Genomic DNA, 112,043 nt, shown 5'->3' on the forward strand with positions numbered 1-112,043 from the left:
CCTTTAAGCATCATTTAGAGTCAGTCAGTGAAAAAGCCGTAAGAATAAATAACGCGTTGACTAGACTAATGCGTAATATTGGCAGTCCACGCGCAAGATACGGAGTTGGGTTTAGTTGGGTTAAAGTCCCACACCACGGCCTCGGCCAAAGGCTTCCCCTCCTCCACAAAAAAAAACAAAAAAAGAGTTTAACCTGCTATAATATCCAGAACGTGATTGTGCCAGAGTAATGGGGGCAACTGATACTACTCTCGACGCAAATAAAACCACTTGCCTGCACTGATTTATGATTGGACTCTGATGACGGCGTTCAGAGGCGAAGATTTGTAAAGGTGATAAAGGCTCTCCTTAAATATCATATGAGGCCTTTCGTTATTCTATTGGGTATAGTGACTGTTTCATTTACCTCCATTCAGTTCACGACATTGAAGTATATTTTATTTGAAAGACAATAATTCCAAGATATTTACAAATACTAAGTTTAACAGGACATTGAAAATTGCAGGTAACCATAAGCCAATTCCCAAACTTTTGCTATGTTTCCAGGCCAGTCATTGCCGAGGTTGTCACTTATTGCAACTTCCTCAATTTCGTGACAATATTTTTTTTTGTTCACCGAATGCTATCACTCAGTAAATAAATCTTTGGCGTGTAGGTACTTAATACAGAACGCATTTAATGCTAGGAATTCCACGCCATTCACTTTCCAAACGTGTAACTGTGTTTACCGGTTATTGGATGATCGGCACTCACGCAGAAAAACTAGGTTTACCATTTAATCCCCATTTCAGAAATGTGGGTAACTTTCAGAGAAGGAGACTGTTGAGAACTTTCTCTGTAAATGTCCTAGTTTGGCACCTAGACGACTAACGTCACTGGGTGCTCCTTTCTTCGAAAGACTATGCACTATTGAGCACTTTCTCTGCAAATGTCAGCCAGACTATTAAGATCCCTCGGTACTCCAGTCGGTGCTTCGACAATTGAGGACAGTGCTCCAACCTAAATCTCATCAACCTTCTCCACTACATCAACAACTCTGGTTGGCTGTGGATATCTGCCCGTTGGAGGTTCGAAAATCAAAAGAGTATCAAAAGGAAACTTTAGTGCTACTTGGCGAGTGCCAGTCTAGTACTTCAACCATTTCACCTACCTACCATGCTTAGGTGCTCAATAAGCGCTTCTTGAATCTGCTAAGTTTGTCTCTAAAGTAATCTCATTTCCAGTGAAGATTACCTCAATTGCGTCCTCACCAATGGCATGATCGTAGTAGGCTACGATCCATACTTCAATCGCCCTAAATCACAAACAATGAAAACTTTTAAATCAGTCAACTCAAGAACATAAATTAAGCAACTTGACAGCCTAGGCACAGGGATTCACTTGATTTCTAAAAACTTTAAGCTTGTTTTTTCAAAGGCATGGTCACACTAATCACAGAGTGGAGTAAAAAAGAGGAAAAAAAACGAAGATAACCGGTAGACTTTGAAAGCGGATAAATTTACAAAAAAACCAACAATGACAACTAGATGTCGTCTGCCCTACAGAGAGTGTCAAGTGGCTGATGCAGTAAAAAGAGCACAAAAACAAGTGACTGAGCAAATTCATAGCAGAAGAGCGGAAGCAGGCGAAGAGGCATGTGATTTAACATTTGGGAATTGTAAAATCTTAGTAAGGACGCGAACCAGCAATGACACTTAGTACGCGTACAAAGTTGAACACGTGCACTAAGGTATGAAAGTGAGAGAAACAGAGAGGAAGCGGGAAGTGTGAGAGAGTGAAAGAGTGAAAGAAAAGGGAAGCGAGAAGTGGGAAGTGAGAAGAGTGGCAGTGCTAGTTAGTAGCGGCAGTTCAGTAAATTAGAGGCAAAGTTAAGTAAACTTTTGCAAACGTGTTTTGACTCAAATGTTTGTTTGTTTGCATCGAGACGACTATGGATTGGTTAAACTGGTGGGAATTTCGGTTTGAAAGGTGCAATAGATGTGAGGTGAATACAAGTAGTTGAGCATATTTTTTTGTTTATTTTTGTACTTTGAGCTCGGAATGAAGTGGTTGGTGCAGTCGATGTAAAGCGGGCAGACGGCTTTGGCCTTCGTTAGTTTATGTGTGGCACATGTGTAATTTAAACTTCAGGTAACAAAGTGGCACTCATGTGGCACAGAACTAGGAGAAAAAATCGAAAAGATATAAAAAGAAAAAAAGAAACAAAAGAGACAGAAACTCGACAGAGTTCCGAGCAAAAAAAAAAATAACGCCAAAATAACTAAAAATTCAACAAAAAACTGACACTCTTACAAAAAAAAACAAAGCCACATGGCGCGGCGTTGTGGCAAGAAATTAGAGATTTGCAACACGCACGAAAAACGAATTTTCGTTGGCCTTTCGTTGGCTTAGCAAAGTAGAATTCTTTCATTGTTGTTAGACAATCCACAGTTGCCCGAATGATTGCGAGTGTTGGCAACTTACACTTGTGGCACGTACATGCCAGTATATTTGAGAACAATGTATTTACGCTGCACGGATGTGTGCGTGCAAGCAAGTGCCTTTGTTGCAACTCACTTGTCAGCAGCAAATTATTAAATATTTCTCTATAATTTTTTATTTATTTTTTGTACTTTCAGTTTAGAAAACTTCATAAGTAAAAGCTGGCTGTGGTGTAGTTGAAAGTTGCACTAACTGAATTTTCTTTCAAATCTGCATGTATGTCTGTGTGTGGGCCACTGTAAGCCGCCAAAAACTATTTGCTGTTTATACAATAATTTTGCTTCCGACTTTTAAATTTTTTACTCACTTTTCATCATTTTATGCCGCGCACGTTTTTGAAAATTGCAAATGTATTTAGAGGAAATGTCAACTCTTGTTGAGGAAATTAAGTTCGTTGAGCACACAAACAACTTTGACGCGAAATTCAAAGGAAAAGCGCTAAAAGCGATTGAGATCTCTATCAGCTTATTTTCTGGGCTTTCGAGGTCCTCGAAGGGGTGATCACCAAAAACTCAAAAGAGCCTTCACGCAGTGAGGGCGATTCTCAGCAAGATCGTTAAATCAACTCTGCAGCTTCCTATTTTCTACGATTCCTATGGAAATATGGAAAAATTTATTAGAGCTGGCGTTCATATGGCAAACGATGTACGTATTGGGTTGTGGAAGAAGTTCGTAGCGTTTTTATATTTTCTTTTTTTTTACAACGATTTGTTTGCTGCTTGGCACAGGGAAAGTATGCATTCGATAGAATTCTTTCTGCTCTACAAAACTATGTTAATTGTATTTTTGAGTTATTTAATTTTTTATTAGTTTTAAGGCCTAGAAATGGAATACCCAGGAGGCAAAAATCCCCTCTTCTTTGCTTTTCATCGGGAAAAGCTGCCGAAGCAGCCCTAGGCATTTGCGACGTGTATGCAGAAGGTGTCATAGGCGAGTCTACAGCATGAAAATGGTTTGCAAAGTTCAAAAATGGCGATATTGACATCGATGGCACGTCCCGCAGCGGCAGGCCTTCTGAATTCGATGAAGAACGTCTCAAATCCCAACGAGAAAAATAAAAAATGTCGCCTTCAAATTGCTTCTCAGCTCTCAATCGCCATCAAGCAACACGCGGTCGTAAAGACAGCGTACCGAATCATCATGGGAGATGAGAAATGGTACCTTCACATCAATATGAAGCAAAGAAAGGAGTGGGTGTCTCCAGGAGATACGCCAACCCGAGCGTCAAGCCGGATTTTCATCCAAAGAAGATCATGATATATGTTTGGTGGGACTGGGAGGCCATAACGCACTGAGAAATGTCTGAAACGAATGCCACGGTCAACAAAGAACTCTGCATTGCTCAACTACACTACGTTAATGAGGCTATTCGACTGTAAAGACCTGATCGACATGGTGAAAGCATACTCCTTCACGACAACGCCAGGCCCCATGTTGCCCAAGTCATTGAAGCCGCACCCCAAGAGCTCGAATGAAAGGTCCTCCACCATCTTCGGTATTTTCCGGACCTTGCAACGACCGATTACCATCTTTTCCACTCCCTGTCAAACCATATAAAGGGCGCAACCTTCTATAACAAAAAGGTCCTTAAAAACTGGCTCAGCAACTTATTTGACACCAGACCAGGCGATTTTTGGCGGAACGACATCAACGAATTGGTCGAGATTGTTGTTCTTTGTTTAAATAAGGGTTTCAATAAAACCGTAACGAACTTATTCCTCAACCTAATCAATTTAGAGGCTTTAGGTAAACAAAACTTCTTACTTTCGAAAGAATGACGAAAATAGCGCCCCTTAAAATTACTTAAACAAGAAGGTGATGAGCTGGCAAATGTTGGATTATCCGCTATTCCACTTCTAACCAAAAGCTATTATCGTCTAGGAGATTAAGTGCAAGGATGCGGATATACCCAACACACACGAGACAAGTGCTAGGTTGCATTGCGGAATTTCAGCCAATCAAAACTTCTTGGCTACTCCTTTAATGGCAATCTCGAAAACCGGTTGGCTAGTAATACCGATTCATACTCACTGGTTACCTCACCGGCCATAACCGATTTTACGACTCGACTGAGTTCGCAACTGCTGCTGTTGAGTCTGCCTACTGAGATAGAATGAAGACTAAGCACATGTCGTGACTAGATTTAAAATTTATTTTATTAAGATTTTTTTTATTTTTTTTATTTAAAAATTGGAAAAGTAATGAATTACAATCACGATGATTTTAAAGCATTAGCGACTAGGCCATCAGCTTAAGGATTTTAAAGAAAATTATAGCTGAACCTTTGGGCTATTAGTGCACCTCTTAGCCTTTATAAGGAAGGCTGAAGGTGATGTAACTATTAAGGATTATATATAGATACGATCCTTTAACCCCTTTTCGCTATCGAACACGGTTTTGTGCAAGGTCCATTCTAAGTCTTATTCAAAATCCTCATTTCCGCTACCTCATTTCTGTCTATATTTTGTCCTGGGCTTAGGGATTGGGGAGATTAAATAATTACAAAAGATCTTCTAGAATCTAGATTACAGCGTAACCCTGTTCCTATAACACCTGGGGATCAACTGGGACTATTCGGAATATACTTGAACTTTTGACCGATATATAGAATTCACCTTTTTTAATTTGATCAGGACTGATATTTCGAGCAAATACGGCAGAAATAGCACTTCTTGACGATGGAAGATTTTTTTTCCTTGTTCACTCCTCTCCGAGCATAGGGCCTCGACAAGACTTATCCTGCGTTGTTTTCGTTAATCTATTTGATTTCTAACAGGGTAGGGGTTTAGCCTGCCGCCACCAGTCTTAAGTGGTGGAAACGCCAACCTGTCGTTGCTTCTTTACTGCATGGAGCGTCATCTGTGTTTCACAGTTTTCTGCAGAAGGATCGCAGAGATGGTTGAGGACTTCGCTAAATTTAGTGTATCTGCGCTATTTACCACGATTGCCCGCTTCCTCTTGCTGCCGCCAGTGATGCAATGTGTAACTGTTTGTTTTAGCAGCCACAATGCAAATAGTGCGCTGACTATTGTGCGGGAGTAAGGATGGAATGGATAAGGTTTTTGGGTTTAAGGAATGAGATTCTTTTGTTTTTTTTATGTTTTAGAAACAGGAAAAGTAGGTAAATTTTACAAATGCGAGAACTGTGCTTTACGTGGAATTCGAACCCACAACCTCTGGGCTGGCAGGCTAGTGCACTTACGTTAGACTACCGAGACCGATGGAAGATTAGAAGGAGGATAATAGAGGTTAAAGCAGGGTAAATCATTGAAAAACTTATTTAAAGTCACACAATTTATTTTTTATTGCTGCGAACCTCAAAAACAATAAAAAGAATGGGTGCTTTAGTCGGCTGAGCTCAAGCCATGGTAGGTTTATTTTTTCTCTCGAACGAGTGGTTCGGCATTTCATGGCTGACGGATGTCACTTTCTTTCACCGGTTCAGGACCCTTGTGGGCTCTGTCTGAGATGGTTTCAAAGGGAAATTGAGACTCGTGCTTGGGGCAACTTTCAGTGCCTTCTCAACCAAATATTTGTTTTTCTTTGTTCAGTCCACTTGACAAGACTCAATCTTGCGTTGGTTTCGTTAATCTAAAGGGTGGCTAAGTTTCAAGGGCCGGTGTTGATTTTGAATGAAATACATTTTTTTTTTAATTATTAGAATTTCTCTTTATTATGATAATATTGGTATGGCTCAATTACGTGTGCAAAAAAATATCGGCCAAATGGCCGCCACGGCCTCGCCGACACACCTCCAAAGACCACCAAATGCAAATAGTTCCTTATCTAAAAGGTGGTTAAGTTTCAAGGGCCGGTATTGATTTTGAATAAAATACAATTTTTTTAGGAAATTATTGTCATCTCTCTTTATTATGATAATACTGGTGTGGTTCAATTACGTGTGGAACAAAATATCGGCAAAATAGCCGTCACGGCCTCGGCAGCACACCTCCATCCGATGGCCCAAATTTCCGATGACGCTGAGGCATAATTGAGGTTCTATGCCGTTAATGTGCCGAATTATCTCATCCTTTATTTCTTGAATTGTTGCTGGCTTATCGACGTACACCTTTGCTTTCAAATAACCTCAAAGAAAGAAGTCCAACGGTGTCGTTGACGTTTAGGTGTGGTTCACATTCAACATCGACCTTTGAAATTTAACCACCCTTTATTTTACTTTCTGGCAGGGTAGGTAATTATTCTGCCGCTTATCACCCAAATATATTTGCTTAATTTATCTTATGACAAAAATGGAAATAAATTGTACCGATTTAGATATTGAATTTTTGGAAAATATTCTAATTTATTTATATTCTCACCAATATATTGCCATTAAAACCTGCACCACTCGCATCATGTTTTACCGACCCTTTTCTCCGCTCTTTGTCATCATTTGAACTCATCTCATACAGCTCCTTGTTCTTTCGATTCGTGTAATGCATTTCAATTTCCACAAATAATCAAATTTTTTACACAGCTGCACTCATAACACCATATTCGCTCACACACTAACGGTACTAATATAGAAAATATGAATATCCAATAGTAATTGAAATTCTATGCTTATGCGCATCAACTTTATTGGCCTTCAAAGTGAGGGAGCGTGCAATTGAGAGTTAGAAATTTGCACATTGACAATAAACTGACAGGCATGCACCAACACCTGTCAACACGTAGAGCAAACATGCAGCAGCGGTGCACAGCAAATGCGACACTGAGCTTCAACGCTGCAACGCTGCTTGTGCTGGGCTTGGGAAGGAATGGAAAAAAGAGAAAGAGGGGAAGAGAGTGGCAGAAGTGGAGTGCAGAAGGACACATTGTCAATTTGCCACACCAATTTGCATGAATATGAAATTTTTTCCAATTGAAATTGTAAAATTCTACAAGAATTCATACCCACTGCTGGTTAAACGTACCCCAAGCGGTGAGCGCTGCTGGGATGTGGGTGGAAAAACCACTGAGGGTGCACGAAAAAAAAAAACACAAACGCAGCCAAAGCAAGTATGTGCAACATTTCAGAAATGTCATATCAACATACCCCCACACACTCGCTTACACCCGTACAAGCAGTTATGTAAATGTTTTTGCATATACATTTTTTTGCACTTAAATACGTAGAAATGCAACCCTGTCGAAACATTTGCGGCGCGTTTGGCACTTTGAGAGCCCGACTTGGGTGCCAGCTACAACAATTGCAATTACTGTCATTTAGCGTTGCTTGGCATTAAATTATGGCAAATTGTGGTTGAAAGGCAGTGCGCATTTTGCACCACCACCACCACCACTGCCGTCCCAAAGAAATTGTTGCGAAATCTGCCTGTACGCCAACATTATTGCGGTTACAAAGTGTCTATGAGCGCTTGGGTGCCCCGGCTAGCTGCATAGATTTCCGTTTTTCCCCCATTTTTTTGGTAACTCCCACACAACTATAGCGCTCAGATGCGTGCACCCATACAGCAAAGGTGTGTGTGCGCGCGGTAGACACTTTGAAGCTGTCAGATTTTATTGCCGAAACGTGTGTGCGCACATGCTGCTGCTACAATTTCCTCCGCACCCGCACTCTCGTACACTTTAGAAGCCTCTGCGGCGCTCTCGCCCGCCGCCCGCCCAGCACTAGCGAAAGTGCCGCTATGCGTGTAATTTTATAGTTTCCTTATTTTATTTACTCTTTTTTTTGTTTGTTGTGTTGCTGTGCACACTTTTTGGCTTTTCCAACTCCATGCGCCTCTTTAAGCGTCCCTCCGCCCTCTGGCTTTTTCTTGAATTGGCTGGCACTCCTTTGTAGCGCTTCCTTCCGTCCAGCAATCGACGCCGCCAGACGTGCTCCTCTCCTCGCTATTTAAGTGCGTTCGCGCATTAAGCGTAAATCTTCCGAGTTGTTACTCGTTCTGTCATTCTTACCAATTTTTGCTTGCTCTCATTCTTGGTCATTCTCCTACTCCAGCAACTGGTTGCATAGCTGAGTGATGTTGGCCTGCACACAAATGACTTTTTGCAGCAGCAACTTTAAGTGACTTTTGTGTCGCGTGCCCCCCTAAATACTTTCAACTCACACTAAAATACAATAACTTCACTGGCATTTTTTTCTTTTTATTTCTTGTTACTTCTGCAGCTTTTGCATTACTTTTTATCCACATTAATTTTTCATTTTTATTTCTTTTCTTTTCCTATTTTATTTATTTTTATTTCATTCTGCTTGGTTTCGTGCAAACTCCACCGCGCTCACTGCAGTATTGCATTCTCGCCGCGTTGCCAACTAATGCTTGATGTGCATCAACGCAGTTTTACTGTCGAAAATTGCTCGTCACAGTAATTCTATTTTGTTGGTAATTGGTCCGTAGTTTCTCTCTTTTGTTGGCTTGTCATGAACTTTAAAATATACAAATACAATGAAAAATTCGGGCAAAATACGTGTTGGCACAACTTTTTATTACACTTCTTCCCGACAGCTAAGCTTAATGGGAGAGAGTGCGTGTACTTTTGAAAAAAAAAAGTTTGTATTATAAGATAATTTTAAAGAAAAATATTGAAGGAGTTTAATAGGTAGGTAGAATAATGGATGGCGGTAAATGAAAAATTACAAAAAACCTTACTGTTCCGAGCTTGAGCCTACCTATAGAGCCCGAGATCCTACAGTACACCCAGCTCGCCAAAAATAATCAATTCAACTTTTTAAATCAAATAGGTATTGGAAGAAAGCGAGTTCTCGCTAAGACAATCCGCCGCCCCAGAACCCTTTACGAGAACTCCGAACTGGCAGTGCTTCACAACAGCAACGTCAACGACCCATTCACCACCAACGCAGGCGTAAGGCAAGGTTGTCCTCTGTCGCTTCTTCTCTTTGCCATCGTCCTAGACGACGTTATGAGCCAATTGACCCTGCACAAAAGAGGCATCGTTGGAGTTTCACCAGACATTTTAAGGACATGGACTTCACCGATGACATCTGCCTCCTCGCCCATAAACTCACTGGAATGTAAACGAAGGCGGACAGACTAGTCTCGCTAGCTCGCACTGTCGGACTGTAGGTCAACATCGACAAACCAAATGATATGGGAGCTAACCACAATAAAGCAAGGCATATAATGGCTGACGGATGCCCGGTGAAATTTGTCGAAGACGGCGGAGCAGATGATGATGTCAACTGCAGGTTAAACAAAGCAAAGGCGGTGTCCGGGCGAATGCTTACAGAATAGGCGAGTTCAAGTAAAATTGTAAAAAACTTTTATTCTAATAATTTATTCTCAGTGTTTCCTCGCATCCGGGTTTGGCAGCTAGACGACTAAGGTCACTGGGTGCTCCTTTCTTGGATAGCCTGGGAGAGTGCGCCATCCTGAATCCCATCAATATTCTTCATTATATCAACAGTTCTGGTTAGCTGTAGATATCTGCTTGTTGGAGGTCTCATAATGGTATCAAAACGACGCTTCAGTGCTACTTGAGGAGTGCCGGACTGGCACTTCAACCATTTCACCTACCTACCTACCTTCCTCGCATTTTTATATTTCTTTCCACAGAGACAAATTAAATTGTATATTTTATAAACGGCTCCCGTAGCCGAATGGGTTGGTAGGTGAGTACCATTCGGAATTCGTTCCCTCTGAATACGTTCAAATCTCAGTGAAACACCAAAATGAAGAAAAAGTTTTTTCTAATAGCGGTCGCCCCTTGACAGGCAATGGCAAACCTCCGAGTGATAGACCACCAGGTTTGGCCAATCTTCTATGGTGAAAAACAAAATTGGGCAAGCAACTTCGGTTACCTCGTCACCGACTGACACGTATTCAAACACTCGTCCAATCAGTCGTTGTCCAGACGGCAATCACCCACATGGGGGCGGGTTGCGTTGATATTTTTACTATAACACCAACACAATTTCAGTTTTTCCGTAAACAAAACGCTGTTATGACCCCGGTGACGTCAGCCAATCAGCTGATTCTTTCCAATCCGCTGAGAGCGGGCTAACGGTCTGGTCTTGGCCACACCTTCTGAATTCCTTCTGCTTTAAAGTGGATACTAAAATGCTCTTCTATTGCAAAAAATTAGTATAATAAAAGTTGTTCTGGCTGCAGACCGATATGTGTCTTAAGTTGAACTAGAATTTGCATCCGAACTTTGTGTAAATAAAAATAACTTATGGCGCCTCCTTTTGCAAAAATTTTGAAGTTCAAGGCTATTATACAGAAAAAAATGTTAGAACAAAAAAATCGTATCTGTATCAAATAAGGTGTGAGTGACTGTACGTGGTATATGTTTTAAGTGCGCATAGCGAGATTTGAATACCGTGAAATATTTGACAAAGAGGTGAGATCGTTAAAGGAAACGCCCTTCTAGATTATACACATCCCTATAAGATATCGACTACGGTCATAAAATAAGCCTTAACAACATGGAATAAAATACTCTCTTACTTTCAAAGTATATATCTTCCCAAATCAGTGAATATTCTCATAGTAGCTTAGATACAATTTTCATATTAATCGAGCTCATTAGATGCAGCCCTTCAGAGAGATAGAGTGTTAACGGTAGACCACGTAATCGGTTGGTTACTCCCAAGGGACCCTCCACAAATGGAGGGACCTACAGTTTCAAGCCGACTCCGAACGGCAGATATTTTTATGAGGAGCTTTTTCATGGCAGAAATACACTCGGAGGCTTGCCATTGCCTGCCGATTGGCGACCGCTATTAGAAAAATGTTTTTCTTAATTTTGGTGTTTCACCGAGATTCGAACCTAGGTTCTCTCTGTGCATTCCGAATGGTAGTCACGCACCAACCCATTCGGCTACGACGGCCTAGTATAGAGTTTCATTTTTTTAATTTAAAATTATATAATTGGGGGCAGCTAATGAATTTGAGCACCTCTTCAGATTTTTTTCCTTATCACCAAAAGATTTTGTCTCATCACCTAGATAAGTGAGTATTTGTCTTACGCAAGCTGCACATTCGCAGATGAAATATTCTGCTGTTCTCTTGCTCCATCGCAATTCAGGTTTAGGAGCCTACTTTAAGCTCGTCTAGAAGTAAGGATAAACTGCTTAGCCTGCCTCTGTTCCTGATTTTCCATCCAGTGTCGCATTCCGTGTATTCACAGACTTTGATAACCTCCTTTATATGGTCCATGGCAATTCCGTAAAAGAGTTCTGGAGCAAGGAAATTAAATTTAAAAGCGTATAACTTCGATAGGCAGCCTGCCCGTTCATTTCCAACATGACATCCGCCCATTGGCATCGATCTTTTAGAGTTCGACGCTGAATGCTATCTTAAATTAAACTGTTTCTAGTTTATACGGTTTCTAGTATGACGAACGGAACGAGATGGCCTACTCTGAGATCGACTTCAGATTTAAAACATCAAGAGTCCGCGAAAAATTTTACTCTAGTTATTGGTTCTGAAAATCAATCGAATTCCGCCTGTGTAATCAGTCACTTCTGCATTCTGTCTTAACCGGAATATCGGAGGTACGACTTCCTTCCCTTGAAGATCATCTTACAGTTAGCAGCCGATTGTTTATAGGCTATTGAACACTGTCTGACTAAATTTCTCTCTCCCTTTCTGGAGTACTCTACTTATAGAACTAGTGAGCGACCGATCGATTTTTAAGGCCGAACCGAACCGAACGTTTTGCTAGTAGCACCATGCTGACATCCTAACTTGCAGTAGATTAGATTAGATTTGTGGGGGGTTGGACAAGTCCAAGCACTCAGTCAGTTGACCATTGCACTACACCCGGAAAGATTTCAGTAGAAAGAATAGAGATTGGAAAGATAAAAAGTGGATGGTAAGACGGAGAAATTAGTTTGAGGTCACTCTTCCACAAATCTTTTGGATTCATTGATGAATTTTAAGAGATTCGGAAGAGGAAGAGTATGAACTTTATCCATACTCAGTTTATCGCAACCCAATATCCTAAGTCTGATTCTGGAAAATGCGGGACAGCTACAGAGAAAATACTCTACAGTGTCGTCATTCTCAAGACAGGATAGGCATATCGGGCTGTCTATGCCCCCATGGTAGCCATATGCTGACCACAGACGTTGTGCCCTGTGATTACACCCACCAGTACCCTCAGGTCCTTTCTGCTGAGTTTTAGGAGAAATGTCACTATTTTGCTATTTGGTTCTTTCACAAAGCACTTAGCTACTCTGCGCGAATTCAACTCAGACTAACGTCCTCTATGGGTAGACCTCATGAAGTCGTCAATCCATAGTCGAATCGATGCGGAATTGACACCTAGAAAGGGTTCACGGCCTAGTGGCATACTTGTAGAACCTTCATTTGCCAATTTATCAGCTAACTCGTGCCCTGTAATACCATAATGTCCAGGCGCCCAAATAATACTAACTTTGTTGTGTTTTGCAACAATGTTCAGTTTTGTCTTACATTCACCGACTAACTTCGAAGAGCAGCGTGGGTTAGCAAGGGCTTTCAGTGCAGCTTGACTGTCACTACAAATTCCAATACTGTTGCGCCGCCACTTTTTCTCAATTCGCCAGTACGCCACATTCAAGATGGCATAGACTTTCGTAAGGAATACGGTGGTCATCTGTCCTGTAGCATAGGAGTACTTAATGTCTTCGTCTAAGTACCATTTAGATCCGCTTCCATCACTGGTTTTGGATCCGTCGGTGAAGAAAGTGTGCTGATATTCCGTTAATAGGTTCTCTGGACTTAACCATTGATCTCTATTTGGGATCAAAACATTATACTTCCTACCGAAGCTAACGACAGGCACCCGATTGTCCACTGGCATCGATAAGAGTGCGCACCGCTCCGACAACTGGTGGTATATCTAACAGTGGCCAGTGCTTACTTCATTTCCCCAGACTCCGTTTAACTTGAGCCTGTACGCCGCCTTCATTGCTTCCTTGAGAATTTGAAGATCTAGAGGTTGCAAGTTCCGAATGGCATTAAGAGTATCCATCACCAGATGTCGTACTTATGGCACCTGTGATACCCAAGCACACACTTCTTTATAGCCTGTTTAGGAGTTTTGCTCTGGAATTAACCTTTGTAGCCTTCTACCATACTACTACCCATGTAATAATGGGTCTAATCAGGGTGCTCTACAACCAGTGTACTATCGCCGGTCTTAGATCCCTTGTCTTGCCAAAGGTTCTCGTACACTACCAGAAGATTTTTAGTGTTCGAGAGACCTTCTACTCGACGTGCTTCTTCCAGGTAAGCTTACTATGTAGGATTACTCCTAAGATAGATATTTGTTGATGGAATTTTTTTCAACCCAAAATATGAATTTTGACACCAACATTCAAAAAATCTTGCAAGATCTAAAAGTTTACACAGATTTGGAGCAAAAAATATTTAAGGAAATATTCAGTCAAAGTTCGATCTTTTTTTAGCAAAGATGAACCGAAAAGCGGGCTGAACTTTTTGTTGCCGAACCCGAAGCTGAAATTCTGTCGTTCTCTACACGTACCTACGCAGGCTACCTGTTCACGTCTATCATAAAATATTGACTACTAAAAATACTGAAAAAATTTAATACCGAAAGCAAATAGCACCTGAAATCTACAATTTTTTTGCGAATTTTTATGTTTGAATTATCACATCACAGAAATTGGTGATACATAAAAAAGACACAAACGATAATTAATATAATCAACAATTTTCCACTTTAAACGAAATTACAAAGTTATTTTAAATTTTGCGCACATAATTCTGACACTTCAAACTTTTTCGTGACACTTCTGGCATTTCATTAAAAATCTCTTCTCTACCACACTTTTGATGGAGACAGCAGTTATCGTTAGTTAAGCAGCTAAAGCTGAAGGTAGCAAAGGACTCTCAACACTTCACAACAGGCAACAGTGGCTGGCTGGTGTGATTTTAAGTTTTGGCACCTTTTAATTGAGCCAGAGCAATTAAAACTGCAGCCAGAGCTGAGCTGGAGAGCTTTTATTGCTGTGGGAAGCTTGCTGTTGTTGTTGTTGTTGCCATACTAATTGTTGTTTTCACTTGCCGCATATTGCCGAGTTTGTCGTCGACTTCGCCTTTGCCTTTGCCGGCAAACAAGCAGCTAAACAACAAAAACAATAACAAGAACAACAACAAACGCCTGTTAAACACAACGACGAGCTACAGGAAAACAACTCAGCTGTATTCAGTCAAAGGATGAGCGCTAATGCCGAAAAATGGAAACAATAACTGCCAACAACAAATAACAAGGCAACGTAGTTGGAGAAGCAACAGCCATAAATAGTGAATTGTTGCAGAGCTGATTGTAGTAAGCGCGCGAGAGTGGTGCTTAAGTGAAATTTTTCTGCTGTGCTGCAGCTCAAGTGGCGCCAGCCTGTCGAAGGAGGTAGCACTCAAGTGCAAACGAGGCGAAGCGTGCGTGCAGAGAAAGGGTAAGATAAAGGGTAGGAGGATGAAATAAAAAAAAGTTCCTACCTCGGCTGTTGTGCTGTGCTCAGCACAAATTGCAACAATTATTACACAACTTTCAAGTGCGGCAAAGGCTAAAACGCAAAGGCACTCACAAACACGACGTTGAGGCCTAAAAAGGTTTGCCACTTACACTCGTCGTACCTGCCCCAAAAAGTAATCGACGGCAAAACATATACCACTTGCACATTTAAGTGTTCAAAGGCGTGGCAATTGAGTCGAAATTCGCACATAGGTGTACACTTTTGCTCACGACTGTTGGTTGCCTTCTCTACCTGCTACGCCGCAATCTACGAGTACTTCTCAGCAGCCATTTGTAGTGGCACCACTTGAACGTGTGTGCGCGTGTCCTTTCGTCCACCCTCTGACGCTATTTAATGAGATTTCTGTTTTAATTGAGGCACTGCAAAGTCAAAGCAAAATTCTGCATCTTTTTCGGAGCGCGTGGAAAATAATTAAGTGGAATTTTCATATGAATTTCTGAATTGAATTTTGAAATTGTAATGAGCAACCGGAAAGTTTTTGGAAAGTGAACTAATGAGCAATGAAAGTGTTTTGTTTTTTGTTTAATATGCTTCTGAAGCGATGAGTGGTACTTGAGTGGAATTCCAGGGTGATTGAGTTAATGAGCAGCTTAGCGTTGAGTGGGCGTTAATTGTTAAGCTATGAATGCCGGGAAGAACCTATTGAATGAGATTGAATAGGGCTTGGTGATTAGTTCAAGTTTTTTTCGGTTTTTCGAGGCAGTTTTTAAGTAAAATAAGCGAATATGAAGAATTGCGGGGCAGTGGGAATGGAAAAAATTTAACTGAATGTAGGGAAGCGGCGGATTTTGCAGCTGGAAATACTTCGCGTGAGCTAAAGAAACATTAAAGAGGCAGTGGTAAATGATTTAAGTGAAATAATTGAAAAAACAAAAAAATTAATGGAAATGCACTACCAAAAGGTGAATAAAATGGAATAAATCAGAATAGATGGAATACTCTTTAAAGAGCTGACTCGAAAGCCACAGAATCTCATTTTGATTCTCCGCTTCACATTACTTAAAGATGGAAATACTAAGTTAGGATAAGATAGAAGGGCTGCTATGTGCAGGGATCACAAAAAAACCATAGTCCCATCGCGATTCCCGGTCTCCTAAGGGTACGACCTAAGCTAGGGTAAGATAGAAGGACTGCCCTGTACAGATACCACTCAAAAGTCCCAAATCCCTTGTTGTATTGTATTGTATAATTGGCGCGTACACCCTTTTTGGGTGTTTGACCGAGCGAGCTTTTCCTATTTGTGGCGTGCGTCTTGATGTTGTTCCACACATGGAGGGGCCTACAATTTCAAGCCGACTCGGAACGGAAAATATTTTTTATGAGGAGCTCTTTTATGGCAGAAATATACTTGGAAGTTTGCCTTAGCCTGCCGAGGGGTGACCGCTATTGGAAAAATCGTTATCTTTATTTTGGTCTTTCACCAAGATTCGAACCTACGATCTCTCTGAATTCCGAATGGTAGTCACACACCAACCCACTCGGCTACGGCGGCCACCGTTACTTGTTACTTGTCTCTAAACTACACCATTGCTCAGCTCAACCTTTCCAAGAAGGCGGCAGTTAGACTTTCCATGTTACAGCACAAGAGGTCATCGATACTCTTTTTCTGCTCGAAATTTGAAAAAGTCGAGCCAAGAAGCATCGAGAAATTTGGTACACTTTAAACACTCAGGTCCAAAAAGCCCCATATATTTAAAGCTCTTGAAAGTGAAAGGGTAGATAGTCAAGGAGAAAGTGAGAAAAGAAACAGAAAGAAAGAGATAGGATAGAATAGAGACATAAAGGTAACTAGAGTTGTGAAAATTTTCAAGCTTCATTTGCAAATCTGTAAATAATATACTCCAGTTTGAGAGAACGAATTGGAACCCAAAATTCACAGCCTTGCTCTAGCAAATAGAAGCCACTCACAGAGAAAATGCTCAGTGCTATCCATCTCCTCCAAGTAAGATAGGCAAATCGGGTCCTCAATGATTCCAATGCTGGTCATATTCTGACTCCATGGATTGTGTCCTGTATTAATACCGACGACCAACCGAACGCCTTTTCTTCCATGTTTTTGACAGTTTTCTGTTCGGGCTTGTCACAAAACGCTTTGTAGTTCTGCAAGGTTTTAGACCGGGCCATCGCTCTCTAAGTAAATTGCATACATAACCTCTGATCATCCGCTGGTGATTCCTGCAGAACTGATTACGATTATTAGCGGTAACCGCTTTTCGCAATTCCATTGCCTTGAACACCGCAATATCCTGGAACCCATATAATTACAAGCTTTTTCTGTCTTGCAACTGTTCTTCATACATTCTTCAACCATCATGAAGGTGGATTTTTAGGTAGATTGATCTTTAATGAGACCACTGGAAATCCAAAAAGGCTCACTATGATTCCCAAGAGAGAACAAAAACTGTTTAAAATTTTCAATCGTGCCCCTATTACTTCCAAAAAAAATTAGAAAATACCGAGCTAGGCTAAGATGGAATGGCCGTTCATTCGAGAGATAACTCGAAAACCGCAGAGCTCCTGCACCGACTTACCTCTAAACTTACCTCATTTTTCAGTAGGTGATGTCTTTAGACTTTTAGACGATAATATCTTAAGTTTAATTAGGCGAGCTACCTTCTAAAGAAATCTCTAAAAAGCCGAAAAAAAATCCAGCTGAAGAATTTCGTCGGCATTGAGTGCCGACTGGTATCCAACTAACACTTTTAAGAGGCGACGGTTGGTGAAGGTGGTGATAGTAACTCGATGAATGCCGTAGAAGGTCTGCCTATGTGTTTGAATTGATTACTTTTGGCATGCGTGTGAAGTGACTCGGCTTTCAGCAGATATCTGCGCGGGTGGACCCTGCGATGTTATCACAGAAACTGCTCTCAAAAGAGAGTAGATATCCGTTGATGTGTAAAGTATAGTAAAAAACAACAGTAAGCACCGCGTTTTAGGCCTAATCGCGCTCTACTCGCAGAACTGCAGCTTCATTCGATCATTCGATAGTCCCCAGCGATCAGATAAGTCAGTAGCAAAGTCTTCACGTCTTTGCCCAAACATTGCCGGGTATCAATTTAAAGATTTCGATGGGGGTTTGTACTCTGGTCTTGGATGATTTGTGTGGGCAGAGGAGGAAAGCAAGCTATCGAAAGTTCATTCCGGTAGCATGGCATTGCTTTCAGTTGGAATTGATATACCATTTGCTTGAGTGATAAACTCAAATTTGATCTTATTCTATCCTGTGGTGATAAGGGTTTGCTTGTATTAGTTGTTGAGATTGTAAGGATCTTTGAAGAGTACAAGCGAGAAAGGTTGGACATTTATTTTTGAACACAAGTTATCAATAACATTTTCACTCACCAATATCGAACGATCTTCAGACTATGAGCTCAATGAAACTCCCTCTGTTGGCTGCAGAAGCTTCGAGACATGAAAGTTAAACAGTAGAGGGAATGTAGAGCACTCTGTGCGGGCGCTGATTTGACCGTATTTGCTTAGTTGTTTTACCTAAAGAAAAATAGGGATGACATCTGATTGCAGAGATTAATCACCGATCACAGTTTTAGCCCCGGTAGGACACTTTCTCTGGCATTCGGATCTGTGTGACATAGTAAATATAGGGTAGTCGAAAAAGTCTTTTCGTATTTCTAATCAAACTTCAACTCATTTTTTTTTTTATATTTATAATGAACTTTATTAAACCAAATATGTACCATTTCGGTCGACCACCTTTTGCCATTTTTCTTCTAGAAACATTATTCCATCAGTTTAAAACTTTTGTGGTTTCTCGGCGAAAAACTGCGACAAGTAATTTTCACAGGCTTCTCTTGAAGCCAACTTTACTCCATTAAGGGAGTTCTGCATTGACCGAAACAAATGGTAGTCCGATGGTGCAATGTTAGGGCTATATGGTGGAAGCATCAAAACTTCCCAGCCAAGCTCTCCCAGTTTTTGCCGAGTCATCAAAGATGTGTGTGGCCTAGCGTTGTCCTGATGGAAGACGACGCCCTTTCTGCTGATCATTTCTGGCCGTTTTTTTCGATTGCTTGCTTCAATCCCATCAGTTGTTGACAGTAAAGTGTAGAATCAATCGTTCGAGCAGGCTGGAGCAGCTCATAGTGGATGATTCCTTTCCAATCCCACCAAACACACAGCATAACCTTTCGAGGCGTCAATCCTGGTGTTACGACCGTTTGTTGAGCTTCACCACCCTTGCACCACGATCTTTTTGGCACATTATTGTCGTATTTGATCCACTTTTCGTCTCCTGCTACCATTCGTTTCAGCAAAGAATCGCAGATGTTAATTCGGTCCATTAAATTTATCACAGACAATTCATGTGGTACCCAAACATCGAGCCTCTTTTTGTAACCAGCCTTTTTTAAATGGTTCAAAACCGTTTGATGATGAATGTTTAGTGTCTTGGCAATGTCATGGCAGCTTATGTGATGGTCCTGGTCAATCTTTTCCATAATTTCATCGACTTTTTCAACGATAGGTCGACCGGAGCGAGGTGCATCTTTCACATCGAAATTTCCAGAACAGAAGCGAGCGAACCATTGTTGTGCTACACGAACTGATACAGCTTCGTCTCCGTAAACTTCACAAATTTCATTGGAGGCCCTTTTTTATACAAAAATTTCAAAATATAGCGAATTTTTTGATTATTTTCACTCATTTTTGAACAGCTATAACTTTTTTTCAACTTCTGCGAATTTAATTTTTTTTTTTTGGTTAAATGAAGCTTAAACTGTCACCTTTCTAACACCATATGATAGGACACAATGTGATTGATGGCACTGGAGATAGATGACTCCAACGACATCTATTGAAAAAATACGAAAATACTTTTTCGACAACCCTATAGTCAGCTATGCTTAGTCAATCGCCATTACGTCATCCGGAAGATGGACTGCACCTCAGTCATACCCTTGACCCGATATAAGATAGAGTTCTCCTAAGGTTGAGCAGGAGCAGTCGACCCATTATTTTTGTCCCTGCAGATAGGTAGAAAGTTCTTAGTCATACGAGTTTTGTCGTTAACTCTCATATTGTGTAATCCTTCTATCGGCTTTCGCACTTTACTTGGCGTATGGTGGTGGAGGTGTTGTCTGGGTGTTACAACCAAGACCCCAATTAGCACAAAAGATGCCATTTTGATAGTAAGCAGTTGAAAGTAGCACTTAGACACTTAACTTCTAGGGATTCTAACATTTATTGCCTCCGCTTATTTCTACTGTTGACAGCTGTTTCCATTCCTTCTCCTCTTAGCGGGACTACAGGGTCCGGCACTCGACGTGTAACCAATTAAAAAGGCCATACATTTAGTTTGGAAAATTACTTTTATTCAATACCAAGTAAAAAATGTGTGAAAATAATACAAAATTAAGAATCAATTTACTTTTGCTCGATATGACCACATTTTGCCTTGACTATGCCCTTGAAATGGTCTAGAAACGAATCGCAAGCTGCTCGAATGTGACTTGAGGGTATTTTGGCTCACTCGCGGACAATGGCTTTTTTCAGCGCTTCGAGACTGGTGAAGCTTTTAGTTCGGACTTTGCTCTCCAAAGTGGCGCAAAGAGCATAATCCGTGGGATTAGCGTCTGCTGAATTCGAGAACTATTGTGTGGATGTTATGGAGTTCGGTACATTGTTTTTTAGCCATTCTTGGTTCACTAGAGCTTTGTGAGATGGTGCTGAGTACTGCTGAAACGTCCATCTGCCATTGACTTCATTTGTCATTTGTCTGCCTACGGCTTTAAGGCAACCTCCAGAGTACTTTCCCACTAATATTTCGCGTTTCCCTTGACTCCAGGCTCGATTAAAACGATTGGAGAGCGGCCATGTGTGGTTACAGCGGCCCAACCCATTACCTGTTCTACCGGCGGGTGCCAGTCGATGACTCAAATTCTTGTATAAACGGTAGGTCAAATAAACCCTATCGTTTTCGGAGTTGGCGAATTGCTCAATTTGAAATTTTTTCTCGTCAGAAACCACAAAGTTCGGAAATTGGCCGGTTTCGGCCAAGCGAAGCAACTCCTTCGCTCTCTCAAGTCTGACTTGTTGCTGCTTTGGTGTGAGATCATGCGCCTTTTGGGTCTTGTAAGGCTTGACTTGGAGATCAGTTTTCTGTATGCGGCGCATGCTGCGTTTCAGTTTTTTCAGTTCTTTCGCCATTTGATTGACACTTCGTCGGGGATTTCACTCAAGTCGCTTCTTTACTTTTTGAACCATTTCACGTGACGTTGCAGTGTTTTGATGACCACCTGCATGACCACATCCATTGTAACGAGTAATGGTGCGGTAAACAACAAAAACTTTATTTCCTTTAAGGTGCTCGCGTTTACGAACAATCGCTGGTTATGATTTTACAGCCAAATATAGTGCAGTCCCACTACTACGTTTGAAATCCATTACGGATTTTCTTTTTCCTCGTTTACTCTCGGCAAAATGCTTCCGCGCGCTTGGAAACAATACTCTCGACTGTCATTTAGCCAACTAACAGACTGCTGATGACCGTGCATCAAGTGCGCGAGCGGTCTGAAGTTGGTTACACTTCGAGTGCCGGACCCTGTAGATGGTCCATCTATGTAGTTGAAGGAGCAGCGGCAATATTTCCCTTACAGGTGCCGAGAAGAGCGCTATCTTCAAGTCGTGCGGCAAGCAATCATGAAAGCACGTAGCCTCTTTTCTTATTCCCATAGCCACATTTATGTTTATTTTCTATCCTAAGAGCCTTCACTGCGACACTTTCTAAGAAACTGGCAAGTTTCGCCTGTACTCTTTTCTACATATTCATCACTACTTCCATTCACAGCAGTAAAATTTGCCAAATTTTTCACGCCAATATAAGAGTAAAGGCTGTAGTGCTATCAAATGCCTCCCGAAAATTATGCACTTATACATTCCACATGTGCCTTCAAAGTAAGCAAGCGCATGTGTGTGTGTGTGTGTTTGGGCATGTGCGCTAGAATTTTTAAATTTATTGATATCATTTGTGTCGCGACGCAAAGCAAACACAAATTCATGCAGAAGACGCTGGAAGAAGAATTTCTGCTGCCTAACCTGCTAACGCCACCTGTGCATGCTTATAAGCACATAAGTTCATATGCAGCATTTTTACCGCAACGAAGGGAAGACGCATTGGACGCCAACACACTAATTTTATTTTATAGGTACTCGTACATTTATAGCAGGCGGAGTACTCCTTCAGTTGTCCCCCCATCACACGCAAATACGAATACGAATGCGAGTACGAATATATAACTCAAACACTTTGTATGCGTAAGTTGCTCGTCTATTGCCAGCAATGGCAGCTGTTGCACACACGTCACGTGTTGTACGTACCCGTTCGCCTTTCACGGCATTTCGTGTTGCAGCAAAGGTATGAATTATGAATGAAATCGCCATGCCAAGGGAAATGCTAGTCTTGCAATACAAGTACATTTGCTCTCGACTGTTTGCAAGTGTGTGCAGGTGTATGTGTGTGTGCATGCATTTGGAGAACTCCAAAGTGCTGCTCATCGTCTTATTCATGACAGTCATTCCGTTATGGTCGCTACTCTTGATATTTGTGTGCAAGTCATTTCTCTGCCATTGCTATCGCCTTCACCTTTTGCCTGTAGAATAGTTGCTGGGGCAAATGGCGGTGCATTGGCGAGCATCCTGCTACATATGTGTATGTGTACTTGTGTATCCTTGCTGCCACACACACGCACACACTGCCTTAATATTATATCAACGATCAACGTTCGTTTCATGTTCTTTTCTATTCGGTTCATTATGGCATCAATGCGCAAAGGCTTTTATTGTTGTACGTACTTTTGTAGCGCAATTTGGCCTGATGTGCTTGGCAATGCAACGAAATGGTCGTAAGACAAACAGCGCTACGTGAAATAAATAGTTGTTGGTTCGGTACTTAAGAATTGCTCAATGATGTTGTATTCATAGTCGGTGTGACATGTGCAGAGCAGTTAAAGCAGTTGTAGTGGGGCACAGGAAAGAATTTCGAGAACTTCAAATGGCAACCAGCTAAAATTTGTTAAGGAAAAAAGCGTTGATTTGTTATGCATGACTAGTTTAACAATGCTAAAATTGCTGTTCTGTAGAGTAAAATATTCCGAAAAATACCTTTTGTGAAGCTTCTATTTTCATATTAAAGACTACTGGGAATATTTACTTCCCGGTGCCGCCAAAGCAAAGTTATTTCATCACAAGTACCTCGGTGGTTCCTGTCCTGCAAGAAATCTACTTGGCGTGCATCGCTCTTAATCACGTTCGCGCCAACTGGAAGAAAACGAGGGTGGTTTTCATATCCAAGGCAGAGAGGAGGGGTCACGACTCGACCAAGGACTTTAGGCCTATAAATCTTACCTCATTTATCCTAAAAGTGTTTGAAGGATTGATTGATTATCATATCCGAGAGCACATCGAATCCAAATTATCTCCAGCGCAACACGCTTACCTGAAAAGGAAATCCACGGAATCAGCCTTACTCGATGCCGTAGGGACTGTGGAAAAATCTTTGAAAGGCAAACAATTCACTTTGGCGGCTTTCATAGAAGGTGATTTTAATAACATCAGGGCGGAGTCAATTATCACTGTGTTAGATAGACTAGAGGTGGAAAGACCTATCTGTCTCTGAAGCTCGTCCCTGTTTAGCTGTAGGGAAGTTAATGCGATCGCAAGAGGAGCTAAAGTCACTAGATAAGTTCACAGGGGGACGTCGTAGGGTGGTGTACTTTCGCCCCTACTTTGGCTAGTTGCGAAGTTCTGATAAGGCTAAATAAGGGTGGGTAGTATAGGTAGTAGCATACGCCGATGACTTGGTGCTAATGGTATCGGGACCGTTTCCCTCAGTCATGGCTGAGATTTTGAAAAGGTCACTCAGTCGCTGGGCTGCCACTTGCGGCCTGCGAGTCAACTCTGACAAAACGGAGCTGGTGCTATTTACCTCCATCCTTTCTACTTCCTAAATTAAGCAACCACGTTCCCCCGCTCTCATCGAAAGTTAGGTATCTTGGAACATTGAAATTCGGGTAAAGAAGGCCAGTATAGCCTTTTAGTCCTGCAAATCTATGTTCGGTAAAAAATGGGGACTCATGCCACAGGTCATGCTGTGGATGTACAACGCAGTGGTTTTGCCAATTTTAACATATGGTTTGGAGGGAAGCTCTTCGGAAGGGTTATAATATCACCAAACTGGAGAGGGAGCATGTAAAACTTGAACCAGTCCTGCCCTGAATGTCCTTTTGCACTTACTTCCCATCGACTTTTCTGTCATTTCCATCGCAGCTAAAAGTGCAATCAGGTTAAAGGAGATTGGCCTCTAGAGACAATCTCTCAAGGGACATGGTAGCATTTGCGGGCAGTTAACACCGTATTTCTCTGAACTTTGAACAGATCTCTCTAACCGCAAACTAGAGTTTAAGAGTCGTACTAGGGCAATCTTTCCAAATAGGCAGGATTGGATCGAGGGGAAAATCTGCACCGAAGCTTGCATCTCTGTCTTCCCTGACGGATCCAAGATGGAATCGGGAGTCGGAGCGGAGGTTTTCTCTAAATCAGCCAATTTATCTATCTCCTTTAAACTGCCGAACACTTCTAGTATTTTTCAAGCAGAAGTCTTTGCGATCTTGCAGGCATGCAAAATGCTTAAGGAACGCGGGAGCGAAGGAGATATGGTGCAGAGCGAAATTAGTAAACTCCTGTAAAGAGGAGATCAAATCTGTTGGGTGTGCAGGTAACATTTCTCAAATCTGGGTTCCAGAACATAGGAACATATAGGGAAATTAATTTGCTGATGAGCTTGCCAGAAAGGGGACTGAATTGGCCTCAGAGAGCTCCTACCCGGTCATCAGCATCCCCCTGACAGTTGTTAAACGAAACTGCACAAATTATTTCTCAGGAAAGCGCAAAGAAAATGTAGCTTCGTGTTATAAGGATGGTTATTGGTTTCATGCTCAACTACGCCCCATACGTAGTAATCCAGAGGATTAAGATCTCGGGAATTAATTTTGCGTAGAAGTAGATTTCATTGGATAGCGCGCTGTTCTCGGGTTTGCTCCGATATAAACTAACTTCTGCTCATAACATAGGATTCATACCGGTGTTCTTCGTGGATAACTCGATAGAAAAGACCCTCAAAAACATTAAACTCTCTCCCAAAAGCCATCATTTTGAAGGATCTTCGAAAATAATAAATGTTCAATAAATTCTACATATCGGACAGTGACAGAACGTTCATCGTGTTTGTTGCGTGTTGCAAAGGATTCTGCATATACCTCAAGGCAAACGTGACCGAAATGTCACAGAAAATGAAAACGAGATGCGTACCCACGACAGTTATTTCTCCATTGCCGAAGTTACTTGCATTTATATTCGGCCAAGGACTGCGCTTTAAAAAAAATATTTTACGCTGTTACAACAACAACAAAAACCCGAGATGAGACTTACCTTTAAAGTTTAGTTTAGATATATGGATATCTTTACGGCCATCAAAATTCCTTCGCGTTACTGCGAATTAGTGAAACACGAAGAAAGGTTGGGTGTTTGTTTATGAAGATGCTGAAGAAACCTTGTAACTTTTTCCAATCTCTGCTTATTTATGAGTTGATTTATGTCCGTATATGCTTTCTGCTGAAAACTTTGCATGCTGATAACTTCGAAATCAGCGTTTTGCCAGCAGTCTTAAGTGGTGAGCATCCTTTCTGAACTACTTCTACATTTTAATGTAAAGGGTGGTTAAATTTTAAGAGCCGATGTTGAATGTGAACCACACCTAAACGTCAAGTTTTTTTATGCATTTCATTTGATATTTCTCAATTTCAGACTAACTCAATTTAAACCATTGAAAGATACATAATCGAGCAATGCGTTAAAGTTATTCAGGCGTATTATGAAAACGGGCGTTCAAATCAAAATGCATTTTGCTCACTTCGTGATTTTTTCGGTCAATTTAATCGTCCAAATGTGCATACAATCGGAAAAATTGTGCAAAAGTTTGAGCAAACCGAGTCTGTAGGAGATGTGAAAATACCAGTGCATGCTCGTACAGCTCGTACTGCAAAAAATATTGCTGCTGTTCGCGATACTGTAGTTGAAGAGCCGTCCACCTCAACTCGTCGTCGTGCCCAACAATTGCACCACTCACGCTCGTCGTTGATGAACATTGTTCATAAAGACTTGCATTTACACGCTTACAAGGTGCAATTGACTCAAGAACTAAAGCCTCTTGACCATTTCAAGCGTCGTTAATGGTGACAGGAAATGGCGACAGACATTTTTCGAAGAAAATCATCTTCAGTGATGAGGCACATTTTCACCTCAGTGGCTTCGTCAATAAGCAGAATTGCCGCGTTTGGGCGAATGATAATCCAAGAGTGATTGCCGAAAAACCAATGCACCCACCCACAAAGAGTGACTGTTTGGTGCGGTTTATGGGCCGGTGGCATCATTGGGCCGTTTTTTTCCAAAATGAGGCCGGTCAGGCAGTTACTGTGAATAGTGTTCGCTATCGTGAGGTAATGACGAACTTTTTATGGCCCGAATTGGAAGATATGGATGTAAACGATATGTGGTTTCAACAGGACGGTGCCACTTGACACACAGCTAACGAAACAATGGCTCTTTTGCGCGAAAAATTTGATGACCGAATAATCTCACGTCGCGGCGATGTCAATTGGCCGCCAAGATCATGTGATTTGAGACCGTTGGACTTCGTTCTTTGGGGTTATTTGAAAGAAAAGGTATACATCGATAAGCCAGCAACAATTCAAGAGCTAAGGGTTGAGATAATTCGGCACATTAACGGCATAGAACCTCAATTATGCCTCAGCGACATCGAAAATTTGGACCATCGAATGGAGGTGTGCCGCCGAGGCCGCGGCGGCCATTTGGCCGATATTTTATTCTATGCATAATTGAGCCATACTAATATTATCATAATAAGGAGAAATGACAATAATTTCTTAGAAGAATTGTATTTTATTCAAAATCAACACCGGCCCTTAAAACTTAACCACCCTTTATTTCTCAAATTTTCAGAGAAAAGTAATTTGCTCAAATTTGGTTGCCAAAGCGGTAAGCTTTGCTTAGAGGAGACTTCAGCGCAAATATTCCAAAAATTGTAGAAATTAGGGCATGATTTGCCAAAGCAGCGCCTTGAGGTAGACTACTAGTTTTCTTTTTTTTTTTATTTTTTGTTTTTGAAGACTATAAGATAGCACATTTCCAGTGGTAAAATTATTTTATTATATTTGTAAGCACATTTATTGCATTTTAATTACTTTTTGATATATTTGGATACTCGACAGTAAATCTTCACCTTATGGGCTTACGGCGGTGGAACCAACGGAGAAGGCAAGTAAAAAATAAATTAGGTACTGAAATTTAGTCAAAAAACAAAAACACTTTACATTTGATTTAGATATGCCTTTATCAACCGTTGCCTAGAGCTTATGGTCTATTTCGTCAAAATAACCACGGCTGTTGAACGAAGTGCGGAGAATGGGAAAGTAAATTTTGCATTGGACACATAAAATTGAGCTGTTTATGGTTAATAAAACACACCTACTACCACATCTGCATGCAAGTAAATTTGTGTGCGGTTGTAAAAAAAGGATTAAGTCATACTTGACTCGGGTGGAAAATCATAAAATTGAAAATTCCAAAACAAGCAACAACAAGAGAGTGCAAGCAAAATTCAAAGCCACAACGGGAGGCCGGCAAACATGACCAGGAAACACATGTTTATGGCCACAAATGAACGAAATAGCCAGCCACGGCATACAGAGAACAGATGTTAAAACAATCGCTGGAACAATGGTAGCAATAAACCAAAACAACAGCAACAACAACAATGGAAGTGAAAAATAAAAGTTTATAAAAAATAATCAGGAAAGTGTTGGCGCAAGAGGATAGCAAAGCAATGAAAGGATTGCGGAAACAGACGGCTGGTCGTGGAGGTGTGAGTGAGCAAAAGCCCAATGCGCACCGCACAAATATCCTAACGGTAAAAACATGAAAGCTATTAAAATTTTATTAGCCTACTCCAGTCCAAGGTTTGCATTTAAATGCTGCCAGCAGTTGAGTTTAAGGAGTGTTAGCATACATTCAGGCGTGCTGGCGTTAGACTTTTTAATGTAAGTAAATTATGAAGATTAGAAACAGCACATTCGGCACTTTTCCTTATGAGCTATTGCACGCTGCATTTAAATTTATTAAAATCTTTATATTTTCCATTTGGTGCAGGTAAAAAAAGGTTTTTTGGTGTTTTGGTTTTTTTGTTGTACGAAGAAGATGGTGGAGGTGGGATGCTGCTTCATGGACATGAATTGCGCACGTGAGCTGCGAACAATTTTCATTTTAGCAGCGTAAAAATTTGCATTTATCACACATTTTCCCACATTCTCTCGCCGCGGCCCCCCACTCCCACTCGCGCTTAGATGTGGTCATAATAAATTCAAGGATCACATAAATCTCAGCTGAGTATCCGCTGAAATGCAATAAAATTGCGCAGAAAATATGCTTACAATTACGTTTACTTACCAGCATTGGAAGTAGCGCAGACTTACGTGCTTAAGCAAATGTGGTTGAAGTGGCAAGAAAATGCAGCTGCGCCGCTGCGATGGGTAGTTAGTCAATGCAAACAGGGAGTGGCTAAATGAGAGTGGGCGGCCACTTAAAGAAGAAAAATGTGTTTTGAAAATAATTTTTATGAATTCTTCAAAGATCAAACTCGAGAAAGTGCAAGAGCCTCCGTACTTCCTTCTACTTCCACAAGCGGTCGTGAGATTCGACTTAACATACTTGCCATGCAACCAGATTGAAAGTCACTCTGCCTTGGAAGTAAATATTTTAGATTCACTGTAGCGAATGTGTTTAGGCGTGGCTACCTTTCACATTACAGCCGATTACCAGAAGGATATTTGTGAAGAATTTTTCTTTTTTTAAACAAAGCCATAGACGTCGGGCTCCCACATGAGCTGATCATCCATGCGATCAAAGGAAGAGTATGCGTGATGCAGTATTTGGAGAAAGATGGCTCGAAGTTGAAGGTGAGGGTGGAGGAATATTTTGCGAGCAGCTCCGCATCAAACTCAAAGGGCCCCATGAGGAGCTGCCTGATCTCCCATCGGCCGCCTCCCAGATGGTTGATAGTGAAGCCCTGGAATCAAACGGGTAGCCTTCCCAGATGGATGAGGTTCCAACACTCGTGTGATGACTCAAGATTGGCATAAAATCAGTGTGCCATCCGCGAACCAAACTGGCTGGGAGGAGACAACAAAAGGATGATTACTCCAGGGGGAACTCGCACAAGTGGCAATCCACTCGCTTCGGCGGCAGGAGCATGGAGTCTGGAGGCCCCAACTACCTTGGGTACTTGGCACCACAAGATCTACTCAGATTTCTTCGCAGGTCGAATAGATTTAGAGAAAATTAACAAAGGAACCCATTAGTCTGTGAATGCCTAACTTCTCCATCGATCGCATCCGATATTCAACTTATTAGGGTTCCTAGATACAGTAACTTTGCGGAAAACTACTGGATGGATGAGTTAGCCCGGTCCCCTGCCGAGGGTGCTTTGCCCACGAAATGGAAAGAATGAGATTCGCTTGAAAATCTCTGGTCTGCTTCTGAAAAGAAGAGCTTTCCGTCAACTCAGTAAGCGCTGAGTTAGTACCCAAATGGGAAATGTAGATCGAAGGCGCTCGAGGGAACTTTTAAAGCTAACAAAGCCATAACTCTCGTGTTTTGTGGATGTATTTTTCGGACATTGTTCGTTAGGTATATACGCGGTGAGACTTGGTATTACTTAGAGTACTTACTGCATCAGCTGTGTGCACGAAGATGTGGAATCATCGCTGCAACTTTTCCTCCTGTCTACTTGGGCTGAGATTCACACATCTTGGCTCTCGTTAGGCTGAGATTCAGACATCTCTGCTCTCTCTTCTTTGCTACACTTGCGGATGTAGCTGTCTTAGTTATCAGTCACAACCGTAAGTAGTCATTATTGAATCTTCTCCATAACCCTCAAAAAACGCTTCGAGCTCGCAAAAGTCCTCGGCGTCGTCCCCACAACAGATAACCTTGTAACGCAAATGCTGATGAAAAGAGAAATGGGAAGCAGTAAAACAGCATGCAGCAAGGATATTAATAAAACTCAGAAACTTAGAATGAGAGCGCAAAGCGGAAGCAAAGCGAATGCAGCCGATATATCATAGACTACCCAACAGATACCCAGATTCGTCGCCCAAAGAAGAATTATAATTCTTGGCCACTTATTGCAATCCGTTCATAATCTGCTTACAAACTCTGAAATGAGAAGTTCTTCTAAATCCTCTTCGCTGGAATCCTAATTATTGCAACGGATTACCCATTGTCTGAGGTAATGGCCCTTCAGTGCTTTTGAGCAGGCATCAAAAAGTGCTTCAATCCCTGGATGCCCTCTAGATTTTCACGATATTCAAACATTTTGAGGAAAATTCATTGCAAGCTCTAGCTTTAACAGATTTGTATAAAACCTTCCACCACACACTTTCATTGCAGTTGAATAAAAATCGGCAAAAAACTTTCCTGGCAGCGGTGGGATTCGAACCCACGCCTCCGAGGAGACTGGTGCCTTAAACCAGCGCCTTAGACCGCTCGGCCACGCTACCCTTATAGCGATCGTTCGAATGGGAAGCCGTATGCCACTAACATCTGACGGATTCCTAACTATTTCGAAGGCTGATTCTTGGTCTGACTGAACAGCGAATGGAATATTTTTTTAGATTTAGATGTGGAAAGTTAGCCAATTGATAGACAGCTTCAAGTGAATCAAACTCGGGACGAACATTTTAAAAGAATTATTACAATAACATTCATAAAAATTAAAATATTGTTTGAAACTCCATTCGATTAAAGATTCTCGTATTAAGAATTTAGTAAATCAAACAAAAGGAAAATTCGAAAAATGTGATTGGACGCACTTCGGACGTAAAGAATTCACATAATTTTACTTACCAGAATAAATTGGTTAGAAAAGTCAAAAAAATGGACTTTGAGGAGAACGAGACTAGTACGAAGTACACCTTTTGCCATCAACGAACGCCTCTGCATCCACGCTGCTGTAGGTAGTTAGAGTTTCAAAATAGTAAAGAATTATTTTGGCTTGAAAATTGACAGCCTCGAAATCCAACTTAGAATTTTTCTTAGCAAGTTTTGGGTTAAGGCGACAACTGAGAAGCCTGATCCTCTGGCGCCAAGCAAAAACCAACCTTTATAAGTATTTCATCATACCCTCCCTATTAATATACATGGCGCTGGAACTTGGATGATGGCAATATCCATTGAAAAGATCCTCCAAGTGTTTGAGAGACTTAATAAATTTCACTGGAGCGGTTTTCGCAGACGACAAGGAAATCAGCTTTATGAAACCTTTGAAATATTTGAGCTGCTTAAGATCCAACCACGCCTAAGTAACGTCGAGCGAATGAATAAAAATGAATTGTAAAAGTCTCCGATATCTACTGATAGTGGTGGAGGAAAGAGGTAGGGAAAAAGTTTAGGCCTCTTTAATGGGTCTAATTGACCTCAACTAGCATTATAAAGAAAAGAAAAAATAGAAAGGCTAGTATGGTAAGATTCTTTCCCTGTTATCCACAATCATTAAACAGTAGGCCGGGTCGATTTGTGGGGAGGCAAAAAAATCGCCCATTGCTCTGTGAAAATCATATTCTAGGGTTCAAAATAAGAAACTTTGCCGAAGGAACCATACCTCTAAAACGAATTCTGATGTCCCCCAATTTGGGTCGAACTTTTTAGTTTCTTTTCTCATGTAAAGGCCAAAATGGTGATATTTTGAAATGATTATATGGGGAATCCCCAGGGGAGTTCCAGGATGTGTGCCACTGGCATGGGTGAATCGGCCGTCCAAAGTTAGTGGGGGTCGGTCATACATTTGGACTCGATTGGAGCACTCTAAATAGGTCAGAGTGGGATTTGTCGTTCGACACAAATTGGAGGACATCAGAATTCGTTTTAGAGGTATGGTTCCTTCGGCAAAGTTTCTTATTTTGATTTCTAGAATACGATTTTCACAGAGCAATGAGCGATTTTTAAATCGACCCGCCCTATTAAACAGAGAACTAATTGTATACGGTCCAAATTATAATACCACAGATGTTTTAAGGCTCGCCGTCCTTAGAGAACTGACTGTGAATTGAATATGTCTGTCTGGATACGTCTGCCACTTATACATTGACGGCCGTACGATGGATCGTGAGGTTCATAGAAGTAAGGATACCCCTTCCTCTATCCAATTCTGCAGATGCCTTCTAGACAGAAGTCTTTGCTAGCCACCAACGCTCGGTGGCTTTGAAGCGCAGTAGTAGAAACGTTCAAAACGAGCCCGTAGTTACTTTTATCTTTAATCCTAACAGTTCAGAACTATTTTGAGTAGCATCTGTAACCAACTCCCAGTAAACTTAATTTCTTGGTCATTGAAATCTCTCCATTAACGAGATCCCTGATAAATCAACAACAAAAGCCGTTAATCAGTGATATGAACTATTCAGAAAAGATTGTGAGTCCATCCAGGATATGCTCGATCATAGTGAGAGGCCGTCGACATCGAAAGCTGACGAAAACATCAAAGAAGTGAAAAAAAAGTTGAATAATAATCGCAAATTAACCACCAAAAAACTGGCAGAGGACTTGAACATTGCTTGCGGATCCATTCAGGACACTGTAGTTAATGATTTGGGTTAGTGCCGTTTTGCTGTAAAGTTGATCATTGGTCCCATGGCAGCTGAATTTCATGCAAAAAAGGAACCGCGTTGATGTCTCCAAAGACGTGTTTTCCAAGGCGAAGTCCCAACATTCATCAAACGCATCATTACTGGAGACGAGACGTAGGTTTAGGAGTACGACACGCCAGCCAGATATCAGGCGAGTGAGTGGAGAGCTCCGAGTCGAAAAAAACTACGTCGATTTCAGTCAAAAAAAAGTGATGCTCACGATTTTTATGGATTACAACGGAATTGTACACCACGAATTTCCGCGAGAAGGTCCGACAGTTAAAAAGGACTATTATTTAGGCGTCATGAGACGTTCACGTGAAGCGATTCGCCAAAAAAGAAGGGATTTGTGGGAAATTCACTCGTGGACTTTGTACCAAGACAACACACCGTCGTGTAGTGCCATCATTATACCTGAATGTTTGACCAAGAGCGAAACGAATACCAACCAACAGCCATCGAATTCATCTGATATGGCTCTCTGTGATTTCTTGCTGTTTGATTGAGTCAAAAAGGCACTACAGGGAACAGGGATCGCGTTTTAACAGTCGAGAGGAAGTAATGGGAAAATCGAAGACGGCTCCGATGGCTATACCGAAAATAGAGTTCCAGAAATGTTTCGAGAGCTGCATGAAACGCTGGCATGAGTGCGTTGCAGTTGTTGGGGAGTACTTTGAAGGCGATAATATCACTTTTGAGGAACAAAATTTTTATTTTGAATTTTCTGAATATATTCCGGAAACTTTTTGATCAAAGTGGTATTGGTACTCTGCAATATCACAGAGAGGAATATAAGTACCTATATGCAGAATGAGGCATGCGAAACACCTTATATGGTGCACCCATGAACTCGTTTCGATACTTGGCAGCACTGCCAATCACTGAGCAGATAAACAGCTGATAGGCAAAATGGCAAGCTGCCAGAAATAAGGCGCCAAAAATAAATGATGACGACTGTTCGTGTTTACGTTAATGTTATGACATACATATTTTGCAGGAATTTATATTCAAATAAGAGGGAAAAATAAAAAAATATTAATACCTGAGATAATTTCGAATTAAATTCATTAATCCCGATTAACGCCACCTTATGTCTAGGCTATAATGCTCGCCACTAACGCAAGAGAAAAGCATAAAAAATTCACACAGCTTCAAAATTTCGTTCAACAATCTCAAAACCTCGGAAACCTTTGCAAAGTGTACTGGAAAGAAGTAAACAAGTCAACCCAATTTTTTTATTTTTTTTTCTTCATCCTCAAATCACACAACTTTTTACAAAAAATCTTCTTGGCAGCGGTGGGATTCGAACCCACGCCTCCGAGGAGACTGGTGCCTTAAACCAGCGCCTTAGACCGCTCGGCCACGCTACCATATTATCGTACAGTTGGCGAGTGTGCAAGCGCCCAGGCAGGAAAACCAGCAATTGTGGCGGCGCCAAGTGACAATGAACACACAAAAACACAGATTTATATATGCAGGTATATATATAAGTTATGTGTGTATATGTATATATGTATGGCCAGCTCAAGCATTTATATGCTGATAAGCGTGCGGTCGTCAAACGCTAAGTGAACGCCTGGTCAATTACTTGTCGCTGTGCTGTCGATAGATTTACACGAATGTGTGGCTGCTTTCAGTTCGCTTGACTTTTACGTCATTTTTTAGTCGCTGGGTATTTGCTTTCGTAATTATTTTTAGGAATTTCATTTTTCAATTTATTTGCTTAAGTGCCCATAGATACATGTGAGGCAATCGTACTCGCCCATTTGTTCATGTGTACATTCACACGCAGGTACTAATTAATGACGTCATATCAATTAACTATCCATTTGATAGATAACCAATCAGCTGTGGGCAGGAAAGATATAGAATTTTAAAAATATAATTTTTAATTTTATTCAGTTCTTGTTACTACCTACATGTACATGAATGTATTACTTATTCTTATACATACATACATACTATACATACCGCCTTGATCAAAAAGTTCCCGGTGTACATTCAGAAAGTTCAAAATAAAAAGTTTGTTCCGCAAAAATCAAATTATCGCCTTTAAAGTACTCCCCAACAACTGCAACACACTTATGCCAGCGTGTGATCCAGCGCTCAAAACATTTCTGGAAGTCTATTTTCGGTATAGCCATCAGAGCAGTCTTCGATTTTTCCATTACTTCCTTTCGGCTGTTTTTTTTTTAAGGAGGTTAAAATCAAAATATCAGAAACATCATCAAAGGTGCCGTCGCACCAGTGGTATGTGGGTCATGCTCCCACTAACACTACAACAACCCTCCTTATCGGCTTAGTTCCACCCTGGGACCGTGGGAACATTTCGTCAAGGTAAAGCCGCGTTTATGTCTATTTACACAACAGGTACCTGCATCCAGGATCCTCTTACATGGGCGTATGGAGGATATACGCCATCGATAGTATCCATTGCTTTCACTTCATAAGTGGTTCTGCAGCAAATGAAACATCGAAAAAGGTGTCGTAGGTATTACCGACACGTCGTAGTTTGATACCGCCTTGAGCACTAAGGTCAGGCGTCTGTGATTTGTCGTCAGTTCGTAGGCAGTCTACCTCCAGTCAAAAGCTGCTGCTGAATTCTTCGCTGCGTGTTGCGTTGACACTCTGCGCGTTGGAGATATAGCCCTATCATTGTTGCAAAATTTGTTGCCGCATTCCAGCAAGTATTGGATGCGATCATCTTAGTGATTAGATTTTCCGGACTCAGCTGACCACCTAGAAGTGCTTCAAGCGTTAGGCGCTCCTCTCTGAAACGATCGCAGTAGAAGAATACGTGTTCCGCACTTTCTATTGCGTTGTTGCAGTTTGGGTAGAACTGGGTGTCCTCCAGATTAAATCGATGGTACTCCAAAGAACAACCGTGGCCACTCAGTATTTGAGTGAGATAGTAGTCAACGTCTCCGTGTTTCCTGGTCACCCATTGGCTAATATTTGAAATAAGCCTATGAGTTCAACGTCCATTAGTTGACGAGTCCCATCTGCTTTGCCATTCTTCTATCGAATCCAGTCTCTCTTCAGCTTTTTCTTCTAATGACGGCTTAGCCCGTCACCTGCCAATGCCTTTGCCTGACTGTCAGCTGGTAGTTTACCCGCAATAACGCCTATTGCGTCTCTCGAGACCGCTCTGTAGCCACAAGCCACCCTTATTGCACTTCGGCGAAGTACCTGTGCTGCATATTGTATGCTGGACGTTTTAGCTCCGGCCCATATCGGGGCAGCGTAAAAAGCTACGGAGTCTACAACCGTCGATAAGACAAAAGGCTGCCTTGTGGGCCGCCAATATTAGGCAACATTCGCTCAATTAATAGCATCAGCTTTTGCGCTTACTGCAGATAGTTGCTGCTTGTAGCTAAGTCGCCAGTCTATTATCAAACCAAGATACTTAATCGACTCCTTAGAGAGTAGTTTTATTTCCTCCTTTTTTCTCCGCCCACTGAAGAATACCGCCTCGGTTTTTTGGGCTGCCAATTCCAATCAGGATTTTGCCAACCATAGCCTCACCTTTGCTGCTGCGTCATTGCTTTTTGCTTCCAGCTGGTCTATGTATCTGTGCAAGCGCAATATCATCTGCATAGCCTCCAATAGTAGCATAGTCTGGTAGTTTTAGTTTGAGGACCCCGTCGTACATGACATTCCAAAGTATTGGACCAAGGACAGATCCTTGGGGAGCCCTGTCAGTAGTTTGGTATGTTTTTTGGCCACAGTCTGTATCGTATGGCAGAATTCTGTTGGTGAAGTAAATACGAATTATGCACAGTAGATAACCCGGTACACTTAGTTCTTTGAGAGACATTAAAATGTTGCCCCACTTTGCAGGGTTGAATGCATTTTTGATGTCCGGTGTAATGATAGCGCAGTACTTCATATGCGTACTGATTGCTTCGTGCGCAACGTCTGTCACAGTCCTGATTGCATCTACCGTTGGTCTCGCCTTTCGAAAACCATATTGATTGTCCGATAGACCAGATGGGAATTCGAGATAGACTTGTACTCGGTCGCATATGATACGTTCGAATACCTTTCCCACCGTATCGAGCATACAAAGCGATCTGTATGCTGATGGTTCATTAGGTTGCTTTCCTGGTTTGAGGAGCAGCACAAGTCGTTGAATCTTCCATCTATTTGGGAAAGTTCCCTCTCTAAGACCAGTTTCGTACAAATTCGCAAAAAGGTGTGGTTTCGTATGTACAGTTGTCTTAAAGGCAGCGTTAGGTATACCATCTGGACCTGGGCCTTTCTGTCTTTAATACGGTTCAGTGTACCTAACACTTCATCTGTTGTTACCGAAGGTATACTCGGCTCTAAATCGTATTTGTCCGCTGAGTTATCACTGCCTTTCTGAGGCGGGAAGAGCGTTCTTTCGGCTGTTTAAACGCCGAAGTAGTGGTTTTTTGACTCGATCAAATAGAAAAAAATCACAGGAAGCCACATGAAATGAATTCGATGGCTGTTGGATGGTATTCGTTTCGTACTTGGTCAAAAATTCAGGAATAATGATGTTACTGTGCGACGGTGCATTGTCTTGGTACAAAATCCATGAGTCGCTTTCCCACAAATCCTAGTGCCCAAATAATTGTCCTTTTTAACTGTCGGACCTTCTCTCGTTCGTGGTGTACAATTCCGTTGTAATCCATAAAAACTGTGAGCATCATTTTCTTTTTTGACTGCAATCGACGTAGTTTTTTCGACTCAAAGCTCTCCACTCACCCGCCTGATATCTGGCTGGTGTGTCCTACTCCTAAACTCACGTCTGGTCTCCAGTAATGATGCGTTTCATAAATGTTGGGTTGGACTCAGCCTTGGAAAATATGTCTTTGGAGACATCGACGCAGTTCCTTTTCTTTCGAATCAACGACCAGCTTTACAACAATGCGGCGCAAACCGAAATAATTAACTAAGTGTCCTGAACGGATCCGTAAGCAATGTTCAAGTCCTCTGTCAGCGCTTTGATGGTTAATTTGTGCTTATTGATCCACTTTTCTTTCACTTTATTGACGTTTTCATCAGTTTTCGATGGTGACGGCCTGTCACAACGTTCGATATCCTCGATGGACTCGCAAGCTCTTCAAATCATTTAACGTAGAGCGTCCCCTGGTGGTTCTTCCAGGAACTTTTTGATCAAGGCGTTATATAATTTTAACTACATACAGGGTAGTCCATCTTCTTCTTCTTGTTTACCGCCATAACCGCTTAAGCAATTTGGCCGAGTTTAACAAAACGCGCAAGTCATTTCTTTCTCATGCTAACAGGCGCCAGTTGGACACACAAAGGCACATGAAGTCAAGTTCTTCTCCACCTGATCTTGCCAACGCAGAGGTGGCATTTTTCCTCCTATGTTACCATTAGCTGGTTCCGCATGGAATACTTTCAGCGCCGGAGCGTTTATATCCATTTGGACGGCATGTCCCAGCCAACGTAGCCGCTGCATCTTAATTCTATGTCGTCATTAAGCTCATACAGCTCATTAAGCTCATACAGCCATGGCCGATGGTACTCGCCATCACCAACTTGCAAAGGTCCAAAAATCTTTCGCTAGATCCTTCTCCCAAACACTCCAAGGGACGCCTCATCGGATGTTGTCATCGTCCAAGCTGCTGCGGCATACGATAGTGCGGGGATGACGAGAGCCCTATAAAGTGTTAAGGGTTAAGTTGCTTGGGAAAATTTAACTACTGTCTAGACTGTCAACAAATCTCTTCCTATACATATTTCCGTGTCAAGGCACGACTCATTTGCCGCCACGACGCGGTATTTAAATTATCTACTTAAAACTTGTTGATCAAGCAGAAATGAATTTGTGCATAAAAAACAAGAAAATGAACGTCAAATTATGCAATGCCGTAAGACATAAAAAAGGGGTAGACAATTTTTAATAATTTTTTTTTTTTTCGTAAGAATTTTCTCAAAAAACTTGTTTTTCCAACGCGAGCCCCTTTGTTGGCGTACATATTTTCAATAAAAATAATGCACAATAAAAATCTACATAAATACATAAACTCAAAATGCTACAGCGACAAATGCAAAGTAAGATCGAAATTTGCATTTTTATTGTTGCAACATTCGCACAATTCGATAAAAAAAAAGGAAAATTGTTAAACAGCACTGTTATTGTTTTTGTTGTCGTTGTTGTTGACTTGGTGTCAGGCAATTTTATCAATCACACAACAATGATGCCGCCACTAAATAAGTGAAAGAAGCAAAATAATAACAAAGGGTGGCATATGAGGAAAATGCGTTTAAAATTCAAATTCAAATGCGCCACTTCTACAAAAAAAACAAAAACAACAAAAGCATCAATTGCTATTGTGCCAACAAAAACATTTGCGAATTTATGCGCGGCCAGGCCGGGTGTATAAATTTTCTAGTCGCACAACCTTCGAAACGATGCACTCCAAGCTGGCGACTACGCTTTTTGGTCTCCCTGCCCGTTTGGGTGGCTGATGTGAAACGATTGCCGTGCCGCATAAATGTGCCACATACGAATACATGCACATACTTGGATATGCCACACATGCATGCAACCAATGGAAATACATCCATGTGTGTGTGTGTGTGTATACTAGTAGCTCTAGTGTTTGTTTTTGCTTTTTTATAGACAAGTGTTTGCGTATTTCAGCCATGGCAGCCGGGTAACGCTTGTGGCAAATTGCAATATTAGTAAAATTCCTGCAAAGTAAACAAATTTCTAATGCGGTTGCACGGTGGGGAGTAAATGGAGAAATCGTGGTTTTACTTTTTTTTATTCTATTCCGATTCATTTTACATGTATTTCATTTAATTTTCTTTAATTGGCTTTTATTTTTATTTTGGTTTTACTTGTTTTTTTTTTAGTTTTAATATTTCACATTTTGATTTCAAATATATTTTGAATTTTTGTTTTAATAAACTATAATTAAACTTGAAATATTTTAAAATAAAAAATTGAGTTTAAAAGAACATTTTTAAATTTTTATTTAATTTTCTAAAATTAACTTGAAATATTTTTTTTTATTTGTGTTAAAAAAATGTATGTATTTGGAATGTGCTTTGAATTTTTTGAAACTCACTTGAAATATTTTTTTAAATTTGTGTTAATCAAAAATGTACTTAATTTTTGTTAATAAAAAATTTTATTTGAAACATTTAAAAATCAGTGTATATAAAAAATTTTGGTTTAAAATAATTTCTTAAAACCCTCAAACAAAAACAATAATTTAAAATTTTATTAATAGAAAAAAATAAAGATAAATATACATATATCGTTAAATTTTGGTTTATAAAATTAATTGAAATTTTGTTTCAAATTTGCATTAATTAAAAAAATTATTTTCAAACATATTTTTAAATTTATTATTAAAAACCAATTTTCGCTTAAATGTTTCTTAGTAAATATTATTTTAAAATATTTACAAAAAATATTTTTTTATTTATAAAATTTGCATTAATTAAAGAAATTATTTTGAAACAAAGTTTTAAATTTTTTATTAGGAACCAATTTTGGTTTAAATGTTTCTTAGTAAATATTATTTAAAATATTTATAAAAAAATGTAAAATATTTATAAAATATTAAAAAACTTATTTTGAAACATATTTTTAAATTTTTTATTAAGAACCAGTTTGGTTTAAATGGTTTTTAGCAAATATTATTTCAAAATATTTATAAAAAATATTTTTATTTTAAAATAGTTATAAAATATTTACAAAAAATATTTTTTTATTTATAAAATTTGCATTAATTAAAAAAAATTATTTTCAAACATGTTTTTAAATTTTTTATTAAAAACCAATTGTGGCTTAAATGGTTCTTAGTAAATATTATTTTAAAATATAAATTAAAATTATTTTTTGTTATAAAATATTTATCAAATATTTATAAAAAATATTTACAAAAAAATATTTATAAAAAATATTTTCTTATTTGTAAAATTTGTATGAGTTAAAAAACTTATTTTGAAATATATTTTTAAATTTTTTATTAAAAACCAGTTTGGTTTAAATGTTTCTTAGTAAATAATATTCCAAAATATTTATAAAAAATATTTTTATTGTAAAATAGTTATAAAATATTTACAAAAAATATTTTTTTATTTATAAAATTTGCATTAATTAAAAAAAAATTATTGTCAAACAAATTTTTAAAAATTTTTATGAAGAAACAATTTCGGTTTAAATGTTTCTTAGTAAATAATATTCCAAAATATTTATAAAAAATATTTTTATTGTAAAATAAACAATTGTAAAATATTTATAAAAAATATTTTCTTATTTATAAAATTTTGAATTAATTAAAAAGATTATTTTGAAAAATATTTTTAAATTTCCTATTAAAAACTAGTTTTGGTATAAATGTGTTTTAGTAAATATTATTTTTAAATATTTATAAAATTTTTTTTTATTTAAAAAATTTCTTATTAGTAAAAAAATAATTTGAAATAGTTTTGTAAGCTCTTTTGATAAAAATTGTTGTGAACTTTTTTTTAATTTTATTACAAAACATAAGTTTAACATATTTTTTTAATTTTCATTCATAAAACAACTCTATTCTATTCTACTTAATAAACTCTTATCTTATCTTATCTAACTCTATTGCTGCTTAAATTTTTAATTAATGAATAATCTGATATTTTTGTTTTTAATTTAATTGTTTTAATTTAAATTAATTTTTTTTATTAATAAAATATTTTTTCTTTATTTAAAATTTTCTTTGGTTTTTTTATTTTCATTCCATTTAAAATAATTTCAATTGGTTTCATTTTTATATACATATATACCTATCTTTTATTACTTTTTATAGCTTTATTATTATTTTTTATTTTTTAATTTTTTTTATTCATTTTATATTCTTTACCTTTTTACTTTCTTAATTTTTATACATATTTTTTTTTTAATTTTGTTTTTATTTTTAATTATTTAATTGAATTTGTTTTTTTTACTTTTTTTTCTAATTTTGTTTTTTCTTTTCTGTTTTCATTTATTATTTTTAGTATTTTTTATTCTTCTACCTTATTTTTTTTTTTTATGGGTTTTATTGCGTTTTATTTAAATTTATATAATTTGATTTATTTCTATTTTTACTTTTTATCTCTTTCTACTGTTTTACATTTTATTTTATTTTTTTAACTTACTTGGTTTTCGCTTTTTATTTTTTTATGGGTTTATTATTTTCATTTTTATTTATTTTCATTTATTTTCTTTAATATAATAAAATTTCATTATTTTAATTTTATTTCATTAATTTTTTTCTTTTTCCTGTTTTTCTTTTATTTTATTTTTTTATTTAAATAAACTGTATTTTATATTTGTTGAAATGGATAATATATCACAAATCTGGCATCACCTATATTATACAGACTAAATGTCAATTATGTCAGATCATTGAATCAGACATTTTTTCACTTCTTGTTTGATCGAATAAACGAGAAGACGTTCCAACAAGACTCTGCGCTTCAATGCATATTTTAATAATATTTAACTTTTAATATTTTTTACCCTATTTTTTTTGAATTTTTTTTTTTTGTTTTTAGAATTTTTTAATTAATTTATTTATTTTTTTTAATTTATTTCTATTTTTACTTTTTTCTTTTTGTTCTGTTTTATATTTTATTTAATTTTTTTATTGTATAATAATTGTTTTTCTCTTTTTATTTTTTTTACGGATCTATTAGTTTCATTTTATTTTTTTTAATAAAATATAATATAGTTTCATTACATTTTATTAATATTTATAGTTTTATTTTATTAATTTTTTATTTAAATTAATTTTATTATAATTTTTAATATTTTTTAAAGAAAAGAAATATATTTTAAAGAAGAGCAAAAGAGGAATAACAAACTCTAGAATTCTCGACTCCACTTCTACTCTGAGGAAAAACTTCGCCTTAACACAACAGCGAAGAAAAATCCTGAAACACATTTGAATTCCCCCACTCAGATCTCACTACAATTAATTCATCGTCCCACTGTTCCTGCAAACATCCGCTTGCTAGGAGGAAGTCACATTTAACAGCAACAACACGCACACACATCACAACAAAAATACTAACATATAAAATTCCACCGCAATAAAATTAGAAATTGTAATAAAAACCCAAACAGAAACCGCCGGTGTGCCGTCGTCATTTATACGAACGTCAGGTCTGCACGTCTAACAAAAACAGCAGCAACAAGAAAAACAAAAAAGTATTGCCTGCAGTAATCACCAAATAGCAACAATGATGGCTGGTAGGTAGGCAATGGAAAAAAAGTTCCAACAAGAATTACACTGTTTTGCGGTTTCATTAAAATACCAAGAAACTACAACGCTTCGCTACTGCCAAGCCAACTGCAGCTGAGAAACGGCAAAGTGAGTAGGTGCGAGATGGCGTTGCCACAGCGAGGAATAGTTACAATAGTAAGTTGCAGCTGAAGGTTCAATTACTGCTAATATTACGTTTCCACCAAAAGCAAACACCGTGTTTGCAGGAGTTGTGTTTGGGAGAACTGTCAACTGTTTCCACCGAAATGTGTTTGCAAAGTGTATGGTCTTTGGTATGGTAAGCAGATTTATGATACATTATTTTGCGGTGACAGCACAACGCGATAGCCCAGCGGCTAGCAATGTGGGCTTCCGATCCGAAATCCTTGGTTCGAATCACAAAAAAATTTTTTTTTTTTTATACATTTATTTCATTTTGTTTTATGATATGTTTATGAGCAGATTTTTTTCATGGCAGAAATACACTCGGAGGTTTGCCATTGCCTGCTGATGGGCGACCGCTATTAAAAAATGTTTTTATTAATTTTGCTTTCACCGAGATTCGAACCAACGACCTCTCTGTGAATTCCGAATGGTGATCTAGCACCAACCCACTCGGCTACGGCGGCCGTCAATCAAAGACAAATTGCAATCATTGTTGCCATATTTCGATAAGAATGCAATAATAAATGAGGAAAATGAGCAACATTGCCACCACTTAATAATTAAATTAGACGCAAACCCAACAAAACACGCTTTAAATTAGACGCAAACCCACAAAACACGCTTTGAAAGTGAGTTTAGGTATGGAGTTGTGTTTTAATTTTGTATGGGATTTGACAGGAGTTTTGTTTCGTGTTTGCGCTAAGAACACGATAGCGGCAGAGAACACGATAGCGGCTGCGGTGGAAACTTAGCATAAAATTCCGTTTACGATGCGCGCGCATTTTGCGGATACGATGAAAAAATAAAAACTAATTACGGTTTTAGGTCTGAGAAAGTTAAACTTAAATTTTGAAAAGTGAAACTTTTAGTTTAAATTTTATTCTTTTTGGCAATAGCAAATTCGTGAATTATTTCGTAAGATTTGAATAAATAATAAAATTTGAAATAATTTTCAAAATTTTTGTTAATAAAAAAATTTATTTGAAATATTAAAAAAAAAGCATTTAATAAGAAAATTTATTTGAAAAAAACTTCTTTTATTTATTATTATTTTTTAATTCATTAAGAAACTATAATTTTAAACAAACATTTTTATTTGTACTATTAGAAACTGGGTCTAGAATACTTAAAAAAAATTATTTCAAATATTTTTGGCTTAATTTTCAATAACACAAAAGGTAATTTGAAAATTTTTTCGAAACTTTTGTTAATACGAAATTTTTTTAAATTATTATTTTTTGAATTTTTATTTAGAAAAAATGCATTTGAAATATTTTTTGAAATTCCTATTAACGAAATATTTCAAACATTTTTGTTTAATTTTCACTAATAAACCATGTAATTTGAAAATTAAAAAAAAAACTGTTAATACAATACAAAATTTTTTTAGGCATTTTTTTAAATTTTATTTATAAAAAATATATTTGAAATATTTGAATTTTTTGTAATTTTCAGTAATAAAGAAATTAATTTAAAATTTTGTTTTTTAATTTTTGTTAATACCAAATTTTTTTTAGTTTTTGTTAATACCAAATTTTTTTTTAAATTTTTGTTAATACAATTTTTTTTTTAATTTTCACTAATAAAATAAATTTTAAAAATAAATAAATTAAAAAAAAATTTTTTTAATACATACAATACAAAATTTGTTTCGGCATTTTTTTAATTTTTATTTATAAAATAATATGTATAAAAAGCTTTTTAAGATTCCTTTTAATGAAATATTTGAATTTTTTTTTACTTTTCAATAATAAAAAACGTAATTTGAAATTTTTGTTTTGCATTTTTGTTAATACAAAATTTTCTTTAATTTTTTTATTTTATTTTTTTATTTTTATTTATGCAAATTTAATGGAAATATTTTTTAGAATTCCTATTAATAAAATGCTATTTGGGAAACTTTTTTTAAATTTTGTTAATAAAAAAAAATTAATTTATTTTATTTTTATTTTCGAATATTTGAAAAGTTATTGCATATTTTGAAGTTTTTGTTAATAAAGCAGTGATTTTGAAGTATTTAAGAAAGAGTGTAAATAACAATTTTAGTTCAAAATAATTTTTTAAAATCCTTAAAAATAAAATTTTAAATTTTATACAATATATAAAACAAAATCGGAAGAAAGAAAATAAAAAAAAATTTGAAATATTATAAATAGAACAAAATTGGAGGAAATTTTTTTTATTTTCATTTAAATTTGTTTTATTAAATTGCAATACCAAAATTTCTATTTATAAAGAATCTCATTTAAAGTATTTGAAAAACTGTGTATAATACAAATTTTAGTTTAAAATATTTTCTGAAAATCCTTAAACAAAAGCACTAATTTGAAATTTTATTAATAGGAAAAAGAAATATCTCTTTAAATTTAGTTTCCATTTTTTACTTAAAAAAACGTAGTTCAAATATTTTTTTATATTTATAAAATTTTATAATTTATATTTATTTTAATTTATAAAATTAAAATTTTAAAAAGTATTTTGAAATTATTTATTAAAAAAAAATTTTAGTGTAAATATTTTTTAGTATACTTATAAAGGGGGGTTAAATTTTAAGGGCCGATGTTGATTGTAAACCACACCTAAACGTCAAGTTTTCTCTGCATTTCCTTTGACATTTTTTAATTCCAGACTAACTCCATTTGAACTATGGAAAGATACATAATCGAGCAACGCGTTAAAGTTATTCAGGCGTATTATGAAAACGGGCGTTCAAATCAAAATGCATTTCGCTCACTTCGTGATTTTTTCGGTCAATTTAATCGTCCAAATGTGCGTACAATCGGAAAAATTGTGCAAAAGTTTGAGCAAACCGGGTCTGTAGGAGATGTGAAAACACCAGTGAATGCTCGTACAGCTCGTACTGCAGAAAATATTGCTGCTATTCGCGATAGTGTGGTTGAAGAGCCGTCCACATCAACTCGTCGTCGTGCCCAACAATTGCACCTCTCACGCTCGTCGTTGATGAACTTTATGCATAAATACTTGCATTTACACGCCTACAAGGAACAATTGTTCTTGAGTCCTAAGGCCTCTTGACCATTTCAAGCGTCGTCAATTGTCAGAATGGTGGCAGGAAATGGCAACAGTGAATGACCAATTTTCGAAGAAAATCATTTTCAGTGGTGAGGCACATTTTCACCTCAGTGGATTCGTCAATAAGCAGAATTGCCGCATTTGGTCGAATGATAATCCAAGAGTGATTGCCGAAAAACCAATGCACCCACAAAGAGTGACTGTTTGGTGCGGTTTATGGGCCGGCGGCATCATTGGGCCATATTTGAGGCCGGTCAGGCAGTTACTGTGAATAGTGTTCGCTATCGTGAGATGATAACGAACTTTTTATGGCCCGAATCGGAAGATATGGATGTGGACGATATGTGGTTTGAACAGGACGGTGCCACTTGTCACACAGCTAACGAAACAATGGCTCTTTTGCGCGAAAAATTTGATGGCCGAATAATCTCACATCGCGGCGATGTCAATTGGCCGCAAAGATTAGGTGATTTGACGCTGTTGGACTTCTTTCTTTGGGGTTGTTTGAAAGAAAACGTGTACGTCGATAAGCCAGCAACAATTCAAGAGCTAAAGGATAAGATAATTCGGCACATTTACGGCATAGAACCTCAATTATGCCTCAACGTCATCGAAAATTTGGACCATCGGATGGAGGTGTGCCGCCGAGACCGCGGCCCCTATTTGGCCGATATTTTATTCCACGCGTAATTGAGCCATATCAATATTATCATAATAAAGAGAAATGACAATAATTTCCTAAAAAAATTGTATTTTATTCAAAATCAACACCGGCCCTTGAAACTTAACCTTTAACCTTTATAAGAAAAGTTTTTCTTTTAATATTTGTTTTTTCAGTTTGTAATAAAAAATTTCCTTTTTTATTCAAAACAATTCTTATTAATAAAAAAAATAATTTGTAAAAGTTTTGCAAACTCTTTCGATAACAAATGGATTCGAGTTTTTATTAATTTTATTAAAAAAACATAAATTTAAAACTTTATTTTTTTTATTTTTAAAACTTTTATTAACAAATAATCTTATATTTTTGTTTATATTTTATTAATAAAAAATTGTTTTGAAATATTTTTCGAGTTTTCGATCAATAGAATATTTAATTGGAATAATAAAATTATATTAGTCTGTTTTACAAAAATTTAAAAGCAAATATTTTTAAAAAGTTTCATTTCGTTTTTTTATTATAAGTAAAGTTGAAGTAGAGAATATTTTTAAAGATGAAATATTTTTTAAACTCAAATTGAACCATTTTTTAAAATTTTGTTAATAAAAAAATTTACTTCAGATATTTTCTAAAATTCTTAATAGTGAAAAAAATCACTCAAAATATATTTTGAAATTCCTATTAATAAAAAAATAAGAAGAAACATCTTTTAGCACTTTTATTAACAAACAAAGACATTCTTGTGCAAGAAACTTTTAAACTTGAATGAATAAAAAAATAAAATTCAGGCATTTAAAAAACATTTATTAAAGTTTATTTAATTTTTGCAGAGCAATGACAAAAATATTTTTAATAAACTCAATTTGTTTATTTTGCATTTCGCTTCCCGTACTCTTTAATCGAATCCGCAGTTTATGCATAATAAACTCAATTACATTATAATTTTTATTCATAAAAAAAACAGAGGCACGATATTTTATTATTGTCACGCAACATATGTTTGTATGTATCTACCTGCTGAAAAAAAATAAAAAAAAGCCTACCAAAAAACTTAAAATAAAACTGCGTTGATTGGGCTGCGCTATTCATTTCGGTCGGTCATCTCACTGACAATTTGCGGTCGATACGCCGATAATCACGTTCGTGATGCAATGCGATTGGCCGGCTGTGATACTCGTAAAAGCACTTTGAGTCTATTGACACTTAATGAAGTGGAAAGTGTCAGAGCAGACAGGGTGCACTTGGAAAATGTTCCATGAAATTCAAGCAAAATATAAAAATAATAAAAATATCAAATATTGAAGACCTAAAATTGTCTAAAATATGGTGAGCAGATATTGATGGAGGATCGGAAATTGTGAAAGGTCCCTAAGGGAAAGCTGCTTAGATAATAATGCACATTTTTTGAGGAGTCTATCAAGAACTTCTTCCTTCACCTCTTCGTTCATTCAAAGTTAGTGGAAGCTTAAGCTAGATTTTATTTAAATACCCAACTTTTGGAACATCTACGAAGCCATTGAGTACGTTGAAGAGCTTATTTTTTAACCCTTCTTCTTATTTATTAGTCCCCCTAGGTCTTCATACAATATCATCTTCAGTGTGACTCGAGGTATCAAGTCAAAGATAATAAAAAAATGGTACGAAAAAAGTTCATTCAGAAAATTGAGCTTTTCGTCTGCTTCAAATAAGGCTTACAACCCTGTATTTGGTTTTATAGTATAATAAATAGATAACTCTTACCAGGCTTACCTATGTAAGTAATTTTAAATATCTGAGCTATGAAAAAATTATTCGCAAAGCCAACCCAGAAAGCAATAAACTGACACACAAAAAATGTTTGTCTCGAATTAGTTAATTTATGAGATTTAGATATAAACTTTCTCATTCAAGGCTCTTAACTCTTACCAGGCTTACCTATGTAAGTAATTTTAAATATCTGAGCTATGAAAAAATTATTCGCAAAGCCAACCCAGAAAGCAATAAACTGACACACAAAAAATGTTTGTCTCGAATTAGTTAATTTATGAGATTTAGATATAAACTTTCTCATCCAAGGCTTTTTTAATCTTTTCATTGGGGGGATTTTTAAGTGGCGGGTCCCAAACCCAGCGCACAACCAGGTATCCTGGAATGCTTCGCCTTCTCACGTTAGCTCACTCCCGGAACGGGTGTTCGGAAGCTACCCAGAGGATACGTGGGCTAATCCCGGACGTTGTGAACTGCTTGAACCATATGCAGAAGAATCTTCCTGGCCACTCCCAAGTGAATGGCGATCAGTAACTTTCCCCACATGCGTGGACTTCTACATATGGAACCATCCTCCTTGAAAACCAACGCAGAATCTCTCTTGCCAACAAGTGCTACTCTAGACTGAATAGGCAACTGAGCAGTCAAGTCCTCTCGCGACGAACAAAACTAACACTCTACAAGGCTCTCATCACGCCCGTCCTAACGTATGGCGCAGAAGCTTGGACGATGACAACATCCGATGAAGCGACGCTTGGAGTGTTAGAGAAAGATTCTGCGTAAGATTTTTGCACCTTCGCACATTGGCAGCGGCGAATATCGCAGGCGATGGAACGATGAATTGTATGAGCTTTACGACATAGCGCAGCGAATAAAGATCCAGCGGCTACGTTGGCTGGGTCATGACGTCCGAATGGACACAAACGCTCCGCCTCTGAGAGTATTCGATGCGGTACCAGCTGGTGGTAACAGAGGAAGAGGAAGGCCTCCACTGCGTTAGAAAGATCAGGTGGAGAAGGGCTTGGCTTCACTTGGTTTGTCCAACTGGCGTCGGTTAGCACGAGAAAGAAACGAGTGGCGCCGAGTTTAACGGCCAAAATCGCGTAAGCGGTTATAGCGCCAATTAAGAAGAAGAAGATATAAACTTTGGTTGTTCTACCCAGAAATGCGGTATTTGTCCAATGGCTTCGTATTTAATTCTGGTATCTCGATGTCTCGGTTTAGTTTAAGTAACGTCCCGGGACGAGTTGATATGGGACTTCATCTGACCACTGATAAAAAAGTTTGAACGAAAGAAGGAATGCCAGCAAATTTTAAGAACATAAATACCCAGTATTGCGAGGTGGCAGCTGTTGGTCAACATTCCCAAGCGAAACTGCACATCAGAGTGAATGATCGCCTAACGACAACTCCTCACGGTGCCTAGATCCGGTTTGAGATTCGATTAAGCCCCTGTACCGCGTCAAGGTGCCTGCACTCGCAGGAGTAGGCGGAAGAGTTGATATTAACTTAGTTACCTAAGCCATCACTTTCACACCTAAGTACTTTCATATTCGTTAGTTACGTCGATCTAACGACACAAATGGCCAACTGTTTTGAGAAAAAGCATATTTTGACCATATTTACGATCTTGACCACACAACCATTGCCTGAATTCTAGAAAATTACATCCTGGTTGAGACTAGGAGGGGATCGGATCTGAAGTTAGTATACTCTGCTCAATATGTGGCCTCTGGATCAGATAGCGCTAGCCAACAATAGATGGACCTCGATAGAGATAACTAAATAAGTCTGGCTTAGAAGGGATGAGAGCAGGGCTATATCTCTCATCATCTAGACCGGCCTTCCATTAGTGCAGCAGCTGATGACACTAACGAGCAGGTTCCAATGGAAATTCATGGGAATTGTATGCGTCTTTTTTTGCACAAACGAGAAGAAGGCAGCTCCCCGCTTGCCAGAACGCGACATTGCTGTCTAAGCTGCTGTTTTCTTTGGATGTCTAGCAGACTTGGAATCGGCAGCCATCTACAGTATTTTATTGCTTATCCGAAGTAATTTTATCACATTGTGAGTTAAAGGGGAGCTCGAATCCTAACTAGTGGTATCACAATGGGCCTTCACGCCTTAGTAGGCCCTCTCTTTAGCCTTATGCAGAGAGACGACCATCGTAACTTAACCCGACGGCCTTGGCCAAACAGAAATTAAAGCATTTCAACACTGATACGAGTATAGTGGAATCTCCAAAGGTTTCAGGTGTAGCCACGATTATAAACGTATTAATGGGATATAAATATTTTGCGTTGCAGTGCTGCCTCAGAGAATAACTTTTACCAACAGGTGCTACTTTGGGCTCAGTAGGCAATTGAGAATTAGAGCTCTCCCTCGAAAGACCAAACTGACACTCTACAAAACGCTCATCATCCCCGTCCTGCTTTATGGCGTAGAAGCATGGACGATATCAACAGCAGATGAGAAAGTTTTGGGAGCCTTCGAAAGAAAAATTCTACGTTAGATCTTTAGCCCATTCTGCGTTAGTGACGAGTACCGCGTACGGCGGAACAGCGAGCTGTATGAGCTATGTTATATAGGAACATGTTAAGTGTGTAATAATGCAGCGGCTATACTGGCTTGGCCATGTCGCCCGTATGAACGAAGACGCAGGCGAATCTACGATATGGTGACCCAAAGAGGAAGACGAGGAAGACCACATCTCCTTTGGAAGGACTAAGTGCTGCAGTACCTTTCAGCACTCAAGATATCCAACTGGCACCAGCGAGCGCCCTCGTTATCCATCTTCTAAGAAAAACATCTTTGCTACACTTTTATCCTTTTACCATCAACAGAGACAAATGTGTTTTAATCATCTCCTGACTTTCAGATAAACTTCAGGCCCTCCCAAGCTTACCCTACTTGTACAAAAAGTGTCTCACATTGGACCGTAATTCGTCTAATAACTCCCAAATTATTCATATGGCACTTCCATGCCATTTCACCATTCCAAATTTGCTATGCTGACGCTCCATGCGATGTGAACTCTTTAATACCTTGATGGCTCTTTTGAATAGCTTTTTGGGATCGCATAGGACCAAAATTTAGCAAATAATTGTTTTTAAGTATTGTCAAAAATTGTATTATTTTAGAGCCTAAGTTTGTGTAAATACCACAGCATAGATAGAAAACGCCAGACCGGGAAATGAATACCGGTTTTCAGACTAATAAAAATAAAGTAGAAACCAAGAAGCAATGAACAGGTGGAGGGGCAAATCTGCATGTGTCTGCAGCGACAGCAAAGCTTATGGCTATAGACAGCCCTCCAACTACTTCAAAAGTAGTTGAGTCTTGTAAACCCAGGCTAAACTATATCGGTAGACATAACTTCCTGTTGCTAACATGGGTGGCGGGGCACGTGGGTATGGCGGCTAACAGGATTACTGACTCTTTTGCTAGTTTGGGCTCTGAGGCCAACTTCTTTGGCCCGGATCCCGTTCTATCACTACCTTCTGCAGCCATCAAATTCACGGTAAGTAAACAGGGTAAACCCACAAGCGAGCTTGGCAGGCTGAGAGAGGCTGCAGATGGAGAAAACTGATGTTACCTGTCACGTCCGACCTACTGTTGGAGATTCTCCTGCCATAAAGCAGCGGGTTGGACTGATGATGGGTCACTTTCTATGGGCGAAGCACATGGAAAAGGTGGGCATCTGCAGTGCACACCGCCCAGCATGTGGAGAGGAGGATGAGACGGCGGGCGTCTGTCTGAGCTTCGCTTGAATCAGGTTTGACACCACAAGATCTGCTCAGATTACTTCGGAGGTCGGGTAGATTTAAAGAAAATTAAAAAGGGAACACGAATGCACTACAATGGACTTAAGTTGTCTGAGTAATGATGCCCACTCGAAGAAATTGGGTCTACGACGCTAGACTAGCACTTCAACAGCACTCTCAAAAATACTATGAATCCGAATTTTATGTTGTTAAGAACAAAAATCAAGTCGAAAGTAATCTGCTAACTGGGCTGGTCGTAAATATTTTTCAATATTCATATATACTTATGCTCGAAAAACACATACATATACACCCAGTACATATAAATACATACAAATGACCATAAAAAACATATCGCATTACACCTGTGAATTCACTGAAGCATCACAGCGTCAGACATGAACACCAGCGAGCTGCCAATAGAGGACACCAGCAGACGCAATCAGGCCAACTAGAGTGGTGGAGCACCGTGCGGGATGTGGCGTGTGGAATGTGGAATGCGGAAAATTGCTTAAAATCAGTGTTGGCTGTCAGCAAAGCAAAAAAACAAAAACGAAAAATCACAGACGCAATGCTGGAATGCGTTTTGGAAAAAAAAATTTAGCGTTAAACAGCAAAAATGCACAATAAGGGCAATTAATGTTGCGTGAGAATGGCCAAAAGCCAGAAGTGCCAAAGGCAGCAGGGCAGCAAGATAGACAGTTAAAGAGAAAGCCTGACTATCAGCTGGAAAACAGGAAATAAACGTTAAGTAGATGAGAATGGCATGGGCAGGGCGCCCACTTGGTGACCAAACACATGGCTTGGCAGTCAGGCAGGTGAGCCCAGTAGACCAGCTGTTTGATGGTCAGCCAGTTGGAAAACCAGCGAGCTTAGTGGTCTCCTCCACACAAGGACAGGCATTTAAATCGTCTGTGAACAAGTAAAAGTGCGCCCGGTTGTTGGCGAATTTCTGCAAAGTCCCACCAATTATGGCTATTTGGAAGTGAAATGTTCTAAATTTAATTAAATTTAAACAAAAGAATTGCAGAAATATTTTGCAGTCATACATACAATTATCTGACTGCAATAGGGTCATTTATGTCAGTTCAGAGTTGGCTGGTGGGTATGGAACTTTCGGTGTGCAGGCAGCGGCTACGTTCAGCCAACTCGAATTGTCTGAGGAAAATGCACACTAAATTGTCGTGTGTCGATATGTCCAGTAAAGGGGATAGTAAAAAAAAAGAATTGGAAAGTAAGTAAGTGGAGCGCAATGTCATTTACAGTGGGCTGTTTGAGGATATTAAAATGAAAACAGAACCATTTAAGCCCCCGTAGGACACCTTTTTTTAAAATTTCGTTTGGGCACCCGGGTCCGGTATTTTTTCATGCTGTTCGGGGATCCATTTTAAAGGTTATATCCATAAATCGATAGACAATTAAATCTTTGGAAACTACCTGGAAGCTCAAGTTGTTAGCTATAATAGAAATATGTTAAATTCACATCCACAGTTGCCCTGCCAGACTCGGGTGCCTAACGGAGAGCTAAAGATATCTTACCAGAGTAAGTAGCCTCCCCCCTTGGCGTTATGTTGTCGCTAAGAACATGACTGGTTTCTGATATTGTAGCGTAAAGTTTTCTGCATTGCGATGCTCTTTTTTTGTAAAATTTTCAGCACTCCCGGTAAAGACCATCCTTCAACTCGTCTCATCCTCCAACACATCTTGCATAATGGCCTGCGATCGCCTTTGTGTCCGCAAGAGAATCTTCGAGTACATTTTCCCCTAACCTTTTTTCCGTCGATATTTCCATCAATCAGAGAGATGTTTGAACGACCGAAACGCGGCAACTCATCAACCATAGACTGCGAACTGCTTCAAACTCTTAGTTGCACTCGAGTGCTCGTAAAATACTTCTTATCACCTCAAGGGAGCCATGAACAAAGTGCAGAATATGGAAACAAAGCCCAGTGACCCGCTTCGGAAATGGCTTCAGAGAAACTCCACATTAAACATAAGCTGAATTCTCTAAGAGAATGTAGCTTTTTTTCAGAAGAGTCGATCGGCTGCTCACTAGTGTAATATTTTTTAAAGAGATAAACATTTATTCTGATACCCAAGCGGAAATTTCAGTATTTCTGAGCGCACTTCAGAGCTGAATTACACTAGAAGCTTGCTTTTGGTCTCATCTGAATACTTTGCTACCAAGTTTTGCAGGTACCAAGTCATAAAGACTTTGCTGGGAGCTGCACTGCTCCTAGAGTTTAAATCACATCAGAAACTATTTATCATTATTTTGGGCTCTCAATTTTTAAACTGTTACTGAGGCGTCCAGACTTCGGAAGCCTTTTTCAAAATCTCCGACAATCAGCTTGTCAGTAACCAAAGGGATTAAGGAAATGCTCAACACACCAAAGGAGCAAGATTGAATCGAGCTTTGACATCGCTCGACGCGTTGATCCCTGGCACTGTGAAAATTAAGTACTATTATTGGACCAAGATTTATGGGTATCTTCAAAAAGTAACTGGGATATAATCCAATATCCTAAATGCTTGAAGAGTGGCAAGAGGAATTGGATTTATAGCCAAACCAGGTTAGTTGCATCGCAAAAACTGCGGACCCATAAGACTCACCTCGAAAGGCTACCAGATTCGAATAGTAATGCACGGGCGACATCCAGCCCAATATCAAGTAATCAGCAGCTATACGAAGGAAATATCCACAGAGGTGGATATGAATTGTGCCATACTACAGATAGAAAAAGTTCTGGAAGAGGTAATATACCATCGGTGCCTTCCTTGGTATGTAAGAAATTTTTAACAATACTTCTACGGATGTCCTATAGAAGAGACTTACTGCAATCAGCTTAGGTCCTGCCATACGTATTGTCCGATCCTGAAGAAAGGCAAATAGGATTAGGTTAGGCCCCTTGCGAGTGGCCCAATAGACAAAATTTAAAATTTGTCCTTTGTGCTACCATACAAGGGAAAAGGGAGCGGAAAAGGAGAAGGGAAGAAACCAAACAGGTGGAAGAAAAGGAAGAAGGAGCTTGGGAGTAAAGGATGACGACCAACAGTGGCGATTTATGTTTGTAGTAATAGCTCCATTGATGAATTTCACCAGATGTGTGGCATTTAAACCCGTAATATCCGCAAGTGTAACGAAAAAGTGTGATCCCAGATGTCTAAACTCTTGCCCGAGAAGAGCAGAGCAGCTAAGAAGAAGGTGCTGAGACGATTTGACCTCATCCTCGAGACAGCTTCTGCAGAAAGGACTTCAAGCTATCCCATGCCTCACCGCATGGATACCTAACGGACAATGTCCAGTAAGGATACCTAACAAATTCGAGAGTTGCGGTTTTATTAGCCTTAGAAGCTCCCTCGAGCACCCTCAATATCCGTGGCCAAAAGGATCACGCGACTTTGCATGTTTGCGTACTAGCCCAGTGCTCGCTGAGTTGACGCAAATAGGGTATACCCTATGAAGATATTCTTCTTCTGTGTATGGCTAATACATTTTTTCAAGAAATGAGAGATTTAAGAACTTATAAGAGTTTAAGCACGCAGAGGGTAAGCCGCGACCCTCGGGTCACTGTAATAGGCAAAGGTTTTGTGTGCAATTGATGACTTTCCATGACCACAATTGGAGCAGTCCAAACAACTAAAAACAAAATAATTATACGTACATCTCCACATCACCAAAAACAATAAAAACAACAACAACAAAACTTTTATGTGGACGGAATGAACTAACCAACCGAATACTTTACCAACAAAAAAACCCAAGAAATGCATTTTCATTTGCAGAAGTCACCGCCACCATCACAGCTTAACGGAGCAGACAATGAGGCAACGCTACGACAATCAACCTGCCTTCCATTTCATCAATTGAAATGCAATGCAACTTCGACCGAAGGGACGGCTTGGTATCGCATAAAATGTCATAGTCGTTGGACAGTTTTGCTTTTGCTCTCATCCCACTTCTCGTTCTTGGTGGTGCGAGATCTGAGCTTGTCAGCCCTAACATTTCATACCTACAAAGGCAGAGCTCCCCCCCCCTATCACCTATCGCACCATCCAGCCATGCACCAACTACACAACTATTCGTCTCTTTGTCATCAAGGCTCGCTGGTCCATTGAATTGTTTTCTACGTACAAATGACGGCTGAATGAATGATTGAATAGCAGCATAACTGTGCGAAATTGATGGAGTTTGCAAAATAGTTTTGTTGTCATTCCGCGTGGTTTTACTGTTCACTTGCAGTTGAATAGCTATTTCGTGCCTGCTTTGGTTGTTTTGCCTCTACGACTCTATTTTTTTGCCTTATTTCTGTTGTTGTTGTTGTTGTTGCTTTAAACTCATTCGTTCACTCAAGCATTCATTCATTCATCTATTTGGCTCAGCAACTTTCAATTATTGTTTGCTCGAAAATTTGCAAATTCCATTCGTTGAACAACGCGGCAATGTTGTCGCATTCGGAAATTGCCTAAGCCTAAAATCAGAAAACAATTTACCTGCATATTTTGAAGTATGGCTCATTGGGGGACTCTCGGAGGTTTAAAGGCATCCACTTTGTGTTCTGCATTTAATCGAATTAGTTGGTTAACTGTTCCCTGCCGTTTTTGTTGATTAAAAGCAAATAACAAAGAAAGCTACAGTACCTCAATTCAAGGACAGATGAGCAGAAGTAATAGAGGAAAGATGGCAATTTGAATGAGGAAGTATGTATTTGGAATTTCTTGGAAATGATTTTTCGGAAAAAAGAAGCCAAACAAAAGTTGTGTATGAGCCAAGCAAATGGACCTTAATTGTCAGAACTCTAAAAGACAACGGCCAAGATAAAAAATAGAGGCGCTCAGCACCAAAATATGTCACAGGATCCTTAAAGCGGTCGCATGACCGATATTCCAGGCAAAAGTCGTCGCATGGTGCAAGTCAGTGCAGGAAAATCACAAATGGCATCCAAGTTATTCAGCTCAGATCAAATATACGATCTTTCTTGTAATCGATCGCAGCTAAAACTTGAATGCTTACGAGTTACCGCGAGTGAGACAGTTGAGCAGCAAATAAAAAGCATTTATGATCTATCTCGCTCGAAAGGATTACGCGCGAGCACACATTGGCTCCCGCGTCGCGAATTCATCAATCTTACGCAATCGTTTGTTTGTAGTAACTGAATTATGTGATCGATTGCTGAAAGAGATGGATCTTGAATCTTTGGGCGAAAGTATTTCTGAGCGATCGCCATCGTTCATGATCGATTTTCCGCACAGGGCTTGAAATATCCAAAGCATTTCCAACAGTAGGTAGATTACTTACATTTTTCAAAAAACAAAATTTATCGAAAAGAAATTTGTTTTCGAAAAAAATTCGAAAATGCTTTTTTGATATCGTTTTCGTGTAAAAATATACATCGATTTCGAAAAAAATTCGAAAATGCTTCTTTGAACATACGAATATCGTTTTCGTGTTGCACATTCCGAAATTAGTGTTATACACATTTTGAAGAGATTGGGTTTTTGGTAAAACTTGATTTTCGAAAAAAAAATCAATTTCGAAAAAAATTGGAAAATGCTTTTTGGAACAAGAATATCGTGTTCATGTAAAAATATACAAAGAACAAGTTTTTCGAAAATACACGTTTTTGGCAAAACTTGATTTTCGAAAAAAAATCGATTTCGAAAAATATGCGAAAATGCTTCTTTGAACATAAGAATATCGTTTTCGTGTTGCACAATCCGAAATTAGTGTTATACACATTTTGAAGAGATTGGGTTTTTGGTAAAACTTGATTTTCGAAAAAAAATCGATGTCAAAAAAATTGGCAAATGCTTTTTTGAACATAAGAATATCGTTTTCGTGTAAAAATGTAAAAAAACATGTTTTTGGAAAAAACACATTTTTCAAAATAAAATTCTCGAAAAAACACGTTTTCGGAAAAAAAATTAATTTTCCAAAAAATTCGATTTCGAAAAAAATTCGAAAATGTTCTTTTGAAAATAAGAATATCGTTTTCGTGTAAAAATATACAAAGAACAAGTTTGTCGAAAAAACACTTTTGGTACAACTTGATTTTCGAAAAAAATCGATTTCGAAAAAAATTCGAAAATGCTTCTTTGAACATACGAATATCATTTTCGTGTTGCACATTCCGAAATTAGTGTTATACACATTTTGAAGAGATTGGGTTTTTGGTAAAACTTGATTTTCGAAAAAAAAAATCAATTTCGAAAAAAATTGGCAAATGCTTTTTTGAGCATAAGAATATCGCTTTCGTGTAAAAATGTAAAAAGGCATGCTTTTAGAAAAAACACATTTTTCCAAAAAAAAAAAATTCTCGAAAAAACACGTTTTTGGAAAAAAAATCGATTTCGAAAAAATTCGAAAATCCTTCTTTGAACATAAGAATATCGTTTTCGTGTTGCGCAATCCGAAATTAGTATTATACACATTTTGAAGAGATTGGGTAGTCCACAATTAATTTTTGGAAAAGGTTTTTGTAGAACAAATTTTAAATGTATTTTCTAAACTAGTTTATAAATATTAAATGGTTAGTATTGGCAGTGATAATTCGGCGCTTTTTAATATATATTAACCCTTAATTGATGACGTGGGGTCAAGTAGACCCTGCCGATCACGTTTATTGCGCTAATATTTTACTCTACATATGAAGCAAGTCACTCATACCTTATTACGATTGGTGCTCGAGTTTGTGCTTTTATGTAGAAAAAATATAAAAAAAATTAATTTATGTAGAGAAAAATATAAAAATTTGTGCATGTGCCGTCAAAGTACTTTCTTCAAATCACGTGGTGCTTTGTAGTTAATTTTTAAATAAAATTGCTTACCGCTCTCTCTTCCGATCATATGCGTATGTATGGGTAGTAGATGTTACACCACACCCGAAATGATCACTTCGGTCATTCAGATTTATGTGGTTCCATAGTGTAGCGGTTATCACGTCTGCTTTACACGCAGAAGGTCTCCAGTTCGATCCTGGATGGAACCAGTTGGTTAATACTTTTTATTGAGGAAAATACTATTTTTTCAACACATACAAGGTGGCGCGAAATTAATCAAGATTTCCATCACTCGAAATCATTGCTTTTTATTCAGTAAAAAGTTATTTAAACCAAATTTGTGTAATTAATTTTATGCCACCTATGTATTACTTAAAAACTTTGAAAACCTATAAATGTAATTGAGAGTATCAAAACTGCTAGTGTCGATGGAAAATTTGCGATCGGTATTTTTATTGACCCTCTGATCATACCATTTCGACTCAATTATAGTGCGGAGTACCTAACGAGTACTAAGAGCAAAGTAAGCATTTCTTTCATTCTGAAACCGGACAAAATTGCTTTTGACTTACCTAAATCGTACGGACTTAAGAATTTAACATCCTATTCAGAAAACAATCAAATGTATATTCTCCTCTCCATACCTCTTAGATGCAAACTCCATTCGCTTGAACCCTTCACGATTGGTCTACATTAAATAAAAATGGAATCGAAATCGACCTTGCAGTAACTAAATAGTTCTCGTAGGTAAAATACTCAGCGGATTGATGAAAAGTGCGCTATGAGAACACTTGGACTTCGAGAAAACTTTCCTCGCTATCGTTACTATCTACGGATCTACCGCAAGAGTTTTGAGTGGGCGACAAGGTGGGCTCATAGGCGGAAAGCGCAGGTAGCATACGAGTAGGTTAGGTTAGGTTAACCAGGTTGCTTGTCTAAGACAAGACACTCGGTGACCATAAGGCCCATTGTGATACCTGTATTCGATTTACACCCGCTAACTAAGTTGTTTAAACCGCTTAGATCTTTTTAAGAAGGTAATTGGGCCCTCCAGTGAGACATTTTACAAATTTTCCAAGTCTGCGAAGAAATAATCGTCAAGATATTTGGTTCGATTTTTTTGAAGTCTAGGAGGAGGTTTTGTACCGACTCAATTTCTTCTTCATCTTCACAACTCCTGCAGAGCTCATGGTGAGGTATACGCATTCTATTCGCTAAGGTGCCAATAGTGCAGTGACCCTGGTAGTAGTAGTTCTGGTAGTTGATTTGTTGAATCCAAACAGAAATTTTGTCCTTTTAAGATTCAGTTTTGGCCAGAGCGCTTTGCAGACTATGCAGTTAGTAGTCAGAGACCACCTTCTATTGGTTTCCTCGATTACGCTCAAGTCAATCGCAGTATACAGTTCGTTTAGAGGAATGCTTATGTCTCCAACCCCTCGCTGTCAAGTTCGGAGTCTTTACTTGCATACTCCTCCGCTCTTTCATTTCCCTCCACTCATCTTGAGTTGATGCGCGCTGCTTGACTATCAACAAAAATGGTGAGGTTTACTGGATGTAAGTCCATTAGTCTTAGCGTAGAGCTCAGCTAGGAAGACGCTTCACCGGTTTAGGGGTCTAAAGAAGCGAGTACACTCCCCATCCAGTGCCATTGTCTATCTTTGAGCTGCCAGTATAAATATGGTGACCACTGACTCAACTGATTTGAGTCTGGTCTGCCAATCCTTTCTGTCGGGTATTCGTATTTTATAGTATTTGTTCAGATCTATCTTGGGAACCAGGGTGGAACATGTAAGATCGCTTCCCACGCCACCTCAGGCGTCGATCGGAGCGCACCTGTTATTCCTGCACAAGCTAATCGTTGCACTTTTAAGAGATCCTTTAGCAGAATTGTGTGCACCGCCTCCCAACACACGAAAGCTCCATAAGTCAAAATGGGTCTAGTGATCTTATTGCACGACCAGTGGCTCATATATGGTTTCAGATAAAGAGGGAATTACAAGCGCCGATTGCTATAAATATTTTTTTTTGTTTTTGTTTTTTTGGCGCCCTAATTAAGTTTCCATATCTGGGCCTAAGTTGTTTTCAAAACATCGCAAAATATTGTTTAAATATATTTCTTAGCGAAACGCTAGGGTTAAGACATGCGTCAAATTCCATGGGAAATATTTTCGTAGAATATTTGAATCCATCAGCTCTCACCTAAAGGCGCCGTTTTCACGGTTACTTCAAAGAACCACTCAAAAAACAAGTTCGGAAAGTCGTTAGTGGATTAAAATGAAAACAGTTTTGTTCCAAAAAATTGTACTAGGAGACTTCCAGGCGAAACTTTCATGGCATGAACGTAAAAGTCTCTAAAAATTTACTACTACTTTAGTGGGCCTTACAAAACCAAATTCGGGTTAACTTTTGCTAACCCAGCGGCGAGTGTTTTATCCTTGAGAAAATATTAACAAAGTTTGGACAGGTTTTGCGCCCAATATAAAATTTTCAACTTCGCAAAAATATATAATAGTTAAGTCTTTTCCAATTTATTGCTATTTTTTTGTAATTTCAAATTTTTACATAATTTATGAAAAATTCAATTCTTTAATACTCTTCTACTTCTTTGCGTGTTGCATATATTTTTTTTCTAATATCAACTTTTTACATAATTTATGGAAAATTTAAAATTTCGAAAGTTAGGTCAATATAGTGGCACCAATATGTGGTTCCATAGTGTAGCGGTTATCACGTCTGCTTTACACGCAGAAGGTCTCCAGTTCGATCCTGGATGGAACCAGTGGGCAAATATTTTGTGTGTGTAATATTTATACATTATTATTATTATTTTTTATAGGCGATAGATACAATATAACCTTAACTTATGTACTTGGCACACAACTTACTTACTTATTTTATTCTTTATTTGTCAAAGCAAAAAAGTAAGATAAAGGCTTGAGTTAAGAATTTTTGCCAGCTTAAGGAATTAATACAGATTAAAAAAAGCAAAAAATAATTAAAAAAAAAAACTTTATTGTTTAAACTACCAAAAAATTAAATCAGCTGGTTCCATCCAGGGTCGAACTGGAGACCTTCTGCGTGTAAAGCAGACGTGATAACCGCTACACTATGGAACCACATAATAGACTATCGGCATGAAACACAATACAACGCAGCGATAGCAAGGAATAAAATCTGCTTTCTAACATAATTCAGATTTATGTAAATATTAACCAACGAATTGTTAATTAAATATTATTTGTTTATATTATAATTAAGGAGGCGAAAAAAATTAAGTAGTCTTAAACTTTTTATTAATAAAATTTTAAAATTTATAGTACTGAAATACTATTGAAGTGCTTTTGAGTGACAACTGACCTACAGCCAGACATCGGCAGCGTGGCCGAGCGGTCTAAGGCGCTGGTTTTAGGCACCAGTCCGAAAGGGCGTGGGTTCGAATCCCACCGCTGTCAATATGAATTTTTTAATTCAATTCAAAGAAGTTTTTAGTTTTAAAAATAATTAAATATCATTAATTGTAAAACTAAGTGAATGAAATATACATACATAATATGAAGAAACCGAAGCGTTGGAAGTGATTTTGTATGAAGGTAAGGGTAGTAACACTAACACATTCAATCCTTGTGGAAAATTGGCTTGGCTCACTGGTGCTTGAAACTTAATAAATAAATATAACAAGTGAAAAATGTATAAGCAGCAGTAATAAGAAATTTTATTAAAAACATTTATTTCCATTACCAATTACAAGTTTTGTAGTTGCATAAAGAGCAGAATAAAAACATTTTTTCGAAATTACAAAATGCTTCTTTTTTTTACTTTCTCTCCCTATGCATGCCAAATATTACTATCAACTACTACCGAAGGCCATAGTGTGGACAATGTGCTAATTAAATTAGGGTTGTATTGAACATTTCCTATAAATAAAAATATTGTTATCAATCTGTAGTCAAAGTTTAACCGAGATATTTTTTTCAATCAATTTCAATTGATAATTCCTTTACTTTCAAAAATCTTCTGTTGCTATGTACATATGTATGTATGTATGTTCACTTTAGCTGCTTCTCGCAACCACGTGCTGTGTTATTCAATGCATGACGTATGAATCACTCTCGAATATGTACTTTTCATACTACAGAGCAAAACTAAATACTCTGCACTCACTACGTCTGCATATACACACACACAAACTGCTTGTATACTCGCGCAGGCATTCGTACCTACCCAAGTATTTAGTCAGTCAGCAACGCGATAACATGACTCAATCGTACATTTGTTTATATTATTTTGTTTAAACAATAATCTTTTTCTTTGCCTTCTTCGCCTGGCATTTTCCGTCGTTGACTTCTCATCCACTTTATGTGGCTTTAAGTTGAAATGTTGGTTTGTTGGTTGTGTTAAGTTAAGACTATACTTCACAGGATCATTTCTGTAGTCAGTCTTCATTTACTTTCAATGCAAAGTGAAAAATTTCTCACCCGCGATGAGGAGATATATCGTTTTATCTGGCAGCGTGAGGTTTATGAACATAATTTCTAATTTTGTCCTATGGCATATTTGAGATTTTGTTTCTTCGATGATCGCTCGGTTCAAACGGATAAAACGACTTCTGAGTGGTGACCAAAATTAAAAACTTTTTAATTAAATAAATTCCAAGGTATAAACGGAAAATTCTGTGAGAGAGTTTTGCTGGGGCTTCAAGGGACAATGAAAAAGCACTGTCCCAACTAAAGAGTTACATTTTTAGTTGTCTCCAAGTGTTTGAACAAATTTGTGTCACATAAAGTGTAACATTTTGAATTGTGCCTGTTTAAACCAAACGGTTTGTTTAAAATATACCAAAGTGTATAAAAAAATTTCAGGAAAAGTAACAACTCAAAAATTTATTATTTTAGCGCAATTACTAAAAAAATAAGAGTGAAACAACGATATATTGATTTTAATGATATTTTCATGCAGATACATTTTTTTTTTTCTTGTAATATATTATTAATATTTACGGAAACAGTTTTTCGTCTCTACTGAAAATGTTCAAATTTTGAGTTGTTACGCCTTAAGGGGTTACGCCACTCTAGCTACTGTAAAAAAAGCAGTTTTTTAAGGATTTTTTTTACATTGAAAGAAAGGTGCTAGGAAAAAACTTTTAAGTATATTATTAAGCATGTATTTAAGTGTAATTACAAATATTTTTATTGAAAAATATTACAAAATGGCGCCTTTGGAGTGAATCTCTGAACGCGCCCTGCGAAAAAGGCACTTCACGGCACGCAGTACAACTGACGTAAATGTCCACCTAAACCAAATTAAAAAAATTCTTCTCAATCGACGTGAGTATAGCTGTAGAAATACGTACGGGATTTTAGAAATATTGAAATTTGTGTATTTTGCAGATGTTTGAAGTCAAAAGTAGAATTTTTCATCTAAAATGGAACCGTTAATTGTTTATAAAATTTTTTCTAATTAATTAATAAAAAAAAACGTATTTCAGTGCGGAATAATGTTCTAAAGATCCTTGTACAATTACAAGTGAAAATATTAAAAATTGTTTGTGTTATGCTGCGTGCAGTTTTGAAAAATCACGTTTTGAGATAAACACGGTTTAAATTTGAAAACGAGTTTTACATATGAAAAAGTGACAAATTCAACTGTATAAAATTTTTTACCTTTAATCTGCTATCCCAGGTCCATAAAGTTGCCCTTCTGAATCCAAATTTTGCTCTTCTTTTTTTTCTTGTTGATTTAACGGCCAAGCGCGCCGCTTTTGCTGCTCCCGTCAATGAGCGTTCTGCGAGTTTGATGCGATTAGCATCGGTTTCAACGCAAAAATTGTATGCTTCGGCACCAATATCAATCTCCAAGACCTTCATAATTTGCAGAATACTTTTAATACCATCATTAAAGTTGCAAGTGGCAATGCTTACTGCAATATCTAAGACTTTTTTTCCACTTGAATAGGATTTTGGAGCGTAGTTCCATTTTACCACTTGAGCCTTCATGGTTACATTGGCACTCTTCTTGGTGGCTAAAGTACCATTGCTCATACTCAGTCGTATTTTTTTTAACTTCCCAGTACTCACAAGCTTTACAGTACTTACACTTGACAGATACATCGATAATTTTACCCGTGTGCCATCCAATCAAAGAAGATACGCCATAAAGAGACGAGAATCCCCTTTTTCGCCAAGAGCCATCACCAGAAACTGTAATTCCTCCTTCTTCACCTTTTTCACGGCTTTCATTTATCTCTTCTTCTGCTGCTTTCTTCATGGAAATATCTCTAACAGCACTGCTTGCGACGTGTAACAAGTTAACTATTTTATCATAGAAAGAATGAAAAATAGGTCGCGGTAACTCCATAAAAGCACAGAATTTTTTTATGCCATTGAGCCCTATACCAAGTATTCTCATAGCTAAAACAATTCGTCGATTAATTTCGTAGGCTTTATTAATAAACTTACAACTTGGAACCTCAACATAATTGCAATTCGGGCATACGATAACTATCTTAAAACCAAGCCCACGTGGACTTTTTTGCTCAAAAGTTACATCTGCATCACACGTTTTACACTTTATGTATTGAGCTATTGTTGAAAATACCATTATAAAATTCAAAATGCAATAACCAGCAGCATAGTCAATATTAAATTCATCATCAGATTGCTTTAATTTTTTAGCAGATGCACTCACACCTGGCACATCACTTTCAGCTTCAAATCGATTCAGTGGTCTTCGCTTTTTCACGTTGCTCCGACGCCTTGTAACAAACGATCCTTTTGTACCTTTATGACCTGTATACACTTTTTTATCGCTCATGTTCAGAATTTCACTATTATTATGCAAAAATCAAAAAAAATTATAAATGAAAAAAATCACACGAATATTTCAAAAAATTATTGTAATATTTTTGACAATGTTCAACAAAAAGAGAGATATTTCCTCATGCTCCAACGACTAACAATTCGTAACTAATAGTCGTGTCAGAGACGTCAGAGGCGCTCGCGCAAAAGTGCGAAATATTAGAGATAAACATTTTTTTCACGCATAGGACTTTTTGTTTTATATTCTAAAGAGTTTAAAGCATCTTTTAAGCAAAAAAAAAAAATTTCGATATTTTGAAAATCCTAGAGTGGCCTAACCCCTTAACGTAACAAGTGCGATTTCTTGGTCATTTCCAAGGCGAATTGATTTAATAAGTCCCAAGATGAAGAAACGTAAACGAAGTCTTTGCGGGATAAACAAGGAGGGGAAAGGTAAAGGTTTGGAGCTTGTGTAATTCACAATAATAAAAGGTATGGAACAGCGTCCAGGCAACAAATCCTTAAGTTGCTTACAATCAGCAACATATCGTAGTCCCTTTCCGCAGCCCCCGTCGAATACACAAAATTGAGCAAAACTTCTCCCTTACTTCCCCCCACTGTTTATAGTATCCTGAAGGTCTGAATTAATCCGCACACAACATCTCTTTTTTTTCTTTAAATTCCATACAACAAGCTCTGCCTCCACACCACCAGGCGTATAGTTACAAATTTCGGAATTTTGAAAAAGTACCCATCTGCCTTTCCATTCAGGTGATTGTGATGCACGATGGTGAGAATAATGAGATCGTACCATCGTGGTCCCGTAACTTTACTCTCAGCTCATTTTCGTTACGCCACACTAGCCAAATTTGTGATCAGATTACCATTATGTACAGTGGCTCACAGCTTATTTCATGCAGTTTAAGTTTATGAATTTAAATTATTGCAGCAAATGATTTGCTAACATAATGAGTAGAGCAGAATTCGTGGAAATATAGTCCCACCCACACACACTACGGGATGAAATGCAACCACAACGCGGTATCTTTGCTCACAGTTTATTTCATGCAAGCACTTGTTTATGTTGTGGCGGCGGCTAGTCGCTTGGTTAACGGTATTTTGAATTTCTGGTTTATGTAACTAGCGCACAGTTATTGCTCAATGCAATTTTTAGTATGTTTGTGATCGCCAAGTGGACAATATAAAAAATAGGCCGACGCACTACGATTGAACAGCGAGAACTGGTCATCAAGCATTTTCAAAGCGGAAAGTCGCGGCGAAAAATTGCGGAAATAGTTTGTTGGAGTAGTGCTACAGTACAAAGTATCATTGAACGCTTCGTTAATGAAAATCGGGTGCAAAATAAAGGCTGATGTGCCCCAAATAAAATTTTTGACGAACGTGATGAGCATTTAATTGTTCGAAAAATAACAGAGAACTGCTAATCGAAATTCAGGAGGAAGTGGGCAAATCACGTTGCGTCGAAACAGTGCGACGGGTAACACGTGAAAAGGACTTTAATGGTCGAGTACCATAAAAAAAAATCAATTGCGCCGAGTTGCCTTCGCCAGAGAGCTTGAAATTAAAGATTTTGATTTCTGGAAAACGGTAATATTATCTGACGAGTCCAAATTCAACCTATTTGCCTCAGATGGAATGTCTTACGTCTGGCGGGAACCTAACAGAACTCCACAAAAGCAACATAAAACCGACTTTGAAACATGATGGTGGCAGTGTAATGGTATGGGTATGTATGTCAGCAGCCAGAGTAGGAAATTTAGTGTTTGTCGAGGGTATTATGGACAAAACAATGTACTCAATATTCTAAAAGATAATCTACTCCAAAGTACTGCCAAACTTAGAATACCTCAAGTCTACTAGGACCATGACCCTAAATGTAAGGCGACAATCGTGCAGACAAGGCTCATATGGGGGAACTGTCCACATTTAATGCAACCACCGGCTCAATCACCTGACATGAACGTCATCGAGAATTTATGGTCATTACTGGAAACAAAAATACGCACACATCTCATAAGCAATAGAGATCAGATAAAAACCGTAATTTCGAGGTGTGAAACAAAATCGGACCGGAAGTAAGGAAGTAACGAAAAAGCTGGTGGAGTTAACGCTAGAAAGGTTAAAAAAAGCGTTAGTAAACACAAAGGATACCACACAAAGTACTGAAACATTTTTAAATAAGTAGTTCAACTTAAATTTAAGAAAAAATTAATTCTGCGAAATAAGCTGTGACATAAAATTTTGAACTGTTTTGTGCTTTGTTTTTTTTTTAATTTATATTTAAAGTAATTTTCCTTAATAAAATAAAACACATACCAAGAACTTTTGAACAGTTGGAATTACCAAATAGTTATTAAGTCAATTTAGCAAATTTTACTACTTTGTTTATATATTAGTTATAACCTTGGAATTTATTTAATCAAAAAGCTTTTATTTTGGTCACCACTCAGAAGTCGTTTTATCCGTTTGAACCGAGCGATCATCGAAGAAACAAAATCTCAAATATGCCATAGGACAAAATTAGAAATTATGTTCATAAACCTCACGCTGCCAGATAAAACGATATATCTCCTCATCGCGGGTGAGAAATTTCTCACTTTGCATTGAAAGTAAATGAAGACTGACTACAGAAATGATCCTGTGAAGTATAGTCTTAACTTAACACAACCAACAAACCAACATTTCAACTTAAAGCCACATAAAGTGGATGAGAAGTCAACGACTGAAAATGCCAGGCGAAGAAGGCAAAGAAAAAGATTATTGTTTAAACAAAAGAATATAAACAAATGTACGATTGAGCCATATTATCGCATTGCTGACTAAATGCCTGAGTAGGTATAAGTATGCACATTAAGGTGGGGCGATAGTATATCGCACTTGTTACGTTAAAGCGTAACAACTCAAATTTTCCAAATTTTAGTTTTTTGCAAGAAAACAATGTACAGTGGTCATCTCTACCTACTGTAAAAATCGTTCAGTCGTTTGTCTAGTCTTTCGTTAAAAAAACCGTTATGACTCTCTCTTTGTTTTCAGAATGACTTCTTTTGTCTCAACTAAAGAGTTACATTTTTAGTTGTCTCCAAGTGTTTGAACAAATTTGTGTCACATAAAGTGCAACATTTTGAATTGTGCCTGTTTACAACCAAACGGTTTGTTTAAGTTACGTGTTATTTCGGTTTATCACTCTTTAGTGTCATTAGGTAAGTTTATTCTACTGTGTTATATCGTATTGTTTCCATTATGATGGTAAATTCGTTACTGTGGTCATTTTGATAAAAAAAAATAAAGTTTTCTTAGTGTGTGCATGAGTTAGCAAACAAACATGATTGTTTGTTTGATTCATTGCACAAAATTACTATCATGAAATTAAAACTATATAAATATTACCCTCGCAGGTTATTTTATAAAATACCTAATTTTTGTTGTTGTTGTTTCAATGACATGACGTGCCCAAACATAGAACACTATGCCACTACAAAGGCTTTAATGGAAACAACCAATATAAGCGATGATAGTACTTTAGATCCATTTAGCGGCAGTTCAGAGGACGATTTTTATCCGTCTGAAGTTACTGCGAGTAGTTCTTCTGAAATTTAGTCACAGGAAACAGTTGCTAAAAAAGATGTTCCAGATACAAATCCCAAAACAAAAAACTGTCAAAAACTTTTAAAAAACTCTGTATTCTCGTACACATCACAATCTTCTTCCAAAAAAATAATAAAAAAAAATTACAACCGCCGTGTAAAGAAAAGCGTCGTTTCCATTGCAGGGAAAAAATATCAGAATCCTCACGCACTGAAATCTTCAATAAATTTTGGTCCGCTGGTGACTTACAGAGGCAAAGGGAGTTTATAGCTAGACACAACACCATTTAAACCCAAGTACAGGTACTCCTGCACTGAAAGTCTTCGCAAATTAAATGACGCCTTTTTCTTGGAAATAGACTCAACGCAAATTAGAGTATGCAAGACCTTTTTCAAAGCAACTCTTGATATTAATAACAGAGTTATAGATACAGTCATAAAAAAAGAGGCGAACAAGGATTTGTAGAGATTGACCTTCGTGGGAAGCATAAGAACCATCCGACTATAGGCACTGAAATTAAGAACAGTATAAGGTAATTTATAAAAAATATATATTACCAAAAGTCGAATCCCATTACTTACGCGCTCAAACAACACGCCAGTTCATAGAAATCGGCAAAAGTATTGGAGATCTATACATGGACTATAAAAAATTGCGAGAATCTGATAATTTAACTCCTGGAAGTAGAACTATGTTCTACAGGATATTCAAAGAAGATTTTAATATTTCATTTTTTAGGCCAAAAAATATCAATGTGATCTCTGTCAATCGTTTTTAAATTCAGATGAAAATGAAAGAAATGATCTGAACGAAATTTACACTTTACATCAAGAAGAAAAGGAATTATGCAGAAAAGAAAAAGATCTGGACAAACAAAAATGCAATGTAGCTGTATACAATCTACAGGCAGTTCTTTCATTGCCAAAAGGATTTTCCTCAAGCTTCTATTATAAAAGTAAAATAAATTGTTATAATTTTACAATCAGAAGGTGGTAGATTGCTTTTTTTGAACCGAAACCGAAGGAAAGCGTGGTTCAAATGAAATAGGAACATGCGTACTTTTATATATTGAAAATCTTATACAAAAGTCAGTTAATGCTCAAGATTTAGACTTAACATTCTATTCCGACAACTGCTGTGGACAGCAAAAAAATAAATATATACTATCAATTCAGAAATACAATTTACGAAGTATTACACATCACATAAATATTTAATTCAAGGCCACTTTCAAAATGAAGGAGATAACGTACATAGTGTAAAAGAAAGACAAATAAAAAGACATTTAGGTAGCAAACCGATATATATACCAGATCAATATATCACGTTAATAGCAACCGCCAAAAAGACTGGTCCACCATACACAGTTCACGAATTATCGCATAATGAATTTTACGACCTGAAGTTACTACAAGAAGAATGGGGTAAAAATTTTTTTCTAAATGAGGCCAACCACAAAGTTAATTGGCGTAGCATTAAAGTTCTACGCGTGGATAAGGACAACATTGACTCTTTTATTTTATAAAACGTCGTATAATGACACAGAGTTTATAAAAGTCAATGTATAAAAAAACAACTTAAAGTCTACTGAATATTTGAGTAGCTACAAATAACTTGTTTTTATATTACAAATAATAGAAAAATATTATTGTTTAGCTTTATGAATGTCATTTCTTTTATACCCTGGTAATTGTTATAATTTTTCAGAATCAATTTTTGTATGTGTATATTTATACTATTGATGATTAACCCTTTTTCGTTCTGAAAACATAACTGATTTTTTGTAAATTTTTAATTATTTCAGCCTACGCCCTCTTTATTTGGAAAATTTGCCTTTATCAGAAGTTAAAAAACGAGATATAGGATACCTGGTCAAAAAGAACATTATTCCAAATAGTTTTTATGAGACATACTATAAAAACTTAATAGACACTTAATTTAGGTTTAATTCATTGATAATTTTTTTTAATAAGCAATAACTTTTTTTCGAATTACTGGAAATGAATAAATGTTAATAATTTTTATTAAACATTAATAAATTGGCATTCCTGTATTTTATAAATAATATTTATCAATTCTAGTGACAATTTTCAGTTAAACAGAGACAACTCAAAATAACACCACTAAGTGTATACAAAAATTTCAGGAAAAGAGTAACAACTCAAAATTTGTTAATTTAGCGCAACTACTAAACAAATAAGAATGAAACAACCGTTATATTGTTTTTAATGATATTTTCGTGCAATTACATTTTTTCCTTGTAATATATTATTAATATTTACGGAAATAGTTTTTCGTCTCTACTGAAAATGTTCAGATTTTGAGTTGTTACGCTTTAACGTAACAAGTGCGATATGAGCCTATATTTTTTGTTTTGTGGTATTGGCTTAGCAAAGAGTAGAGGCAGTGTAATATAAAAATTAATAAAAATCATAAAATATTACCTTTTAGAATAACCACCTGAATAAAACATATAATAAAGGGAAATTTAACACAGCTATGAAAAAATTTCATATATCGGAGATTTTAAGTTTCATGTCTGTAACTTATTTTTAACTACAGTACTTAAGTAAAATGATAAAAATTTGAATGATAAAGAATAAAAACCAGCACAACTTACCACCCACATTGCAAGATCGTTGCTGAAAGTCATTTAGTGCCACCAAATATTGTACATCACTAAAACTAAGTAGTTACCTTAGTTGCCCAAATGCTACTAGTTACATAAAATTACATAAGATACCTTAGAAGGCTATGAAAACGCTTTGAAATGAGTCAAAGCACTAACAACAGCCAAACGTGAAATTAGGTATTGTATAAATGAATGTATCTGCCAACAATTCAAGAAAAATTACAAAAAAAATTAACTCCCCCCTAATGCATTTCTATATATACACGACTTTGGTAAGTAATGACGCAGGGCGTAACTAATAACCAAGGCACATTGAAGGAATAGTAGCAGTAGAGCAACAACAACATGAGCAATGTATTTTGTTTTTGTTTTTAATCTGCCAAAATCACGAACAAAGATTGCCAATTTAGTGAGCAACGGAATAGAAAAAGATTAAATCAGCTGCTGTACGGATATTACCTGTTGAATGTGTTTGGTAGCAGCTGCGACAGAATAAGTTCGTTCGACTGACAATTCGTGCAAAACGCATAGGTATGAAAAAATTAAGGTACGAGTACTGCAGCATACAAACGAATCACCTGTTTTGCACTGTACGAAAGAGTGGAGAGTTGTCTGACTTTTGTCTGTTGCGACAAGTCGGTAGAAACTAATAAAAAACGATCAGAAGTAAATTACTTGAAATTTGGGCAGTGCAACGTTGTTGTTGTACAGCATAAATAATCCCTCTACGATTACGGGAAATGCTGCTGGAGTGACATTCCTTGCCCGGTTATAAATCCGGTTCGTTCCGGCAACGTGGAAACGACTGCTCTGGGAATGTGGCTGGGCAACGTCTACTTATGTAGTTCGACTAGTTAATTGTGGAATTCATTTTTTTCAAAAGCATACAAATGAATAAAATATATTTTATTGGGAGTTAAAATGATAAAAAAAAATTAAAACACATTTGTTAAATGAAAAAAAAAAACTTCCTGGCAGCGGTGGGATTCGAACCCACGCCTCCGAGGAGACTGGTGCCTTAAACCAGCGCCTTAGACCGCTCGGCCACGCTACCTATGCTATAATCACTGACAAATGTGCTAATTCACTACAAAGCCGTTGTTGCTTGGCATTGTTTATGAACAAAGAGCATTTGTAAATAGCAAAGAATCCGTAATTAATTGTTCGAGACAGCAAATATTTGTATATACATATATGTATGTACGTGCGTTAGTTAGCAGGTCGATATGCGATAATTGAGCGTTAACAAATATGATACGTAAATTTGTTAATGAAAGAGAAATTCACATTTTATTTTTAAATTTTGGTTTTTTTTAGAGATATAAAACTTTTTTGTTCTTTGAAATAAAATTCAAATTATTCAATGAAATTCCCAATAATCCGGCTAGTCGATTAAATATTATATTTAAAGTTAAATTTAAAAATTTATTAATTTGAATATTTTAAGGGATAAGCTTTAAAATAAAATATTAAAAATTATTGAATAATTGGTTTAAAATGTATGCATAGAATTAGCAATCATTTGTAAGTTGGTTATAATTTGTGTATCACCTTTTCCAGCACAGCCGGCATTTTTATACTAACAACGCGCCGCCACATGTTGACTTCCGATGGTTGTGAAGGTGATTAATCATTGCTGGCCTCTCATATATATATACATACATATATACATACATCAGAGCTGGCAAATTATAATATTATTTTCCACCCTCGTTGGGATTAATTTTTATTAGAGCCGCCGCACACTGGGGATTTAGTGGAAAAAAGTCAAATTTGCAACATACCACCTACGCAATGTTTAATGGTATTTCTAAATTCCAGAATAGAACCAACAATAAAATCAAAAGGAATTACTAAACTCCGACTTACAGTTTTTTTTTATAGATATGTCAAAAGTATAATTTTTTTATAGTATTGAACTGACTAAGAAACAACTTCAAAGCCCAAGGTGGTTTTTTTTCCTTTTGCTTGAGCCGACTTCCAATTTTTTATTTTTCACTTAGGGTACGATATTTTTATATATTTTAGCCGGAAGAACAAAGGCTGTGAAGCATTTGATTATCTATATTATTTATAATTAATTTTACGAAAAAAAAAAATCATATTACTTCATATTCTTGGATCTGCAAGTTGAGCTACATTTACCTACGGTTAGAAACTAGTATCAACGTGTTGCTTAATAGCGTCTCTTTCAGTTTTAATCAATTGCAGGTGCCACCAGGTGCCACCATGCGCCACTGATTATTTTTTGGCAATGATAATAACTAAACGCTTTCTAGTGTGTGCATAATGATAACGAAACACTTTTAATTTTGTTTTGACATTTTGAGGGTAATTCAGAATTATGAACTTACATGTATCCTGTGCGTAAATATTTGCTGGCTTATATTAATAAAAAAAAAAAAGAAAATTTTATGAATTTTAAAAAACAATTTTTTTTTTAATTTTTTTAAAAAATAGTTTTTAAACATGTTCTTTTCATACACAAATATATACAACTTCGTTAGTAGTAAAAATGTAAATATTTTTTGGGATGTATACTTTTTTCCGCATCTCTGTACAAAAATCCCCAGTGTGCGCCGTCACTAATGAAAGTAGAACTAAAAGGATTTGTGCTTTGAAATTTTATGGCCTTTGAATTTTACTTTCTGATTCCAAGCCAAATGCTTTGCGTGAGTGCAAAATAAGCTCTCTACTATAAATTAAAAAAACCAAAGTAATGCAAAGAAGTTGAAAAATCTATACATCGATAGTTTGCCAGCTATAATATACATATGTACATAAAGGGTCATAAATTTAGGGGTATCGGATTTTAAATAAAATATAACAATAAATATAATAAAATAAAGCAAAGAAAGTTCAAACTGATGTAGTATTAAATATTTATAATAAATAATAGAGTACAAAAAATGTGGTATATGAAAATTAGTACTTAGTACTTGAGTTTAGTACAAACATTTTAGTACTAAAATTTAGTACACAAAAATTTGGTATCCAAAACATAGTACTTTAATTTAGCACAAATATTTTAGTACTAAAAATTTAGTTTGATGAGTAAATTCTTAGTATTAAACATTTAGTACTTTAGTTAAGCACAAACGTTTAAGTACTAAAAATTTAGTACACAAAAATTTGGTATCCGAAACATAGTACTTTAATTTAGCACAAACATTTTAGTACTAAAAATTTAGTTTCATGTGTAAATTCTTATTACTAAACATTTAGTACTTTAGTTAAGCACAAACATTTTAGTAGTAAAAATTTAGTACACTAAAATTTGGTATCCGAAACATAGTACTTTAATTTAGCACAAACATTTTAGTACTAAAAATTTAGTTTGATGAGTTTCGTACTAATGTTATTAAAAACTTTATACCATAAATTTGATACTAAACTTAAGCAGAGGAGACAAAATTTATTACTAAGTTTTTAGTACTAAATATTTAGTACTTTAGTTTAACTCACACATTTTAGTGCTAAAAATTTAGTATCAAAAACTTAATACTTTCATTTAGCACAAATATTTTAGTACTAAAAATTTAGTTTTATAAGATTGGTACCATTGTTATTAAAAAATTTGTACCATAAACTTGATACTAAACTTAAACAGAGGAGACAAAATTGAGAACTAAATACATACGAGTAAAAAATTAGTACTAAATACATAGGATTAAAAATTGAGTACTATATACTTAGGAATAATAATTTAGTACTAAATACTTAGGAATAATAATTTAATACTAAATACTTAGGAATAAAAATTTAGTACTAAATACGTAGGAATAAAAATTTAGTACTAAATACGTAGGAATAAAAATTTAGTACTAAATACTTAGGAATAAAAATTTAGTAGTAAATACTTAGGAATAAAAATTAAGTAGTAAATACTTGGGAATAAAAATTAAGTACTAAATACATAGGAATAAAAATTTAGTACTAAATACTTAGGAATAAAAATTTAGTACTAAGTACTTAGTAATAAAATTTAGTACTAAATACTTAGGAATAAAAATTTAGTACTAAATAAATAGGAATAAAAATTTAGTATAAAATACGTAGGAATAAAAATTTAGTACTACATACTTAGGAATACAAATTTAGTACAAAAAATCTTATGAGTTTCGTACCATTGTTATTAAAAATGTTGTACCATTGATACTGAGCTTAAACAGAGGAGAGAAAATCTAGTTCTAAAAATTTACTACTTAAAATTGAATACAAAAAATTTAGTACAAAAAATTTGGTATCCGAAACTTAGTACATAGTACTAAAACTAAAATTTAGTTTCATGAATTTAATTTAAAAATTTTGATAAAGGGTGATCAATTTAGAGGAATCGGATTTTAAATTGACACAAAACAACGAAAACTCAAATTGATTTGACAATTTTTACTATTTTCGTGTAGAACGATTCTTGACATTTTTTTTAAAGCCAATCCCTTTCAAATGCTGGCCGCAATTGCGTCGCACCGTAATTCCCGCTTCCGTAAACACTAATTTAGAATGACTCGCTGGAGTCATTCGCTCAGTCGGTATCGCGTGAATAACTTTAGTAATGTTGGCTTCCAATGCCTCAATCGAAGCTGGTTTATCCACAAAGTATTTAGACTTTGCATACCCCCGCAAATAATAGTCCCAAGGTGTAATATCACACGATCTTGGGGGCTAATCCACTGGTCCGTGACGAGAGAAAAATTGCATTTTTTTTGGAGAAACTATGGCTCAGTAAATGCATTGTTTCACAGGCTGTATGGCAAGTAACGCAGCCTTGTTGGAACCAAATGTTGTGGAGATTACGGCCTTTAATTTCCGGCATCAAAAAGTCGTTTATCGTGGTGCGATAGCGTTCTCGATTCATTGTTACATCGGCGCCAGCCTCGTTTTTCAAGAAATATGAGCTGATGATTCCTCCAGCCCATAGGTCGCACCAAACTTGTTTTCAATGGCTGTAATGGCCGTTCTTGAATGGCTTCGAGTTGCTCTTCAGACAAATACGGCCATTTTGCTAATTGCTCTTCGGCGAGTTTTTCAAGAGCCCAACGACTGAAATTTTATACGCTTTCACGCTGTATAAAATTAAAAAAAAAAATTCTCATCAAAATTTCCTGTTTTTTAATCAAAATTTTCCGGAAAATTCTGGATACGCAGCTTTGTAGGATTTTCAGTTTTGGTATAATACTGTTTTAGTTTAAAGTACCTCAAAATTTGTGTTGATATCTGATTTGTTGGCGCTGTAATGCATCGAGAAAATGCGCTTCACCTGCAAGAAAAAAAATCGTAAGAAATTAAAGGAATTTGTAAGCAGCTTCGAACGCACAATGTGGGAGGGGCTATAAAACTGCTTACTTGAAATTTTAAAGTCTCCAACTAAACAAAATTGAAAATAAAATGAAATACAAAATTTCATAAATTTCAATTTTTTTCCGAATCTTAAGAAAAAAAATGCTTAATAACTTCAACTTTTTTTATCGGAGTCTTTAGAAAAATTTCGATATTTCGTAAAAAATCAATTTTTTTCGTAAAAATATAAATTTTTTTCTTAAAAATATCAATTTTTTTCTAAAGATTCTGATAAAAAAAATGGAAATTTCCAAGAATTTTTCTACAAATATTCCGTTAAAAAAATTGAAATTTTTAAGAATCTATTTCTGAAGATTCCGTTAAAAAAAATTAAAATTTTTGATATTTTTTTTTTTTATTTTTTCGTCAGTTTTTCTTAAGATTCCGATAAAAAAGTTGGAAATTTTGAAGAATTTTTTTATATTTTTTTGGAAATTTTATACTAATTTTGAAATTTTGAGTTATATGATTTTTGTTGTAGTATAATTTTGCAATTTGTTGCGCTGCTGTTATTGTGAACACCTGTGTATACATATTATAAAATATTTTATTTCGAAGGGCTATAAAACTGCTTACTCGAAATTTTAAGGTCACCAACTAAAAAAAATTGACAAGAAAATAAAAGAAATTCTTAAAAATTAAAATTTTTTTTATCGAAATTTTTCTAAAGATTCCCATTAAAAAATTAAAATTTTTAAGAATTTTTTTTAAATGTTTGTAAATTTTTCTATATTTTTTTATATTTTTTTTGGAAATTTTGTACTAATTTTGAACCTTTGAGTGATATGATTTTGATTGTAGTATGAACTATAATTTTATAAAAAAAGAAATTTTTTTTAATATATCGTCCCCTTAGTATTAAAATAGCCTATAAATTTTTTGATGTTTTGAGAAAATGAATTTCAAACTTTTTGTCAAAAGTAGCTCTCACTCAAATCTCGTTATGTCTGTAAATATTTGAAATTATATTTCCCACTTTGTGGAACTAGAATTTGACAAAATTTTGACCACATATAAAATCGACGATGGAGAATCCAAAAATTCAATAAAAAAATAATAGCCTATGAGCACATAGCCTATTGTTATACTAAGGGGACGATATATGAAAAATAATCAAATACTGAAAACTTTGCAATTTGTTGCGCTGCTATTATTGAGAACACCTGTGTACATAATAAAATATTTTACTTGAAATTAGGAAATAACTTAGCTTTAAAAACTCTCTAAAACAAGAACCTTCTCAAGTTGTTCCTAAAACGAGCAACAAATCAGAGGAAAACTTAAAAATCTTTTATTTAGTTGTCTTTTTGCGTTTTAGTAAAATATAACCTTTTCGTGAGCGCTCCTTAACACGTTGAGCGCCGTCATCTAAACGTGATGTTTATTTCTAAATTTAAACAAAAAATCATATTGACAGCGGTGGGATTCGAACCCACGCCCTTTCGGACTGGTGCCTAAAACCAGCGCCTTAGACCGCTCGGCCACGCTGCCTGTGACTAGGTACACGCATGAAATAAAAAATTGAATAAGTAATTGAGAATGCCTGAGCTTAGAATACGGTAATTAGTCAGAGCTAGAAGAAAGCTTTTGGTTCCAGATAGAGTTGGGCAAACATATTTTCATTCTATTGCTTATTTATTTATTTGGAATTTTGTAGGCTGCGTGCATTGCCTGTGTTTTAATAACTTGTAGCGTCAGTAAGACAAATAAAAGTAAGTAATATTCAGCAAGAAGAACTCTACTTATACATTCATACATTCATACGTATGGTTATATACAGCGTGTAATCTCTCCTAACGGGCATCTCTATTAGAGGGGCACTTCCTTTTGGCGGAGATTTTTCCCCATATTCAGGCTTAGCTACCGAAATAAATTACGCTCTCTTGAGCGGGAAAAAGTTAGCTGAAGGTGGGTGTTCGCCCAAGGGAGGTTTTATTGCTTAATATACCTATACCCATACATACATATAAATATATTTTATAATTTTTTATAATAAGTCAAAATACACTGTCTTCCCGATCTAATGAATGTACGTTCGATTCAACAAATGTCCGAAATTTTTTTTTCATGGGCGATGTGATAAAAAATTAACCAGATTTTTAGCAGATTCAGACTCGCACTTTCTTATACTAAAACTTAAGAAGCTATAAAACTGCATAGCAAAACTGTTTCTAGAAATTCGCATTAAAAACCATGGGGTTGAGTTAAAGAGTTGGTGGATTTTTTCTAATTTTTTTCTAAAGCCTTAAACTTGGATTTATATAATTTTTGTTAGCCAGTGCTGTTGATGTAGTGGGCGAGAGAAAAGGGATAAAGGCTAGAGAGTTTCTTCAAGTCATCCCCAAAGGGCATGCTAAGGAATCTCAAGCGCCTAGCCGGAGCCGGACATTAGCAGAGAAAGTGTTCAACATTCTCTTTCTCTGCAGGATCCCCACAGCTTCTGCAATAGGGGTTGTACGGAATTCCAAGGTTCTCCGCATGAGCACCGATCATCCAATACCGCAATGAGTTTGGAAATTGAATGGCGGGGGATTCCCATCACCTTAAGCGTTCTGTTTCTGTCGTATTGAGGCCATAGTGTTTTCGAAATAGCCCACGATGAGACAGACCTCCATCTGTCTTGCCCTTTTTTTAGAAAGAAATTGTGTAGTTTCCCTTTAACGGGGGCCCAGGGGACAGCTGAAACCAGTTCTGCCGACCCGTTCCTGGCAAGCTCATCGGCAATTTCGTTTCCCTCTATATTCCTGTGCCCAGGAACCCAGACAAGGGAAATGTTTCCTGCACGGTCGAGACGTTTTAGATACTCCTTACAGGAGTTCATCAGAAGAGAGTTGCAATACGGCGACGACAGGGCCTTGATCGCAACTTGACTATCGGAAAAAAGAAATTATTAATGTCTCCCTCCCAACAGCGGTAACGAAGCATTTTGCATGCTTGGAGGATCACGAAGACCTCTGCTTGAAAAACGTTGCTCGTTTCCGACAGGCAAAAGGAGACCGAAATGCTGGCTGATTTAGAGAAAACCCCGGCTCGAACTCCAGATTCCATTTTGGATCCGTCAGTGAAGACGGAGGTACCTATATCCGTGGCAGCTCTCCCGCTCTTTCCAATCTTGCCTGCCTCTTTCCAAGATAGCCCTAGTACAACCCTCAAAACCCAGTTTGCGGATGGAGAGATCAGTGCGAAGAACAGAGAAGGAAGGGGAGATCTGCTTCAAGATGCTACTATGTCCTACAGGAAGTTGTCTCCAAAGGCCAATCTCCTTCAACCTAATAACGCTCTGAGCAGCAATGGATTTAACTTGCAGATCCACAGGAAGTAAGCGCAGAGTAACGTGTTCTACAAGCACCAGCTATACTTTTATAAAAAATTATGCAGATTTAAAATTAAAAAATGAAAAATATGGAAAAGTGGTAAAAATATTTATGAATTATTGTTTTTTCTTGAGCTGTGCTTGGACATACATACATACATACATACATACATACATACATATAGGGAAACGGTTAAAGTACTACAGCAAAACAAAAAACATAAATTTGTTGTATTCAAGAATTATTATTTGTATGTATTATGTATTTGTTGTACACTAGAATTCAAAAAAGTTGATTACCTTTTATTAGAAGTTAACACAAAGTTTAAGTTTGAGTTGGACACCTTTTTTAAAACCATCGGTTGGGCACTAGAGTCAGACCTTTTTTCGCCCTTTTCGAGGATCCTTTTTTAAAAGGTTACATCCATAAATCGATAGAAAATTAAATTTTCCGAAGTTACCTGGAAGCGCAAGTCGTTAGCTATAATAGAAATATGTTAAATTCACATCCAAACCCGAACAAGTCTGGCCAGATCCGGGTGCCCAACGGAGGGTTAAACCTTCAAACTTTGATTTTTAAGACTAATTTTGAGCCCATAAACCGCACCAAACAGTCACTCTTTGTGGGTGCATTGGTTTTTCGGCAATCACTCTTGGATTATCATTCACTGTTGCCATTTCCTGCCCCCATTCTGACTATTGACGATGCTTGAAATGCTCAAGAGGCTTTAGTTCTTGAGTCAATTGCACCTTGTAAGCGTGTAAAAGCAAGTCTTTGTGCATAATGTTCATCAACGACGAGCGTGAGAGGTGCAATTGTTGGGCACGACGACGAGTTGAGGTGGACCGCTCTTCAACCACACTATCGCGCACAGCAGCAATATTTTCTGCAGTACGAGCTGTACGAGCATGCACTGGTGTTTTCGCATCTCCTACAGACCCGGTTTGCTCAAACTTTTGCACAATTTTTCCGATTGTACGCACATTTGGACGATTAAATTGACCGAAAAATTCACGAAGTGTGTAAACCGTTTTCATAATAAGCCTAAATAACTTTAACGCGTTGCTCGATTATATATCTTTCGATGGTTCAAATTGAGTTAGTCTGAAATTTAAAAATGTCAAATGAAATGCAGAATAAAACTTGACGTTTAGGTCAAGTTCACATTCAGCATCGGCCCTTAAAATTTAACCACCCTTTATTTCAAGGGACGCCTCATCGGATATTGTCATCGTTTGAGATCTCGGAAGCAAATATTTTGCTACCAAGAAACGTGTGTGTATCTTGGCTGCAAACGGGCAGTGATCTGATTCGATGTTAGGTCCTCGGATCCTAAATATCTTTAAAAAGCTGGATAAAAGCCTTCCATCAAGCGTAGTATGGAATCGTGATGCAGATGACAGGGTTCAAATGCACGCTTGAAATGCAGAGTTCAACATAATGAAAGTCTATCGTCCACCTTTGACCCTATGTATATCTGGTGTTTGGCAAGGTTGCCTGATTTCTCCTAAGCTGTTCCGAATCACGCTCGATGACGTGCTTTTAAGATCTGAGACGGATGCCGCAGAGGCATACAATGGCACTTCAGCGAACATCTTGAAGACCTACATATATTATGCCGATGATCTGAAGAAGTTCGACGTTTTGGTGGAAGAATCAAACAAGTCGGGCTGAAGTTTAACAGGGGAAAAACGAAATCGCTTAAACTAAATTTCGCGGATCCAAGCTATAGCTTTAGCGTTATGAATTCCAGCATTCAAAATGTCAACAACTTCACCTACCGGGTGGTGTAATTTCTACAGACGGAGACGCGGCAGGCGACATACAAAGCTGAATCGCAAGATATGGAAAATCGGTCCTTTAGTATGGCTGTGAGACCTGGCTCATGACAGACTTGCTCGCAAATAAGCTGGAAATTTTTGTCGACAAATGTTTATGTCGCCGTTTATTGCGGATTTGGTGGCCCAGAACAATCAACAACAGAGAGCTTTGGGCGAATTGTAAGCAGTTAAGCATCCAGACTGAAATAAAGCAGAGTAAGTGGAGGTGGATTGGCCATAGACTTCGAAAGGATCCCATAGAAATATGCAGAGGAGCACTCGATTGGAATCTGCTAGAAAGTAAAAAAAAAGCACTTGGAAGAGAACTCTCGAAAAGGAATTTCAGACTGTAGGGAAGTCAACGTCATCACTTTCGGCTATTAGCTTTCTGTGTATTTAGTGTGAGTTAATTTTTTATAAATGTTCAACTCATACATATACAACAAAAGTGTCTTTTACATTTTTTAAAAAATTATGAAAATTCTGTAAAAATTGTGTAAGAATTTCAAACTTTTTAAACAGAATTTTCTTCTATAAATTTTGGGTATGCAGTTTTATAGCATATTAAAATCTATTACAATAAAGTGCAACTTGCAAGTGGCTACAAAATACCGATGATTTAAAAAAATTTTTTTTCACTGCCATATAAAAAATGTTCGATCGTATTTACTTGGAACGAACACTGACAGCAACAAAAAAGAAAAAGTGTCAAAAATCAACGGTGTTTTATAATCACTTGCAACTTACACTTTATTGCACTGCAATTGAATGAGCTATGAAACTGCATACAAAAAAAATTTCTACAAATTCTGATTAAATATTTGGAAATTTTGGTGAAAATTTGCCGGATTTTCATAATTTTTTGTACAAAGTTTGGAAAAACGATTTATATCGTTTTTTTTTTATACAATAAGTTGCACTTTTATACAAAATGAATAGACACTCAATGAACAAAGGGAATATAGCCAAAACCAGTCAAAAGGCCGCACACCTATTTTATTGTCCTCAAGTGTACGGAACTCGGAGAAATTTATGTATTTCATTTTTACTACCTTAACTGCATTTCCTCACAGCTCAGGAATACTAACAAGGAAAATAACAAAATTAAGCGATGCAAACTGCGATTACGCTGCTGCATTTCATCAGCCTCAAAAATGCATACGAAACACATTAAAAACTTTTCAGTTCAAGCGATGCTGGCAAAAAACTTTTATTGAATGCGTTGAGGCGAGTTTTCTTTTGAAAGTTGGCATTAGCTGGAAGAAAAACAAATAAAAAAATGGCCGTAATTTTGTTGAAGGAAATTTTATATATTTTTTCACACACATACACATCTACTTGTGTTTATTTATATTCACATGTAAGCATACGAATGCAATGCAATGTATTTCCGTGCGTGAAAATATTAGTTTTCAACAACAGCTTCAAGTCTGCCGCTAGTAGGAGGAAATATTCTTCTCGGGCAGGCTGCTCTATCGCCATATCGTATTGCCTAAATCGTGTTGCAAATACCTGCAAACATAGCTGCAGCATCCGCCAAGGCTATTCACAACTTTTTCTGCGCCAAGTCACAATCAAGCGAAAATTTATATTATTTATTTAATGAAAGGTGGGTGCATTTCTGCGCCGGTGACTGGGGAAAGTTTTTGATGAATAAGTCGTTTGAATGGATACAACTCGAAATTCAATTTGCAGATTGAAAGGTTATGCAGAAAAAAAACTTGGTTGAGCATTTGCAAGTGCATGCAGGTATATTGCACGTGGATTAGTGGCAGAAACTGAAGCAAATGAGTTAATAAAATATATGCACGCATATATTTACCTATACCTATGGTTATGCATCTATGTAATAATAATATCGGGGTCATTTAGTGTAATTTAATGGAATACATAAAAAAATAAGTAAAATAAAAAAAAAAAAATAAAATAAAAAAAAATCAAATAAAATAATATAAAATAAAATAAATTAAATTAAATAAAATAAAATAAAATAAAATAAAATAAAATAAAATAAAATAAAATAAAATAAAATAAAATAAAATAAAATAAAATAAAATAAAATAAAATAAAATAAAATAAAATAAAATAAAATAAAATAAAATAAAATAAAATAAAATAAAATAAAATAAAATAAAATAAAATAAAATAAAATAAAATAAAATAAAATAAAATAAAATAAAATAAAATAAAATAAAATAAAATAAAATAAAATAAAATATATTTAATTGTAATATTTTGTACCTGTTATAAATTATTGGCTTTCAGCTAAGCTGTCGCCAATTAATGTAAAACACTCCTTTTTTGGGATGCAATAAAAAAAAAAATAAAAATAATATAAAAAATAAAATAAAATAAAATAACAATAGTGTAATTTAATGGAATACATAAAAAAAAAAAAAATAAAACAAAAAAAAAACTAAATAAAATTAAATTTAAAAAAATATACGAAAAAAATAGAAAAAAAAAAATAAAACAAAAAAATAAAATAAAATGAAACTAAATATAATTATAGAAAAAAAAGTATAAAAAAATAAAATTAAATAAAATAGAATAAAATAAAATAAAAAAAATTAAAAGAAATAAATAAAATAAAATAAAATAAAATAGCTCGCAAAGGCATCTTTTATAGAGAGTTGACGGGATGCTGGAAGTAACGACTCCACGGCTCCGAAGTTTCAGCGCAGAAGAAAACATACCGCTACAATGCCTAGCATACCGGCTCACAGTGCGGCCGATTCCCGAAAAGCTGGCCAAAACTCAAAAAATTAAGTAATTGATTCAAAATTTCTTACTCGGGGGTTGTCGGGGTCGCTGATTACGAATTTGATCTTAAAATTTTGAAAATCCACCCCCTTCCACCCCTATTGGCGACCCCCTCACGTGAAATAGCGTATATTCAAGAACATAATCAAGATGCATGTAAATTTATATGTTTTCGGGGTCGCAAGGTAGCAAGTGGTAGCAGCTGAATCTTGTTTTATTCAGTAACCATTACTTTTTTGAGTAACCTTTAATAGGTTTCAAAGCAGCATATGACGGCGTTGTATTACTATACAGTTTGAAAACTCAAATTTTATAAAAAAAATTGCAAAAAATGTATCTACGTATTGCTGCAGCTAAAAATTTTGTGTCGAGGTATTGATATGTACTAAAGATTTCTCGTATTTTACTAACCTTCCGAAGATGATTCCATTTGGTTTTGTTCAATTTACTCCATTACAAAATCTTTCAAATATGTACAACTTTCACTATTCATCGACAGTAATACGATGCTCAAACGAAGGCCACGTTGCGACTGAAAATACAGAGGATACTTAGGGTACAGGACGTTGCTATGAACGGTTTTCACTACTCAAGGCATTACTGTAGCCAACCCAAAGACAAAAAAACTCTATCTAGAAACTTTTTTTTTCGACTTTTGGCCAGCTTTTTGGGAATCGGCCGCACTGTGCGGCTGTGTGAATGCATGTCTGAAGGACACAGTTAACCCAGAAGGAAATCTGTAAACCACCTGGCAGAAGGTTTAAAATGTAATTACCCGTTTCAAAAAACGGAGAGCCGTATTATAGAGGAATCTAATGATTCCAGCCGAGCGAGAATATTCGCTCAGTGTCGGCAGAAGCCACGGCTGCCTGCGAGGGCTCTGCGCATCAACATCAGATAGCGGAGTCGCCAGTGGTACAACACGAAAACCTCAACACTGCGATAAGTGTTTCTCAAGTTAATCTTGGGACCACAAGAGCCGGCCGTGTTAGACGACGTATTCAATGGACAACGGAAATGAATGAATATATCCTGCGCTGCTACTGCATTTCTACAAATTGTGATGAACCGGAGCACATGACGACCTATCGTGAGAGAATGCTAGACCTGTTTCTAAGAAGGTACAGACATCTGAATGGAAAGCTTACCGAAAATAGCCTTGCTACAAGAAAAAAAGCAATCTTCCAACACGAATATGTAAGAAAAGAAAAGCAAGAGGAAATTAAAAGTGCAGTACGCAACGAGCTACGAGGAGTGGAAAGAAGAGAAGAAGAAATAACACCAGATATAACCGAGGCAACTGAGGCAGAATAATAAAAAAGTAAAGAATAATAAAACCAAAAACAAAAAAAATAATAATAATAATACTATTAAATTAAAAAATTTGTAAATGAATGCACAAATAAAATTATTTAATATATATTGTAAAAAAAGTTCGAATAACACTAATAAATCGAAACCATATAAAATCGACAAGGACACCCAATTTGATTTTCAATAACCTTTTTACTAAAAACCAAAAAAAAAATTATTATTTTGAGTAATTACATCTTTTTTTAACCTCTACGAGCTCCGTTACTTCTCTGTTGAAATGGTGCAGCTATCTAGTTCCTAAGTCTCAAATATGATTGACGTCCTGCGCCATTCACAAAAATTAGAAATTTTCCGAAAGGGTGATTAATTTTGCGCCATCTTGCATTTAAAAATGTCATATTAAAAGCAAGTATGACATGCGTTAGTTAAATAAAAATACACAAAATAAAAATATCTTCAGCAAAAAGCTACTGAAATATTGCAGAAAAGAAAAAAAGTTCTTGGCAGCGGTGGGATTCGAACCCACGCCCCCGAAGAGACTGGTGCCTTAAACCAGCGCCTTAGACCGCTCGGCCACGCTACCCATATGAACGCAATTGTCCAAGTGCGCACTTAGCAACATACCAACAATGATTTCAAAATATGACTAGGGGGACACTATTAACTGTACTGCAAAAATTGCTGGCATACTTTTAGGCATGCGCAGAAATTTGGCAACATGCCCACTAAAACGGCAATGGGAATTAGGGTAGTGGAAATATTATTTGAGGGTAGCCACAAAATACAATTCTTTCATGGCTGATGGCCTTCGTTGCTAGCGCTGCAATTTTTTGGAACTTGTTATTAAATAAGTTAAAACAAAAAATAAATAAAAATAAAAATGAAAAAACTTACTTGCAAGGCTACCAATAAATAGCGTATGTAGAAATAACTCCGAAAAGTAAAATTTTTTCATAAATGATAATAATAATAATTTTTAAATTAATTTTAAGTGTTTTGTGGCAGATTTTATTTACTCGGAAAATATGCCGAAAAATGGTTAATTATCAAATAATGATGCGTTCCAACATGCATGCCAATGCTGCAGTAATTTCTTTCAAAAACTGGTTTAAAATTTTCCCAAACGGTATCTAAACCTGTGTATATCACGGAAAACTATAGAAAACTTGCAATTTGGCAGCTTTAATCCAAAAGTCGGTTACCAAATTCACAGAAAAATTACTACAGATTAATTATAGAGACTACACCATTTAAGATTACTCCGAAATTTGAAAATTTTTCGCAGTAACTAAATTTTATTAAAATTTCAGATAAGAAGTCGCATATGCAACTGCTTAGTTAAAATTACGCCGCTTCACACAAGCCTCTGGTGCTTCAAGTTTTATGAGCTCTGTATGGATAGAGGAAAGAGTTTTAATAAAATTTTGTGCATTTACGTGGTCTGAAATTATACTGAACTGGGAAAATCAGATTTTAACTACTCCGAAATTCTCCGAAAATATTCGAATTAGCAAGTCAAATTTATTCAATTAGCACTAATGTTGATGATAATCCTTAGTAGAAAAATTTAATAATGTTTGCTTCCGAAAACGTTATCTTCAATAAATAATAATTTTTTTTGGCATTTTCATGCTCAGAAATTCAGATAAATATGAAAAATCACATTTTCAGTACTCCGAAAAAACTCCGAAAAACTCCGAAAACTTTCACTTTACTCTTAAACGATGCGTATGACTCTAAAACTTAGCTCAACGAATAAAGTTCATACAAATACATATTTGCTACATGAAGCTTATAAACTTAATAATACATATATGCTGTGAAAAGCGTAATCTTTAATTTTTTATATGTATAGTAATGTGTACAATGATCTATAAACTGGGAAAAGCATTCTTAACAATGCACATAAGCGAAATAGAAAAGATATTTGTTATAATTTTTCATATTATTTATATTTCGCATTTGAAAAACAAGTTTTATGAGCTCCATCTGGGTACTCCGAAAGACCTATAATAATTTTTGTTGCATTTTCTTGCTCAGAAATTAAGCTAAATAACGAATAACTAGTTTTAAGCACTCCGAAAGAACTCCGAATTATTCCGAAAACTTTACTAACTTGCTGCATGTGCTTCTAAAACTTTGTTGAACAAGTAAAATTTATACAAACACAACATTTTTGATGAAAACCGGTTCAAAATTTCATAATGTATGCTGCCAAAAACGTAATCTTCAATTTATTATAATAGTAAAGCGTACAATGATTTTTAATTGATGTGATGATTAATGATTCGTAAAAATGCACATAAGCGAAATAGAAAAGATATTTGTTCAACTTTTTCGTATTATTTATATTTCTAATTTGAAAAATAAGTTTTATGAGCACTATCTGGACACTCCGAAAGAACTTTGAAAATTTCTTTTGCATTTCCATGCTCAAGAAATAGGGTAAATATGGAAAATCACTTTTTAAGTACTCCGAAAAAACTCCGAAATTATTCCGAAAACTTCCAAATTACTCTTAAACGATGCATATGATACTAAAACTTAGTTTAATGAGTAAAATTCATACAATTACAACTTTTTCATGAAAGCCGGTAGTTTAGAAACTTAATAATGTATGCTAAAACAAACAATTTATTACATTAATACGTGTACAATGACTTATAAGCTGCGAATATAATTTTAAACTAAAATATTAAATAGATTTTATATTTTTCATTTACAATTTGTTTGCATAATTTCTTAATGCCTAAAAAATAAAAAAATACAAAACTGGTATTTGTTTATTAAACGGCATCTAAAGCAAGTCTTTGGTTGTTAGAAGACAGTTTGAAAGCACTCCGAAAAGGTGCTTATTAATTTTATATGTACTATACACACATCGCGAGAGATGAGAGTGACTAAACATAATTCTTAACCAACTCAGTTTGAGAAAAACATTCGGCATGAGCTAACATTAAACCTGAGAATACTAAATTAGTTTTTTCTAAGGCACTAAATCCACTAATTTAAGTTTGTTTGTTCTTAGGTTTTTTTGTTCCTTTTATGCAAATACAATTGATTGGTGTTGAATATTAATGCTTCTGATTTGAGCTGATCGCTTTTAAAGTGCCTGAATATTCAATTGGTTATGTAATTGAAAGCATGGAAGGTTGCGAGCTCACAAGCCAATTGACCGATAAACCGGTATGGAAAATCTGTTTTTAAGACAAAGTGCTAAGTGGGCTGAGAAATTCATGCAAGCATGGAAAAAATTTCTTCGTAACTATCAATGATATTAAATATATCAGTAGCTTCCTTAAAAAATGTATCATTTCGCATGCTTAAATTTTGTCTCAATCGCCAGACTTAAAGTTTTGTATATCTCAATTTTAATATTTTTTAATTTTATTAAATTCTTCAAGGCATTCTAGTAATTTTTTCTTTTCAAATACTTTTGCAATGGTCTTTGCACATTTCTTGCTTTGGCTTTGTTTCTTTAAAGGCTATACTTAATTCGCTGCATCATTGTCTCACTCACTCTCTCTAACTCCCATCTCCTCCCCGGTTCAACGCTTGCGTTCTGGACGCATTCCGCAACGCCAGTACGTAATTTATTAAAGGCACGTACGTGACATGAAAACGCAGCTAAAGCGTAGAAAAATTTGCTTTATGTGCTTTTAAAAAAGTGTAAGTATGCAATCGTATTAAAGGTTATAAAAATTCACTTAATCCGAACTACTTTGGTAAGTGTATGGCTGTAAGTAATTACAGTTATACGACATGCAGGGCAGCAGACGAATACTGAGTTGGATAGCAAACGGAATGGATGGGAATGGATAGGTTAGCGGAAAAGGTATGATGAGATAAAAATACTGTGGTCGAATACCATAATAATCTTCTCGACATAAATCGACAATTGGGCAAAAACTGATAAACAAAACCATTTCCGAGTCAAAGTGCAGAGGTAGACTCAGAAGTTAACGAATTTCTCTCAGCTCCGTTTTAAATGGATTTTCCGACTGTACGATTTACCTGGAAAGAAGTTAAATACGCAGCAACCAAAATTCTTAAAACCAAAAAGGCGCCAGGTTACGATACCTAGACTTTTTTTTTCAATTTCAAACGTTTATTAACAAAAAGTGGTTACAAATTCAATCCTCAAAATAATAGCCATCGCTAGCGACACATTTTTCCCATATCTCAGGTAGTTTGTGGATGCCGTGCCAAAAAAATGGGCCGTCTTTGGCCGCAAGCCAATCATCGAGCCATTTTTTGGCTTCTTCGTGAGAATTGAAGCGCTGCTCAGAAAGTGCGTGGCCCATCGATGCAAACAAATGACAATCGGAAGGCGCCAAGTCTGGTGAGTAAGCCGCATGCACCAGCGGTTCCCAATCGTACGTCTCCACCAATTCCCGGGTCGCTCTTGTTCGATGTGGCGGTGCATTGTCATCAAGAAAAATTACTTTGTGACGCCGATCGGCATATTCTGGGCGTTTTCGGTGTATAGCGCTGTTCAAATCGGCGAATTGTCGTTGGTGCCGTGCACCGTCAACTGTTTCACCTGGTTTTAATAGCTCGTGCCAAATCATACCACGCTGATCCCAGAAAATACACAGCACTGCCTTGCGGCCGAAGCGATTTGGTTTGGCCGTTGTTTTTGGCTTGTGGCCGGGTGGACCATACGATCGTTTACGCTTGGGTTTCATCACCCGTAACGATTCGTTTCAAAAAAGACTTCCTTTTGAACTGGGAGAGCAGCATTTTACAAGTGGTTTTTCGGTTCTCTTGCTGCCTTTCAGTCAGTCCATGCGACACCCATCTTCCGACCTTTAAAATCATGCCTACGTCTTTCAAATGTTTGGAAATGGTTTTTTGGGTCACTCGCAACTGCTCTGCCATCATTTCTTGCATTTGACCATCATCTTCATCCAACAATGCTTGCAATTCGGCGTCCTCAAACTTTTTCGGTGGCCGGCCACGGTCTTCGTTCTCCACGCTAAAATCACCACTTCGGAATTTTTCAAACTACCTGAAGCACTGTGCTCTACTTAGAGCATGTTCACCATAAGCTTTTATAAGCATTTGATGAGCTTGAGAAGCGATTTTCTTCAATTGATAACAGAAAATCAACGATGTTCGCAAATCATAGTTTGAAGGCACGAAATTCGACATTTTTAAGAGCGACAAAAATGCATTGTTGTAAGAAACGTAACAAATAATGAACTGAATATTGTTGACAGATGACAGACGAAAAAACAAGACATTTGGGAAGGTTTAAAAATACTCCCAGCGACATCTATGGACTAATAGCTGAAAGTCTCATTTCATAGGTATCTAGTAAGGTTTTAAAAGAACTGCCCATATGTGGATACAAATTCCTCACCATTATATTTAACGCGATGATCAGACAAGAGTATTTCCCAGTTCAGTGGAAAGTTGCTGAAATCATCCTTATTCAAAGCCCAGGGAAGACACCGAGCGCAGTCTCCATTTACAGGCCAATAAGTCTATTGCCTGTTGCCTCTAAACTCTTCGAAAAGCTGATTTTAAAAAGGTTAAATCCAATAATTGCGGAAAGAAATCTCATTTCAGCCCACCCGTGTGCAGATGATACTGATGCCATTTCCAGGAGTACCCACCATTCCCTCAATTGCATCTGATTACCTACAAGAAAACCTTAACAGTGTTAGCGACTGGATGAAAAAATGGCGCATAAAAGCTAACGAAAGCAAATCGGCGCAGATAACATTCACTCTCCGAAATGGCTCATGTCTTGCCGTATCTCTTAACAGCGTTCCAATACCTCAAACAGATAATGCCAAATATTTAGGTATTCTATTAGACCGGCGTCTTACTTGGCGATCGCATATATTTTTAAAGCGAAAGCAACTTGGATTGAAATTGCGATCACTACACTGGTTAATCGGCTACCATTCAGCACTTACACTAGGCAATAAGGTGCTTCTCTACAAATCTATTCTGAAACCAATATGGCCGTATGGAGTTCAATTATGATTGGGCTCAGCTGCAAAATCAAATCTAGAAATTATACAAAGATTTCAGTGAAAGGTGCTTCGCATGTGTGCCAATGCGCCATGGTTTGTACGAAACGAGATATTGCACTGTGACCTGAAATTTTTTTTTGTTTTTTTTTTTATATATCCCCTTTATTTATTACAGTCTGTTATATATTAACAATATGTAATTTTTGTACAATTAGGGTCTATTATGTTCTTTTACCAATGTAAGAAGAATCTGTTATTATTATTATTGTTTTTTGTGATTACACTGTAAATCTTATAGTTAGATCAGTCGGTGTGAGTCGCTTTAATCTTCGTTTGATATTTTTTCCCGGGGCTATTTTACGCATTTCTTCGTTTTGGTGGACTAACAGTCGCTGTGTATGCTTAGTGCTACATTTGGTGATTGTTTCTTGGATAGTGTCTACGTTTAAGTCACGATGTATGGCTTCATTGGAAATAAACCAACCAGCATTTGTTATATTTCGTAATATTTTGGATTGTGTTCGCTGTATGAGCTGGATATTTGTGTTTTTAGCCGTTCCCCATATTTCTATTCCGTATTTCCAGATAGGAGTAATAATTATTTTGTATATAGTCACCTTATTATACAGTGATAGTTTTGATGCTCGTCCGATTAGCCAACTTAATTGCCGGTACTTATTCTTGATTTGATTTCTTTTGTTAATGATATGCTGCTTCCATGTTAGTTTTTCGTTAATAGTTATTCCAAGAAATTTTGCTGCTGGGCAGTTTTTTATTTAGTTGTTTTTTAAGGTTAGATTATATTTTGATGTCTTTTTGTTTGTATATATAACTTGTATAGTTTTGTCTTTATTAACTTCTATACCCCATTCGTCAAACCAATTTACTGTATTGTTTATTAATTTTTGAAGTGTAAAGGTCGCCAGTTTTTCGTCATTGTTTGATGCCATTAATACAGTATCATCCGCGAACGTTGCTATCATTGCATTATCTGTTGTCGGAGTTGGCACATCTGCGGTGTATATTAGATATAAGAGAGGACCTAATACACTGCCTTGCGGTACTCCAGCTGTCATTGGTAGAATATCGGAATATTCGTCTTCATATCTTATATAAAATTTTCGATCAGTTATGTAGCTCTTCAAAAGTTCAAAGTAGCTTTGTGGAAAGATTCGTTTGAGCTTATGCAAAACTTTATCAAAGGCTTTTGCAATGTCTAGGTGTACAGTATAGTATGAGTATAGTATAGTATGAAATAAATTGAGATCTAAAAAAAAACAAAAAAAAAATAAATCTACGTTGTTTAAGATTTTTTTGAAACTCATCATTGATTGCTATAAAGAATGGTAATTTAAAAATTTATATACTTCGATGTTGTTTTGAAAAAATTTTCCAGCCAAGCGCTCCTTAATACTCGCAAGGTAGTTTTAGAAATATTTCCAGTGAAAGGATTAGAAATATTTTCCACAGATAGGATTTAAAAAAAATTTACTGCATTCAAAATGTATTGAAGTGTATATGGACCTAGAAATTTTTATGATTTCCGTCCGAGGAGAAATATATTTTTTTTGACATTCTTTCCTTTCATGTTTCTCTTGATAACTTATCGGGTTCGAATAGTTTGCTGAAGCCAAAAAAGGTAATGAGAATGAAGCATTTTTTCGGTGAGCAAGAATTATCTTCTACATTTTTTCTTCTTTACAGAAGGAGCCAAGATCAGAAGGTTTCTAGAGGCACGTAAAAGGGTGATCTTCTCCTTGGCAGATTTTTTTGAAGTGCCTTTTGGCGCACTTAAGAAGATTTTCGGAAGTCGATGCTTTTTGCTCATTGTTTTTAGAAATCAGGTTAGCAAGAATTTAGCGTTGAGTGCTGCGAACTTTTGTTTTTTTTTTTCATTGTTCACTCCCCTCGGGAGCATAGGACCTCGACAAAACTCTTCCATCGAACACGGTTCTGTGCTGTTGTTTTGTGCACCATCCCATGAGATGTCGGCATCCGCTAGTTTGTGCAGTATCGACCTTCTCCAAGTGTTTTTTGGTCGATCGCGACCTGTGCTCCCTTGCGGGTTTCAGTCCAGTGCCATTCTCGTGATGCTATCTGGTGGTTTTCTCAATGTGTGACCGACCTATCCAACGCCACTTTCTGCGTTTGATTTGCCTAAAGATGGGTTCCGCGTTCGTTAATCTCCACAATGCCTCGTTACTGTTGGTGTTTGGCCAGAATATTTTGTAGATGATGCGGAGGCATTTGTTAATCAAGGATTGTTGCCTCTGTGTGATGGTGTTAGAGACCAGCCATGTTTCGCTTCCGTACAACAATACTGTCTGTACGAATGAGCCGAAGATTCGTGCCTGGAGATTTGCGAACTCCCCCATACTGTATGCATTCGCCCGAATGCCGCTCTTGCTTTTTTAAACCTGCAGTTGACATCTTCATCTGCTAGATTGGTAAAAAACGTGTCTTATTTTTACAATACTGACTTGAAGTATCAGGGTCGGCGTGTCCTAATTATCTCTACTAATCTTTCAAGAACTATTCTCAACACTGAATTGTAACAGAATAAAGCTCAGCTGTAAAATGCTCGTGCCTATTTCAGTGACCATATCATATGGCTCATGCGCATGTAATAAAAGTACGTACTTATATGCAGCAATTAAAAATAAAGAGCCACCTACTCAGGATCGTGTGACGCTATGTGCCGGCAAATCCGGTAAACAAAAAGCTTATTATACAAATTCACTTTGAGACTGTTCTTACGTCAAGCCATACTATACAGAGTATGCATAATTAGCATTGTGTGTTAGAAAGTAGAGAATGTGCAAGCAAGCGAAAATTTGGTAGATAATTTTAGAATTTTCGGAGATAAATTAGACTAAGAATTTAGCGCTTCCTTACATACTTCACTGTAAATATTGTCTAATACATATTGGGTGCGAGGTTTAATGTGTTAAAAAAATTTCGGAGTAATTCGGAGTATTTCGGATTAATTCGAAATATTTCGTAAGCCATCAGAAATGCAGAAACATTGCCGCCAAATCTATTATGCCAATTAAAGTTTTCGGAGCAATTCGGAGTATTTCGGAAAGAACTCCGAAATGCAAAAAATGACTGATGAAGGAATAATATCAATTAACGTATCAAGCGCATGTTTTTTTACTTGATTTCACGCATTTCGGAGTAGTTCTGAATGCTCAAAATCACACTAGCAACGAAATATTAAAAACTTTAAACACATTTTAAAATACTACACAAGCAAACTAACAACGCTTGCAACTACATATGCAAATCTATTTAAGCAAAATTTTCTGCATATTTATTAATTTATTAAAAATTAAATACATACCCTTTGAAACTTTTATATTAAACCCCAGATATTATGCATGCATATACAACGTATTTCAATTTAAGTACTCAATTTGATTTCTTTCCTTTTATTATCATATTTCAATTTATCCTCAATTTCAAACCGATTAGCTCAACAAACCATCTAAACTCATTGCTCTTAAGAACTAAAGCCATCTTGTTTTATTCAAATACAAATCTTTCGTTTTACTAACGTCAACAGTAGGCGAAATTCTTCAAATGTGTTCAAAAATTAGTCTGAGAAAATCCCTAAATAATATAATATTTGCTAATTTTCTCTCCTTCGCCATTATCCCGCAAGCTTCTCCCTCTGTGAATTTCATGCAAGTCTAATTATATGCAAACATATTTGTTTGCACCTCAAAATCTTGTCCAACATCTTGCTGCTTGTTGATTAACAAATTTTGGCTCCAGTAGATTTTAAACAATCCAACAAGAATGTTGCAATGCGAAATGAGTGAGAAAAAAATGAAAATGTAACTTGTAATGAAAACAGCTTGCGGTAATCCCACAAATCCTGCACTGACACCTTTGGCTTATCTAAGTATGTACGCCACCTCCTCCCACTTCAACTTTCAACTCATTTGCATTTCAGTATATTTTAAAATCCTTTTAGGAGATTCCAACGAATTTGACTGCGGCTGGCATTTGCTTTTTCATTTTGTGTATGTTTTCTTTGCTCCTTAATTTTCGCACCTTCATTCAGTATACTTTCGTTCACTGTAGGCAAATCCTTTTTGTTTTTTGTTTTTTGCTTTTTGCTTTTTATTACATTCTCGAAATTTTACTCGACATTTCAATGTCATTTTCATTTCATTTTTATTAATAATTTTCCTTATGATAATAAAATTTTGTTATTATTATATTTTACTTGTAGCGCCTGGCAACAAGCGCCAAGTCCTCTGTGTAAAAATTATTTTTATTTTAAAGAAAACTTCACTGGCTTTTGCCCCTTAATAAGCCGGCCCACTCTCTTTACTGGCTCGTTACTGGGTTATTACGGGCTGGCTTTCTTACATATTTCCTTCACTTCGTTCTCCATTACTTCCTTCCGCATATCCTTTGCCCCACTTACTTCTCACTCTCCTTTGCCCCATACCTCCTAGTGCTTGCGAAATTTTATTAACAACACAACTTTAGCTTCTCCACTCCAGAATATTCCCATTTTAATTTCACTTGAAAATGGTTCCCAAGCGATTTACAGATTTAACTGTTAAGCAACTGTGTTATAACTGCAGTTTTTATTATTGTTGGAAAATCCATTTTGTTGTAAACTTTTCAACCTTCAACCTTTCATCAACGCTTTTTTCGTTGTTGTACTGTTTGTTAAGAAAATCATTGTGAAACGAATCAAAGTGCAACTTTTAGCTTTTCGCTCGTAGGTTGGCAACGAAAAAATTTACTTTTAAGTAGTTTTGTGGCGAAACTTCAATTAAACCAACAAATTTGGTGGCTAATATTGTGGCCCTAGTTTTGCTGTTGATTAGGTGGGATTATTGCCAAATAAGATGGCTAGCTGTGTGTGTGAGAAAAGTATCAAGAGGTTTGTTTTGAATTCAAAAATGTACGATTAGTGGAGCTGTGGGGCTTACCTTATATATAGAATACTTTCTACATACTTATTCGTATATTTTGAATAAGAATCATTAACTCCATAATTTTCCAGGACATTAAATACAAATTTCAAAGCTTCAATTTACTATGATACGTAAAAAGTATTTGTTATGAATTATCATAAAAACTTTGCTGTAATAAGTTTTTATCGCAACTTGTTTAATTTCGGAGTTTTTCCGAAAAATTGAAACAAGGGTTTACTATTGATTTATAACTTCAAATTGATTACGCTCGCAACTTTAAAGCTGTTGAACAACTACTACGTTGATTTTCGGAGTTCTCTTAGCTCTCCGAATTACTTCGAAAAATTGAAACCAGGTTTATTATAGACTAGTAACATCAAACTGACTACTTAAGTAACACTCTTTTAGTTTCGGAGTTTTTCGGAAAAATTGAAACAAGGGTTTACTATTGATTTATAACTTCAAGTTGGTCACGCTTGCAACTTTAAAGCTTTTGAACAACTACTACGATGATTTTCGGAGTTCTCTTAGCACTCCGAATTACTCCGAAAAATTGAACCCCGGTTTATTATTGATTAGTAACATCAGACTGACTACTTAAGTAACACTCTTTTAGTTTCGGAGTTTTTCCGAAAAATTGAAACAAGGGTTTACTATTGATTTATAACTTCAAGTTGGTCACGCTTGCAACTTTAAAGCTTTTGAACAACTACTACGATGATTTTCGGAGTTCTCTTAGCACTCCGAATTACTCCGAAAAATTTAAACCCGGTTTATTATTGATTAGTAACATCAAATTGACTACTTAAGAAACATTCCTTTAGTTTCGGAGTTTTTCGGAAGAATTGAAAATTGATTTTTAACTTCAAGCTGATTAAGCTTGCAAGTTTCAAGCTTTTGAACAATTACTATGATGATTTCCGGAGTTTTCTTAGCACTCCGAATTACTCCGAAAAATTGTAACTCGGTTTATTATTGATTAGTGACATAAAACTGACTTGTTAAGTAACACTTGCCACATTCGAAGTTGTTGTAGAATTCATAAAAATTTAGGAAAAAATGTATTAAAATATTTTATATATTTTATAAATTATATATATTTTATATTATTTTAAATACATTTTTTTTAGTTTTAGACCACCCTTCATCTTCCACCATCTTCCAAAGTGCATAATTTTATTACCCTAAGAATTGAAGAAAACTTGCAATAATTCGATATTTAGAATTTCATGTACTTACATACATACGTATGCATGTAAATTTACTTTTTCAACATTATTAATAATTTTATTAATTTTAATCGATTTTCGGAGTGGATATTTTACCATACTTAGGCGGCAACTCTCCAATTTTCCTTATTGGGATGCACTACATAGAAACTTACGCTCTGGCAATAATGAGCAGAGCTCCCAATCAATCTGAAAAATTGAGAAACAAGTCTTTGATACATAAAATTACATTGACTTAAATTAAAATTCTGTTTCATTAAAAAGAGTTTTTATGCCTGGATTTTCGGAGTAGATATTGTGCCATATTTAAACGAAAACATTATCCTTGTTTTGCTTTATTAACCTTTGCGCTATTTAGAAATACTCCGAATTACTCCGAAAATTTCGGTGTAGATATTTAACCGTATTCAAACGGAGGCTTCACCCTTATTTTGCTCTTTTAACCTTTGCACTATTCAGAAATACTCCGTATCACTCCGAAAAATTCGGAATAGACTCTTGAAGCATATTGCGATAATAAAGAAACCATTACATGTACAGAGTTAACAAATAACCGCTAGAATTGCTATCCGCGGCAAAGATCATGCACTCCGAATTACTCCGAAAATTGAAGAAACTAGTTTCGATGTAAATATCAGAAATAGTTTAATTCGAAGTCCCCTAACAATAGATTATGTTGAACAATAGCAATGTAGGATGACATGAGTCGTGCACTACAAAATCACTCCGAAAAATTCAGGCACTTGTTTCTTACACATAAAGCCATACTACTTTAAAATTACAACCTAACTCATTAACTTGCTTCACCGAATTCTGTTTCGGCGTAAATATTAGATGTATGAAAAAATGAGGTATTCAAAGAATTTTATGCTAATATAAAAATTGAATTGTTTTGAAATATCTTCAAATTAAATTTTTTCTTTATAGAAACTTTTAGCGCCATGCATAGAAAAAAATTGAGATTGAAAAAAAAAAATTTTGTATCAATACGAGTAAATGCAAATTTTCCACTATTATTTTGAGCCAATATTGTTTTTTTCAGTTCCCAGTTTTAATGGCCCGAAATGGTATTCGAAACACGTTTCTACAATAAGAGTGATAATGACAGAGGATATTATTATATTCTTGTAAGTATATTCTTGAAAGCGCTCATTAGAAATTTAAAAATAAAAGTATGGTACAAAAAGAAAAAAAATAAATATTACGTTAATCTGTCGCCGGCTATTTATTAGCTGCTTTTAGAGTTTTTGCTTACGAGGTTTGTACAGAAATTAGCATATCTACATAATTTGTGTGTAATGCGTGTCCCATTAAGATTGGCTATTTTAAATTGTGAGCCTTTTTTTCTGTGTCGGTGGTGCAGAGTAGTTGTTTGACGGCTTTTGTCTGTTACAGAGTTTAGTCGGGGGCAATACTTGGATGCACAACATGCAGAGATTTTGAAATACTTGTGACACTTTTGGGGGGATGTTTCGAAAATGTCTTCAACTCACGTAGTCGTAATCGTGCAATTCGGCGCATGACTTGGACCAACGTCAAGAGGCTTTCGCGCCTACAACAAAAACGTCGGAACTTTTCAAATAAGCGCTAACTGACCAATCTCATAATAGTTGATCTTAATGAGACACCCTGTGCATAATATGTTAATAAATAATTCTAGTTTATTAAATTCTAGTAAAAATTTTAGTTTTGTTTGACTTAATGGTGAACAATAAAAAACCATAAAAATCTTTTGTTCAAATTCAATAAGAAATAAGGCAAAAATGGCTCAAGAAGAGTAAAAGCCGCTGTAAGCGCAAACGGTTGAATGAACTAAGTAGAAGAGCAGATCCCAAATATTTATGAATTTTAATTAGTGGCTGCTTTGGTTCGATTTCAAGTTTAGCCAGCTAACTAGGCAATTTATCTCCGCATATCTGCAGAGTTCGTAAATGGCTTTTTTATGAGTATTTAGTTTTTACTTTTTAATCTTCCCATGCCCATTTTATATTCGTATGTATTTTTATAAATTTTGACATGAGAATATTCTGTCTTGACTATGGGCTATTTTTTTTTTTTTTTTTGATGATGGTTCACTAAATATTGGTTTCGTGCGTATTTTCGTCACAGTTTGTTTTCGTTTGAAATATTAAGCCTAAACCTGTTTGCTTTCGAAGTGCTGCTAATTTTCGATATCATATTTCGCTTTTTATTGCTTTGCCGAAAACGCTAATAAAAAATAGGCTAAATTGTGCGTGGTAGGTCTATAAAAGCCGAACCCTTAGCGCAGTGACAATCAAACGTTTTCACACTGGGAACGGAGTTAGTTACACTTATTACAAAATGGTAAATAATTTCGATACAATTTTTTATAATTAAAATAACAAAAAAAAGAACAGTGAAAATAACGCAGTGACAAAAAAAAAAACAAAACTATAGTATAAAGAGTTCAGAAATGTGTGCTGAAAAAATTTCGCTAATGAAAAAATATTAAGCTCAAAAGGGCTTTGAAAATTTATTCTACAATTTCGATTTTTTTGGATTTTTTCTGATATTGCTTGCATATTATTTAAAATTAACTGAAATGTACAGTACAAAACCCGCTTAAAGTCCAGGATTTTCGATTAGAAATTAAAATTAAATTTTTCGATTAAAAATTAAAATTACTTCGAATTTCGGTAAAAGTGTTGAAAAATTTCTATTAAACTATTTTTAATTTTTTAATTCCACATAAAAAAGGTACACGATTTTTAAGCTCCTCGCCAAATAAATATTTTTTTCGGTAAAAATTGAAATTACTCCGAATTTCGGCTGAAGTGTTAAACAATTTTTAATAAACTATTAAATTCTATATAAAACAAGTGACACAATTTTTGAGCTTCAAGCCCAATAAATACTTTTTCGGATAAAAATTAAAATTACTCCGAAATTCGATACATGAGTTAGTTTAATTGTATTCAATAAATTATTCAATTACACATAATCCAACTTTAAAAATTTTAGAGCGCACAACTATGTAATTTCAGTTTAAAACTAAATATATTTTTTTATTCAAAGTACAATTACTCCGAATTTCTGTGAGAACATTATATTAAATATTCTTTCACAAATCAGTACGTAAAATCAAGTACAAAATTTTACAGCTAACCAATTTCCGCTTAAAAAAAAGATAATCGTATTTCTAATAGAAACACAATTACTCCGAATATCTATGCAAATGCTAAAATATGTTTATAGATAACTACTAAATGGCATCTAAGAAAAAGTCAATAATTTAAATAAAAATTATAACTCCGAATTACTCCGAAAATTTTTGAAAACATTTAGATATCATTAGGTCTTGAAAGTACAACATTTTATAGCTAAGCAATTTCTAAGGAAAAGAAAATCGTATTTCTAATAGAAAAACAATTACTCCGAATTTATGTGCAAGTACTAAAATATCTTTTTAATTAATTACTAAAAGGCATCTAAGAGAAAGTCAACATTAAAAACAAATTAAAACCCCGCATAACTCCGACAAATTTTGAACACTCCGAATTACTCCGAATTATATTTCTACTCATCGCATTGAGATGCCATAAAATATTAAAAATAATTTATCGGATTTTTCTCAAAAATACCTAACCTGTTTTTCTCTCCTTCTTACAGAAATTCTTCCTTGCCGCCTTCGCCGCTGTCCTGGCTTGCGCCAGCGCTGATGTCTCCGAGCTGGGTTACAGCTACCAGGAACCTGTGTCCTTTGTTCAACCTCAACCTGCCCCCGCTCCAGTAGCTCAGCCTGATCGCACCTATGTGCCACCAGCACCTGCGCCAGCTCCAGTCTATGCACCAGCTCCTGCCCCAGCACCAGCACCAGCTCCAGTTCACTTCCATGTACCGGCTCCAGCACCAGCTCCAGTCTATGCACCAGCTCCTGCCCCAGCACCAGTTCACTTCCATGTACCAGCTCCAGCACCAGCTCCAGTCTATGCACCAGCTTCTGCACCAGCACCTGCACCAGCTCCAGTTCACTTCCATGTACCAACTCCAGCACCAGCTCCAGTTTATGTGTCAGCTCCTGCACCAGCACCAGCTCCAGTCTATGCACCAGCTCCAGCTCCAGCACCAGCTCCAGTTTATGTGCCAGCTCCTGCACCAGCTCCAGCACCGGCCCCAGTTCATGTACCTGCTCAAACCTACGTGCCAGCTCCCGCTCCCGCTCCAGCACCAGCTCCAGTTCATGTACCTGCCCAAACCTACGTGCCAGCTCCTGCTCCAGCTCCAGCACCAGCTCCAGTTGTTGCCCCCACTGAGGAAATCGAATATCACGGAGCTGATGGCTACCGTTACAAGACTGCCCGTCGTCGCGTCTACAGACGTCGTTATTAATTTGATTTCATTTGGGTTTAATCGATTCAATTGAAAACCAAGGAATACTCACCGAATAAAGAATAGTTTTTTAATAGAAAAAAGACTTTTAATTAAAATGAAGAATATGACAACACTGGAAGTCGCCTATAAATTGTTATGGTATCCTTGCAGTGATTTCCAATGCATACTTGAAAGTTCTCGATCACTGGCGCCTGCTTGTCAAACTTCTAGAGGCAATTGCCGACTGCCGATTGTTACCTCTATCCCTCATATATGGGTAGCCTTCGAAATCGTTGAGAGCAGAGTTATAGACACTTGTTTCCTTTATATGCCCATTGCCTTAGCTTAAGAGCTACTCAAATGCTGAGATGCAGAGGATCCCAATACATAGCTTGTGCTTACATTGCTCGGGTTCTTGCTTCCATCTTTGAAAAATAGCTGCATGTGGTGTGGGTAGATCCGTCTGCCACACATCCGAAGTCAGCTATTGTTTAGGAAGCTAGATATGTACGTCCAGGTTAGTAGATTCTTTATTAACGGCATCAAAACTGACTCCAAGCCAAGATTTGAGAAGACTGAAGTTAATGAAGATAAACTTGATTTATCTATTGAGAAGTATATTTGAATCCTTAAAAACATGGACTCCTTTGCGTGGGATAAATCCAGAAGCTCATAGAGATATGCGAGCTGCTTTCAGCACATCAGTCGGCCTTCGAACTGCTTTGGGTATGATTAACTTAACTAAGTTTGTGACCATAACTGAGCTAGCAGATCGCATGGGAGGATATCGTTTATGAATTGCCCTAAGAGGTTTTACTTTGGCTCAAAGGAGTTGCATCCTTCTTCGACCATCAAAAACACCCTCAGAAAGGGCGAGAAGATTTAAGTATGTAGGTGGGGACTGTATACTTTTCTGATATTCGCAAGTAAAGGATCTCTGTATCATCCTGTATGCAGGGGTACTCCTCCAGCTTTGCTCAGGCACTTTCTTGCAGTGTTCGGCTTTTTTCGAATACTTCCTTTTTGTTTTTTTCCAAAACTCAGTATAGACTGATCAGATTCCGTTAGAAAAATGGTACGCAGCTTAGGAAACTCGACACTGATGCGAAAGTTCTTGGGTTCAATCAATACTGCCGGCAGGATATATCAAAAAGATAGAAGCGATTTTCACAAAGAGTGAATTTATACTTTCGGCAACAAACTCAGCTGTGTGCGAATATTTTGAGTTCACTAATTTTGAATAGAAAAACAAAATTTATTCAAATTAAGAAATATTAAAATTGATTTTTTTTGTAGTTACAAATTTTAATTTAAATAAAAAATTAAAAAAAGGTTTCAAAAGTAGAAAGAAAAAAATTGTCAATATTAGAAATTTTAAAATAAAATAATAAAAAAAAATGTAATTAAATAAAAAATTTTAAAATTTGCAAAAAAATTAAGTTAAAAAAATTTAAAATTGAAATAACAAATTTCAATTTAACATAACAACAAATTTCAATTAAGTCAATAAAAATTAAGAAAAATTTCGAGAAATTAAAAAATGTTGTAATATTAAAAAAAAATTCTTAATGTTGAAAATATTTCACAAAATAAATTTTAAATTAATATAAAAAATTTCAATTATATAAAAAAAAGAAAAATTTGTATAAAAAAATTTGTAATGTAAAAAATAAAAATTAAAAAAATTTACTTTAAAGGTGAAAATTATATCTTAATACTGGAAATAGTTTACAAATAAAATGTTAAATGAAAATAAATAGATTTAAAATTTGAATAAAAATTTAAGTTTAAGAAGAAAGAAATAAAAAATTTCAATGATAAAAAAATTTAAATTAAAAAACAAAATAATTTTTTAATATTGGAAATAATAATAAAATATAATGTTTAAATTAAAATGCAAATTTTTAAATAAAAAATTTTAAAATTTAAATAAAAATTAAATTAAAAAAATTTTAAAATAAAAATTAAGATATGTTTCGAGAAGAAAACTTTCGAGAAATTAAAAAAAAGTTTGAATATTGGAAATATTTTACAAAATAAATTTTAAATTAATGTAAAATTGTTTAATTATATCAAAGAAAAAAAAGAAAAATTTGTATGAAAAAAATTTTGAAAAAAAAAATTTTATTTAAAGAACAAAATTACATCTTAATGGAAATATTTTGCAAAAAAAATGTTAAATGAAAATAAACAAATTTAAAATTTAAGGGGCTATTCTAGTCTAGAAATCTGAAAAAATCGAAATTTTTTTTTTTCAAAATTCAAAATTTGTTTCAAAATGTCTCCCTAAAAGGATTTTTCAAAATTCGAATTATTTTCGAAGTTACAACTATTTTAGTGACGCGACAGCTAGACTGGTTTGAGCAATAGGCAGATGCAGGCGCGGGCTACCTGAGTATGAATAATTCTCCCTTTTTCTTATAAATAATATTTCCATTATATCTCCCATTATAGTACATATAGCCACATTCTAAATAGTTTGAACGTCATTGCAACATATTATTATATAAAAATATCTTTATTTAATTTGCTTTTAGTTTGAGTTAGTTTCATGTTAACCTCAAAGCTGTTAAGACGTACGGAAAAGCGAGAAATTCTTTCTGAACTCTTAATTTAAATTTCAAGTGAATATTTTATTAATGTTTTTAATATGGATAGAAAAAGTAGTAGAAACCGCAAAAATCGTCCAGACAGATCAAGAAAACGGAGGTTTATTGGAAAACAACATACTCTGGAAGGAGATTTATCTTTTACAAGCGCATCAGCAGCAAAGTTGAAGAATTCAAGTGACGATTAAATTCTTATTGATTATAATTTTAGTTATTGTATATCAGATTTTTTTACTGTATTTTCATCTCTTGCGCTAATGATAGTATGTGCTACTTGCAATAAAGAAATGTCGTTTAGTCCGTCGGCTGCACGTGGACTAGGATTCAAAATTGGAGTATAATGTGGGTGCGAAAACATCCGGTATATTCAGCCATCCCCATTTGTAAACAAGGCATTTGAAATAAATCGCCGAATTGTAACTGCTATAAGGCTCATCGGAGTTGGGAGAGAAGGCATCGATATATTTTGCAGTATTATGGATACTGGACAGGATTTGGCTATTGGTACATAATACAGTTGTCTAGATAATTTATATTTGACTGCATCGACTGTTTATGACCTGGTTATATCTAAAGCCGTGGAAGAAGAGAAAGAAATAATTTTAGCCTCAGATTCGAACGCCGACCCTACACATTTTACAGTTTCCGGTGACGGCACGTGGCAGAAAAGATGGTTCACATCACTTTTTGGAGTTACTACGCTTATTGGTAAATTTAGTAAAAAAGTAATTGTCACGATCGTGAAGTCAAGTTTTTGTCAAGGGTACAATTATTGGAAGAATAAAAAACAAGACACTGATATCGTCTTACGGAGATTGGTACGAGGAACATCAAATTCTTGCTCAATAAATCACAAAGGAAGTGCTGGGAAAATGGAAGTAGACTCAGTGGTTGAAATGTTCGGTCGATCTGAAGAAAAGCATGGATTAAAATTCGTCAAATATATCGGTGATGGCGACTCGAACGGTATTCTTACTATTGATCCTTACAACGGTGAACCTGTTGTGATAAAAAAAGAATGTGTTGGGCATGTCCAGAAACGTATGGGATCGCGTTTACGGAAGGCAAAAAAAGAGAACAGTGGAATCGGTGGCAAGGGCGCTGGTAAGTTGACTGATAAGTTAATCAACGAGTTGTCTTTGTATTACGGATTAGTTATCCGTCGTCATCCTGATTCAGTTGAGGATATGAGGCGCGAAATATGGGCAACTTACTTTCATAAAAGTTCAACTGATGAGAATCATCAGCACATGAATTGCCCACCTGGATCAGACAGTTGGTGCAAGTGGCAGAAAGCAGCGGCTGAAGGTACGCTGAATGACTTTTCTCATAATAATCCACCTCTATCTGATAAGGTTTTAGAAGTTATAAAACCTATTTATGAAAGTTTATCAGATGATTCATTATTAGAACGTTGCTTAGGTTGCGAAACTCAAAATAACAACGAGTCGCTGAATTCGTTGATATGGACATTTGCACCGAAACATATTCATGCTGGACCTCAAACTATTCAAATTGCTAATTATTTAGCAGTTTGTATTTTTAATGAAGGCTTCTATTCAATTTTAAATATGATGAAACTAATGGTAATGAAAATTGGTGTAGAGTTTCATGGGTTTGCTGTAAGGCGTAATCGGTCTGAAATTCGAGCTTCAGATGCATCAAAAGAAGGAAGAACTGCTCGTTATGAGGAGAGAACTGCTGAAAACAGTCAATGTGAAGTAGAGGAAGGTCCAATGTATGGAGCTGGGATAGCGGATTAACAGAACGTAAGTTATATGTACTATTCTATCAGTTACGCTGCCAGAAACTTTAACGTAAAACTTTAAACGTGTTTTTCTCGAAACTACTTCTTTCGATACGGTCGGCACAATATCTCAAGTTCTAATCAACCGATTTGCTTGAAGTTTATCATGAATATATCTCTATGACGACGCACGAAAAACTGGGAATTTCAATTGTTTAATATGTGTAAACAATTCGAGAAAGCTTAAAAATTAGGGAAAAATCGACCTAAATTTTTGAGTAGCCGCCATTTTATGAAAAAATAAAGAATTTTTCTGCGTCATACGATAATGACGTTCATATTAATTAAGAATTTGTCATCTTTTTTTTCAGATGACCACAAGGGTAGAAATCGTGACGACGCAAGGACGCATAATTCCATGAAAATTTTTTATTTTTTTTTAATTTATTTTGTGTGCTTTTAATATAATATATAAATAAATAAATGATAAAAAAATGGATAGTAAAAATATCAATAGCTTTTTTTTTATTCACCGTCAAAAAATGCTCGAAGTTCGGGCCTCTAGACTAGAATACCCCTTTAAATAAAAATTTAAGTTTAAGAAAAAAAAACTAAAAAATTTTAATTAAAAAACAAAATAATTTTTTAATATTGGAAATATTATATTATATTAAAAAAAGAGTATTTAAATTAAAATAAAAATTTTTTAATTATAACTATTTTTGTTTTACCTTGAATTCTCTCAGAATTGTTTTAGTGCTTAGATAAGTGAAATAAGTTTTCAAAAAAAAAATTCTTTATAAAAAAAGTTTTTTTAATAAAATTTTTTTTCAAAATTTATTTTATTCATCTATGTACCTTTGCAATTCCGACGAAATGTAAGAAAAAACATTTTTTTAATAAACAAAATTTTTATAAATAAAATACTTTTTCTTACATTCCGTCAGAATTGCAAAAGTACTAAGATGTGTGAAATAAGTTTTGAAAAAAATTTTAATAAAAAAAAAACAATAATAAAAATTTTTTTAATAAACATTTTTTAATACTTATAAATTCTTAAAATTAACTGAAACTACTCCAAACTGCTTTCGACTGCAATTTCCATATTTCTATAGTGAAATTATTGCACAAAAATATTCAGCGATTCAAAAACTCTGGCAATCAAAAAATGCGTATGAAAAATTATAGAAAAAAACATAAATGCAAACCACATCGAAAATTTTAAACCACCGCAAATTACACAAACAACATTCGTAGGCAGATCGCTAGTTACCGCAACCAATTTTGCGAACGAGTGCGCGCCAGTGTTGGTAAACAACGAATAATATAAACACGAAATCACAAAGATAAATTCAAATAGGCGCGCAATAACTGTCAATAAACGCGAAGCTGCACTCCACTCCACTCCCACACAGCAGAAGCAGAAAGCCGCTTTGTTAATTACATTTTGGTCAAATATTGGCAGCTCAATTAAATGAATTAAAATTGGCCAAGCGGTAAGGAGCTGAGGTGGTGAAGAGTATGGCTGCTGCTGCTGTTGATGATGATAGCGGTTTGTTTTTGTTGTTGCTCACATAATATTATATAATATGAAGTTTCAACAACATGTTGTTGTTGTTGTCACATACATACATACGCGCATAGGTGGGTGCTTAGCATTTTTTTTCCAGACTGCTGCGGGTAAAATGCCTAAATGTATGCTTGAATATTTGTTCTTTTTTTTTGATAAATTTCCAATATTTTTACCCGCTTATTCAACTGAACGGAGGTGTGAAAAATTTGACAGGCAATTAAAACTACAAGCGCGTGGAACTTGAATGGAAAACCGCAACAATCAATTGTGAAGAGAAGGAAGCAGGCGGCGAGCCTCAGCCACAGCGTTAGTCAATGGTGTGGAAAACCAAACGCGTCATTGTCCATAACCGCTCACTTCAGTTGGCCAGTTTGCACTGCTAATTTGAATACACCTGCGATTTTATCAAATGGACCGGCCCATTCCTTCTGCTTCACTAACTCACCTGCACTCGCCCTTCGAATTGTCACATTTTCGCTGTCTCACGGTGCGAGCCCAAATTGTGCCCCTTAGTGGCAGGCATGAAAAATCTGTGTGATAATGAGTCTGATGGCAGCTAATTATGATTATAATCGCACATAAATATTTGAGTGGCTTATGGTGGATGTTTACACCCGCTCGCAGGGCACTTGTATTTGCATTTAAACCTTTTACTTACATAATAATCCGTAGCTCGTTTTTAGGCGCTTTCGCTTTAAGCCTTTTAGGTGTTGGAAATTAAATTAAAGTGGATAATCAGGTTTAGGTTGGTCGAATGCGAATATTGGGTATAATTGTATTGCATATTTGTATATGTGTATATGTGAGTGTTTTTTTAGCAGGCTCCGTGTAATTCATTTTAGTTATGCTAAGGTTTCCTCTCCCGAATTCTATGCCAGTTTTGGAAATCTTCGAATAAAAGAAAAAATTGTAATAATAGAAATAAATAATAAAATAAAATAATAAATAATGGAAGATAATCAAAGAGAATGAAACGATTTTTTAGTCTATAATATCTCTACATAGACATAACTTGTAAGGGTGACGAAAATTTGCAGCTCACGGTTTTAATGAAATCGGGTCGAGATGCTCTCCTATACAAAAACTTGCCGTTAGAAAAAAACCTGGCTTTGTGTTTTAAATTTACGTTGATCGATTGCAAAACGCTCTGGCGGAAGGGGACACTCAAGAGCAGAATTAAATCAGGAAATTTTCTCTCCATAAAAAATATCAAAATTAAAAAAAAATTAAATAATTTTAATTAAAAAAATATGTAAGAAAAAAATTGTTCGAATGTTCTTTTAAATTCACGAGATAAATAAATTCAAGATGCAAGTTTTTGTTTCCATAAAAAACCAATTAAAAAAAAAGTATTAAAAAAACAAGTTTTTTCAAAAAAAAAAAAAAAAATTAATATATATGAAAAAATTGTGCAAAAGTTCTTTTACATTCAAAAAATAAATAAATTCTAGATGCAATTTTTTGTTTCCATAAAAAAAGCCAATTTAAAAAAATATATATAAAAAACAGTTTTTACAAAAAAAAAAAAAATTTACAAAAAAAGTTTTTACAAAAAAAAAAAAATTTAATAAAAAAATTTTGCGCAAGTTCTTTTACATTGAGGAAATAAATAAATTGAAGATGCAATTTCTTGTTTCCATAAAACAAAACAATTAAAAAAAAAAAAATATTAAACAAAAAGTTTTTACAAAAAAAAAAATAATAATTAACAAAAAAGTTGTGCAAAAGTTCTTTTACATGCAAGAAATAAATAAATTCAATCATAAAATTTTGTCTCTCCACGAAGAAATAGGTATCCTTTTAAAGCAAAATTTCCATACTTTCATTATAAAAATATCTATATAAAAAATCTAAAATTATAAAAAACGAAATAAACAATTGTTTGTTAAAAATATTGCGAGAATTCTTGTTTATATTCATTCAAAGAAAACAAAATTTAAGTTAGAAAAAAAAGATTTTTATTTAAATGATTTAATTGATTAAATGATTTTATTTAAAAGATTTTTATTTATGAGAAAAATTAAAAGTTTTTTTTTCAAATTAAATACCTAAAATACCCAAAAAAATTGGGACCAAAAAACGCCCCAAACAGTAGGCACCAGGGAAATATAACGCCAAAAAGTAGGCACCAAAAATATATTTCCTACAAGTTTGCACCAACAAACAAGCGCCAAAAAGTAGGCAGTGTTATTTCTCACTACAAATTAGCAACCACAAGGAAAAACTCGGCAAAAATAGCCTAAAGTGTATCTAAGATATATATGTATAAAGTATAGCTCTCTCTCTCCTTTTCCTCTACGTTATATCTTTTTTCTCTCCTGCGGAACGAAAATGCCCAAAGCGTTGCATGACCTCGAAATTTCACTCCCCATTCTCGCTGGTCCATCGACGCCTAAGAAGTTTCACTTCAAAAATAATACAAATTTCATACCACATCCAGGCTCACAATTGTGCTAAATTGTACTTTTCTCTATATGTTAAAGTTCGAATAAGGACCGCAGCAACGGTCCAGTTCGAAGGGGCATCTACAGACTCTAGGCCCACCTATACCCGAATATATTTAAGGTAGCCAAAGGTGCACACATGCTTTCTTCGTATTGCCTATTCGTCTATGAAACGGATTTCTGCTTGGTTTGATAGGAATTTAATATTTTTCAGTAAAATTAGTTTTTACAATCAATTAAAAGAAGCAAAAAAAAAATATTCGCAACACTTGAAAAACTTTGCGCCTTATCGATTTCATCGGCACTCATTTGCTACAGAGAGTATTTTTCGGAAAAATTTATGAAATTGCAGTACTCGAAAAGAAATGTAGTACTCGTACGCCGCCATTGACACAGACTCAGACAAACACAGCTACATATACAAGCATACAGACACGCACACATCCGGTGGCTACTACTTTGGGTAACTAACTGAGCAACTGTGGTGAGTCCTTGCTGATGTATAGGTGTAGCTGCGT

General features: G+C 36.1%; 1 protein-coding gene and 11 non-coding genes across 12 annotated transcripts; 5 read left to right on the plus strand and 7 right to left on the minus strand.

Moving 5' to 3' along the window:
• Positions 1 to 30,491: 30,491 nt before the first annotated feature.
• Positions 30,492 to 30,573, minus strand: Trnal-aag (transfer RNA leucine (anticodon AAG)). Its single transcript has one exon. It is a non-coding gene; the product is annotated as a tRNA-Leu (tRNA).
• A 3,409-nt stretch (positions 30,574 to 33,982) lies between these two features.
• Positions 33,983 to 34,064, minus strand: Trnal-aag (transfer RNA leucine (anticodon AAG)). Its single transcript has one exon. It is a non-coding gene; the product is annotated as a tRNA-Leu (tRNA).
• Positions 34,065 to 59,217: 25,153 nt separating this feature from the next.
• On the plus strand, positions 59,218 to 59,290 carry Trnav-uac (transfer RNA valine (anticodon UAC)). The gene has a single exon. It is a non-coding gene; the product is annotated as a tRNA-Val (tRNA).
• A 2,497-nt stretch (positions 59,291 to 61,787) lies between these two features.
• Trnav-uac (transfer RNA valine (anticodon UAC)) lies at positions 61,788 to 61,860 on the plus strand. The gene has a single exon. It is a non-coding gene; the product is annotated as a tRNA-Val (tRNA).
• A 264-nt stretch (positions 61,861 to 62,124) lies between these two features.
• Trnav-uac (transfer RNA valine (anticodon UAC)) lies at positions 62,125 to 62,197 on the minus strand. Its single transcript has one exon. It is a non-coding gene; the product is annotated as a tRNA-Val (tRNA).
• A 256-nt stretch (positions 62,198 to 62,453) lies between these two features.
• Trnal-uag (transfer RNA leucine (anticodon UAG)) lies at positions 62,454 to 62,533 on the plus strand. Its single transcript has one exon. It is a non-coding gene; the product is annotated as a tRNA-Leu (tRNA).
• Positions 62,534 to 63,482: 949 nt separating this feature from the next.
• LOC129246608 (small nucleolar RNA U3) lies at positions 63,483 to 63,696 on the plus strand. The gene has a single exon (XR_008582484.1). It is a non-coding gene; the product is annotated as a small nucleolar RNA U3 (small nucleolar RNA).
• A 4,641-nt stretch (positions 63,697 to 68,337) lies between these two features.
• On the minus strand, positions 68,338 to 68,551 carry LOC129246610 (small nucleolar RNA U3). The gene has a single exon (XR_008582485.1). It is a non-coding gene; the product is annotated as a small nucleolar RNA U3 (small nucleolar RNA).
• Positions 68,552 to 73,085: 4,534 nt separating this feature from the next.
• On the minus strand, positions 73,086 to 73,167 carry Trnal-aag (transfer RNA leucine (anticodon AAG)). The gene has a single exon. It is a non-coding gene; the product is annotated as a tRNA-Leu (tRNA).
• Positions 73,168 to 78,864: 5,697 nt separating this feature from the next.
• On the minus strand, positions 78,865 to 78,944 carry Trnal-uag (transfer RNA leucine (anticodon UAG)). Its single transcript has one exon. It is a non-coding gene; the product is annotated as a tRNA-Leu (tRNA).
• Positions 78,945 to 87,165: 8,221 nt separating this feature from the next.
• Trnal-aag (transfer RNA leucine (anticodon AAG)) lies at positions 87,166 to 87,247 on the minus strand. Its single transcript has one exon. It is a non-coding gene; the product is annotated as a tRNA-Leu (tRNA).
• Positions 87,248 to 99,884: 12,637 nt separating this feature from the next.
• LOC129244291 (skin secretory protein xP2-like) lies at positions 99,885 to 103,170 on the plus strand. The gene is made up of 3 exons (XM_054881907.1): positions 99,885 to 99,947; positions 102,451 to 102,739; positions 102,788 to 103,170. The coding sequence occupies exons 1-3, from the start codon at positions 99,885 to 99,887 to the stop codon at positions 103,168 to 103,170; spliced, it is 735 nt and encodes a 244-aa protein (XP_054737882.1).
• The last annotated feature ends 8,873 nt before the right edge of the window (positions 103,171 to 112,043 follow it).

This window comes from Anastrepha obliqua, chromosome 4, assembly GCF_027943255.1.
Source record: "Anastrepha obliqua isolate idAnaObli1 chromosome 4, idAnaObli1_1.0, whole genome shotgun sequence".
In the NCBI taxonomy this organism is placed as follows: Eukaryota; Metazoa; Arthropoda; class Insecta; order Diptera; family Tephritidae; genus Anastrepha; species Anastrepha obliqua.

What these genes read in the sequence shown, in the direction of transcription:
- LOC129244291 (XM_054881907.1), top strand. Translation starts at nt 99,885, where the DNA reads ATGGTATTCGAAACACGTTTCTACAATAAGAGTGATAATGACAGAGGA. An exon ending in GAGGATATTATTATATTCTT is followed by an intron (nt 99,948 to 102,450) that starts GTAAGTATATTC and finishes TCCTTCTTACAG; the next exon opens with AAATTCTTCCTTGCCGCCTT. An exon ending in CCCAGCACCAGTTCACTTCC is followed by an intron (nt 102,740 to 102,787) that starts ATGTACCAGCTC and finishes CAGCTTCTGCAC; the next exon opens with CAGCACCTGCACCAGCTCCA.